Genomic DNA, 144179 nt, shown 5'->3' on the forward strand with positions numbered 1-144179 from the left:
AATCAGCACACCAGAATAATATGAGAAATGTTGCTATACCCCCATTCTAGTCACTCTTAGTCCTTCTGATTTTGTGTTTGTGTTTGACCATATTCTCTCCCCAAGATTTTCTCTTGTTCTAAGGCTTTTGCCAGAATAGACTGCAGATATAGTAAGAGAGCATCTATTCTTTAGCATATAATTTGTATTCTTAACCTTCATTTCATTGATATGGATGACAACAGCTGTGTAGGAGGAGTTCTGTTTCTCAGATGCCCAGCTCAATTATTGTTAGTTCTGCCAAGGAAGCAACCACATATCTAGTTCCTTTTCTCCCAGAACACAAAACCCAAATTCATTCTGACTGGTCCCTTTCACATTTTCATTAGTCAAGGAAGAGACAGGAGTGGTGTATGGCTATTAAGCTTGATTTGGATCAGAATCTTCTCTCCCTTTTGGCTTGTTAGAATTTCATTACATTTTAATAGAATTTCATCACAGCTGCAATATCCCTGTATGTTTTAAAGAGTGGCAGAGCTCTTTTCAAAAGGCAAAATGGATAAAAAAAGCTAGAAAGCAAATGGAAGGGTTTCAAAACTTCTTTAGTCAGGCAGTGACAGTATCTGCCTCATGAAGAGCCCTAGTTGAATTGATAAGAGGACAGATCATTTGTTGGCTTCCTTACTCATTTATTTGTTGAAAATGCTTAGATACTACTGTCCATTACAAAGCAATGAAATGGTCTGATCTCAATAAACTAATAACTCTAGTACAGCAGAAAAGAATTGTAGCAGGAAGAAAATTACTCTAGTACAGCAGAAAAGAATTTAACTATAAATATAAATTTCTAAAACCTTTAAACTTGTTATGGTTTATTGTACTGTATGTTTACTATACATTTTAATTTTTAAAAAATGATTTAAATTTTTTGTAAATTTTAAAACTTCTAAACGTTTTCATGAACATTACATTTTTTGGTTCTTAAAATTTTACATAAATTTCAAATTTTTAAAGTTTTAAAATTTTCATAACATTTTATATATTTTAATTTTGAACAAAAGAGAAAATTATTTTAAAATCTTTCATTACTCTTTGAAAGATCACATCTAAAAATAGTCATGTAAAAAAGCCTAATACTTTTCTGATTTGCAAAAGATGTGCCATGTATGTACTTACACCCAAGGAATACCCAAATTATATATGTACCAAATCAGAGGTGGTATTCAGTAGGTTCTGAGCAGTTCTGGAGAACTGGTAGCAGAAATTTTGAGTAGTTTGGAGAACCAGTAAATATCACCTCTGGCTGGCCCCACCCCCATCTATTCTCTGCCTCCTGAGTCCCAGCTGATTGGGAAGAAATGGGGATTTTGCAGTAACCTTCCACTGGAGTGGGGAGGGAATGGAGATTTTACAGTATCCTTCCCCTGCCACCCCCACCAAGCCACGGCCACAGAACCGGTAGTAAAAAAAATTTGAATCCCACCACTGTACCAAATGTAAATTAATTGAAACACTTGAGGAAAAAATTAAAAGTCTGGAGGAAAAATCAAAGGGTTTAAACAAGGATAGCCTGAAACAGTAAAATCCAAGTTAAAGGAAGAAAACTGTAACCAAACTGAACACAGTAAAGAATTATTAACTAAGACAGAAAGTGAACCTTTAGACTGATGGTATATCATCTATAAAAAAATAAAATAAATCAAACCCAGACTAGTTTGGTCTAGTCATGGTGGCTCATCTGAGAGATTGGCGCTAGCGTATGCTGGCCTACCAATTCCAGGAAGGGTTGACAAGGAACTGTATCACAACTGCCTGCCCCAGGGGTGCCCTGTGACCTTTAAGCATGTTACCAGTTAGCCACAAATGTGGAGAAAGCCCTGATGGAGTACTGGGAGCATGCTGCACATGAGAACCAGTCCTGCTGAATGCTGGTGAGACACACAGTGCCCCATGGGGGAAGAGGGAGTATAGCCCCTGCCACAGGTGAGAATCCTTGCCAGAGCCTGGGAGCATGTTTCTGATGTAGGAAGGAAGGCCAACAAGCAGCCGGTTACTTCATGCCATGGCCAGCATTTGCACTATGGGGCCCGACCCAGCTGAAATTGAGAAAACCACTTGCAAAGCCAAAAAAGAAAACCCGGATAGTTCACTAGGTCATGGAGGTCTTTTCCCAATCCTGATCCACAACAAGCCTGGCTTGATCTTCTACGAAAGCGACAGTGAAGGGAAAGACGACTTGATGGTAAACGGCACCAACATCCCTATGACAACCCAGGTGGAGATTTTGTTACCCTCCTTGGGAGTAAGGGAGGTCCTTACAGCCTTGTTGGACTCAGTGCCTTATTAGCCTTCAGACAGTGGAGAAACTAGGATGGAGGCTGAGGAAGTTAAGGTAGCCCATGGGGTTCTGGGAGTTGAAGTCCACAAGTCATAAAAGGGCCATAGCTCCCACCTCTGATTTAAATGATTTGCTGATCTATTCAGAGAAATCTGCCCTCCATACCAAAAACTTGTAAGCAGCATTTCAATATATTTTTGACTATACCATCTATGTCCGTGATGGCGAACCTATGGCGCACGTGCCAAAGTTGCACGCAGAGCCCTCTCGGTGGGCACGTGCTCTGTCGCCAGCTGCTCTTCTGGTTTCTGATACCCTGATCTTTGGAGGTACCAGAGTGCCGGAAAATGGCCTGAAAATGCCCCCAAAACAGGCAGTTTTCCGGATCTTTTCTGGGTCTTTTTCAGGCCATTTTCCAGCGCTCTGGTTCCTGCGAAGACCAGCCTGCATCAACGAAGACCATTACAAAAACAGCCTGAAAACGGCCCAAAAAAGGGCCCCAAAATACCCCTAAACAGCCCCAGTAACAGCCAAAAAACAGGCATGTGCTTGCCAGCCAGCTGATCTTTCGGTTTCCAGTGCTCCGGCGCACGCACATATACGCACACATGTTCCAGTTTGGGCACTCGGTGCCAAAAGGTTCACCATCACTGATCTATGTTAAGCTGGAGAAATGTGCCTTTTACTTTTATGCATTGCATCATTTGATATGCCATATTTTCTCTGAAGGAATTCAGATGGATCTGACTAAAACATTTTTGGGAGTTTTGCCCATTTTGATGATAATTTTTGTTGTATTGACCACATTATTAGTCTCTTCCTACAAAGGAGATTAGCTTGAAATGAGATTCAGAGCCCACCCCATATCCCATGCCCATCTTTTTGCACTCCAGCAGTGCCAATCAATGAACTGTTCTGCTTCATTCCTGTGGGTTGCCTTCTCATGTGGATTGATGCAACTGGTACTTCAGATAGTTCTCTCCATGAAACCTGCCAGTCCTGCTTCATGGAAATATTAACTGCTCAAAAGCCTGACATTTTTCTGGTTGTAAAATTTATCAGGTGTTTTTTTTTAAATTTAGATGATTTTTTAAATAGATGTTATATAATATAATAGTCAAGAATTCTGATGCAGAAAACATTCTCAGGCAACTCCATTTCCTCAATTATCTTTACTGAGATCCAGATGCCAAGATCACCAAAGAAACGTTGATGATAATTGCATCCCCCAGAGAACTATCTATCAGCCTTCGGTTATTGTCACAGGATATTCTTTGAATTCGACTGTCAAATTGGCCAATTATATCCTGGGCCTTATATAGTATAACTGGCTGAGTTCTAGTGAATTTTCAAAGCCTTTCTGCACTTGCTATACTGGCTATCACATTTATGGTAACCTTGGCTCTTTGCTCCTAATTTCATCTCAGCTTCCTCTTCCACATTCAGCAATAGCTGTCTCTTGCTTGCCCCTACAAGTTACATGTATCAACTCTTGAATTTTTTTTCTTCATATCCTGATTATTGCCCTCAAATGATTTTTGTTTCTACATTTTTTTATTTTTGAACAAACCCCATCATCAATGTTTTCTCTTTTATAACAGTTTTTTTTAGTAGAAATGTATATGCAGAGAATTCTCCTTTCACCAGAAACAACAGCAACAAAACAAGTAGAGGGAAAAGGAAGGATTGTTGTTATTATGATCAATCCATTACATTATTTTATAGATTTCATATGTATGTAAACATTCATGCCACACTTTGCTCTCTACAATATATATCAAGTTGGCTTTGGTGGGTCCCCCATATATATTCCTTCCTGGACCATGGAATGCTAAAGCCAGGAGCTCTTTCTCTCATTATATATCAACTAGATTGTTGTAATTAACCCCACATGGATCTCTCCTTGAAGACAACTCAGAAATTTCTGCCTGTTTCTTGAACAATACAAGACTATTCACAGAGTATCTCTCTTGAAGGAGCTGCATAGGCTGGTGGGAGGCTTCTTGCCCCTATTCAAGGTATTGGTGACTACTTATTGATATAGCTTGGGACTTTGTTTCCTTCAGGACTGCTTTCTCCTGATAGACTCTGTATGATATAGCAGGGAAACTCCATGCTTCATCCACCCTTCCTTCATTTTTTGAGAAATGGATTCTTTGAAATCAGAAACAACCTTCTCAATAGCAGCATTCGCAGTTTAAGAAGCATGCCTCTTAATTCATGTTGACCCCTGCTATTTTATCCTTCAGGAAAGACAGTCCTCTTTCAAGAGGCATTTGGATAGGGTGGATTAATAAAGATTGATCAGGACAAGAAGCAGACACCACAAATATTCCCAGTACTGCTTTATTTTAAGACAATCCATAAGCGAAGCATCTATTCAATCACTTTCTTAATGACCCCTCCCTATATTTGCTTTCCCTGATATAGTTATTTAACAACTGTGAGGGGAATTAAGCAGACCATGAGGTGCCTCAGGTATTGGGAAGTCCTGGGAGATCTAGTGCAGGCCCAAGACTGCCTGCCCCAGGCCTCTCAAACACCTTTACCTTTGCTCTGCTTCCCATTCCTTGGGGTCCATATGGCCTTGAACCTGCTGTCCAGAGTTTTCCAGAGCTCATATTGAGGAAGAGGAGCAGAGCAGAGCAGAGCAGACCACTCTGTCCATCAGTGTTCCTAGGCTGCATCTGCAACTTGAAAGTGGATACCATTTTTGAAACAGCCATAATTCATTGTTAAATTGGTAGTATCTAATAGTTTGAGCCTAATGACAAGAATAAATAACAGGGGAGATAACTCAGGAATCCCTGAGTTATGTCCCTAGTGATGGCAACTTATTCAAGATTCCAAAAAATTAGATGAATTTTGTTGTTGCAAAAGACTTACCATATCCCTCCAAGATTGAGTAGCTGTGGTTTCCATCATCCCGATTTGTACATCTTGTTCCATCTTTGATGATAGGGGGAGAAATTTTAGCCCCCTCAGAGAAGGCTCGCAATCTGGGAGTCCTCCTGGATACACGGCTTAGTTTAGAAGAACACCTGACAGCCGTGACCAGGGGGGCCTTTTACCAGGTTCGCCTGGTACGTCAGTTGCGCCCCTTCCTGGATCGGGATGCTCTGTGCACAGTCACTCATGCCCTTGTCCTTTCTCGCCTGGACTACTGCAACGCTCTCTACATGGGGCTGCCCTTGAAGAGCCCCCGGAGGCTTCAGCTGGTCCAGAATGCGGCCACGCGGGTTGTCATGGGGGTACCTAGGTGCTCCCATGTTACACCCCTTTTAGGCGGCCTGCACTGGTTGCCAGTTGTTTTCCGGGTGTGATTCAAGGTATTTTATTATGACCTTTAAAGCGCTCCGTGGCTTAGGCCCAGGGTACCTGTGAGACCACCTACTGCCACCAGTAGCCTCCCACTGTCCAGTACGATCCCACAGAGTTGGCCTCCTCAGAGTGCCGTCGGCCAGACAGTGTCGGCTGGTGACCCCCAGGGGGAGAGCCTTCTCTGTGGGAGCGCCTTCCTTCTGGAATGAGCTGCCCCCGGAGCTTCGCATAATCCCTGACCTCCGGTCCTTCCGACACGCCCTAAAAAGTTGGCTTTTCCAGCAAGCCGGCCTGGCCTGTTAGTTTTAACTCATTTTTAAATGTATTGTCTTATAAATTCGGCTTGGTTTTTTTTTTTTGGGATATGTATTTAATTTCTTTTTAACTTTTGGGATGTGTGTTTTTTAATGTTGTACGCCGCCCTGAGTCCTTTGGGAGAAGGGCGGCATATAAATCCAATAAAAACAAACAAACAAACAAACAATGTTTGACATGCAATATCCACTATCTATCTTTTATGCTAAATGTAACATGAATATTGTCAAGATGAAGGTCATTTTAAAGATGGATGGATGAATACTTCTAGCTGGATCATAGATGGGAGACAGTGAAATGAATGTACATTTTATTGGCATACTTTTATCTATAGATGCAGATGCTGGTGAGTCATAAAAAATGCATATGTATGGATGTATGTATGTATGTAGGAATTCTGGGAGTTGAAGTCCACAAGTCTTAAAGCTGTCAAGTTTGAACACCCCTGTAGGATTTTTTTTCTAAAGGGTTAGGGGTGCAAGGGTCTTGTAATTTGACAGCTTTAAGACTTGCACACTTCAATGCCAGAGTCCCTGAGCCTACATGACTGGAGGAGGAATTCTGGGAGTTGAAGTCCACAAGTCTTAAAGCTGTCAAGTTTGAACACCCCTGCAGGGTTTTTTTCCTAAAATGTTAGGGGTGCAAGGGTCTTGTAACTTGACAGCTTTAAGACTTGCGTGCTTCAAATGCCAGAGTTTCTGAGCCAACATTTTGGTTGCTAAGCAAGAGCATTGTTAAGTGAGTTTCATTACATTTTGCAAGTTGGCCACTCCCACCCAGTCACATGACTGCCAGGCCACTCCCACCCAGTCACGTGACCACCAAGCCACTCCCACCCAGTCACGTGACCACCAAGCCACTCCCACAAAACAGGCCACATCTACAGAAGAGGTACTAAAAAAATTTGAAACCACCACTGGTCACGACACACATAGAACCCTGTAATTCTGAGGTAGTGATATAGTATATGTATGTAATAGAACCCTGGATTCTCTACAATAATGGCTAATTATTGTCTTTTTTACTCAGTAGACTTCACTAGGATGAGAATCATCCTTCACAAGGAGTTCTCCAGCAAGACATAAGCTATTCAGAATTATACAGCATTGATGCCTTTACCAGCCAAAAAAGCTTGTCTTTCTCTCTCCTGCTGACAAGGCATACCTACATGTCAGCTACCAGATTCTCTTCACTGAACAACTGATTTCAGTTTATATTGGGACTGATGCTATAGTTTTCAGCAGATTAATATAATGGAATAAGGAGGATGGTGATAAAAATGGGTATTGAACTTTATGCCTGTAATTATTGCTATGCTTTCACCTATTATGTACATTTATTGTTGGTATATCATGTTTCTAAACAAATATATGACCAGACAAGATCTTAAGAAATCCCATCAAGTTAAACTCCAGGGAATACTTGCGGAAAACTGGGCATGCAGATTGGGAAGGTTGAAGTTTGTTGGTATTCACCCTTTCTAATCATTCCACATAGAACAGAGAGACTGTGTGGCTTGGGATATGCTAAGCAATAGTCAGTACTAGGCATTGCTTTCTGTTTCAATACAAAAATCAGCCTCTTTCTCCCAATTAAGCATCTTTCATAAGGGAACTTGGAAAGCAATAACAATATTTTTTCTGCTTCCCTATCCAGCACACAACACATGCATAGGATCACAAGTCAAACACAAGCTACCCTTATGATGATTCAAATTGATCAAAGGTATGGCTACCACTAATACCACTATTAGAAATATTTTATCAATGTGCAAAATCCAATAAATTGTGCAAGGGGGGAGGGAAACATTAGAAAAATGTTAGAAATTAAATAGAAAAGAACATAAAAAAGAATGGATGTTAAACACCCCTGATTTGCCCCAAGACCCCTTTAGCAGCCCTCTGAACTACCAGCAAGCCTCAGAATTTATTTATTATTTATTTATTTTATTAGATTTCTAGACCGCCCCCTCTCCCTGAAGGGACTCGGGGTGGTGTACAGGTACAAAATTAAGACCATCCAATCGATAATAAATATAATTAAAATCGGATTAAATAATAATAGTACAATCCTAACACTTAGTCTTACACCTCACTGGTTCCATCAAAAAATAGGAATCCCCACAAGATAAAGGAAGACTCCAGATCCCCTCATTATAATCCACACCCTCAGGGCAAACTTACATCTCTAAACATGCATCTCATGATCAAAGCCCAGAGCAGGAATACCTCAATCTGCATATCTAAACATCAAAACCTACTTGTCATTATATATACCTTTACTGGTAGACCCCTACTTCAACTATTTATGTGGTTAAATGACTAAACTACTTCTAGTTGCTGCCTATTTGTGTTTATTCATGATCCAGATCAAAAAATTGGACTAAGAAAATTCTTCTAACAACAGGAAATGTGAAAACTGTATCACCACTTTTCCCTGAAGGCCTCCCACTCTATCTCCAGTTCTTTTGGATATTGTTTCTCTCCATTATTCTGATTCCATTTTAAGAAAAAGCAGAAAACTTAATTTTTAATCAAGTTTCATGTAGATTGTTAGATCCATACAGTAAACTAAAATAAGAGTAGGAGCGCCAGTCCCCAGGGTCTGCCCAGATTAGAACAAGGTTCTCTGTGCTGATCTGATGCTCAAAGGTCAGAGCTGATAAAGTGAACACAAATCCTTTTGCTTAGCCAACTGTGGCAGGCCAGGAACAGATGAAAAAGGGATGAGACACTTTCTCAAAGGGAAGATTCACAAACAATAAACTAAACTAGACTGTTAACTCTGTTTGATAAGGTGACCAACTGTCCTCCTTTAGGGAGGACAGTCCTTCTTTTGTAAGTTTTGTCCTCCCTCGAAAAGTGTCCTCCTACATGTCCTCCTTTTCGATATTTGAAGACTAATCTGTTGCGCGTTATTTGACGTATTTGTATTTGACATGACAATTCGTCAAGGCTCGGTATAGTGCAGTATAAGATGCGATTATGAGACGCATGCACTCCGTATGGGAGACCTTGAGAGAGAGCGTCGCATGCAAGTGGCTTTGTTTACTTCTTACTGAAACACGACACGGCACATACACACGCAGTAGACTGAGATTGAGATTGAATGTTGATACTGCAGCACTTGCCGTAAAATTCAATATGAAGGATATTTCTTGTTCAGATATTTCCAATATATTGTTAGAAGATGATACATTGACAAAAAATATTAATTCAATGGAAAAGTACTCATTTAAATAATAATTAACAGGCATGTAAGCATAATTACAATAAAATGTTACAAATGTTTTTATTATGCATATATCATATTTTAGTGTATTATTGTTGCAATGAATAAAATATTTCTTTTATTTACGATATTTTTTCCCCAATTTATTTGTCTTCCTTTTCATTGTAAAAATGTTGGTCACCTTATGTTTGATAAATAGCACAAGACAAAAATATATAAGATTTCTCTTTTCCAACCCTTTTCTCCTCCTCTTTTTTTCATTTTTCAGTACTTGCAATTACAGAAAAAGAAGAAAGTGGCCACATTGTGTTGCTTTATGGAAACTCTATCACCTTTACATAACATAAAAGAATACAAATTCACTGGGTAAAGGAAGTAGGCTTGCAGTATCTTTTGGCTGTCTGAATTCCCTCATCTCTCTGAAGCGACTAAAGAGACCCCTATCAGAGGACACCTGCTTGTCAGTGACCCCACTGGCTTAATACATTACAATGGGATTCCTCAGATTTGCTAACATTTTTCAAGGACAGAAGATAATAACCAATTTCATTGTATTTAAGTACAATGACAATAAAGATTGTAGCTGTTTCTGTCAAGGATTAATTCCAGCCAGTCAGACTTTCCTTTATTTACTTTTCATATTCTTTTTTTTTTGTACTTCTGAGAATTTCAGATTTTCTCTGATACATCTTTCTCTGTTTGAATGTCCCCATTCTAACTATGTGAATCCAATCCTTTGCTATAGGAGAAACCAATAAACATATTTGAAGACCAATTGTTAAAGGAAGCTGGTACTGTTATTCTTCCCAAATTCTCATTTAATTAGAAGAATGTCCATACTTAATCTAGTATCAGAATTTCTTTTAAGGCATAAGACAGGATGTATCTGTCTTTGGACAATGAAATGGACTACATGATCAGCAACATTAGCCAGGTTTGGGTGCAGCTGCATATTAATGTGCTCAGTCAACACAATGTCTGTATCTTCATGAAGCTGAAAATCTACAGAACTGTGGTTATCCCTTTCCTTCTGTACCACCAACATATCAAACAACTGGAGAAATTTCATATGTGCACTCCCCACTCCAAACTTGGCAATTATTGATCAAACTGCGTCTCCAACCTGGAAGTCTTGGATCATGCAAAGACTACCAGCACTGATTATCAGGTGGTTATCAGAGTCCAGGTGTAGTGGATTAGACATGTCATTAGAATGGATGACTACTTTATGCCTCACCAGTTTCTCTTTGATGTGCTGAAGACTGAGAAGAGACCTTGAGGTAATTCACTCAAATACTACAAACTTGCTGTGTAGGAAAGCCTATCACATTATGATATCCAGCCAAAGAAACTAGAACCTATGGCTGTGGACAGAACCTGCTGGCTTTGAAGACAGGTGCTGCCAAAAATAGAGAACTATGGCCACCCCTCCTCCCCAAACCACTATATTTATTACAACAATGAATTTTCAGCACCACAATTGTGGAAAATTCAGTACTTTAAGATTGGGATTGCAAAGCCACAGATATACTGCACAACAGCATGTTCTTCAAACCCAGAGGTCTACCTATGTATCAAAACCCACGTAGATTAGAGTTTTGATTCCTCTAACGTATCAGTCCTTTCTATTATGATTGTTGTAAAAGCAACAGCTATGACATACTCATATTTACTGTTTCATTAGGATTATCTTCTAAAAATAATTCTAATTATTAATAAAATAATAAAGTTGGAAGGGACCTTGGAGGTCTTCTAGTCTAGCCTCCAGCCTGTACCATTCCATCCAATCTCTTCTTTAAAATATCTAGTATTGGGGCACCCACAACTTCTGTTCCTCTGATTAAATTGTTCTCATTGTCAGGAAATTTCTCCTTAATTCTAGGTTGGATCCCATTTTGATAAGTTTCCATCCATTACTTTTTTTCTTTTTCTCAGGTGCTTTGGAGAATAAGTTGTCTCCCTCTTCTTTGTGACAGCCTCTCAAATATTGGATGACACTGCCTCTGTTGCAGAAACTGAAGACTGCTTGAGGACAATTATTATAAAAGATGAACAGAATGAAAAGGATAGCCCCCCTCCCCTTGAACATCAAGAAACTGTCATATTCCCTGGAAAACTAGAAGAATTTAAATTAAACAATAAGATCATAGAAGTTGTTGATAGTTAGAAGTTTCTAGTGTCTAAAATGGATAAAGATGATGGATGTACAAAAAAGATTAAACAATAAATAACAATGGGCAAAAAGACACTGAGGAGTCTAGACAAAGATAAAATTTTCCAATCAATACAAAATTTAGAATTTGATTGTATAATATATATAGAGCTCACTATTCCCCCTTTCTGTCCTTCGGCTCATTACAGAAGATCATCCAGGCAGAAAACCATATTTTGTGTTGTATTTGTGCTGATAAATAAATAAAGGGAGACTAGTATAGATCTATTTCAAGCTATTTAGCTCTCATCAGCTAATATGGTTTTCTGCCTGGATGGTCTTCTGTAATGAGCCGAAGGACAGAAAGGGGGAGTAGTGAGCTCCCTCCCATATCTGGGCATACCAGGGATTGTAACACAAATACATATATATGTAAGTATGTATGTATGTATGTATGTATGTATGTATGTATGTATGTATGTATGTATGTGTTTTCGTAGACCTGTATATACATATATATGTATTTGTGTTACAACCCCTGGTATATACTAGTCTCCCTTTATTTATTTATCAGCACAAATATAACACATATACATACATACATACATACATACGTGTGTGTATATAGTATTTACTTACCTTCCCTACCAGTTCGCAAATGTGAGTGCTTTCACATGCACTAATAACATGTTCGTCATTACCACCCATATAGTTTCAAATTCATTTTTCACACAGTTAAACCCATAACGTTTTTTGTCTAATTTAAACCTTTCTTTTAGTTATAAATATGAAAATGAATGACAGACATCTTCCTTGAACTATGTAAAAGTATGTTAAATTGCAAGAAAGGTTTCATAAGCAATTTTGCTGCATTACAGTAAAGAGTTTCTCTTCATGACTTAATTTTCAACAATACTTCAGAGGCAGATAATGAGAATTGATGATCTGGAGTTTACTTTGTGACTACGATATGCATTTTTCTCACACACTGAAAAAAGTAACTATCTCAAGTTAATTCATGAGATAGGCATATCCAACCCAAATATTCATTTAAAAAAAAGATTTGCCACATGTTTATGGAGATTCTCAGTCACCCAGGTCATAGTTGTCTCAAAAGTTTTTTTTTTTTTTTGCAACATGTTCTTAGTAAAATTGATAGGTGAGCTAGGAACTAGACCATGTAACCAAGGGAGTACATACTTTAATTCTAAATATATTACACTGTTTCTAATTTGGGAACAATAGGAAACAGAAGAACTGTAATAGCTATCTTTGCAGCAGAAGTTACGTATCTCCTTTTAATAAATGAGACTTTTCAGATGGTAGAATTTCATTCTATAACAACATTGGAAGCTTTTGTTATTGTTTAAATGAAACATTGGAATGGATTTGAAAAGACCATATATGGCCGTGATGGCAAACCTATAACACACATACCATAGGTGGCAAGCAGAGCCCTCTCTGTGGGCATGCCAGCTGTCACCCCAAACTAGCTCCACTGCACATGTGGGCAGCCCTCCCACCAGCCAGCTGGCGGGAAGAGATAGGCACATGCGGGGATGTACGTGCACACACCCCCGTGCCCCATTTTGGGCCTAGAAAGTCTCCTACACCAACCTGAAAGCAAAAAATGAGTGAGGGTGTTGGGTACAGGATGTACGCACATGTGTGGGGTAGGGTGGCTTGTGCAGGGCCACGGTGCATGCACGGGGGAAGGGCGCATGCACAGAGGCACTCGTAATGAATTTTGGGGTTTTGGGCACATGCGCACACATTCGCATGCGCACTTTGGGCACTCGACACCAAAAAGGTAAACCAGCACTGATATATGGTATCTGCTGTATTTAATTACAATAGCAGAACTGTGTTTTTACTAATCTAAAGGTTTCGTGGGCCTTCATTTTCCAAGACTGAAAAGAAATTAAAGGTTCTTTCAGAAAAAAAAATAGATTCCATCTTTGACTCTCCTTACAGTAGTTTATGGATAGATAATTGTCTCTATTATTGTAAGGCTAGGGTGTCTTTGTCGCACTTCACAACCAGAATAGGTTGTTTAAGGCTACCCACTGAGTTCATAGCATTGGATAAGATTTGAACAGAGAATTTTCCAGATTACAATCTGCATATATTGAATTTCAATATCTTCTAGCAAGCAACACTGTAATTACAGAATACATTTCCAGTGAAATTATCTAATCCCTTGTTCAGCGAAGGAAGCAGTAAAACCATCAACTTTAATGAGAACAGCATGAGATGTACAATTAGAATTGCAGTTGAAAATCCATGTTCAGTTCAATAAGTTACAGAAGGGATAGTGACTCTAATGAAAGAACTGCATGTGAATCTTAACTACCAAAATTTTAGTTAAAAGAATACTCTTTTAAAAACAAGCAATGAATTTTAAACATTACTACAATTACAGGCAAAAGCTTTATTCTTTTGTGATTGATGCTGATGACAAAATACATCAAAATGGGTGTGTGTGTGTATAATTTAACATGTGAAATATAAGGGCATAAGCTTGCAGTTGTGCACTGTGTCTTTTAAAAGATAGCCTCACTTAGTATGAACTTGTTTCAAACAGATATTTTCAGGATTGAATATGCATTTGAATTTCCATTCTGGATGGTGAAGGGTCTTGAACAATATATCTTCCTTCCTTATGTTAATTCAGTTGCCCTCTTCTTCTGATAGAATATAGGTAGTCTTTGATTTATGACCATTAATTTAGCAACCATTTGAATTTAGGACAATGATAGAAAAAGTGAACTTATGACTGGTCCTTGCACTTACAATTCTTGCAGCGTACAGTCATGTGATTGTGATCCAGTGCTTGGCAATCATAGGATTGCTATTTGCGACCTTCCCAGGCAGCTTCTTGAAAGCAAAATCAATGGGGAAGCCATCTGGGCGGTTTGCAAATTGAAATCACAATATCTGCACTGCCAATGACACTGATTAACAACAAATTTTCCAATCCCAATTATGGCCATATGTCAAGGACTATTTGTATTCAGATTTTTTTCAGAAATGGGAGGAAGGATGAATAGAAGTTACTACTCTTTGTCCTTGGTTGGTAACTCACATACTTGATAAGGACAGACAATAAATAGCAGATAAGCAAAAAAAGTGAAAACTGTAGGAGACAGTTAACAGAAAATCCTCTGCTGCCGTGAAGGCTAAGAAAGATGACACTTCAAGAATAGAGCAGGCCTCTTGCCTGTCTGTAACTTTAAATGACATTAGCCCTTAACATGAGCAGCAACCTCTCTGAGAGTTCTGGTGGAATAGACCATGATTTTGGACTTTAATTCCACTGAACTGCTGCAAAGCAAGATGACGACGCTTGTTGCTCTTAATTACAAAGGATGAACTTTAAAAGCAGTTATAAAATATTCATGAGAGGCAGGTATGGTAATAGCCTGGTATTAAATAACCAATCTTAGAGGTAAAACTGCTTCAGAAGCTGATTATAAGATTAATTGCGCAATAATATTGTGCAGTGGTGGGATTCAAATAATTTAATAACAGGTTCTGTGGGCGTGACTAGGTGATCCTGTGACTGGGTGGGTGTGGCTAGGTGATCCCGTGACTGGGTGGGCTTGGCTAGGTGGTCATGTGACTGGGTGGGCATGGCCAACTCGATGTCACTCACATGGAGGGGCACCTCACCTGGCTTCTCCTCACCCTCCCCTCCCAGCCAGTCCTTGCCTCGTCTTGCATGTTATGGTGTGAGAGGAAGCTTTTTCAAAGTCATCCTCCCTTGATACTAGCCAATAAGATGTGATTTTGCTATCAGAAGACCTGATGTCTTCCGGCGGCTGGTCCAAACTCCAGAAGGCAAGGTCTCTTCTTCGGTGCAACTGAGAGAAGCCTCTCAGCTATTGCCTCTTTGCCAGCCACTTCCTAGTAGCGGCGGTTGGCTGGAGGCTGCCGAAAACTACTGGAGGTCTCAAATGCACCGAAAAATCCGCTGCTGTTGCTGCCCTGTTCTTTGTGCTGGCCACACACATGTATCCCATTGTCTGCTGTGCTGGTCCGCTCAAACTTTCCAGTTGCTCGGACTTGCACCAATTGCTTCTTCTCCTGCTGTCAGTTTCTTTGGAGAATAGTGACTATGACAGCCTCCCAAGTACCGGAGTACAGGTATCATGTCACCTGTAAACCTTCTCTTCATTAGGTTAGACATACCTAGGGCTTTAACCAATTTTTCATATGCTTTAGCCTCCTTATCATCTTTTTTTGCTCTTCTCTACACTCTTTCCAGGGTCTCAGGTAAAAAATTCCCCTTGATAATCTAAAAAGTGGTCAGGTAAAGGGATAATAGTGATCTCCTTGTTATCTTTTCTAACAGCTGGAGTAATGAGTTCTGATTACTATTGTCTGTGAAGTAGACACTTTAATAAAAAAATTGATATAGATTCAACTTCTGACTTTGAACATACAAACATATAATTGTCTTATGGGATGCTGAAACATCTTCCAGTTGATGGGTAGGGCATTTATTTGTGCCAGGGGCAGAAACCAACTAAGCAGACCACACATGATTAAAAAAAAACAGCTAGAAAAAGTTCAGTAAAAAGAGCAATTCTAGTGTAATAAAAATGGGAAAATTTGGCCTATTTAATTGAATATCTAAATCCCAAACTCTCAAGCCTGAATTTTATTAAAGTTTGAGGTATAAAGTATATCACAATATTTTAAATCTTGATTTGCCTTGGAGTCAAATCTATTGTTCAGGTTAAAAAGACCCAAATGATTTGCTTTGCCCAAGACTTAAGTAGCATAGCAGAGATCTGCCTGTTTGCCTGCCTGCCTGCCTGCCTGCCTGCCTGCCTGCCTGCCTGCCTGCCTGCCTGCCTGCCTGCCTGCTTGCCTCTGCCTCTGTCTTAGGCAGACAAACTGGATTGAAAAACAGCTGTCTACCAACGCATGATGGACTAACAGTATAGATTATTGTGCATAACATTCAATGAAAATGCCTTCATCATGAAATGCATTATATACACAAGCAGATAGAAATACTTGATAGTATTGCAAATGTATACCGAAAATAAGACCTATCCAAAAAATAAGACCTATCATGCTTTTGAGTGCATGTGCTAAAATAAGACCTTCCCCTCAAATAATACCTAGTGAAGGGTTGGGCATGGCCAGCACAGGAGGCACCATTGAGCTGTGTGGCCGGCGCAAAAAACAGGAGGCGACGGCAGTGACGGGACTTCCGGTGGCAACACAACACAGCTGCTTGTCAGCTGTTCACCCCTGCCGCCATCCACGTACTTGCAGCCATGCTTCTCAAAACTCTGCACCATGCCATCAACATCTTGGAATGTTTTGGCAGGGAGAAGATGCAACTTCTGTTACCCGTGCTGGGGTTTCAACAGTGGCAGTGTGAGACTGCAAGATTCATTTTTATCTCCCTTCCAAAACATGCTCAGAAGGCACTGGCAGCAGACAGAGGCAGAGGGTGTTCCAATCAAACCTCTGTGTGTGTGTTTGTGTAGTGTGTGTGTGTGTACGCATGCGTGCATACGTATGTGCATGAGAAAAAGAGATCCAATCCAACCTCGGGAGAGTTATGTGTAGCGGCAGGGCTAGCGGCAGTGTGCTGTCTCTCTCTCTCACACACACATAAGCACATACAGAAAGATTTAATTGGATCACTGCCTCTGCCTGCTGCTGCTGTCCCGGCATGTTTTGGAATGGAGAAGGCACAGCTGCTATTGCCTGTGCTGGGGTTTGCACGTTGGCAGCGAGAGACTATAGGATTCATTTTTATCTCCCTTCCAAAACATGCTGGGAAGGCACCAACAATCAGAGTCATGGGGCCATCCACTCCATGTCCAGCAGCTGCTGCAAGCACATTTCATGAAAGAGCCGAGTCCAGCTTTTCACTTTTGAAGCATTCACCACTTGCTTGCAGTAACTGTCACAAGCAACTGCCCATGATGCTGCTGGCCTCGTGGGAGCTCTTTGGTCTCTTGATAGAACTGCTCTGGGCTGCTCTGCTAGCCTGCTGGGCTGCTCCTGCCTGGCATGGGGTGAGTCAACTGAGATCTACAATCTTCTGAGCATCCCCCACCACCACCACTGGCCTACCAGGGCCCCTTCATCAGAGGACACTGGTAGAGCCATGCTGCTTCACCTGCATTGCCTTCGGGCTGTTGAGCACTTTCCTGCAGGTCTACTCAGTGCTGCTTATGGTGGGCTACCAGCTGAGCCTGGCATTCTTCGGACCCTGGCCGTGTTAGGTGCTAGCTCTCATGCTCGCTGCGTACTCCAGGGTGCCCTGGAGTTCATGGTAGATCTGGGAAAACTCGCCCCACACCAGGCAAGAGCAGCCCAGTAGCTCGGCTGAAACCTCTGCTGCCAGGAGGGCAAAGAGCCCCCATAAGGCCAGCAGCAGCACAGAGCAGCACAGAGAGCCACTTGGCTGCCAGCGGCCAAAAGTGTCCCAGCAGCGGCAGGGCCAGCAAGCAGGGTAGGCGGAGGCTGTGGTGTGCCAAGAACTTAGGTCACTGCAGCTGATTAAGGTAAGACTGTTCTTGAAGAGGGCACAGGGCACAGAGTGCGTGGGGCCTCCTGATGCTTTTGCAGCCTCAATTGGTGGCAAAAGGATTCTTCTTCATCTTATTTTCAGGAAAACATGGTATATCCTAACAAATGACACTTTTCAGCTGAAAAGGTGCCTTTTTTTCCTGACAGGGAGACAATGATATGTTGTCAGGTTAATAGGCTAATTAATTGCTCTGTATCTTTTTGTTTTTTGTAGGTCTATTCTTCCTGCTGTTACATATATTAATTGAGGATTAATATAACTAAAGGATTTGCATAAGCATGCATTCTCTGATTCATAACAGATTTAACCACTTAATTAACAAGTTAAACAAGACTGTTAGAGAAAAACCCATTTGTCTCCTTCCATTTTAATCATCTTATTGAATTCACTGAATACCTGTTATTAATGGCACTTTCTTTATTCTTAATAATGGCCATCTAGTTAGCTCTTAATAATTGTTCCACCGTTACGTTGTTTAAGGTTTCCTACAATTATATCACATTAATGGAACATCTATTCAAAATAGTAAACTGCTATCTGCAGCTTTATTTAATCTTTTTCTGTAATGGGAGGCAAGCTAAGAGTATGTGCCTGCTCCAGAGATACTTCAACTTTGCAAATAAATGGTTTGTACATAACTCTCATGTGGAAAGTCATCCTCAAGGTTTCTAGGGCTAACCTGAAGACTGATGATTTGCATTGGTAGCAATCACACCTTCCCCTGAAGGTTTCTTAATTAATTATGTGAACAAAATCCTGCTGATACAAGAATGAATGTTTTCCTACAGATTAATGGAATAGATAGCCATCAAAATATATCTGCTGATTTAGGCTTAAAATGGAAATAAAATGAAAAAGTAAAAAAAGCTACCTATCTCTGATTATTTTTCAATAAATTGGAATTTTTCTATCATTTTAAAGCCTTGAGCAATATGCCTTCTATGGGATTCCTGATATGCTGTTTCTGCTACCTTAGCTAGGTCTCTTTTCTTTCTCTATTTCCACCAATTACACGTGGCCTGCAACTTATCCCTCCCCCAAGTTCAGCTGGAATCCATTCAAATGGGTGGATTTCTAGTTTGCAAATCAGAATGAGACATAGACTCATAAATCTTCCCAATTCCATATATTTAGATTATTTGCATTTAGCAAGATAAATACTGCTTTGCCAAACATGCCTTTATATTCTGCATCATTTAGAATAAACAATAACCTCCACTATTAGTGTGCAGATGTTTGGCAAAAGAACCCAAGTGCAACCCCCATTTTGAAAAATAACAGGTTGAATGATTAGGGAAAGACAAGTCATCATTTCCCATATTATGTAATTTTATACTATTAGCAACAAGAAACATTGGCATAAAACATTATTACCTGTGGAGGTGGTCAATAGTATTAAATATCTGGGGGTGCAGATAACTAACAATTTGACTTGGTCTTTTCATGAAGCAGGCAAACCAGTATTAGGATTTCCTTAGTTGGATAAGGAGAGCAGATTCTTCTCCTTCTGTCCTGGCCACTTTTTACAGAGGGACGATTGAGAGCATTTCAACAAACTGTCTCATTGTTTGGTTTGGTAGTAGCAGTGCCTCGGATGGAGGGTCCATACAGAAAGTGGTAAGGACAGCTGTGAAGATTATAGGAAGCTTGCTTCCTGTTATTCAGCATACAGTTTATAAGCTCTATGTGCTTAGAGCTTGAAGTATAGTTAGAAACCACACATGCCCACTTCATGGTCTGTTTTTGTTGCTTCCCTCTGGGGGAAGGTTTCAAAGTATCTATGCGGGATTACAAGATTCTGTAACAGCTTTGTTCCCTTATGCCATCCATCTTGTAAACTCGCAGGATTCTTCCCCCCCCCCCACCATGTATATGTATACATCTGAACTAGACTGTGGTGTTTCTCTGTGCCAAATATGTGTCTGTATGTGGGTATATGCATAATGGTTATCTTTTGAGAATTGAATGCAATGACATTTCATTTTAGTGTCTGCTGATTAGTGTACATAAAGTGACAATAAAGTTTCTACTCTACTCTACTCTACTCTACTCTACTCTACTCTACTCTACTCTACTCTACTCTACTCTACTCTATTCTTAAACTAGGATTCCAAGATCTCTCTTGCAGTTACTGCTACTGAGCCAAATTTCACTTTATCTGTACCTATACATTTGGTTTTTCTTGTCTAAGTGTAAAATCTTAAATTTTCTCAATTAAATTTCATGTTGTTAGATCGTGTCCAGTGTTCAAGTCTGTCAAGATTCTTCTGGCTCTTGAGCCAAATTTCTGAGATGTTGGCTATTCCTGCCAGCTTGGTGTCATCTGCGAATTTGATGAATTTATCTTCTATTCCCTCATCTATATTGTTTATGAAAATATTAAAGATACTGGGCCTAAAATGGAATCTTAGGGTACCCCATTGCTTACTTCCCTCTGTGTAGAAGTAGTTTCATTAAGGATTACATGATGAGTGCAGTTTGTCAGCCATTATAAATCCATCTGGTGGTGATACTACCTCACATGTTTCTAGCATACCAAGATGTGGGTTTAGTGGTGGGTTTGGTTGAACCGGCAGTGGTAGGGCGGCCTGGGTCGCTGGAACCGGCAGTGACCCAGGCCTGCCACACCCTCAAACTGGTTCCCTAGTTGCCGCCATTGCCGTCGTCATCTTGTTTTTTTAGTTCTGCGCATGTGCATGAGCAAAGCGTGCACACAAGCATGCACACAAGCGAACTGGCAGCCATCTAGAACCCACCTCTGAGTGGGTTGTACTCTACCTTGTCAAATGCCTTACTAAAATCCAAATATATTATGTTGACAGCATTTCACTGGTCCACTAATTTATCCACTTTGTCAAAGAAAAAAAAAGATTTGTTTGGCATGATTTGTTTTTGATAAACCAATGTTGGTTTTGGGTTATAACTTTACTTGCTACCAGATGTTCACAGATCTGTTGTTCGATTATCTTTTTCAGGATCTTCCCAGGAATTGATGTCAGGCTAATTAATATCTCTCTCTCTTTCTCTCTCTCTCTCTCTCTCGCATTCTTTTCAATGTGAATGGGAAGGGAATTTTGAAAGACTGGGGTATTTACATTATTTTGCTGCTTTGAATGAACAATGTTCATCCATGTGACCCTTTCAAATGTTTAAATCACTGTTTTCAAAGTCAGCAACTTTAAGATGTGTGGACTTTAAGTCCCAGCTGTTGCCAAGTGTGGAAAAAACACTGGTTTAAACTATCATGTCCTTTACTATAAAGGACAGCTTTTATTTCAGAAAGCTGATCTTTATATTTATTTAATTATTTATTTTCTTGGTTTCAATTTTTTGATAGACTAGAAAATATACATGTAATACTTTCCCCTTAAGAATTAGGTAAAGAACAAAATCTGTGATAATAGAATTTAATGTCAGATGCCCCAACTTAGTCAGTCAGAAAAGAAAGAATTCCAAGCCCATGATTAGCCAAAAGTACATTTTACTAAAGCCAAGTAGTTATAAAAGAAGCAAAGCTGGATCTCAGGTTTTCATGCCCAAAGCATATGGTTAACATTCCTTTGTCCCCCCCCCCCCCTATCAACAAGTGTCTATATAGATCAGGGGTGGGGAACTGTGGCTCTTTTGCGACTTGTGGACTTCAACTCCCAGAATTCCTGAGGCAGCTATGTTGGTTCTGGAATTCTGGGAGTTGAAGTCCACAAGTCGCAAAAGAGCCACAGTTCCCCACCCCTGATATAGATCCTTACAGGTTGTTTGGGCTGGATGATTCTGCATTCCGTTCTGTAACCTTGGAATGGCAGTGGCGCTCACAGGATGTCTGACGCTTAGCTTAGTTTCCTCTCATGCTAACCCCTCCTTATCCCACCCTGCAGTTCTTCCTCTCTATTAAGCATTGCAAACTGACAGCAGGCTATGCATAGCGTAGCAGGATTGCAGTCCTGACATTTATCTGAGTCATTCAGTGGGACCAAAGGTTTATTGTTCCAAGCTTTTGGGCTCATGATGGAGCCCATCCTCAGAAAACTTCTCTCCTTCCAGAATCTGTGTGCTGGGCTGTTGTACATGTTGTATTTATGTGGTGCAACTAGTAGCTTGGAAGAATAAACCTTTGGTCCTAGAGACCAAGTCAAATTGGATCCTGCAACATTATCCTAGGACACATATATTGGCCTTCATTTACATATACTTTTATCTCAGAAAGAATGTTAGCATTATTTATTTTTACTCAGTGGAATAATATTATTAAGTTCATTATTACATTTCAGAATTCAAGGTTACTTTTTAAAGCTTTATTTCAATTAATATTATTAATAAAATTTAATTACGAACAGAAGTGACATGGAAACAACTAAAAATAAAACTGTTGGTGGCCATGCTATATATTTGTGGGGGAAATTCACAAATAGAAACCAATTTCCATACTAAATGTGACCCAGTGGTCTCTTAAAAATCCTTGATTAAACCCATGCCAAATAAATATGGATATCATACATCCGGTGGGAAGATTATAGTCTTATGCTTAGTATTTATTTGGTTGTTAAGCAAGCAATTTCATTTTTCTATTTTGGACTCATCCACAGCTGTTCTTGCTATCTTTAGCAAATTATTAAACAACTACTGAAGATTAGGACATAATCAGTAAAGCCAAGCGAGGAAAAATGACCCCGAGTAATCATCCTTTCAGGAAATCTTAACAGTTTAATGACTTATTTCTTTATATTTTGGTGAAATTGCAAAATATGAATGTAGAAGCAACTAAGAATACATTTTTCTTACAAAATCTGAGACATAAATCTTACATATAGCACTATTGGGATTTTTGAAGAACTGCTGTCATCTACTTCAAAGTAAACAGTTCTTATTATAATACTTGCTGGGAGGACTAGTAAATAATCCTGTCTAAGATGAGATTCATTTTACTTTGTTGGAAAATCAGATGTTGGTAGCTGTGATTCGCAAACCACAAACAACCCAGCATCACTTTTTTTTTCAAAATTAAGAGTGGAATGACAGAAGGAGGCCTCTAGCCAAAAGCTGCCTATAATTGGCCTGATTTTGGCCCAATTGGGAGAATTTCAAGGAAGATTAGTGGTTGAATGTAATATAGTTCAGATTGTCTTTTAATAATCCTAAAACAAAAAACAGGTCTAATGTATGGCCTCCAGCATGTTATTGACTGGTCAGCAATTGGAGATTGGTTCATGCTTGCCATGAATTCTTGAGTAGTCTCAGATTCATGGCTACCCAGAAGTAGGTTAAAGTACCAAAGCATTATCAGCCTCAGGATTTCTGTCCATAGCTCAGCAACAAAACCCAGCATCTCAAACTGGAATATTGTTATGTAACAATGAACTATGTGCTAACTAGAGCCCAATTGTAGCCATAAGATTCACATTCAGTTGTGATTTATTCAGAACTTCTGAATGCTATTGCTACCCATCTTCTCCATTGTGACATCACAACTGCTATAAAACACAAGAATCCAGGTTCGCACATTGTACAAGGCAGATCCATGACTCCTCTATAATCAACCTCTACGATGAGGTTTATTATGTACTGATCTGGTGTTTATTTGCAGTAGCAGGAGAGGTGGGGGGGAAGGATCCAGAAAACTACTGACCAATCAGCTTGACATGAATATTTGGGAAGATCCTGGAAAAGATAATCAATCAACAGATCTGTGAAAACCTAGAAGCAAGCAAACCAGAAGTCAATCTCAGCCAGTCTAGGCTAGACTGGTTTGCAAAAAACAGATCATGCCAAACTATTGCATTCTTTGATAGAGTGACTAAATTAGTGGACCACCAAAATGTTGTGGACACAGTTTACTTAGATTTCAGTAAAATATTGGACAAAGTAGACCTACAGCCTACTTCTTCATAAGAGGAGAATGTAGGTTAACATTTCGTTCTTAATGGAACTCCATCTATATGGAGGGAAGCATACAGTGAAATAGCCCAAAGTTCTTTCTTAGTCCCCTACTTTTTAACATCTTCAAAAATGATTTATATGAGGAGATAAAAGGGGAACTCATCAAATTTGCACATGACACCAAGCTTGGGGTGGGGGAGGGAAGAATGGAATAGCTAACACATTAGAAGAAAGGCTCAAGATTCAAAAGGATATTCACAGACCCTATCTAACAAAATACCATTCAGTGGGGGCGAATAGTAAGTTTTTACACAGGCAAGAAAAACCCAAATGTACAGGTATAGAATAGGTACTGCTCAACAGCAGTAACCCAATGGACAATAATTTAAGTATGAGCCAGCAGTATGCTGCAGCTGTGAGAAAAGCCAATGCAGTCCTACACTGCATCAACAGAAGTTCACAGGAAGTATCAGTACCACTTTATACTGCAGCGATGGCGAACCTTTTTTGGCTCGCATGCCACAAGTGGGGGGAGCACAGGGGGGTCGTGTGTGGGCGTGCTGCACCCATAATGCAACATGCAACCCTCCAGTGCGCATGCGCGCACAACGTGCAAACCCCCCCATTTTTACATGCTTTTTTTGCGAACCTTGGCCCCTGAAGCCTTCGGAACGCTTAAAACCACCCTCCGAGCAACCCGGAAGTCACTTACGGTTTGCTCAGAGGGTCGTTTTAAGCGTTCCGAAGGCTTCAGGGAAGCCTCCGGACGGTCCCTGAAGCCTTCGGAACGCTTAAAACCACCCTCCGAGCAACCTGGAAGTCACTTCTGGTTTGCTCGGAGGGTGGTTTTAAGCGTTCCGAAGGCTTCAGGGCAGCCTCCGGACGGTCCCTGAAGCCTCTGGGGGGGTGGGGGGCTCTTTTCGCCCTCCCCAGGCTCCTATAAAGCCTCTGGAGCCTGGGGAAGGCGAAAAATAGCTTTTAAAAATGTGAACTCAGCTGGCCAGTGCACGCATGTGCACTGGCCAGCTGACAGTGCAGCGCCTCGCGTGCCCTGACAAATGGCTCCACGTGCCACTTGTGGCACGCGTGCCATAGGTTCGCCATCACTGTTATACTGCATTTATAAGACCATACTTGGAATATTGTATACTGTTTTGGTCACCATATTTCAAAAAAGATGAGGCTCCAGAAAGACTATAGAAAAGAGCAACAAAGATGATTTGGGGACTGGAACTAAAACATATAATGAATAACTGTGGTAAAGTGAAGAAAAGGACTGGGGTGACATGACAGTAGTCTTCCAATATTTGAAAGGCTGTCACATAGAAGAGGAGGTGGGACCTATTCTTCAAAGCACCTGAAAGCAGAACAAGAGTAAAATGTGAAAGATTATTAAAGAGAGATCTAATCTAGAATTAAGGAGAAATTTACTGACAGTGAGAATAATTAATCAATGGCCTGACTTGTCTCCTGGAGTTCTGACTGCTTTATCACTGATAAAGAAGAGATTGGATAGCCATGGTAGAGGGCCCCCTGCTTAAGCAGGGTGTTAGACTAGAAGATCTGCAAGGTCTTTTCCAACTTCGTTATTTTAAAATTCTGCTTTGTAAAATGTTAGATTAGAATGTATACCCAATTAAAGTAAATGGTTTAAATTAAAAATAAAATAATACATATTTCATGAAGCACATATTTCATGAAAACTGTATTGTTATCTGATAATTTTTTCAAACTATAATTTTATATTTAATTAAAAATGCTTCAATATTAATGATAGTTACATTCTATTTTGTTTCTGAAAAGATGCTCCTTCTGTTTTTATCAAAATATCACTTGTAACTAACAGAGTTCCAGAGAGAATTATTTTTGCATGGGAGAGAAGATTGTACTGCTTAGAAATTCAGGATAAAACATCTCATACACCAGAGACCAATTATATTTTCTTGGGTTCAGGGTTATTTCTGTTTCATTCATCTCTGTTGTTCTGCTTCAGGAATCACAAAACACCGATAAACAGCATCTGGCAATAAGATTTTTATACTAACTTATGAATACAATAACATAATGTTCTTTCAGTGATTTCCAATAAAAACAAATAAACAAAACAAATACCTATAAAATCTCAAAACAACAAAAGAGCACCAGCAGAGGATACATCCAAGATAGCAAAAAAAAATTACAATAGTATTCCAATTCTCGCAAATCTTTAAATATTGAATATACCATAGAATTGTAAAGGATATTAAAATAAAAAGCTAATGTCTAAGGAAGACAAATGTTTATCACTTGGTTTCCATTATCTTTAAAGTTTTCTCTTATTAACCTCTGTATAAAAAGGGCAGCAAAGATTATCTTAAGCCTGTAAAGTTCCTGAAAGAAAATACTCACATAAACTGCCCTTACTTAGGTTTGAAAAGAGATAGTTATTTAGTACTGCAATGTGTTCATATTTATCTATTCCTGGTTAATATTTGCTGTTCTATTTCCAGAAGCCCTTTGAAGAGCAGCCATTTGTAGACTGCATTACAGTACCACTGGAATGTGAATATTAGCAAGCCTATCTTCCTCTAGTTTAGGAATTCAGCTGATAGAATCATCCAAATGGCAAGTATCTTGTGTGCCTTTTAGATGAAATCTTGTTCAAGCAGAGATCTTACACCATTCCAGATAAACGATTGTCCAATTTCTTCTTGAAAGCCTCCGGTGATGAAGCACATCAACTTGGCAAGGAGGCAAACTGTTCCGTTGGTTAACTGTTCTCACTATCAGGAATTTTTGCCTTGTTTCCAGGTTGAATCTCTCTTTAATGAACTTCCATTCATTGTTTCTTGTCCTACTCTCAGGTCCTTTGTAAAATAGGTTGACCTCTTCTCTGCGACAGTCCTTCAAATATTGGAAGACTGCTATCAAGTCATTCTTAGGTCTTCACTTTGTTAGATGAGACATATCTAGTTTTCTTAACCATTTATCATACAATTTAGCCTCCAGACCCCCTTATCTTCTTTGTTACTCTCCTCTGCACTCTTTCTAGGGTCTTAGCACTTTTATGTATTGTGGTGGCCTGAACTGGATGTGGTATTCATATCAGGCTGATCATATGTTGTCCTAAAATAATAAAAGTCATTTGTAGCCATGAAAGTCACATGCCTGAAAAATCTAGGTCAAATTCCAATAATGTACCACATGCAGCTGCAAGATCATTGCCATCACATTCTGTTTCCTCCTATTCCTTACAAAATTACCAAAATTTAAAAGATTTGGCAATCATGCATAAACACTTGCAAGATTTTGATATTTCTGCATGAAATTCTAGGTTAAAATTGCTAGCATTTCATGAAAAAATTGGGCAATTGATAAAAAGTACTATATTTTTCAGAAGCAGATAGTATCATGATTAACAGAATACAACTCACCCACTTCCATAGTAACACTGCTTGAATTGAATTTTAATTTACTGATCCCCATCCAATCCATCATTTCCAATCTTGGCATTATATTGGTTTCAAGTAGGGGTGGACAGCCACATGCAAATCCCACAAAATATTGTGTAGTCCTCAAGAATCTTCCTCTAAATGCCTTTTCTTTCCTAAATTACTAAGGACTAAGCTCAACATACTTTGTAGAAGAGTATGAGGCTGCCAGCTAAACCGGACAGCAAATAATCTGTGTCACTGAGGCAGAAATGTGAAAGGTAAAAGAAGTCCCCAAAGTTTAAATGCATTTATCTAATTTTAAAAAATGCTGTTTTAACATGTCACATTATCCTAGTGTTTTCAGGATGCTGTTTCTACTACTTTCCACTTTCTTTCAGCTGAAAAGCAAAACCAAGCATCATATTGGGCATTCTGTAATTTCTGAAAAGATGGTCAACTGATGACATACCCAGGGAAGGATCATTCCTTTAGTTTAGGGGTGTCAAACTCACACACAGGCCATGCCCACCCCTGCTCTGCAAGGCAAAAAATGTCACAATACATCATATGCCATGATCAAGTTTGACACATGTGCTTTATGTTACAAGACTCTCCTGGGTTAGGGAAAGTCCTAGAAGCATCCCACAAGATACTCTGATACAGCAACAGGTCAGCAAGTAGCTTCAGGAGCTGTACATCAAAGTAGCATGCCAGCAGCTGGGGGGTGGGGGAGGCAGCCTGCAATCAATTTGTTGTTGAAGAAGCAATCATTTTGTAATTTAGTTTTCAAATGGATAGTAAGTTTTTCCTTTCATTTCTTAATCATTTTTAAGAATTATTAATCTTTATTAAGCTAAAAGAGGTCCTCTTAACCCACAGCCTATTATTCCTTTTTGAAACCAGAATTGTACAAGTCATGGTTGTTCTAGCTGGGAGAACATGGGTGGACAAACGGAGGTGAGCCAGGACTTAACAAATGCTAACAGTTTATTGCTAACAGGTTGCCAAACGCGGCACTTCGCATTTCGCGCATTTCAGCTAACAGGCAACAGCTGAGCCCTGCTTTGACAGCCGTTATATATGCCGGCTGTCAAGCAGTCAACCAATCAGCATCGAGCACAGTGCCCCCTAGTGAAATGGACCAGAGGGAAAACTTATGATACATAACAGCGGTATTTCCCTGGAACATTATATGTAACTGTAAGTTACATATGTAAAGAAGCAAGACAAGATGAGAATTGATGCGAGAGAGCCGGAAGACAGTTAGTAAATCCGTGGGCTCTGAAGAGCTTCATGTAAATCCTGGCTGACAAAATGTTACCGGGGGTCTTCGGGACAGAACTTTCCTGTAGGGAAAGTGAAGAAGGAGCTGCGTCTCAATAGACCAAGAGGAACGTAACTGGTTCCTCGCAGGTCAGAGACTAGCTCTCTGAATTGGTGGCAGGGGAGGCTGTATTGCAAAATGGCCACTACAAAGCTGAGGCATCTGGACTAAGTATTGAGCAGGAGTGGTGTTTGGTAGAAGAATGGAGATATGGTGAGAAGATTTAAATAACCAACCGATACAAATTTGAATTTGGAAATGGGAAAGAACTTTGTGAGTAGAAAACAGTATTAACAGACAGATTGGGAATTTGGCAGAAAGGAAAGAGAGAAAGGAAAACAAATTTGTGGTTTAAACTTTCAAGCCCAAAGGGAACTGTTTGGTTTAAATAACTTGGAGACAGAAATGAGAATTGGCTAACCCATTCAATTTGGATTTGAAAAGACTTGTGTTGTTAAAAAGAGACTAATTGACAATTGAGAACCTCACAGAAAAGAACCAGGGGAAAAAACCGGAGGCTAAAATACCAAGACGAAGGGGATTTGCTTTGCTTCAACCTACACATCTTAAACAACCCTAATTAACTAGAGGTGGAAATTAACAAAAGGAAGAATTAAGAAGAAGCTCTGTCTCTCCCCTGTCTGCAACCTTATCTCTTTTGGATTTAAAATTAGAAAGTTATATCTTTGAAAATGATCAAGTTTAAGGAGCCATTTGTCAGAAGGAAGAAAACATTGTTAAAGAACAAAGAAAGTAAAACTTAAAGATGATGTGAAGTGGGACAGGTGAGAAGTTTAAGGAGGTTTTGTTTTCTCACAGATCGTTTCATTTTGCCCCGGGATAGGGGATAGCTGTGGAAGAAAAGAAGAATGACTTCTTCCTTTTTTTTTTTTAGCTGAACTGAAATATTTGAACTGGATTAGAATCAGAAAATAAGAAGAAACTGTGAAACTTAAATTGTCATTATAGCGAACTGAGATTTATTTTAAAAGGATAAAAAGTGTAAATTTTAAATTGGACACTATGAAAAGTTGGGAATTTGAAGAAATATGTGAGATTATAAAAACTATGCATGATTTATTAAAACTAAACAGATGTGAAGTTAGATATTAAGGAGAAACAAGAAGTGAGGGAAGAAGAAGGAAAAGAAAGTGGAGCAATAAAAAGAAATGAAAATGAAAAAGATTTCACTGGGTTTCCCAACAAAGAAAGGGAAGGGGATTAAAGATGAAAGGAAAGGAAATGGCTAGACAGACATATAGAAGAAAGAAGGGAGTGAGTATACCACAAAGAAAAAGCACAATAATAAAAGAAAAGCGGGAAAGAAGACAAGGAGACAGACAGCTTTGAGAAGGACATGCTGAAGGGCGCAGCAGAGGGTGATAAAAAAAAAGTCATGGAAGGAAGGATATATACCCAGTAGAAAGAAAAAGCAGAAATTTAGAGATTGGGATAAAATGCTCACTAGGAAGAAATGGAAAGTATAAAGGGAAAAAAAGAAGATTGACAGGAGAGAGGAAGAAGGGAAGTACACATATATACATACATGAGTAATATTAAAATGAACGATCAGTTAATTGGATATTTAGAAATTTCTATGCGGAGAATACAAGTGAGAGGTATGGGATATGTCCTTTTAAATTTGTGAAAATATTTGGAATATGGATATTATGCAGATAAACACATATAGATCATTTTAGAAGATGAATATAAGTAAGGTGCATGTTGCCTGCCATGTTATGTAGCAAATTAATGGAATTGTAATAAGCATTGAATAGCAAGTATCTCAAATAAAAGATAATTAAATATAAGCTAAGTAATGATATGGGGGAAAATGGAGGGGGAACTTGAATATATTTTTAATGGAAAAAATAATTGAGATTATAAAGAGAGAACTAAAAACTTGGGGCATATAATGGTGTATAACTATACAATATTATTTTGAGAAAAGCTGGAAACTGTAACTACGCCCACACTAACTAAAAAATAAGCTGGGGGGGGGGGGAAATAAAAATGTAAGTGTTATATATGTATTCTTTTTTTTACTAGGATATATGTTAAAACTATTAATATGAAAGATGTTTATTGAAATGAAACTATTAATACTATCAATGTTAAATGGCGCCTGCTCAGATGCTGAAATACACCATGTAAGAAGATGAAGAGAGTGGAAAAGAGAAGGGAGACAAGAGGAGGAAGAGAGGGTCTAGGAGAGAGGGTAGAGGGGGAAGATGAGGAGAGAAAGAAGGAGTGGAAAGGAAGGGGAAGTAGAGAAAAGAAGGATGATAGAGGGAAGAAAGGAGGTAGGGAGGAGGAGAGAGGAAGAAGAAGCAAGAAAGTGATGGATAAGGCATAAATATGGTGTATGGAAAGCAGAAGAGCAAATTATAGTCTTTGAGGGTTGACGGTAAGAGGAATTGATATAATATTGAATAATACAAAATAGTATTGGTTATGATGTAAAAAAAGATGAGAATTTATGCAATTAAATTTAAATGTTGGAGAAGATTACCAGCGACTTCCAGCAGTCTCATAATATATCGAATGACATGGTAAGACTGCCAGGCTCTTCATGGATCATTGTTGGACCTAGAAGAGAACGGAAGCAGAAGTGGGGATGCAGAGCTCATTTGCTAGTTCGGTTACAAAAGAAGCCTCACAGACCAGCATTACTAAGCATTTTTCTAATCAACTCTAGATCCTTTGTCCACAAAACTGATGAACTAGAGCTATGGATGGCAGCGAATAAGCTAATTTGTGACTGTTGTGTGATGATGATCACAGAGACCTGACTTCATCCACTTGTACCGGATGTGTCAGTGGAGCTAACTAACCGCACCACACACTGCTTTGACAGAAACAGCAACTCCGGTAAAAGCAAAGGTGGAGGACTTTGTATTTACGCACATAATAACTGGTGTACTAACAGTAGAGTTGCTTATACTCACTGTTCTGCAGTTGTGGAGTTCTTAACTGTCATTTGTCGGCCATTTTATTTACCTAGAGAGATTTCGGTTATAGTTATCACTGCTGTCTATATTAGACCTGATGCAAATGTTCGCGCAGCGCTCTCTAAGTTACATGACACCATCGAGAGGCAGCAGCAAACTTACCCTGAGGGTGCTTTTATCGTGGCTGGGGATTTTAATCAAGCCAGTCTAAAGTCTGTTTTCCCTACGTTTGTGCAGTATGTGCAGTGTACCACCAGAGCAGTGGTGGGTTTCAATTTTTTTAGAACCTATTCTGTAGGTGTGGCCTGTTTTGTGGGAGTGGCTCAGCGATCATGTGAACAGCTGGGCGTGGCCAACTTGGAAAATGTGGTGAAACTCACATAACGACGCTCTTGCTTACCAACCAATTTTTTGGGCTCAATTGTGGTCAAAAGTTCTCTTTCTTTCCTTCCTTCCTTCTTTCTTTCTTTCTTTCTTTCTTTCTTTCTTTCTTTCTTTCTTTCTTTCTTTCATCTCTCCCACTTTCTTTTTTCTTTCTTCCTTTCTCTTTCTCTCTCTCTCTCTTTCTGTCTCTCTCTCTCTATGTCTGTCTGTCTCTCTCTCTCTCTCTGTGGCTCTTTGTCTTTCTCTCCCTCCCTCTCTCTGTCATTCTCTGTGTCTGTCTGTCTGTATCACTCTGTCTCTCTCTCCTCCCTCCCCATCTGTCACTCTGTGTGTGTGTGTGTGTGTGTGTTTGTCTCTCACTCTCTCTCTCTCTCTCTGTGTGTCTGTCTGTCTCCCTCTCCTTCTCTCTGTCTCCCCTCCCTTCCTCTCTCGCTGTCACTGTGTGTATATGTGTGTGTGTCTGTCTGTCTCTCACTCACACACACACTTAATCACTCACTCTGTGTGTGTGTGTGTGAGTGTCTTTGTGTCTCTGTCTGTCTGTCTCTCTCATGATGTGTGGAAACAAGCAGACTCATCCCGGGATCTCCTCCTAGGGTGGGGTGGGGGTGTCAGAGAAGTTGCATTCGGGGAAACTTTGTAAAGAGAAGCCAAAAGTCTCAGCTTTTGAGAGAGAGGCACCATTGTGGGTGCTTCCCTTGGGTGAAAGAGCACACCGAGAGCACACCCCATGGAGCGTTTCAGCCCACTTGAAAAGCGCCAGCTTCTGAGACTTTGGAGATCGCTCGGAAGGGGCGAAGCACTTCCCCTTCAGAGCGGAGCCCCTGGAGCTGCCCAGGTGGGCCAGGTGAATCCTCACAGCTGCTTAGTGCTGGCTGGGAGTTCCCTTGGGCAGCCCCGCTGGAGTGTGGGGGATGAGTCAAGGCTAGCCAGCCAGCCATGTCTACAAGGGGTTGGCAGCACTTTTTTCCCGCTTTGCCCAGAAAAGCTGCCCCCCCTTCCCTCCCTCTCCTCTCCCCACCCACAACGCTGCTTGTCTGTCTGTCTGTCTGTCTGTCTCTCTCTCCTTGTGTGCGCGTGAGCGAGCCTACAAAGAGAAATCTGTAGATCTCTTGCCCTGGGCCGTATCCTCTCTGTAACCCTCCGATGCAGAGCTGTGGGCTGTTGACACAGCTTTACCTGCCCTACATCGCTTCCCTATAAAATCCCAGCACTGTAAAACTATCAGTAACTTAATCCTTGCCTCTCTCTCTCTCTCTCCCTCTCTCCCCCACCCCTCCCCGCTTTATGGGGACAGGAGGAAGAGCGGGGATGGAGCTGTCCTGCCAGTCCTGCTCCTCCTTCTCCCCCACAGCCCCCTGCCCCTTCCCCCCTTTCCTCTTACCCCTTTCCCCTGCCCCCTTCCCCTGCGCCCCCCAGCAATAAGGCAGCCAGAATTCCAGTCAGCGAGGAGGATTTAGGCTGCTCCTACTTATCGGATTGTCCAAAGGCTGCACATAATTGACATACTTAAAGTAGAGAGAGGGAGGGAGGGTGATCTTTAACCAGATGATCTTCGGCTGCTGCACAAGCCCACAGGCACGTACTGCCCTTTTCTCTCTGATAGCCACCTGGTTAAAAAGAAGGAGGAGGCTCCGCTGGTCTGGAGCCCATCCGTGGTCCCCTCGCATTCCTCACCTTCCCGGATGGGCTCCGTACCAGTGGAGGAGAAGCAGCGGGGGCTGTCAGTTGGAAACCCAAGCTCCATTAGCCTCAAAAGCCTCTTCTGGAAGTCTATTGCAGTTGCGAGGAGCTGAGGAGAGCACGGAGAAGAGCGAAAAGCACTTCGGGAAGCTGCGAAAGCGGCTGGGAGAACTGCGCAGCTTGGTTTAGCCTCCCTGGACATCGCAGCAGCAGCCTCAAGCACATCGATCTCAGCATTTTTTGCATTGGGGTGTGCTGCAAGAGGGAGTGAGTGAAGACCTTTTCCGGTTGGTGCAAATGACTTCCCCAGATTTGCTTTGCTGAGCATGGGGTGACGGGCCCACACCTCCACCACCAGCAATCTGGAAAAGGTCTTTACTCAGTCCCTCTTGCAGCATACCCCAATGTGAAAAACAGTGAGATCGCTGTGCTTGGGGCTGCTGCTGCGACATTCAGGAAGGCTAAACCAAGCCACGCTCCTCTCCCAGCCGCTTTTGCGGTTTCCCGAAGCGCTGAGAACCTTTGCTCTCTTCTCCGTGCTCTTCTTGGCTCCTCGTAACTGCAATAGACATCCAGAAGCAGTGGAGGCTGTCGGGCTGGAAACCCAAGCCCCATTAGCCCCAAAAGCTGCTGCACCAGCAAAGAGCTTACTTACCCCCTCGGCAGGCAGCATTTTTTAAAAAAGAATTTTATTGGTAAAAGGTAAAGGGGTGCATAGAAAATTTTCGCAGCTCCCACGCTAGTGGTAGAAATCCCTCCAAATCTCACAATTCTTACAATATTAAAAACAACATATAAAAGATAAGCAAAAAACAGAATCTTATTCTACATTGTATCAACCATATGTTCAGTCATTTTTCCTTTGTCACTTTCTAGTTTATCAACAATTACAAATACTTTTATTTTTGTGACCTGAGCCTTTTCGATATTGCTCCTTCCTCCCTGTCCCCAGGTGGAGCCACAGCCCCCCCTCCTTCATATCTTGTACCTTGCTACCCTTTTCATTACCTTCCCTGTGTTCGTCCTCTAGGAGAGAGAAATGTTTTTTAATGAAGGCTTCATCCTCCTGCACTGTATTAATTCTAATCCTATTTCCCCCCCCAAAAGATCAACATTCCCTCTGGCAATAACCATCTAAACCAAACTGCTTTATTGTATAATTTCTTTGATAAGGAGGAATACTTCCTCCTTCTTTCTCTTATCTTTTTGGGAATTTGCTTAAGAATGGTGATTTCTTCTTCTTTATATTTTAATGGTCCCTTCCTTTGGGCCCCAAGCACCTCATCCCTTGTGATCCTCCTGAGAAATTTAACATGTACCTCCCTTGGAACATTATGACTTCTAGCATATGCTGAATTAATCCTGTAAACCAGATCCATATCCGACCACAACTGTTCTTTGTCTCTCTTAATATATTCTGCTAAAATTGTACTCATAATATCCTTAAGATCTTCATTTTCTGTCTCTGGTAGGTTCTGGAATCTGAGAAAAAAGGACATTCTTTCAAATTCTATTTTTGCCTTGAAGTTTTCCAATTCTACACTTCCCTTCTCTCGGCAGGCAGCATTGACAGATGGGCGGGGGGAGCGAGCGGACAAGCAGTGACCAGATGGGTGGGGGCTGGGGCTGAGCGAGTGTGGGCGTGTTCCACTGCTGGAACCGGTTTTAAACGGCACGCTTCATTTGTGGAACCTATTCTAGCGAACCGGTTAGAACCGGCAGGAACCTACCCCTGCAGCAGAGGTAAGAATACTCTCTAGACCATATGTACTCAAACTTAAGACAGGCATATAGAGCAACCCCCCTCTCTCATCTGGGTATGTCTGACCACATCTCTCTGCTATTATGCCCAAACTATATCCCCCTTAGGAAAAGGATACAGCCAGTCTTGAAAACTCTCAAAATCTGGCCTGAGGGAGCACTCTGCCAGTTGCAGAACTTTGAGACTATCGAGTGGAGTCTATTTGAACATTTGGAGCTGCAAGAATTAACTGACGCTGTACTCTCATACATTAAAACATGTACAGACAATGTAACTGTGAATAAGTGCATCAGAGTTTACAGTAATCGTAAACCCTGGATGTCAGCAGAGGTACAATCACTTCTGAGAGCCCAAAACTCCACCTTCAAGGCAGGAAATGAAGACAAATACAATGAAGCCAGGGCAAACTTGAGAAGAGGCATTAAGGTGGCTAAACAGAAATACAAACAAAAGGTAGAGAAGTTCTGGAAGATAATAACTCAAGACAGGTGTGGCAGGGGCTACAACACCTAACAACTATAAGGGCAATACGAAAAAAATAGTCAATGCTAATGCCCTGCTAGTAGAGGAGCTAAATAGCTTCTTCACCCACTTTGAGGTCAAAAGATCAGTCTCTGTAGCTCAAGCCCAAAGGCCTCTAACCTTCAGCCACTTACCCTGGGTGAACATCAAGTGAGAGCTGTGCTGAAGGCTGTAAATCCCAACAAAGCTGCAGGTCCAGACGGGGTGTTGGGGAAAGTGGTAAAAACCTGTGCTGACCAATTAACAGGGGTCCTGACAAGGATTTTTAACATCTCCCTGCAACAGGCTAGAGTCCCATCATGCTTGAAATCAGGCACAATTTCCCCATCCATAAATAGCTTGAATGACTATAGACCCATTGCACTGACACCTATAGTGATGAAGTGCTTTGAGAGACTGGTCCTACAACACCTCAGGTCCTGTCTTCCACCAAATTTTGATCAACACCAGTTTGCTTATAGAAGCAACAGGTCAACAGGGGATGCCATTGCCACTGCTCTACATATTGCATTGAGCCACCTTGAGAAATCTGGGAATTATGTCAGAATGCTTTTTATAGACTATAGCTCAGCCTTTAACACCATCTTACCAGACATTCTCATTGAAAAGTTGACTGACCTGAATTTCCCTCCCCTCACTTGTGAATGGATCAAAGACTTCCTGATGGATCATCCACAAACAGTAAGGGTTGGGTCCTTTACATCTTCCACGCCGAAGCTGAGCACAGGCTCCCCTCAGGGCTGTGTGCTCAGCCCATACATGTACTCGCTGTGTACATATGACTGCATATCCTCTGATCCATCCAACATCATAATAAAGTTTACAGATGACACAACAGTGCTGGGTCTCATAACTGGAGGGGACGAAGCAGCATACAGGGAAGAAGTTCAGAAGGTATCCTCATGGTGCTCAAGAAACAACTTATAACTAAATACTAGTAAGACAAAGGAGATGGTGCTAGATTTCTGGAAGCACAGAGAGGAATCTGCCCCACTGTATATCAAAGGGGGCTGTGTGGAGAGGGTTTCCTCTTTTAAAATCTTGGGAGTGCTTATTAGTCAAGATTTCACCTGGAAAAACAACACGTCTCTGGTGATTGGAAAGGCCCAAAGAGACTTCATTTTCTTAGAGTCCTGTGAAAAAAATCAGGTGGAACAACAGCTGATGACCTCTTTCTATTGGTTCACCATAGAAAGTGTCCTCACATATTGCATTACAGTATGATATGCTGATTTAACAGCTGCGGACAGGAAGGCACTACAGAGAGTGATCAATTCGGCACAATAAACCATTGATTGCCCTCTGACACCACTGGATGACATTGCCAGATCTCGCTGCTTTAGCAGAGTAAGGAAGATAGATGATTCACACCCTGGTCAATGTCTCTTTGCACTTCTACCATCGGGCAGAAGACATCAAAGTATAGCCAGCATACATATAGGTCAGTGATGGCGAACTTTTTTTGGCTCGCATGCCATAAGTGGGGGGAGCGTAGGGGGGTCGTGTGCGGATGTGCCGCACAGATAATGCAATGGGCAACCCCCCCAGTGTGCATGCGCGCACTACAGGCGCGACCCCCATTTTTACATGCTTTTTTCACCCTCCCCAGGCTCCAGAGGCTTTATAGGAGCCTGGGGAGGGTGAAAACAGCTTCCCCCGCCCCCCGGACCCCCTCTGGAGGTGTCAGGGAAGCCTCTGGACGGTCCCTGATGCCTTCGGAGCACTCAAAACGACCCTCCAAGCAAACCGGAAGTCACTTCCAGTTTGCTCGGAGGGTCGTTTTGAGCGCTCAGAAGGCGTCTGGGAAGCTCATGAAGCCTCCGGAGGGCCTCCAGGGGGCTGGGGGCTCTTTTTGCCCTCCCCAGGCTCCTATAAAGCCTCTGGAGCCTGGGGTGGGTGAAAAATGGCTTTAAAAAAGGGTGAACTCAGCTGGCCAGCGCGCACATGCGCTGGCCAGCTGACAAGGCAGCGCCTCACGTGCCCTGACAAATGGCTCTGTGTGCCACCTGTGGCATGCATGCCATAGGTTCGCCATCACTGATATAGGTTTAAAGATAGTTTCTATCCTTGTGCTGTCAGACCTTTAAATACAACCACAATCACTCCATGCACACGCTAGTTTTTTTCTTTTTCTTTCTTTTTTCGTTTCTGCTATAATTTTGCACTAGTGAGGTTAAAACCAATTTTGTTGTATTTAAGTACAATGACAATAAAAATTATACTTAAGATGTCTAGGAATACTGTAGACAGTTAAGAAAATAAACAATTGGATCTCTTTTTTCCTTAGATTTCAAAATGTAATTGAGGCTGATGATGAAGATTTGAGGGATATTATGACTAATTTATTGGCTGAATATACTAAAAATACAGACAACAGTTGGGGTGGGACATTGACCTGGTTTATAGAGTAAACTCAACATATGCCAGAACACATAACGTTCCAAGGGAGGTCCACATTAAATTTCTCAGAAAGACTACAAGAGATGAGATTCTGAGTGAACAAAGGGGGCAAGCATTAAAATACAAGGATAGAGAAATAGCCATTCTGAAACAAATCCCAAAGAAAGTTAGAGATAAAAGAAAAAACTATTCGCTTCTAGCGAAGAAATTATACCAGAAAGGGGTGTGGTTCAGATGGCTTATGCCAGAAGGTATGCTAATATTCTGGGAGGACACAAGAGTTAGAATCAACACAACTATGGAGGCTGAGGCCTTCATGGAAAAAAACAAAGTCCTCCTAGATAGACCTGATGACACTACACAGGACATACAGGACACGGGAGGTGCCGGAGCCCTGCTGGAGTGGGGAGAGGAGGCAACATCAAGAAAACTCAGATCACAGAAATGAACTAGAAAATCTGTTTGATATAGAATGATTGAAATCATTTGAAGATAAAAGGTTAAAATATGCTGACAAAATATTATTAAGTAGCAACAATTTAATGTATTAATAAATGAAAGTTATGAGAATGGGGGGGAGGGCCATTTGCTGCATAATGTAACTGTCAAAATTTGTAACTTTATGCACCATCCCTTTTCCTAATTATTCTTCCTAAAACCAATAAAAATCTTGTTTTAAAAAAAAGAAAATAAACAATTGGATCATTGAACTTTGGATACATTATGCAAAAACCTAGCTCTTGGGAGAAAGCTCTCATGCTGAGAAAGATGGTGGGACAAAAAAAGGATGAGCAGCAGCAAGGTAGAGAGTTACAATAGGGATGGGTATACTGTTGGAAGAGCCAAAAGATCCAGTTAGGGACTGTTAATAATGAAGAAAATCTACTATGAAGTGGGTTAAAATTGGTGACTTGCTGGCATGCATTATCAATAGGAAACACTGTACCATTCTGTACAAAGGGCTGTCTAATCTCTTCTTAAAAACCTCCACTGATGGAGCATCCACAACTTCTGAAGGCAACTCATTCCATCAGTTAACTATTCTCACTGTCAGGCAATTTATCCTTAGTTCTAGCTTCTCTCCTTGATTAATTTTCATCCATAGCTTTTTGACTGTCTTCTGGTGCTTTGGAAAATAGATTGATCCTCTCTTTGTTGATCTTCTCTTCACACTTTCCAGAGTCTCAATATCTTTTTGATATTGGGGCGATGAAAATGGGATGCAATATTCCAAGTGTAGTCTTACCAAGGCCTTAATAAATGGTACTAATACTTAATGTGATCTTGATTCTATCCCTCTGTTGATGCAGCCTAGGATTACATTGGCTTTTGGGGGGGCTATAGCACACTGCTGGATTATATTTAAATGGTTTTTCACTAGATTCCAAGATCCCTCTTGCAGTTACTGCTATTGAGCCAGATTCCACCTGTTCTATACCTTTACATTTATGTTTTCTTGATTAAATGTAAGATATTTCTTTTCTCACAATTGAATTTCATTTTGTTAGATATGGCCCAGTGTTCAAGTCTGTCAAGATCAATCTGTATCTTGAGTCTATGTTCTGAGGTGTTGGATTTTCCTGTCAGCTTGATGTCATCTGAAAATTTGATGCATTCACCTTCTATTTCCTCATCTAAATTATTTATTAAGATATTGAATAATAGTGGACCTAAAACTGAACCTTGGGATACACCACTGTTTATTTCCCTCCATCTAGATGCAGTTCCTTTAAGGACTACATGTTGAGTGCAGTTTGTCATCCAATTATGAATCCATCTGGTGGTGATGCTTTCCATCATACATTTTTTCTAACTTACTAAGAAGTAGGTAATGGTCTACATTGTCAAATGCCTTCCTGAAATCCAAATATACTATCTCCACAGCGTTTCACTGGTCCACTAAAACTATGTCAAAGAATGAAATGTGATTTGTTTGGCATGATCTGTTTTTGACAAACCCATGTTGGCTTTGGTTATAACTTTGCTTGCTTCTGGTTATTCACAGATCTGTTACTTGATTATCTTTTGCAGAATCCTCCCAGGAATTGATGTCAGCTCATTGGTTTGTAGTTTCCTGGATCCACCCCCCCCTTTTTTTTTGAAGATGGGAATCAATTCTCTATGACAACTCATCACAGCCAATTCACCATAGCCTGTTCACCATGGCCAACTCATCACAGCCAACTTGCTGTGGCCAACTCTCCATAGGCCAACTCACCATGGGAGAAAAGTTGCACTAATATCAAAGAAATAGTGAAATAGAATAAAGAAGGTGCCAAAAGAGGAACAAAATGAAATGTGAATGACAAAAATTAAAATATTATTTAAATTATTGTAAATAATTAAATTGAATTATTGAATTGTCCTGCAGTGTGTTGTCCTAAGCAAGTTGGTGAATTGTCGAGTGGATGAGTTGGCTATGGTGAGTTGGCTGCAGTGAATTGATTGTGGAGAGTTGACCATAGTGAATGGGCCGTGGAGAGTTGGCTGCAGTGAGTTGGCTGCAGCAAATTGGTTGTGGTGAGTTGATCATAGTGTTGGAGAGTTGGCTGATTTGAACTCATCTAGGGTAGACAAGTGTTCTCTTGTCATCTTCTTGCCTGTTTTGACTTGCATTTCTAGCCTATATTTTACAGTTATGTTTTTGTTAGGTTGTGCCATTTTTTCTTTTGCATGAAAACAGATGCAAATAATGAATTAAGCAGCTATGCTTTATCCCTGCTGCTTGTCACTTCCTTGCCTTCTTCTCCATTAGTGGATCAATTAGTGAAAGCACATTGCATTGATGAGCCCACATTTGGAATGCTGTATCCAGTTCTTCTCACTTCAATATGTTTGCTAGCCAATTATAGATACATCTGGTTATGATGCTATCTATCCCACATTTATCTAATTTACTAAGAGTTTTCCCTGGTTCATTCTCATGTTTTTTTTAAAATAAGATAATCAATTAGAAATGAGAAATGCCTGGGAATATGGCAATGAATTCCATACCAGAAGAGTCAATCCCATGTTACCTACTATATGATAGGATGTTAAAATAAACACCAATCAACATTTTAAAGTTGTAAAACTTAGCTAGGCTAAGTAATTTTACTTAATACTTCCAAAAATAGATAAAGAATAAGAATTGAGATGCCATTTTTCCTTGAGGTTTTCCAGACAGAGTGGATACCATTAATTTCATCTGAAAATTCGGACTACATTAATGAACTGGCTTTATAAAATATGCAGACCATACAGAGCCAAAACCCATTGAAAGAAATGTTTGTTTAATATTCTTGGGTCCCAATTTTTTTCTGCTGAATTTACAAATGGGACAGATGCAGTCTACTACTTCTGGGCTATCTCAATAATTATTTTTCTTTTAAATTTGTAAGATCTGTAGAGAGATCTATAATAGTTACAATGTTATTTTGCTTCTGCATATATAACTCTCTGGTGTTGGAATGAGCAGGTTCCTTTCTCCAATTTCATGTTAAAAATATTTTAAAATTCACCCATTTCTTCCACTAACTTTGTAGAGTAATTGCTGGTTGATTGATCTTATGGGAGGGAATTTTACTTCTTCTGTTAGTTATCTTACTTTCAGCTAAAATTTTAATATATTTAAACTTATTTTCTTTCTTAGAAATTGATAATTCTTTTATGGTTCATACTATACTGACTATTGCTTGTGATATTGATTTATCATTTTGTTTTTCTTAAAAAGACATAAAACTGTTTTTGTTCTTGAAATAATTTATAGTGGAATTGTTTGGAGGGTATCAGTAGAGAATTTTGCAGAACAAAATAAATGCAAAGAAACATACCATGCTCTATCTAGAAGAAATCTCTAACCACACATCTTTATCAATGTTGTGTACTCAAGTTACCACTGGCCAGTGTCACTCAAGCTGGATGAGGGTTTTCAATGTGGAGGTGTTCCAGCGGGAGAATGGCAGAGTTTTAATTGGTTAATGGTTTGACAGCTACCATATAAATAGCTGTCAAACCAAGGGATTCTGTTCTGTAGTGTTAATGTTCCGAGTTAATAAAGACAGTTGAATGCAGAATCGCCTCAGTCGTTTATCACTACCACAGAGAATCTAATACTGGTGATGAGGAGAAGAGATGAACCCACACTGAGCCACAGTTTTTTTGAAATCTTTCCGATCGCAACAATGTCTACCATTCCGAATTTCGCTCCCTTCAGTGCTGAGAAAGAATCTGGAAGGCGTTCTTAGAATTCTTTGAGGTTTTCTTATTGCCCATGATCTTGCTGAGGTAACTATTGATTGAAAGAAGGGCTTCTTTTTAAGTGCTTGTGGCCCTGAAATGTTTAGTATGGCCTGGGCACTTACTGCCCCTATGCCTATTACTTTGGTACCTTGGGACGTACTGCTAAACAAATTAAAGAATAATTATTCGCCAGCCCCCTCAAAGATAGCACATAGACACGCGTTTAGACAGTGTTTGCAAAAGGACGGGGAATCTGTATGCCAATATGTGGTTTCCCTCCGACGTGAGGCAATCCATTGTGATTTCCATGAATTGGATGAAGGTCTCTTAGAGCAGTTAGTCTGTGGCATTAGGGACATCAGACTGCAGCGCAAGCTTTTAGCCAAACTTGAATTAACACTGCAAGCTGCTGTGGATGAGGCTAGGGCTGCTGAGATGGCCAAAAAATCTACAACGCAAATTCAAAACAGCTTGAATGGTGCTAGCCAACAATTCTCCACTTTAATTTACCAACAAGCTGAATCTGATTACACTTGGTCTGAGGAACTGTGAGGAAATTGCCCACCTAAAGCAACTCCCAGGGCTGCCAAATTCCCTCACGAGGGTTGCCTAGGTTGTGGCGGCAAACATTTACGCTCAAATTGCCGTTTTAAAACTGCAATCTGTCGTCGTCGTGGTTGGAAAGGGCATTTGACGAGTATCTGCCGGGCGATATTTCCTGAACTTGATCGTCAATCTGAGCAATTCTCTACAAAAAGGTCTACCAGATCAATGCCTGCCTCGTGTTCCTAGTACTCATCGCTGGATAGCGACAGCTTCCGAGGCACTTGGGATGTCCAAACTGCAGCCGAGCAAACCACAAAGATTCAAAAATTTTCCTCACCGTTACCATTGAGGGCTCTCCATGCCGAACGGAGATCAACTCAGGGTCTACCAAATCTATCATTTTGTGGCCAGCACTACAGAAGCTCACACCCTCTTTAAAGAAAGCCTCCCTATCTAGATACACATATCGTCTGAGGGACAATCAGGGTAACCTGATTCTAGTCGTCAGAATGGCTTCAGTCCTGGTTGAACACAACAACTTCAAGGGTCATCTTCCTCTAGTCATGGTTACCACCTTGCTGGGCATTGACTGGTTTCAACCCCTAGGGCTCACCATTGATGGCATCCATTCCACTATGACTGATGACTTTGATGATCTCTTTTCTGAGTTCTCCGATGTGTTTTCTAGCTCTTTGGGTAATTATCAGGAAAACCCCATCTCCTTAATTTGGATCCAGGGGTAGCTCCCATTTGACTAAAGGCTAAAGGCCCATTTGCTTTAAAGGCCAAGGTAGAGGCGGAATTAAACAAGTTAATTGCACAAGGGATTTTAGAGCCCATCGACCATGCACAGTGGGAGACTCTGATTATCACCCCTGTGAAGGCTGATGGGTCACTCAGGATTTGCGCGGAGTACTGCTCAACCATTAGTAAGGCATTACAAGCCAACCTGTACCTTGTACCAGTGGTACAACATCTTCCGCATTTGTTGGGACACGGATTTTTTTTTGCCAAGTTGGACATGGCACAGCCATATCAGCAGTTACCTATTGATGACGCCTCTGCCAGTGCTCAAACTATTGTCATGCACAAAGGTGCTTTTCGCTGCAAAAGATTGTAATTTGGGGTTTGTGTTGCCCCTGGTCTATTTCAAAGTCTTATGCAGTGGCTGCTCCATGGACTTGATGGGGTGGTCCCATATTTTGACGACATATTGATTGCTGCTACTTGCAAATCCGATCTTATCGTCAAAATACAGGCCGTCCTCCATTTCAGAAAGGCGGGGCTGAGATTCAAAAGGAGCAAGTGTCAGTTAGGGGTTCCCCCAGGGGAATTCTAGGGTTTCTAATTGATGGACAAGGGATTCACCCCACCCTGGCTAAGGTTGAAGCCATTCACCAGGTGCCCACTCCTACATCTAAAGGTGAGTTACAGGCTTTCCTAGGTCTCCTAAATTTTTATGCAGTTTTCTTACCGCATAAAGCCACTATAGCAAAGCCACTGCACAGACTTCTGGACAGTGAGGCTGTCTGGCAGTGGGGGCCATGGGAAGCACACGCCTTCGCTGCTGTCAAATGTTTATTGACATCCTCAGCAGTTCTTGTTCAATATGACGCCTTTGAGTGTCACTCAAGCTGGATGAGGGTTTTCATTGGCTCAAATGCGGAGGCGCTCCGGCGGGAGAATGGCAGCGTTCTAATTGGTTAATGGTTTGACAGTTTGACCATATAAATAGTTGTCAAACCAAGGGATTCTGTTCGGTAGTGTTAATGTTCCGAGTTAATAAAGACAGTTGATTGCAGAATCACCTCAGTCGTTTATCACTACCACAGAGAATCTAATAATCAACAGCTCAATTCTTATTATTTTTTTAATCCCTCTTGCAGCATTTTCTCTTTTATCTCCTTTTAGTGTGGAATTCTAACATTCTTGTTTTGACATTAGGTAAACCTAATCTACCCTACTTAGCTATTCTTGTTGCCATGTAAATCTGAGCTTCTTACTTATTATTCCTTAATCCTTTGAGTGATCACTCAGTTATTTGAGCTAATTGGCAAGGCTTAAGCTGAGGCACAAACAACAGAATGGATGTGCTGAAGGAAAGCAAAGATTTTATTGTATCTATTTACATTTTATTTATGGAACTAATATGCTTTTACCAATTTTACCAATTACACACTGCTGTTGTTGCAAATATATATTTACAAGAAACCACTAAAGTGGTAAACCGGGTAATTACTGATAGCATAGAAAATTACCAATTTATTCCCGATTTATTCTCAGCGTGCTACCTCCCTAATGGGCATAAACTGCTGACAGTAGCACATGGATTTTCATTAGGAAAACTTCCAACTTTGAGCAAGTATAGATTAAACAACTATAATTAAGTCAGAGAATAGCACATGGAAATGGCACCTGAGCATTCTTGTTGAATTGAAAGAGAAAATTGATCATAATACTCTTTCTTTTTTCTGACCAGTACCACTTTCACAGGATATAGAATACTGTTCTATTCTCATCTCTGAAATTTAAAAAAAAACCTTCAAGGGAAGTGGAGAGATGAAGGGAGAGAGGGAAGTGAAGTAAAGTGGAGCAGGGCAGAGGATAGGAGGAGAGAAAAGTCAAGGGAAGAGGAGAAGGAAGGAGAAGGAGGAAGAGGGAAGTAGAGAGGGGAAAGGAGAGAAGGAAATGGATGAGAGGAGAGGAGTAGGAGAGAGGGAAGGAGAGAGAAGTAGAGAAGAGGAGAGGGGAGAGGAGAGGAGGAAAAGGGAGGAGAAGGAAGCAGAAGAGAGGAGAGAAGGGAAAGGAGATAAATATATAGAATGTTATGATACAATTATGAAAATAATGCCTATAATTATGATGTACAATATAATGTATTTTAAAATGTATGATTAAGAGAATATTGGTTATAATCAGAGTATATAAAGTTATGTATATTCAAAAAGGAGTGGATACAGCTAGTATACTCCAAAAATGGAAAAGTGATGTATTATAAAGAAAAATATACAATAAAAATATTTTTTAAAAACCCTTTAAATTCTTATTCACTATTACTCATCTTTGAAAGTATATTTCAATGTATTTTGTTCAAACTCTTATTTAGTATTGCTCATCTTTTGTTCAAAATTGTATTTATGTATCTTGTCTTCTAATTGTATATAAATACACATGTACAGGCAATGGTTCAAGGAGAGAACACTCTTTGGAAATTAAGGAATGGGATGAAATTTTATCCTAACATTACATGATTACCATGCAACATTCTGCAATACCACTGGATCAATGAGAGAAGTTGAACTCCTACTTGAAATGCACTCAGAGATTTTCTGATGTATTGGAAAGGGATGGAATCTATGTATGACTCAGAGATCCGTCCCTTGCCCCAACATTGAATATTCTGATAATCCTTACATCACAAGCTCTCTATAGGAGCTGTTCTTTCTTTTAAATAACTATCAATTTGGACTATTTGAATTAAAGTCCTCCATGAAAGCCAACATTCTGTGGTACTGTTCTTAAATCTCCCTATTCTTTCTTTCCCCTATCTATTCATCTGGTTCACACAAAATGAAAAAAATAGTACCTGATCGGAACCATTGAACCCCCATCTTTCAAATATCCTGGAGTAACAGAGAACTACCAGATGACTGAAAAAGAGCTGATGTGTTTCCATCTTCAAAAAAGAAAAAAAAAGATCCAGAAGACTACAGACCAATCATCTAAGCATCAGAACCTGTGATGATCCTGGAAAAGATAATCAAGCAACAGACCTGTTGAATACCTAGAAGCATTTAAAGTTATACCTAGCCGTATACCATGGGTTTGTCAAAAACAGATCATGCCAAACAAATCTTATTCTTTTCTTTGACAAATTAACTAAATTAATGGACCAGTGAAATGCTGTGGACATAGTATATTTGGATTTTAGAAAGGCATTTGACAAAGTAAACCACAAACTACTTCTTAGTAAATTACAAAAATGTGCGATAGACAGCATCACCACCAGATGGATTCGTAACTGACTGAAAAATGGCACTCATATCTTACATGTAACTCCCTCAAGATATTGTAGACACTGGAGGCATTTAAATGTTTAAGGAAATAGAATTGAAAATAACTTTTCCTGAGTTGTTAAGGAGTCCTGAAATAAGGAAAATCTTGAAGTACTGAAGCTTATTTACTCAGAATGATTGATACTGATAAGACATTCACACATACAGTATATTGATGAACAGTTAATTTTGAATATTTACAGTACTACAAGGGATATAATTTGAAAGGACAGAGAAACAACAGAAAGAATCATAATGCAGGTAGACTTCACTTACTGACTGTCTCAGACAGCAACCCTTTTATAAGGTGACCAACCGTCCTCCTTTAGGGAGGACAGTCCTTCTTTTGTAAGTTCTGTCCTCCCTCGAAAAGTGTCCTCCTACATGTCCTCCTTTTCGATATTTGAAGACTAATCTGTTGCGCGTTATGTGACGTATTTGTATTTGACCTGACAATTCGTCAAGACTCGGTATAGTGCGGTATAAGACGCGATTATGAGACGCATGCGCTCCACACGGGAGACCTTGAGAGAGAGAGCCGTGTGCAAGTGGCTTTGTTTACTTCTTACCGAAACACAACACGGCACATACGCACGCAGTAGACTCACAGCACGTTGGCAATTGAATGACTCACGGTAATTATTTCTTTCTCAGTGAATATTCAATTATACAGAGGTAAGTACAATTCACGTTTTATTAAACAGTTTTTAATGGTGTTTTTTTTACTTCATCGCAAGTATATTGAACAGATATTGAATCTTGTGTTGAATTTTTATCTAAAGAAATGCTAGACATTAAAATAGACGACAATTGTCTCTTTGAAGAAATTAGAAGACTGAATGTATATTTACATTCTGAAAAATTAATACAATGGGAAAATCAACATGTTGAAATTGATAAAAGATGGGTGGATATTTTCAGCCATTTCAAAAATGAACATATTCCATGTGAACATTTATACTTGTTAAATTTACGATGTGCTGCCCTGGAACTAATGCAGCAGTTGAAAGAGTTTTTTTCAATTGCCAATGATTTTTCGACAAGTGAGAAATCGAGATTGAATGTTGATACTCTAGCTGCAGCACTTGCCATAAAATTCAATATGAAGGATATTTCTTGTTCAGATATTTCCAATATATTGTTAGAAGATGATACATTGACAAAAAATATTAATTCAATGGAAAAGTACTCATTTAAACAATAATTAACAGGCATGTAAGCATAATTACAATATAAAATGTTGCAAATGTTTTTATTATGCATATATCATATTTTAGTGTATTATTGTTGCAATGAATAAAATATTTCTTTTATTTACGATATATTTTTTCCAATTTATTTGTCCTCCTTTTCATTGTAAAAAAGTTGGTCACCTTACCTTTTAAGATACAATGTGGCTGAAAAAATAATTTTATAATCAAGGTTCATAGTTATGATTTTTGTAGCATCTCTCTGTCAGTTACATGTTTGCTATTACAGTCAATTAGTACACATTGTCCTATGCCTGTTTTTCCTCCCCCTTTTCTTATCTACTCACAACATAGAGGGATTGCTTAAACAAACACTTTAGGCAATATATCCTATGCCTGATCCATTTCTTTTCTTTCCACTCACCTTTCTGAGAGAGATATTGGAGAGCAAGGCATTAAAGCAAGTACGTAAGCAAGCAGAAAATGGGACATATGTATCTAGTGTTCTTGATACGTATATCTGATACATATATCTCTAGTGTTTGCCTATTGCTCTTATGGTTGGGAATCAGCAGCACACTAGCCAAAAAACCAGTACTAGCATATCCTTTTCAATGACTATTTTCTATTGTGTGATCACCTACTCCCTAGCAATTCCTTCCTGTCCAATGAATGCAAATATAAACTTTAATTTTCTTTTTGTCATGGAATGTGCACTAATAACACCAGAGGGGGAGGATTTTGCTAACTCAGAACTTTCCCAGAAAGAGACCCTGATTAAGAGACTGGAGGGGTAGGTGGAGAAAAGTTCAGGGTAACAATGCCCTAGAAGATATCAGGATATATTTAGTAGCTTAGAAGTTTATAAGTTTGCCAAATAAGAGATTGGAGTGAATTGGATCACTGTCTCATCCCTGTCCTTGAGTCTGATACTTCTTGCTACTGTAAATATCCCAACCGTAGAACAAGCATTCAAAAATGCAGGGGAAAGGAAAGTTAAACTAAAATTGGAACTACAATCTTAATTATCTGATTTTTGCACTTAGCAATCAAGTTGTTGGTCCCTATTGTGGTTCTTAAACTAAGACTGTGTGCATGAAATTCAGCCAGCTAAAATATGCTGTATCCTTTAATATGTAGCATATCTATGGTATTACAGGACACAATGTCCATAACTGTGTTTATTTCTGGACATAAATATTATGGTGAGAGTGAAGTTTCTGGCCAGAGAATAGTACAATTCCTGGAATAACTAATGAAAACAACTGATTTATTTGCTTTATCAGCAAATGCATACCTCAGTAGAGTTCCTGAGCAATATATTTAAAAAATATGGAAAGAGATTAAGGTTATACAATATTAGGCAAAGTAATATCTTAAAATTTGGGTAGGAATAACCATTCACTTCTATGTAGAAAAATTCCTTGAACAATCACTTCAACTTTTCTAGCAAGAAAGAACCTAAAATGATCTTCATTGACTTAAAAAGCACCACTGATCAGGAATACTGTGTTTCAAGGAAAAGAGTAGATTAAAATTGATGACTATGTAGATAAATAGATAGATATGTAGATAACCAATTTCGTTGTATTTAAGTACAATGACAATAAAGATTATACTTATAAATCTAAAAAGATTTTTTTTAAAATACCAAAAAAGAAGAAAGATTATTGAAAAGAACTATTAAGTAAGTTTGGGCAACACCTAAGATTAGTTTGTAAAGAGACTTTTCAAATCATATAAAACAAAAACATAGCACCTGTCTGCAAATCTTTAAAACAACCTTATGCTTTCCTGGGATTTTCAGAGGCTATGGAAATGAATTCACATATTCACAAATGTTCTCTGGGAGAAAAAAATATGAATCTTACTATTATGATTTGATTGGAGACAACCTCTCCATCTCTATGTAATACAAAAAAATACGAGTAACAGAGAGATATTGAGAATAATATTCTAAACTCGAAAAAATAATAAGGTATCACAAATTAGAATGAACTTCAGATATTAAATACCCAATGACAATAAACACTGAGCAGAACTTAACAACTTTCATGGAGAGCTATATTGCAAAGTTTGTAAATTGGAAGGAAACATCTTCTAATTCTGACAATTAGGCAGTAGATAAGCAGTGGGGATATAAGCTCTGGGCACAAAACAGAATAAATGCCACACACAATAAAGAAATAGCAAAGTGAAATGTGTACTGCTGAATCAAGGGCTGCCAACAACAAAGTACTTTGCATAAGGAATGTTATTAAATATTGTCACCATATTTATGAGGATCTGTCATTAAACTTGGCTTGGTATGAGATAATGCTGTAAGAATGTGTTATAAAGTTCCTTGAAACAGTAGGGAAGAATATTGAAGCTGCACATCCCTATCCAGAAATATTTGTTCTTCTTCCACAGTCCAAGTTAGATTAGAACAAGGGCAAAGAATCTATAAAACGAAAAGTATTTAGCAGTGGAATTGAACTTACTAATGACCATATTGAGCTGAGCTAGTGAACTATTCCAGAACGTTTGCCTTAATCAAAATTTTAGGCACCAGATTCTCAAATAAGCTGCTATAATTCTATTCAAAGAAAATATCTCATGGTAATGCAAGACATTTGTTGGAAAAAAATCTAATGCATTTTGGACAATTATTTCCTGGTGAGATCTATTGGAGGAAGTACAGAACTGAGAACCAAGCTACAGAAGACTTAACACTTTTGTACTGAACAGTATAATAGCAGTAGGAACTGAAATACTCCCACCGCACCTGGCATATCTGATGGCTTAATTGAATGTTTTCTCAGCAGAAACAATAAATTTATGGGTTCAATACATCCAGGAGGTAGAGGGTGGGTAAGTATTTAAATACCTTTATTTGCTCAATTAGGCAGGCATTAATTTCCCACTTAAAATAGTAGTACTGCTTTGTGAATATCAGTGCCTTTTTAAAAAGTAGTTTAGTTTCAGCTCCTCAATGTGGCTAGTGCCTAAAAGATATAACGAAGGGTTATATCACCTTAGGTTAAAGAATAAATGAATATGTTATTAACATAGAGAAGCAAGGAGATTAAACTGTAATTTAAAGAATGAGGGTGAAATTCATGCTTAGATAGAGCTTGCATGATTTGGTTAACATAAAAGCCGATTAGAAGGAGAACAAGAATATTTTTTTGCTTGATAATATTTTGCACAACTCTTTAAGTTTTCTGTTTGGTCAAGATACTATATATAGCTGCTAATGGACTTTGGCTGATGAGAAATATCTAATTTAGGCCATATGTGTTTATTATAGGAATGAAGACCATCAGGATATATCAGATCTGTAAATTAGGCTGGAAAACTCCAGAAAAATCCTGCAAGTCAGAACCGAACCAGTAATCTTATCCTTCTGATTTAGGCTTAATTTTACTCATATGGGGCTACTATCATTCATTCTGTTGAATAAATTTAAATCCAAATAATTTTTTTGGGATGAGCATTACAAGTCCATTGGAATACAAACTGGGTAAGCTAACTTTCTCTATTTTTAGGACTCAAAGGGGTTGTAAAATTAATTAGACAATGGCTACAAAAAATTGAAATGCATAATAATCCAAATCATAATGATCTGTTTCTCATATGATTTAATGCAAATCACAAGATCGTCTCAGCAAACATTTATATTCTTACACCTATCCTAAGAACCAATGAGTTTTTACAGGCTTTTCAATGCTTTCTCAGGAGCAATGGGTTGCTGGCTGATAATCTTTACATTCTTTTAAAATAATATTAAATGTATATAAATAAATATGGGGAATATTTTAAAGTTAAAGACATCCATATCATATTACGTTATATCCTGAAACCAGTGGTGGGTTTCAAAATTTTTTGGAACCTACTCTGTGGGTGTGGCCTCCTTTGTGGGAGTGGCTTGCCAGCCATGTGACCTGGTGGGAGTGGCTTGCCGGCCATGTGACTGGGTGGGAGTGGCTTGTCGGCCATGTGACCGGGTGGGAGTGGCTTGTCGGCCATGTGACCGGGTAGGAGTGGCTTGGCAGTCATGTGACCGGATGGGAGTGGCCAAGACAATGTCACTGAATTTTTTGCCCCAATGAATGATCTACAAAAAGAAAATATAAAAAAGGAAATTTATTATTTTGTGCACTTACTACTTAAATAAGATTAAAATAAGTACACAAAACAATAAAAGAGCTACTTACAGAAGGGAATAAATACATATTTAATTTTACACATGTTAACAGCTGTTGGAATTGTGTTTGCACAACAGTGGAAAAAACAAAGATATGAAAATGAATAAATATTAGAATGTCAAGAATGAATAAATTGACAATTAAAACCAAGAAGGCTTTGAATACTTTTTCACGTGGAATTTGTTTTATCAATTGCTAACTAACAGAAACAGCAATTAGAAATCTAAAAGTATGAAAGAAAACACCAATTATGAAAGGAAAGGTCATTAAAATGTATAAGGAAATATTATTAGTACTTGATCATTATTAATGTGTAGATAACTGCAGGACATTACATACCCACAAACACAAACTATGACAGTGCCAGGAAAACACACACACACACACACACACACACAAAAACAATTCCCCCCCAAAAGATTGCAGATGAAACCAGTTTTTTTCCCTAACCCTAAGAACAGGAAAGACAAAGCCACAGGAATAAAAACCATCAAGGCATTGTGGGAAATTATAAAGGACAGTGCCAGGAAGCTCACAGAACCAGCAACCACCTCACAATTACCTAAACAACCAGGTATCACACAGAAACACACAAAATCTGGCAAAGCTGCCTTGCACCAACCTGGCCTGCCCATAGAAAAGAAGCCACCTTGAGACACATACCATACACCAACCTGTACACTTAAAAGCAACATATTGCATCACAAATAAAACATTTGCAAAAAGGAATAACATTTCTTGTAATAAACATTCTATAAACAATAAATAAATAAAAATTCCCTAAAAATAATTAAAAACCACCAGGTTCAGAGAACACCAAAGGACCCCACAGTCCTCTCCCTCCTTATCTTTTTCCTTTTTGTCCTTCGACTTCTCCTCCTCCTCCTTTCCCCACAACCCCATCTAGCACTGATGATGTTACCTAGTTTGGTAGTGAAATGTCTGTAAAAAAAACCACCAAGCTCAGAAAGCAGCAAGGATCCCACTTTCCCCCACCTCCTCCCTCTTTCTCCTTTTTGTCCCCCCCCCCAAAGACTGCAAATGAAACCAGTGTTTTTTTTCCCCCTAACCCTAAGGACAGGAAAGACAAAGCCACTGGAATAAAAACCATCAAGGCATTGTGGGAAATTATAAAGGACAGTGCCAGGAAGCTCACAGAACCAGCAACCACCTCACAATTACCTAAACAACCAGGTATCACATAGAAACACACAAAATCTGGCAAAGCTGCCTTGCACCAACCTGGCCTGCCCATAGAAAAGCACCCACTTTGAGATATATAAACCTGGTCTGAACACTTTTAAGCAACATATTGCACCACAAAGAAAACATTTGCAAAAAGGAATAATATTTCTTGTAGTAAATATATTTTATAAACAATTAAAACATAAAAATTCCCAAACAATAATTTAAAAAAGATATTCTATAAATAAAAAAAATCCTTAAAAACCATTGTTAAGTATTCCACCAGCAATAATTTATACTATAACTATTTTAAGGTATTGTACCAACTGTAACCATTATTCCACCAGCAATAATTTATACTGTACCATTTCAAACTACTCCACACACAATAATTTAAAATGAAACCATTAAAAACATTCAATACACAATAAATTACAATAAAACAATTTAAAACAATTCTATACACAATACATTTTAAAGTATTGAGTATAGAATATTTTAAAATAGTTTATTTTAATTTATTTTGGATAGAATCTTTTTTAAAATAGTCTGAGACAATTTTAAAAAAGAATCCATACACAATAAATTGAAGTAAACCATTTTAAAATATTCTACACTCAATACTTTTAAGTAAAAATATTTTAAAAAATTCTATGCACAATAAATAAAATATTATTTTAAAATACATTAAAAAAATAAAAGAAAAAAAACCAGGTTACTTACCAGCAGGCAGAATCAGCAGCTCTCCGATGCAACAGGCAGCAGACAGGCAGAGAGGCAGGAGGACAGGTAAGACTGTTTAAGACTCTTAGGGCTTAGCCAGCCAGGCGAGGCTGGAGAGGGGAGGGTGGGGGGCTTTTGGCCTAGCCTCGCAGAGGCTTGCCGCCCACGCCAGCCTGGTGCTTCGCCCCGGAAAGGCCCAGGGGCCTCTCCTGGGCTGAGCTAGCTTCCTGGCGGTCGCGCGTCCCACGCGACGCCGGCGCTTCGTCCCGGAAAGGCCCAGCGGCCTTTCCCGGGCGAAGCTAGCTTCCCGGCGGCCGCGCGTTCCACGCGACCCCGGCGCTTTGTCCCGGAAAGGCCCAGCGGCCTTTCCAGGGCGAAGCTAGCTTCCTGGCGGCCACGCGTTCCACGCGACGCCAGCGCTTCGTCCCGGAAAGGCCCAGCGGCCTTTCCCGGGCGAAGCTAGCTTCCCGGCGGCCGCGTGTTCCACGCGACGCCGGCGCTTCATCCCGGAAAGGCCCAGCGGCCTTTCCCGGGCGAAGCTAGCTTCCCGGCGGCCGCGCGTTCCACGCGACCCCGGCGCTTCGTCCCGGAAAGGCCCAGCGGCCTTTCCCGGGCGAAGCTAGCTTCCCGGCGGCCGCGCGTTCCACGCGACCCCGGCGCTTCGTCCCGGAAAGGCCCAGCGGCCTTTCCCGGGCGAAGCTAGCTGCCCACCGCCCCCACGGCCCACGCCAGCCCGCCGCTTCAGCGAGGGAAGGCCTAGAGGCCTTTCCTCGCCGAAGCTAGCCTCCCGCCCCCCCTCGCGCTTAGTTACTTACCTGAAGGAAGCAGCAAGCTCCCAGCGAAGAGAAGGGAGTTTTGAAATGGAGGACAACCCGCTTCTAAACGGGTCGCCTCCAGCCCGCTCACTGATTGGCTGAACTCCAGCCAATCAATGAGCGGCTAGCTGGGCTAGCTAGCTTAGTGCGGACGGGCGGGGGAGCGAGCGAGCTCCGTTGGGATGGCAAGGGGGATAAAGTGACAGGACCGGTGCCGGTTCCCGGTTACTTCCGGGTCCTGTTACTTCCGGGTTCGATCTTCAACCGGTTCGCGCGATCCGGTGCGAACCGGTAGGAACCCACCACTGCCTGAAACATTGTAATTTGATCATTTTTAAGGAGTTATGATTGAATTTGACTGAAAGAATAATAATATTACAAAAATTAAGGAATGGATTCAAGAGGTGTGATTTATTTTTGAAAATATAATTTTATCTATTAATAAAAAAAGACTCAGTATGCTTTTCTGAGGCATATATATTATATTTTATAATATACAATTAATTATGATTTTTCCAAGGTAGACTTACCAGTCTATTTTACATTTACATTTAATACGCATTTCCTCCTTTCTCTTCTTTGTTTGCTTGCTAGTGCTAATTTATTTCTTTTTGTATTTCTTTCCTGCTTTTTGTGTCAGTTACAAAATCTAAATCTTTGCATTATGCTATTGAAATTTCAGTCTATAGGAAGAAAAAATCTATAGGAAAAAAATAAATCCTCAATTTATTTTTATCCATATGTGCACAAAAAATGTTGAATCACCAATCTAAAATTTGTCAATGGGCTAGTGTAGCTATTGGTACACTACTGATAAAATAACATCAGCATATAAAAATAATTCACAGTCAAAGCCTACCAACATGATACCAGTAATAGCATTATTGCCAAACAGAAATTCCAAAATTAAATTTAAAAGGGATAAAAAGTGCTGCGTATACCACACTATATTTCAATTCTTTTGAAATCAATCAGTTTATTGATCAGTTTATTATAACTTGTGCATAATGTTGTTTCTTATACATTTCCATTAATTTAACAAAACTCCTCATCTGATTAAGAAAATTAACTAGGACCACATCAAAATCTTTTTTATCATCTAACAATAATAGAATAATGGAGTGAATTCTGTCTCAAACTATAATCAGAATATCAATGAATAAATTACCTAATGCTTCTCTGCTTTTAATAAATTCAGACTAAATTTTGTCTGGTAAAAACTACTGCAATTATCTAGCCAATGAAGTGGTTAAAATCTTTGTATCTCGTTACTTACAGAATTACAGAACAGAATAACAGAGTTGGAAGAGACCTTGGAGGTCTCCTAGTTCATGTCCCTGCTCAAGCAGGAGACCTTGTCCAGTCTCTTTTTAAAAACCTCCAGTGGTAGAGCGCCTACAACTTCTGATTAAAGATCCCTCTCACAGTTACTGCTGTTGAGCCAAGTTTTACCTAATTTGGTTTTACTTGCCTAAATGTAAAACTTCATTATTTTCTCCATTGAATTTCATTTAGTTAGATAAGGCCCAATGTTCAAGTCTGTTCAGATCCATCTGGATCTTGAGACACTACGATAACTTGTACAAATTAAAATAGTTTTACCAGTTTATGTGTTATTATGCAAGCCTTATAAAACCATAAGGGCACTATCTGTAAAAAAAATGGTATTAATACTTTGTGATCCTTATTACCACAAGATAGAGTAATTTTCTTGTCTCAGCCATCCCAGGCTGGAGTATGATTGCCATTTAAGTAACGTCTGAGGAGAATAAATTAATAATTCTCCTCCAGCAACCCACATTGGGGGGGGGGGCAGAATTGGCAAAGTATATATAATACATCAGAAAAGCATAGCTGAGGACAGAATGGTCAAAAAACAAGACATGGGTAAAAGTCAACAACAGGAGTACAACCACTTTTATCTAGATGAGATAGCAGGCTTTGTAGGTTTACTATGTCCCTTGGTTTTAACTTTAGGACTTTTATAGCCAGTCTTTGGTTCACTGATTACCTTATTTAGTGCCTATTACAGATACAACAGTAATAAAGGGTTGGAAAGACTAGTAAAAAGTCATTTTCTGACCAATGCATGCACATTTTATCCACATTTCTGCCCCTGATAACAACACATACTGGAATGAGAAACATGCTGGTATTGCTACATGAGAAAACTAAATGAATAAGAAGAACCATCAATCTTCACAGGGCCTTTCTTTTTCTGTCTCTACCAATAATATGAGATGCTTAGTGACCGATTTGCTTAGTGACTAATTTGCAGGGACAAATAGCAATGGTTAAGCAAGACTTCCGGTTCCGGCTGTGGTACGTGACGGGCAAGCTTTGCTCGCCCCACGCACTCCTGGTGGGCTCCCCTTTGATTGGGGGGGGGCAGAGGATGCCCTGGAGGGGCTCCTGCTGAGGGGGCGGCGTAGTGGGGGATCCCCTGTGTCGGCGGCGGCCGGGGGGCTCCCCGCATCGCCCTAGGCACTGGGAGGCAAGAGGGGAGGCGCCACGGCGTCTTCACGTTGAGGCAGCCGGATGAAATTCAAGATTCGAAGGACGCAGTTGCAATGCGGTGAGATGGAGATTCCCCCGTTCCCTTTGATGAGTGAAGGGGAAAAAAAACTGTCAGCCTTTTAGAAAAACTTTCAACTTGTGGCTGGGAAGTGTGATTGGAGGGAGAGGGATTTCCCCCCCCCCTTGGACAAGCGGCTTTAAACTGTTTTGCTCCCTGCCCCCAGAAGAGGAGGAGGGGGGGAGCCCTGGAATGGAATCACCCTCATAGCAAACAGCAGATCTCCTTTACTGCAATTGTGAAAATGAGGTGATGATCTGTTTTTTTAAAAAAACTTTTGCCTTCGGATCCCGGAGCTGGCAGGGCAAGATGGCACACTTCCGTTGCCTTCATGTACTTTGAAATTTGACTCCACCCACAGAAATTGCAGGCATTTTGGCTTTGTCTCCGTGACACTCAGAGAAATCTCGTGTTACACTTTACCCTGGACTTGGAACAAAGGATTTTATTGCTTTATTGCCTAGGTCCCTATCTGCCTGGGCTCCCTGCCTCGCGATCTCTCTCGGCTAACCACCTTCCCAGTTGTTTCTTCTCTGTACTGACATCTTCATCTCTGAGCTTTGATTACCACAATGCCACCTAAAAGACCACCACCGGGGAAGCCGGGATTTGCGGGCTCTGCCCCAACATCTTCAACGTCCAGCCCCAGCGGACAACAGACATTAACTTCTTTGTTCCAGCATAAGCCTTCTGAGGTGGACTTTCAACAGATGTTTGAACAACTCTTAAAGGGGCAGGAGGACTTAAAAAACCAACTGAAAGAAATGAACGAGCAGCTCAGAGAGAATAAAGATCGTGCAATCCAAAACTCAGAGAGATTGGAACTTTTGGAGGAGGGGACAGCTGAGATGAGGAGAGAGGTGAAGGGGGTCCAGAAAGGAAATCAAGAACTTGAGAACCACCAGATAAAAATGGAATTTGAACGGATGTCTTTTTTCCTTAGATTTCAAAATGTAATTGAGGCTGATGATGAAGATTTGAGGGATATTATGACTAATTTATTGGCTGAATATACTAAAAATACAGACAACAGATGGGGTGGGACATGGACCTGGTTTATAGAGTAAACTCAGCATATGCCAGAACACACAACGTTCCAAGGGAGGTACACATTAAATTTCTCAGAAAAACCACAAGAGACGAGATTCTGAGTGCACAAAGGGGACAAGCATTAAAATACAAGGATAGAGAAATAGCCATTCTGAAACAGATCCCAAAGAAAGTTAGAGATAAAAGAAAAAACTATTCGCATTTAGCGAAGAAATTATACCAGAAAGGGGTGTGGTTTAGATGGCTTTTTCCAGAAGGTATGCTAATATTCTGGGAGGACACGAGAGTTAGAATTAATACAACTACTGAGGCTGAGGCCTTCATGGAAAAAAATAAAGTCCTCCTAGATAAACCTGATGACACTACACCGGACATACAGGACACGGGAGGTGCCGGAACTCTGCCGGGGGGAGGAGAAGAGGCAACATTGAGAAAACTCAGATCACAAAAATGAACTTGAAAATCTGTTTGATATAAAATGATTGAAATTATTTTAAGATAAAAGTTTATATGCTGACAAAATACTAATAAGTAACAACAATCTAATGTATTAATAAATGAAAGTTATGAGAATGGGGGGGAGGGCCATCTCCTGCATAATGTAACTGTCAAAATTTGTACTTCATCCACTACCCCTTTCCTTGTATATATATTTTTAAAAACCAATAAAATTTTGTTTATAAAAGCAATGGTTAAGCAAGAAGCACCTATATAGTTTTTTCTGCCTTGGGGTAATTTTGCTCTTGTCTGTAATGGTCACTGAACCTCCTGATTCCCCAGAGTTCTTCCCTGAGGAATACTTTCAGGTGAAACTCAGAGACAAGCTCAAAACAGGTTTCTTACCAAAAGACCTGAGAAAATATTCTGCTTACAATTCTTAAATTTATGTGCACCCTATCTCACCCTAGGGCTACTTTAGGCAGCAAATATATTTCCCTCATCCTTTCTGCATCACTCACTTATAACTACTGTTAATATTGAAAGGAATTGAAACATAGTAATACTTTTTAACATCTGTTACACCCTATAATCATATTAAATCCCAATGGGGTACATAGAGAGACATATTGAGAACTGCTTAAACTATCATCCAGTAGTAATAATTATCATAGAAGAAAGCCTACGTGAACAAATTCTTTAACTGCATTACAAATATTTCTTGAATATCTATACACTACTAAAACTCCATTTATTTATAATCTCCAACTGAGTAAAATTGAAAGCTATAGGGTAACAATTATTGATCCAAAGTAAGAATCCCATTTGATAATGGGCTAAAATCTAAAATGCTGGGACCCATGGTTCCCAAGGGAATAAAATTTGGTAAAGTGTTTGCCTAAGTAGTACCATGCCTTCCAACTACACACAGTATCCCAAAAACCTATAGGCTGCTCATTGAAAGAAAAGATGCAGTGGTATGTTCCCACCCTCTTTCCTGCCCCCCTCCAGCCACCATGCCCAATCAATTGGCAGCAAGGCCCTATGGGTGAGCAGTAATTGGTTGCTTTGGAACTGAGACTGAAATTTAAAATCTCTTAATGGCAGTGGGAATTGAGAGAAGGACAAGGCAGCAATTTGGATGCCTATGACAATAGAGCTGACTGGGGGCATTGGTGATCGATTGGTAGACATTTTTTCCCTGTGAGAAGGGGGTCCTTAGGGGACATACAAGATGGAAAGTGAGGGTGCAGTTTTCTTTGCAGTCTGCAACTTCCTTTATTCTCCAGTCCCCCGACAAAATGGCTCATCCAAGGTGGAGTGATTTCCAATGGCCCCTGAAAGCTTTCTACAAGCAAAGTCAACTGGTCATGGATTGTCTATTGAAAAATTAGAAAGAAGTCGGACATTAGGCTAAAACATTAAGTGTTATAGTATGGAATAATAAATACATTCCCTTCACCATGACTCCCTCCTCATAATTCTATCTGAGTTAAAGTTGGTCAAGAAATAATGTATCATTTAATTTTATTGTGCTTTATCACAGTTTTTCTTAAACTTTATAGTTTCAGTTACAAATTACAACAATAAACACTAATAAAAACTAAAAATGAAATAATACAAATAAAAATGGAAGCTGCAGGGAAATAGAAAAATAACAATATGGCAAAAAGATTAGAATGCTCTGTGAATGGCTTGTGTAGTTACTGAATGTCTAGTTACAAATATTCCTTGGGAATACAAGTATTCTTCTCTTTCCAGAGCAGTAAAAGGTAGAATTTGCAATTTCATAGTATTATTTGTAAGGCAAATGCCAACAGGTAGGAGCTATGCATGCTCAATGATCCCATAGAAGTATAGATCCTTCTCCAAAAGAAACATAGAATATACATTTGGGAAATGACACAAACAATTCACTTTGATTTTTGACTGGTGTCTTGCAACACAGCACTTTTTCTATCTGATTTTGAGATGGAACAATAACCAAACATCAATTATCACTAAGTAGCATTTGTGAATAAGTGAGTAAGAAAGAAAGAACAAGGAAAATTTTATTCTTGCCTTAGAAAATCAGAAATTAATTATCTGAGACTGATGGACTGAAAGAAATGAAAGACCTTCACATACTATGCCTTGATCCATAGCTTTCAGATGGTGTTTAAGGACAGGCTCATGTAGAGCACATTATAACTTGCAAGCTGATCCAAACAGGGTTGACTGTAAGGAGGCTAGCTTTGTCTAGGAACAATAAACCAAAAAATGTCAAAAGCAGCATCAATAAAGATATGATAGGTATGCAAGTCAAAATAGACAAGCAATTAAAAAAAGAACACCTAGGCACCCTAGACGAGTACAAATCACCTGGATCAAAGGGTTCTGAAAGAGCTGGCAGACATGATCTTGGAACCACTGAACCGTATCTTTCATAGATCCTGTAGAACAAGGAACTACAGAACACTGGAAAAGAGCTGATGTGGTTCCAATATACAAAAAGGAGAAAATAGATCTAGGAAACTATATTCAAATCAGCTTGACGACATTGCCCTGGAAAATCCTGGAAATGATAATCAAACACTGGTTTTGTGTGTGCCTAGAAATGAACACAGCAATTAATAGATGCCACCATGAGTTTGTTAAAAACAAATCATGGCAGACAAACCTTATTGTTTTTTTTTTAAAATAAAATGACTACCTTAGTGGATCAGGATAACGCTGTTGACATAGCATACTTCAGTAAGACCACAACCCTACTGTTCAAAAAGACTTTTTAAACTCTATGTGACTTTTAGTCTGGCCATATGTGCACAGTTTGTAAACAATCTGCCCAGAGCCTTGTAAAATATTCATAAAGTTATATAACTTTATGCATTCTCTGTTACAGAATCATTCAAGCCATGTTGTTCCAGAGAATGCATGCAGGTATTCTAGTACAAGGAAGAATGGAACAAAATTCCTTTCCCCAAGCAAATGTCTCCTGGTTTTTCCTTCTGGTGATAATGACTCTGCTGATTTCTAGCTCTCCAACACTTTATCTGATATTACATGGTATTTAGGTATTTGGTACTGTGTTTTTGTTTTGCCTATCTCCTCAATTTAGGAATACTTGCTCAAATTATTTATGTTTCAGCCATCATAAATGTCCAAAACTTGGCTAAGAGCCTGGCCAGTCTTGCCATTTTTCTAACCAGCTAGAAATTTCTCTTTCCAGACTGACAATCGTATCACATGTTTCTAAAGTTACTGAGCATATAACAGTGTTGGCTAACCTTTTCAACCCCTGCCTGCCTATTCTGGCTGGCAGCTCTGCTCCCCTCTGGTTTCCATTGGGGTGGGGAACATCCCCACCAATGATCTGGTTTTGCAGCCTCAGACAGGGAGAGGAATGTCATCTCCCTCCGCTGGAAAGCCGGAGCTCCTTCCTGGCCTTGGAGGTAAGGGGCAGTGGTGTTCCTTGGGCTCGGGTTGGGAGGCCAGCAGGCATGACAGCTTCGCCCCAACTGTGGCCGGGATTGAAGCACCCTCCCCTGCAGCCCACCGCTGAGAACAAGCCAGTGCAGCCTCCCCCCTTCCCAGTTGCTTTCTGGATGGCATGACTTTTACCCCTCAGTGGGGTAATAAAATTTATGAGACAATTTATTTCACCTACAGCATTTCACCTACAAAACTGTTAAAGATGAAGCCATGGAAACAAAGTCTGTGACACACTGTAACCTATTGTCTCATACTTATACTATAGGTTAACAATTAAAAGCAAGATGCGTTGTGTTATATGAGACAGTCCTTCTTTCTAGAATTATTTTGTACAGTGATTAATGACTGTCCCAAACTAGTAAATATTTAGAGGTAAATTTGTTTTTAAAATGTTTTAAGGTCCAACCTAACAGGCATTTGACAAACTCCAAAATGATTTTCTTAGCATTCTCATTGTAAATTCAAACCTTGGGGACCTGAAACAATATTCTGCTTGGAAGACTGATATTTTTTCAAGATAATAACTGTTTTAATATATATTTCTTTCATCTTCTCCCATTTATGTGTTTGGAACATATAGGTACAAGTATCTGCCTCCCCTCCCCCAAAAATCCCAACTGTGATTTTCCAACCTATAAACAAACTAAGCTTGTAAAAACTGGCTGAATACTTTCAGCTACTATGGAAACTAGGTGGATAAAACAGTGCACTGGGTTGCCCAGAAATCTGTCCAAAGGTTATTTTTTAGTTACATAGAAAATGTCACAGTTTCAGGGCTTTTGAGAATAGTGTAGTCTTTATAAGACAGCTGTGTTGCTATTTCCTGTTGGTTTATTCACTAGGGTCTTAACAAAAGCATAAATTATGTACAGTGAAAGGAAAAATTTATCCTAAAATGTTTTATATAGATTGTTCTTGTGAAAGTACATACAGATTTCTCAAGATAATGTTACAGATGCTTTTATTCATTGAACTTTAATTAGCATATTCTGTGCACGCTCTTATTGAACTTGATTTACACTTGAGTTACACATTTACACTTGATTTGAACTTGAGTTACAAATGCCCTTGAGGAAGCAAACTATCTGAATCCTTTTCAACTTGGATTCAGGCATGTCCTTGGGGCTGAAACATTATTGTTTTCTGTGGTGGATACCTTTGTTGGGATCTATTAGACTTTTCATTACCAACAAATATATTATTCTTTTGGAATACCTGTGAAGCTTGGGGATTAGGGACACTGTTCTCCAGTGACTCCATTCTATTCCTCCTTTAATGGCTGATTCTTGTCAGTAGTCATGGGGGAGCAGACATCAGTCTTGTGCTCATTTGTGACCTTCATTATTATTTTATTGCTCTGGTTGTTAATGTTAATAGATTGCTTTATTACATTTGGTATTATGTTGTTATGTTTAGATTTTATTAATTTTTAACTCTTTTCTTTCCTGGCTGCTCTTAATTTAAACAAAACATACAATATAGAATCTGAAAACATACAACAAGCATAAACAATTCAACACCAAAATGGTAGCTGTGAATAAAAAGCGATATATTAACCAACTCAGCTGGGTGGGTTAATGAAAAAATGTATTATTTTCATTTTTTCCCCCAAGTATTATTACTGTGTTGTTAAATGCAGAACTGTGTGCACTCTATTGTAAGGAGTGGAATGGAATAGAATGGAATGGAATAAAAAAGAAGGAATAGGAGTAGGAGTAGGCGTAAGAATAGAATAGAATAGTAATATAGATAAATGGTTATCCAATCTCTTTTTGATGGAGTACCCACAACCTCTTAAGGCAAGCTAAAACCTAAACTAACCATAGTTGATTGGATTTAGAAAAACAAATAATAATTAAATCCCTTTGAAATTAATGAGACAAGCTTGATTGAAGTGAGACTAAAGCATGATTATTGGAAATAGCCCTGCACCTTTTTTTGCTTGTTTGCAATCCAAAAACAAAATTATAGTTGTTATACAGTAAGTTCTCATAATACAGATTGGAGGCAAATTGTCTTTTCAATCTTGAGCTACAAATATTCTCCTTTTTTTGGTATATTGTCTTTCTTTTATCTGTGACTTTCCTTTAATTTCTGCACTTATTTGTCATAAACATATATGTTTAGCATCTTCAAACCATTGCTAATCTTAACAGGTGGCTCTCCCACTGCGGGTGACATTGAAAGGATGTCATCCCTCCTTGCACAGGAAATGAGCCCGCAAAATCTGTGTTGGCTTATTTTTCCAGGGAGGGGAGCCCATATTTCAATACTGGAATAGACACTAATTCTGATTAGCAAACTTTTTAAAAAGCAAAGTATATATTTATAAATCTTTCATGGATTGCAGTCAGGCAATTGGCTCTTGGCTCTATTATTGATTATAACTAAAAATATTTTTTTCAATAGAACAAGAGAAATAAAGTTTATTTTCAAAGAGAAATATTTCCTTCTTTAACATTTTTAAAATGAAAATACTGTTTCTTGGATACTTGACTGATATCCATACCTGGCATGATCTAGCTAAAATCGGCATTATTCTAGAATTAATCAAAATATAGATATATACACACAGACATGTAGGCATGCATGAATAAATAAATATATGCACAGAAAGTGTTAATAGAGATCAATAAATATTATCTATAATTTGGTCTGAATAATTTTAATTTCTAATAATTTCCCATAGAATTAGAACATGTAAATTGAATAGGCATATTAGTCAGGATGAGAAACTAACAGGCATAAATATTTAAAAAGCATTTTTAATTGCGAGCATTTGCCCATGACTTATATTTTTGCAAGATCCAAAAGCTGGCATGGAATACTTGATGAAGAAACTAAATGTCTTTAGAGCTTTAGCAGGCTTCAAAATAAAAAATAAAAACCCTGAAAACAACAATTCTTGTTAACAATATGACCTCTCAAGACTATGAAATATTGACCAAAAAGTTGGGTTTCAAGGTGGAACAAAAGGTGGTATACACTGACAAGTACAAATTCTAAGTTGTTTTAAAACAATTTTGTGCTTCTGTGGAATGATATCAAAAAGATCTATTAAGATGGATGAACTGCAACTATCTTTATTGGATATAATCTCAGTAACTAAGGTGACTGTTTTACCAAAGACGTTATTTTTATTTCGGACTTTACCAATATTTATAACTGACACTCTATTTAAACAATGGAAAATGAATATTTCTAAGTTCTTATGACAAAGCCAAAAAAACCCAAAAAGTTAGACATACATTACTGAAAGAAAGAGGAGGTTTGGGTTTACCAGATTTGAAATTGTACTTTGATGCTTGTTGTTTGAGCTGGCTTAAAGAGTAGGTGACTCTCTACCCAAATCAAGAGGTCATGAATTAATATTTGGATGGCACACCTACTTATTGTATCATAAGGTTAAAATAAATGCTGATTTCAACTGACACTTTTTTAGACTTGCCATCCTGAGGATTTGGAATAATAAAGTAAGGTTCTCTGTGAAGATGCCTCTTTGAATATCACTCCAGGAAGCTTTCGTTAGGGAAAAAATGATGGTGAGGCCAGACTAGTGGACTGATGGTCAGATAATACTTTTTAATCATGGTGAATCTAACCTCAAATCCAAAGAGGAATTGGACATGTCTGTGTCATTGGTCTATATATTTACAATTGGATAAAAGGTTTAAGTTAGAGAAAAAGAATTATGGATCTGACTTTGTAAAAAATGAATTGTGAATGAATTAACACTCTGTTGTGTGTTAATGATTAAGGTCTATAAACTTATTGAAATTGAATTTGGAGATGAGTGTGTGAGATATTGTCTGATTCAATAGGCAAAGAATTTTGGATATAATATAACAACAATGGAAAACAAGTCAATTAAAATTTGCATTGTTATAACTTAAAAGAAAAATTGCAAGATTTTATCAGAGTGCAATGGACTCACATCAATTCCTTTCCGCTCTCCCAGCTCCCCACACATTCCAATCATAGCCATTCTGCCTCCCATAGCTTCTTTGTCAAGTTGCAAGCAGAAAGAAAAGCCTTGCAAGTCAATCTTCACACTCCCATTACTTCTCTGGAATGTTTCCTACATACATTTGTTAATTGATAATCAAAGAGTTCATCTATTTCTTCTACTTGGTTGTGTGGCCTATAGTATATGCCTATAGCAATGCCATTTATCCCTTTTATATTGACCCATATGGATTCTAGGAGGTTTTCATCCTTGGTTTTGTGTATTTATATAGAGATATAGTGATATTTTATATATAACCTCTTCTTTTGTTAGTTTTTTTTTTGAATAGTTTGTATCCTTCCATCAGTTCATTCCAGTCATGAGTTTCATCCCACCCAGTTTCAATAATGGCAACAATATCATATCTGCCTTCATGTACAAGTTCATGTAACTTCAAGTTCACCGTTTGTTCCCTAAACTTTGAGGCTTAATGAATAGGCATTTGAATCCTTTATGGATCTTGGGTATGTTTCTTATACGTCCTACTTTGTAACTGGGATTTCTATTTTTCCATTACTTTCTACTTCATTATGTTTTTCTTTTCTTTCCCCCCTTCTTTCTCCTTATTCCTTACCTCCTTATGTGATTGGTTATCAAGTGGTTTTTGCTTGGAATTAGGTATTAAAGGTCATGATCATTGCCCCCCTCACCCCTCAATTTTAGTTTAAAGCCCTTTTGATGAGCCAGTCATTTTCCAAATATATTCTTTCCAGTTCTTGTGGGGTTATTCCATCCCTTGCCAGGAGCCTTCATGCAGACCGTGGTCTAGGAAGCTGAAGTTGTCATGATAACACCAGAGTTTTAAGCCAGTGGTTCATTATGGATACAAGTTTGGTACATATGGATACAAGTTTGGTACATATGGATACAAGTTTGGTACAAATGGATACAAGTCTGGTTCAGGCTTTAGCATTTGTTATTAATACAATAGGCCAAGAGAACATAACCTTTCAAGGCTTCTTTAGAACTGCCACGTATCGCCTATCCATGTACATATGCTGTCTAGTTTCAATATCTGGTGTGCAACAGAGCTATCTATTAGCCACATTTAGGTTTCGTTTCTCTACTAGTGTTAAGTTTCGTTTCTAGGATAAGTTTCCTTTTCTTGTATTCTAAGTTTTAAGTTTCTGTTACGTATGCAATGAGTCATGCTTTTCTGTGATTTCTATATGTTACTTTCTTATGCGTGTATCTCCCCCCGCCCTTATGAAACTGCTCAATAAAAGAGTCTGCTGCGATCTGTTCGGGGGACACAACATCACCCCGGGCACTTCGTGCTCTCTCACTCCGAGAAACTTCTTGTGTGGTGTCTTTATTGGCTAACTCACCCTTGCGAGGGTCCCTCTAAATTCACTCCTGCGGGAGCTATCAACAAGGAAAGTCCAAAGAACCTCGGACAACGAGTATGTTGCAGGTTCGCTGTGACATCTGGGGGCTCGTCCGGGGTTCGGCTTTCTGCGTTCACAAAGGTACGAATTTGTCTAGAAGTGTACCTCCTTCACGCCTGTTACTTCTCGCCTGGAAGAGGCTACGCGCACAAGTAAGTAATGGGCTCTTCGAGTTCCAAAGTTTCGTCAGGGCATAAGGACGAACTTTTCACTCTAGTGAAGACGGCTAATTGTTTGCAAAAAGTTAATGGCACCACTGTCTATCCCCTTTCTAAAAAATCTATTGCTTCATTTCTGTCTTATGTTCATGAGAAATGTCCTGCTTATCCAGAGGAAGGTACCCTTAGGAAGGCTACCTGGACGCGTTTGGGGAAATTTCTTCACGAAGCTCCCCGAGCGCCATCAGACATTTTAGTGACCTGGAGGGCTATTATGGCAACACTTCAAACTCTCTATCCTAACTCTCCTTCGGAAGATACTTCCGCTTCTTCAACTCCGGATGAACCTCCAAAGACGGTTTCACCTCCTCCCTACCAGGCTCCTGAAGTCTCGGTGGTTTCCTCCGCTCCCCCTGCGGAGGCTACTGCTTCTTTTCCCACTGCTCCCGTCTGCTCCTCCATGGATATGGATGCGGCTGCGGGAACCTTTTCTGCTCTAGTTGCCTCTCCTCTCTCTCTTTAAAAACGGAACCCTCGGCTTCGGCTTATCCTATGACTCTCAACCCAGCCGGGGGACAGCCGATGCATGAAAACATCAACGTGCGTGTGTTAAAGAATTTAAAAGAAGCTGTTACTTCCTATGGCATCCATTCTCCTTACGTGATGGGGTTGCTCGATTCACTTATGGATACTAACATTGTTATGTTGTTTTATGATTGGAAGTCCTTGTTTTCAATGTTGCTAACCCCTGCTCAGTTTGTCATCTGGGTTTCTGAATATAATAAATTGGCGGACGCTGAAATTACGCGAGGCTTGCCTCAAGGTGTTTTGGCTGATCACATTAAGGGCACAGGTCTTTTTACCACTCTGGCTCAACAACAAAATTGCCCGCGCCGAGCCTTCGCGATCATTCGCCTGTGTGCAATGGGTGCCTTGAAACAGGTAGATGACGCGGATGGTCGCGCATTACAAAATTTTTTAAAAGTAATTCAGGAACCTTCTGAGCCTTATGCTACTTTTATAAGTCGACTCCAAACAGCTTTGGAACGACAAATTCAAAATCAGGCTGCTCGTGAAGAACTTTTAATCAAATTGGCTTTTGAAAATGCTAATGAAGATTGTAAAAGGGTAATTCAACCCTTGAGTGGAAAACCAGGTGTCACTCTTGCTGAATTTTTGCAAGCCTGTCGTGTGGTTGGAACAACTTCTCACAAAATGTTGGCTTCAGCTGCTGCAATTACTTCCACTATGTCTCCGCCTGCTCCAACTTCTCAGGTTTTTCCTGTTGCTCGTAATGGCAACTGTTTCAATTGTGGCAAGCCTGGTCATTTTAAAAGTCAGTGTCGCTTGCCAGGCAGGGGTGGGGCGCCTCGTGGAAAATCAAAAGGTTTTCCCCCTAACCCAAATGATAAGCCAAAAACCCCCTGTCCAAAATGTGGAAACGGCTATCATTGGTCGGCGCATTGTCGCAATACACCTACTAACAACAATGGGTCGGGAAACTAGAGGGGGGGCAATCAGCTAGCCCCGCCTCAAAGGCTGACTTGCAAACTTTGGCCACTGACTCCTCCCTTGTTTTCCCTGTTCGCCTTTCTGAAGATTTTGTTTATGATGATCCTGGTTCTGTTTTCACAATGCCATTAAAAGTGTCTTTTTTAGCCCCGCTTCCGCCCGATGTATCTGTTTTGTTGTTTCCTAATTCTTCCCTTATCCTGGAAGGGGTAGTGGCCACTCCTTTTCTATATAATTCGGACTCTCTCAAAAACATTTCTCTGGCCGCGATCGGAGATCGTTGCTTTTCCTTATCCTTAAGCTGAAACTGTTGTTGCCACCCTTATCCTTTTACCTCCGCCTGATCACCCCTCTCTTCTTGCTCTCCAACAGTCTGTGCAAAATGCCAAGCCAATAATTTCCATCCTTCTCAACGGCCGCTCCTTTTCGGGGCTTATTGATACGGGTGCTAACGTTTCAGTCATTTGCACATCTGAATGGCCCTCTTCATGGCCTCTCACTGATGCGTCTACTGTGCAAGGCGTGGGAGGTGCCCAGGCTGCTAAGGTTAGCACCTCTTGGTTGACTGCATCTACTCCTCATTCCTCTGTCACTGCTTATCTCCGTCCCTTTATTTTACCTTTGCATACTAATTTGTGGGGAAGAGATTTGTTATCTCAACTTCATGCTATCCTGACCATTCCTTGAAACTTTTGCAGTATGTCTCTGTCCCCTCTTTCCCTCACTTTGAAATCCTCTATCCCCGTGTGGGTAGATCAGTGGCCTATGTCCCAAGAAAAAGTCACGATTTTGCAAGAACTGGTGGCTCAACAACTGCAGGAGAGACATCTTGAGCATTCTACCAGCCCTTATAACACTCCTGTCTTTGTTATCAAAAAGAAAAGCGGGAAATATCGCCTCCTGCAGGATTTAAGAAAAATTAATTCTATAATTCAGCCTATGGGACCTTTACAATGTGGCCTTCCAAATCCAAATTTAATCCCTCATAATTATGATTTGGTTGTAATAGATTTAAAAGATTGTTTTTTTTCCCATTCCTCTTGCTCCTGCTGATAGAATCCTTTTTGCCTTTACCATTCCTCAATTTAACAATTCAAGGCCAACCACTAGATATCAGTGGAAGGCCCTCCCTCAGGGTATGATCAATTCACCCACAATGTGTCAATATTTTGTTGATAAGGCCTTGCAACCTTATCGAGATGCTAATCCCACATTTTTGATCTACCATTATATGGATGATATTTTAATAGCAGCTGATGGTCCAAAAGGCACTGTTTCTCAAACTCTTTCTTTTCTGTACACTGTTCTCACCCAATCAGGTCTTCATGTTGCCCCTGACAAAGTACAAACCCAGTATCCTATGCAATATTTGGGTCATAAGCTCATGGCATCTGCTGCCATGCCTGTTCTCCCTACATTACATCTCCCAGAAAAAACCACACTTGTTCAACTCCAGCAGTATCTGGGAACCCTTAATTGGGCCAGACCCTATTTATCCCTTTCTACCCATGTTTTATCCCCTCTTTTTTCTGCCTTGGTAGGCCTCAAGCATCCATCAGATACCGTTGTATTAACCCAAGATCAAAAAGTTGCTTTGTCTATGGTTAATATTGCTCCCACCCATAAGTGGGTTGATAGGGCGTTGCCCGATGAGCCTCTTTTATTCGCTATTTTATCTACTCCCTCACTTTTGACTGCTGTTATTTTTCAACTGTCCTGGGAAAAGAAAATGTATATCTTGGAATGGATACACTTGGCACACACTCCTAAGGCTTCAATCACCACCAATGCCCTACAAATGGCTCTCCTCTTAGAAAAAGGGAGAAGACGCACAAAAGCCCTTATTGGTATAGAATTTAGTACTTTGTATGTACCTTTTAAACTTAGTCAATGGGAATCCCTATTTCAAACTTCAGAGGCTTTACAAAATGCCTTAGAGGATTGGAATGGTAATGTTTCTTGTCATTTCCCCCCAGATCCTCGATTACAAATATTAAAGACTGTTCCCATTTTTTTTTCAACTCCTGTGAGTTCTTTTCCTATTAGGGATGCCCTCACTGTGTTCACTGATGGCTCTAAATCTGTGGGTGCCTGTGTATGGCAAGACAATGGACATGAAATGTGGCAGACTCGTACTACGACAGCGCAGCCATCTGCCCAACAAGCAGAATTATCCGCTTTTAATCTTGCTCTTGCATTGTTTCCTAACCAGCCCCTCAACATTATCACAGATAGTTTATATGTTTCACATTTGGTGTCTTGTATTTATGATGCCTACATTTCTCCCTCTACCCCTGCCCCTTTAATAAAGTTATTTTTACAGCTCCAGGAATTGTTACATCTCCGTGCTCATCCATTATTTGTAGCACACATAAGAAGTCATCAACACCTCCCTGGATGCTTATCTGAAGGAAATCACATGGCAGATGAGGCATGTAAAACCACCCCATCTTCCTGCTTGTATGCCTTAACAGCAGGAGAAAGCCATGATTATTTCCATCAAAACAAAAAGGCACTTGTCAAGCAGTTTGGCATTACACATCAAGAAGCTGCTGCTATAATCCAACAATGCCCAACATGTAGTCTACAGGCATCGGCTATCCCACAAGGGGTCAACCCTAGGGGCACTAGTGCCTGTGAGACATGGCAAATGGATGTGACTCAATATCCATCCTTTGCCTCTTGGAAGTATATTCACGTATCCGTGGATACTTATTCTGGTTTTATTATGGCTACCTTGCAAAGGGGGGAAGCCGCAAAGCAAGTTATAAATCATTGTATTCGGACTTTCGTAACGTTGGGATGTCCTATAACTCTAAAAACTGACAATGGTCCAGCATATACGAGCTCTGCCTTTGCACAATTTTGCCATCGCTGGTCAATTGTTCATAAATTTGGCATTCCATTCAATAGCCAGGGACAGGCTATTGTGGAGAGGGCAAATTTGACCCTCAAACAAGCCCTGGACAGACATTTGGGGTCCAAAGGCGTAAGCCCCCCGTCACTCCCGGCGTTACAAAATGTATTAAATGCTTGTTTGTATTCTTTGAATTTTCTTAATTTAACCGGATCCCCAACCTCTACTGCTGCCTCTAGACATTTCTTCACTCCTCCCCTCCCCTCTTCTCGTCCTCTTGTTTATTATAGGCACCTTCCTGATCCAGCTTGGAGAGGTCCTGTTCAATTGATCACTTGGGGAAAAGGCTACGCAGCAGTACAATTACAAGATCGAGTTCTGTGGGTTCCAGCTCGCTGCGTTCGCCCTTGTCATCTCGACCAATTAAAAAAGCAACATGATCCTTTTGTTGATTCTGTTTTTGATCTCTCTTGTCTCTTCCGTCTCTAATTTTTTTCCCTCTGCGTCTCCTATTCTTCCTGATCCACGTATCCCACTCCCTAAATGTACACTTCTTGAACGTTTGAGTGCCTACATCAGAGTTCCACATTGTCGAGTACAAACCCCTTCCGGGGGTCGTGCGGAACTTATTTGTAGACAACGCCATCCCTTGCTGCATCCAGCTCAGTGGACATGGCTAAGGGATGGATATCCGATCCATCCCTCTAACAACACTTATATAATATCCTCTCCTTGTTCCACTTCTTTGTTAATTTTCAATGTTTCCTCTGAGGACTATGGCACTTACGTGTGTTCCCTGTTTTTCCTAAAGCAAAAAAGATCTTTTGTCATGAAAGTTTCCCTTCTCTCTGTTACCTATTTTTCCCCTGGCGTATTTCGCTCCTTGTCCTCTTCCCATGTTTTTGCCCCTGCAGCTCCCCGTTTGCGGCGCTCCTTGTCCGACGCACAACAGAATCAGCATCGTCCCGTAAACTATACCTGGACTATTTTAGACTTTCAAGGAAACATCCTTCATTCCATTTCTAATCGAACTCTGTGGCCTTGGTTTCCTGTGCTTTCCTTTGACTTTGCTGAAATGCTGGTCGGTGCTCATGGATTTAAACATAAGACTAAATGTGACCCTTCCCCTCGAGAGGTCTGGAACACTGGCCCAGGCCTGTATATTTGCCCAGGACATCTTACAGAACTCTCCCACCTGGATAAATGTGCAACCACCCCTGATTGGTATTGCAAGTCCTGGCAATGTGTGTCAACCGGAAAGATTTGGTGGACGGCTCCCTATACCTCGGACTATATCAACGCTGTACTAGGCCCTGATAACAATTTGCCTTGGAATTCCTGCACCAATTGGACCTGCTGCGGTGTTCACCTCAACCCCATGACTGTTACCTTTACATCATATGGCAGGAATCTTGCGATTACTGAATGGTTTGCAGGGAAAAAATGGGGGGGAAGGTCAAATGATAACTCCAAAAACAGTCACCCAGGTAATATCTTCACAATTCGTCTTACCATGTCTTTAGAAACATCTCTACCTGTAGGCCCAAACATGCAACTTAGTTCGCCCTTTTTACAGCCCTTGACTAAAAACAATAATCCATTGGTGACCTTGGTTTCCTCTGCGCGTGATGCCCTCGCGGCAGCCCGTACCTTCCCTCACAATGATACTAGGTGTTGGTTGTGTATGTCTTCCCAACCCCCTTTTTATGAAGCCATAGGTTCTGCCTTACCTTTTGCCAATAGTACCTCAGATACCACTTGCCGGTGGTCTAATTCTTCTATAACAGTGTCCTCAATTGAAGGTCAAGGTTGTTGCCTTGGGTATGTACCCTCTAACTTTTCTCACTTTTGTATTAATGCTTCTTCTGATGCTTATCACCTTTGCCAATTGTGGTTGCCTGGTGCAAGACTAGGGCTTTCCACAGGTGGATGGACTACTATGCACACCCTCCTTCCCACAGCCGATCTCTCCCGACGGTATAAAGGTCAATTTTTTGTCCCCTCCAATGGCTCTATTTGGGCCTGCTCCACTGGCGCTACTCCATGTGTCAGTGGAGACATTTTGTATACACAAAAAGCTTTTTGTATTCAGATTTATCTTCTCCCTAAAATGTCTGTTTTTTCTAATAATGAGTTCCTTTCTCGTATGGAAACACCCCAATACCTTCCACGAACAAAACGTGAAATGGTTACTACTATGACTCTGACCCTTCTCCTGGGCCTAGGAGCCACTGGTGCGGCAACAGGTATCGCAGGAATGGTTGTGGCTGACCAAAACATCCGCAGGCTCAGTGTTGAAATTGATGCCGATCTCGAACGTATCGAACAATCTATGGTTGCTCTCCAGAATTCTCTCACTTCACTATCTGAAGTTGTTTTACAGAATAGAAGGGGTTTGGATTTGTTACTCTTAAAACAGGGCGGTCTGTGTGTAGCTTTGAAAGAGGAATGTTGTTTTTATACCGACAGTTCGGGCATCGTGCTTGACTCTATGGCAGAATTAAATACCCGATTGAAAGACAGAGAGAGAGAATGCTCCCAATCCCACACATGGTATCAGGGAATGTTTAATCTCTCCCCCTGGTTGACTACTCTCCTCTCGGCCCTAGCCGGTCCTTTGATTTTGTTGCTCCTTGCATGTATAATTGGCCCATGCGTCATGGGGAGACTTTTGGCATTCTTGAAACAGCGACTGAACAGTATTGGAGATGATGTCCTCTTGCTGAAGCACACTGTTGAAAACGAATGTAAAAAACCTCTTTTAGAATTTGCCTCTGAGGCTGATGAGGACTCCGAATCAGAAAGCATTCCTTTGGAAAGGTGTACTGGCTCCCTACGGGCTCTCCCGGAGGGGGGATCCACTGGGGATGTCATAGCTTTAGAGGAATTTTGACCATCTTAAAAAATAATAAAAACAGAGGACATATGGATACAAGTTTGGTACATATGGATACAAGTTTGGTACAAATGGATACAAGTCTGGTTCAGGCTTTAGCATTTGTTATTAATACAATAGGCCAAGAGAACATAACCTTTCAAGGCTTCTTTAGAACTGCCACGTATCGCCTATCCATGTACATATGCTGTCTAGTTTCAATATCTGGTGTGCAACAGAGCTATCTATTAGCCACATTTAGGTTTCGTTTCTCTACTAGTGTTAAGTTTCGTTTCTAGGATAAGTTTCCTTTTCTTGTATTCTAAGTTTTAAGTTTCTGTTACGTATGCAATGAGTCATGCTTTTCTGTGATTTCTATATGTTACTTTCTTATGCGTGTATCTCCCCCCGCCCTTATGAAACTGCTCAATAAAAGAGTCTGCTGCGATCTGTTCGGGGGACACAACATCACCCCGGGCACTTCGTGCTCTCTCACTCTGAGAAACTTCTTGTGTGGTGTCTTTATTGGCTAACTCACCCTTGCGAGGGTCCCTCTAAATTCACTCCTGCGGGAGCTATCAACAAGGAAAGTCCGAAGAACCTCGGACAACGAGTGTGTTGCAGGTTCGCTGCGACAGTTCATTTCTAAAATCCTCTGCTCTCTCATTGGATGTTGCTATTTGGTTGGAAGTATAGATGAAAACATCACTTGTGCTCCTAATTCTTTAACTTTCTTCTCTAGCTGTTCATAATCTCTTGTTATTGTTTTCAGATTCATTGTTGTGTCATTGGCTCCTATGTGTAGGAGAAGAATCCACGGGATTGATTATTTTAGTAAGGTACTCAATTGCGTCTTTGATTGTTGCTCCTGGGAGACAATATATTTCCCTATACTCTGCAGATTATAGTTTCTATTACCCTAAGAATTGAATCTCCTACCACCGATATTCACCTTTTTTTCCTTAGGGAAGTCTAGGATACTATTCTTTCTCTCACAGGAATGCTGGGTTTAAAATGATCACTCAGTTTCCTCAGGATCATTTATATATACATATATATGATTATTTATTTAGTAAAGTTGGAGTCCTTTAAATCCTTATAAATATGCAGAGAGAAAAAGAAAAGAAACACCCTTGCAAACAGATCAGAACTTAATTCATTAGAGAGAGGGGGAGAAATAACATGCAAACAGATCTATATCTAATTCATTTTGAAACTATTGTAAGGTTTGAGAATACGTTCAGACCCATAGAAGTTTGAGAACACTTCCAAGTCACAATGAGCCAAACATGAGACTTAAACAGAGGCTTGAATAACAATCAGCATTTGATCTTTGATCAAAGTTTAAAGACATGATGGTCAGTTGTTCCCAACATACCTCAAGGATATGCAGGGAAGAACTACCCTTCAGAGAAAGTGTAGAGCCTTTTTATACAGTTAGAGACATAGAATAACATCCTGGCTTTACAATACTCCTCACTAGCCTTACCAGCATTATCTCTTTCCTCTGTTCCCACGATTGGTCATTTGGCCCCCTGTTGTGAAGGGCACAGATCAAAGGTGAGATACGTTCTCAGGCAGAAGGGGGACATATCAAAAGTGTCAGTTTTACAGCTCTTTACAGCTCCATTCCGAGATAAGTTCTATGCCCATAGATTGCAGATTGATAAGAGTTCAAATGGCAAGGATCACAAGTTTTGACATTTGCCAGATATTCTACAGACCCTAATAACAGTGCCACCGGAAGTCAGTTGCAGGGAACAAAAGGCACTTACAGCATGAAAGCTTATATGTTACAAATACAAGGCATAATATATGTGTGTTACAGAAAGCAAATATTTCTACTAAAACCAACAAGTTTGTATCCTTATTACTATTCCCCTTCACTATGTTTGTGTAAATATGCTCTCTGTCAATGGTAAAAAGAACTATGCAGTCAATATTGCAGAAAAACAGTTCAGTCCATATAAAGAAAATTTTCTCAATATTGGAAAACTTTCTTAATACTGATATTTTCTCAATGTCATTAGGAGAACAAAGGAATGATTTGATTTCAAAGATTTCTCTTCTCTCTAAGTTGTCTTTTCCTCCTTTCACTCCCCCCCACCCCCATGGTTGCAATTCTTTGCATATTTGGGGGGAGGTTGTTTTGGCTTTGAATTAGATTATTCAGACCCACTTCTGCATGTCTGCTCTTTATGCTCTCATAAACATGTTTATAGATAAATAGGTACTACCTCAGTAGAAAAGTAAGAGTGCTCTGTAGCTCATACTTGCCAGATGAATGGAAATGTCTTGGAAAGCTCTAGCCCACTGGCCTTGAAATGGTGATGAGTACCCCATCCACCCCTATAGTTGGCAACAACTAGAGAAGTAAAATCTGCAGTAAAATCTCATTGACAGACGTGCCATTGCCCTTCAGCCAAATTATGTAAAACATGGCCAGCTGGGAAAGTACAATAATACAGTAGCCAGAAAGGAATAATTGTTGCTTTTTGGAGATAGACTGGATGGCATATAGAGGCTGCCTTCGCCAATTTAGTTTATTATGATTTGGCAGTTAACATATGTTTGTACTTGTTCCTCATTACTGTTTTCTAGAGCACCATTTTAATTACATTTCCTCCATGATGTAATTGGTTGTATGTATTAGAATCTTTTAGTCAATTTTGAATGTCAATAACACAATTAGCACTACATGTGCTTTGTGCACATCTCCTCCTGATCAAACTGATTAAATTCTCTCTTCCATTTATGGCCTATAATATCTTGTACCATTCTATAACAGCATATTACTTTTCTTGAAATCATAGACACATTTGTGTCAGATACAAGTTGCACTAGTTCAGTAACACAATTTTAAAGGCTATGTTGTTTGGGTACGAAAACATACAGCAGCTGTATTCTGAAGTTTTTATGCTGTTCTAGATGCTCAGTTATTTTTTGTTTCAATTCTTTTACTTTTTTTATTTGGACTGCTTTGTTCTTCCTGAGGCAGGGGAGAGGGTGCCTGGTTTTCAAATGAAAAAAATTGTATGTCTCTGTTGGATTACTCTGTTGGATTCTACCAACTCCCCCTGGTTTGCATTCTACATTCTGAATTGCTTCTGGCAAGGCTTTGATTTCTTTGCCCTGGGTAAACTTTCGTAGTTCTTCCAATTCTGTTTCTTTGAATACTTTATTTCATATTATAAATTGGCATTGATCTGCTAGCCTCTGTTCTATTATTTCTAATTCTGGATGTTGTTCTTTCCAGAACTGGTGCATTTGTTTCAAATATCCTCTTCTTATTGGACTTGATCTATAATCCAGATAATTATCCCCCCCCCCCCCCCAATCACTGTACATTTGTGATGATAAACACTTTTTCTTCCAGTAGTTCTGCAGCTTCTGGCCCTGGTTGTTCAACCAACAGTCCTGAGTCCTATAGTCCATTTTTTGCCAGATATCTGGGATCTCCAACATCTAGGGTGTTAACCCAGGTGACATCTGAGCTAGCATGGCTTTCTGAAATTTACATCTCACCATATTTTTTATGGGAGAGATACTCTTTGTTTGACTCCTCTGATGAGTCCTATTCAGTATGGTTGAACCTCTGGCATAGCTCTCATCTTCCTCAGAGCACACAAGCTCCACAACTACATCAAATATAGTGTCAGGGGTGGGTTCCTACCAGTTCAAACCAGTTTAGGCAAACCTGTAGTGGTTTGGCAGCCTGGAACTGCCTTGTTCTCCGGGCAGTGCCATAGGCACCACCATCTTGTTTTTTGTTTCTGTGCATGTGCCAAGCAATTTTTATTGCATTGTGCACGCACACACAATGTGCTCCTGAGCGAACTGGTAGTAGTGCCTGCTGGAACCCATCCCTGTCTAGTGCCTCACTGAAATATTATTATTATTGTTACTGTTATTAATATTGTTGTTATTGCCGTTGTTTCTGTTGTAGATTTAATTTTCAATTCACAGTCTGGGATAGATAAAAACTTAACAGTTCAAATCACCACAAACCTAAGAGCTGTTAAATTAACATCTGAGTATGTAGGAAGTTTTAAGTAAGATGGCTTTTTGCAAAATCAGAATATTCAGTCTCAGACATTTTAAGGGCCAGATGTCCGTTTTTTAGATTTGAAAGTCCCACAAGATCTTAACCTGTTCATTTTCAAGAATTTTGTCAATTTGGTGTTCTCAGTAATTTTTGCTGAATTTGAACCCAAACTTCTGGCAAAGTTTCCAATGTATGACTTTGGCAACTTGATCATGATATTGTAGACCATCAATTTGTGAGATTTTCCTGCAGCCAGTGATAAGGCGATCCACAGTTTCATCTTTCTTGTTGCATAAGTGACTTATTATTGTTACTGACATTAAATTTTTGTTTTCATGGAATTAGTCTGCGGGCCTTGTTCTTGGGCAGCCAAAATGAAGTCTTCAGTTTCTTCTTGATCTCAACCATGTCCATGTTAGCTTTTTAAGCTACCTTTCCTTCAATGTGCTTCAGGCATTAATTGTACATAGGCTTCTTTTTTCCAGTTAAAAACTCCATGTTCAGTTGTTTCTTTTTGATATTCTGCTTTCAGTCTAGTTTTCAAGAGGTTTCCCTTGTTCCCCTTCTTCAGCAGAGGCTCTTTTGTCTTTTTTATGTTTAAGTCATTTTCTTCTTCTACAGTTTGTTTCAATTGTAAGATACCTCTGCCACCCTAAGAGCTAGCCAAGTACAATCAATCAATATCACTTTTTTGGTGCAGAGCATGGTGCATTGCCATGTTTTCTTGTCTTTCAATCCAAGTTATCAAGTTCTAACTGAGTCCAATCAATTGTTCCATTTGAGTGTCGTATTATAGGTGTTAATTGCCTTTATATTTCCTCCACTTAGCTTTAAACGTAACATTTTCCAGATTCGCTTTATGTATTTCCTTGAAGTAGCTTCCTTGACTTGGTTGTGCAACAGGTCAGAGGTTTCCAAAACTTCTAAGTACTTGTACCCTTCTGGTGTTACTACTTTTATCAATTCTTCATTATCAATTTTGAATCCATCATCTTCAACAATTTTTGTTGTCTTATCAGGAATTGTTGTACATTGGTCAATGCCAAATTGCATGTCAATGTCTCTTCTAAACTCCTCAGTGCTTTTCAGCAGTGAGCTTGTTTTTCCAGTTTTAAATCATTCATGTAGAGCAAATGGGAAATTTTCAATTCTTTTAAAGCCAATTCATAGGCACAGTTTGCCTTGTTCAAAATGCTTGTTAGTGGCACCATCGAAAGTACAAATAATAGAGGGGATAGTGAGTCACCTTGGAAGATTCCTCATTTGATATCAATTTCACCAAGTTCTTCTCTGCAGGTCATCAATTTAATCTGCCATAGCTTAATGGAAGTCTTCAATAATTTCTGAATGTTGCTGCTAATTCCAAAAATGTCTATGCATTTCTCAATCCAGCTGAGGAACTATCACATACTTTCTTATAATCAATCCAGGTCATGAACACATTTGTTCATGTTTTCTTTGAATTCTTCAAAATCAATTTATCAATCATCCATTTGTCTTTGGTTTCTCTTGAATTTTTGCAGCACCCTTTCTGTTCTACAGGCGGCAAATCCTTATTTTCTAGATATCCATAAATTTGATTTGCAATAATGTCTGTAAATAATTTATATGTTGTTGTCAGGCAAGTTATTAGTCTGTAATTTTCAGGTTTATTTCCCTTTTCTGCATTCTTCTGAATCAAAAAAGTTCCGGTTGTTAACCATTTTTCACTTTTTGGTGTTTCCAGAACTTAGTTCATCTTTTTTCCTAACCTTGCATGCAAACATGCTAGTGATTCTAACCAGAATCCATGCAAATCTTCTAAACAAGAGGCACTCCAGTTCTTAACTTTCGTCGCTTGTTTTTGCTCCATTTCTTTTGTTATGTGAACATCTTTATTCTAATCCCTTTTATTGTATTTTCAATCTGCTTGATGCACTTTGTGTTCCCATTGTGTTTCTTGTTTTCCCACAAGTTCTTCCAATATTTCAGGAATTTTTTTGTTAGGTTTTTTATTTGTGGTAGCACCATGTCCACTTTCAAGGTCTTATAGAAATGATGCTTGTTTGTTCAAAATTGTAAATGTTGTTGAAATTGCATTATTCAATTATCATATCACTTTATTTTCTCTGCAATAACTACAACTTTTTGTTTCAGCTCTTCAACCGTAATTGCAATGTCCTTGTTATGCAGATAATATCTTGTTGTCAGACTAATTTTGATTTTTTTAAAAAAAAAATCTTCATGTTTCCTTGCCTCTAAATTACTTTAAACCAATCAAAATTTCTTTATTTTTAACTCCAGGCAGATTTTCCATTTTGGTTTTCCCTTAATTGCTTTATTCTTTCCAATTTTCAAGCCCAATTCTTCAGTAGTGACATAAGTTGTTGCATACATTAGCTGGTTTGTTTGAGCTAACGTTTCTGTTGGAATAGTCTGGACATTCACATTCTAATAATTTAGCCTAACTTCTCTTACTAACAATTCAGTTTTGGCAATCAAATTCTTTCCATATTTCCCATCTGAATTTCCTCAGCTATTTTGGCTCTAGCTGTTGCTGTTCAAGATGTTCCGAATAAATAATAAATAATAACAATAACAATAATAAATACCTAGGTGGGTCCCGACTAGTAATCAATGCCAAATCCGGCAAAACAACTGGCCGCTGTGATACAATCATATAATAACAACAACAACAACAACAACAACAACAACAACAACAACTCCATTGCCGGTCCCAAGCCTGGATGAGAAAGGAGGAGGGCTGGGGTCAGGTTGGCAACCTGGCCCCATAGAAACACGCCAACCCATACAATATGGTGAAAGAAACGACTCAAAATTATATACTGCATCGGTCATCGCGTGGGTTAACAAGGGCTGCGGCGGATGTTGAGGTCCCTGGGCATCCGTCGACAAGTGGGCTACAAGTGGACCAGCCAACAAAATGACAAAAATATAGTGCAGATGAAAATTGTGCCATAATGGCCTGTTATTACAACTCAGAGCCAAAAAAAGAGGCTACTTAAAGCGAATGTATGATTTATGGAAACAACAATATCCAGATTTAAATGTTAGTGAACAACGACTAGCAGATCAAAGGCGATTTATTATTTGGAATAAAGTGTGTAGCGAAGTTGAACTTGAGGAAATTCAGGCAACTTGCAAAACAAAAAAACATCACAAGAGGAATTAACTGATACTCAAGACACAACTAAAGAAATTGTAGTAGAACTCCCAGAGGAAGTTGTCGGAGAGGAAATAAAAACACTACCACCAGAACTAGTTACCATTGAATCAACTGATGAACCAACTCAAAAACAAAAAGAACTGAAGGACAAGATCATGGAGCATTTTCTGGCTAGTGAGGAAAGGCAATGTTTACCATCATTAAAAACTGTCCCTAAGAAAATTTTGGGTCCTATCATGAAAATGGTTAATGCAGTACTTTCAACAATTGAATCGGGATCCATCTTGGAAACAAATCAGTTAATGTACAGTGCAGCTGTAATAGTCACTAATGAACTAGGCATTAAAATCAAAGCACCTAATGGAAAAAGCATCAAAGCCAAAGTGGAAAATCCGATTAGATAAAAAAGTCAAAAAATTAAGGGCAGATGCTAGCAACTTAAAGAACATGCATGAGCAACGGCTTAAAAACAGCAAAATCATAGATCAGCTGATCAGAAGATATAGATTGGATACAAGAAACATCAATGAAGCTGTAGAGATTGTAAAACAGCAGATAACAGCAACAGCTAGAAAAATTGAGAGATATGAGGCACGAATCATCCAATACAAACAAAATCAACAATTTCGATCAGACCAACAGCATTTTTATCAAAGTCTTAATGTGAATGGTGACACCAAAAGTGAAAAACCAGTAAAGCAGGCCACAGCTGAATTCTGGAAAGGTTTGTGGGAGAATGCAAAGGACTACAATAAGGGAGCAAAGTGGATACATGACTTTGAGAAAAGCACTGGTAACAAACAAATGCAAGTATTAGAAGTAACAATTGAGGTGGTCAAAAATCAAGAAAAAAAAGTAAAGAATTGGACATCACCTGGAAATGACCAATTACATGGTTTCTGGCTCAAATATCTGACCAGTTTACATGCAATATTGGCCAGGCAACTGAATGAAATTTTACAAAATTGTCAAATTGATGAATGGTTGACAACTGGAAAAACATACTTGATTCAGAAAGATGCAACTAAAGGAACAATACCTGAAAACTACAGACCAATGACATGCTTGCCAACAACCTTCAAATTACTCACAGGCATTATTGCAGATAATATTATGGATTATTTGGAAGCAAACAACATCTTGCCAGGAGAGCAAAAAGGCAATAAAAGAAGGAGCAGGGGTACAAAAGATCAGTTCCTGATTGATAAAATGATATTAGAAAATTGTAAGAAAAGAAAAACAAACTTGAATATGGTCTGGATTGATTATAAAAAGGAATTCGACTCATTGCCACATAGTTGGATCATAAAATGCTTAGAAACAACTGGCATTAGCAAAAATATTACATCCTTCACTGAAAAGGCGATGAAACAATGGAGAATTGAGTTGGCAGTAGGAAATGAGAACTACGGAATGGTGAATATCAAGCGAGGAATTTTCCAGGGTGATTCACTTTCATCTCTTCTCTTCATCATCACGATGATCCCGCTATCAGTAATCTTTAAAAAAATGAAATTAGGCTACCAAACAGCCAAAGAAGCTGAAAAATTTCACATTTATTATATATGGATGATTTGAAACTCTATGGTAAGTCAGAAATAGAAATCCAATCACTGACAAACACAGTCCGAGTATTCAGCACCGATATTTCAATACAGTTTGGCATGGAAAAATGCACCACTGTATCCATAAAAAGGGGCAAAATCACTGCGTGTGAGGGAATTGAAATGCCCAATGGCCAACTAATTAAATGCAATGAAAATGAAGCCTACAAATACTTAGGCATTCTGCAGTTGGATAACGTCAAACATGGAGAAGTAAAAACTATTGTCAGGAGAGAGTACACCAACAGAGTTAGGAAAATTTTGAAATCTAAATTAGATGGTGGAAATACAATCAAGGCCATAAATACTTGGGCAATACCAGTTATAAGATACACAGCTGGTATAGTTAACTGGACACAAGCTGATTTGGACATTTTGGACCGAAAAACCAGGAAACTAATGACAATGCACTACAGTTTACATCCACGCAGTGACACTGATAGATTATACCTGCCCCGAAAATCAGGTGGCAGAGGATTATTACAAGTGAAGCAAATAGTTGAAGAAGAAAAACATGCACTGGCTGATTATTAAGAACATCTATTAATCGAAGTAAAGAACAAAAATCTACTGAAAGCCCAACAGACGAAACAAGAATACAGAAAAGATGTGATAAAATCAAGAATGGAGAGTTGGCAGAACAAAGCATTGCATGGTCAATTTCTGGAAAAAATAAAAGATAAAGTGGGCAGTGAAAAAACTTGGTTATGGTTAACAACAGGTACATTAAATAAATAAACAGAGTCACTAATCCTGGCTGCGCAAGAACAAGCTATCCGAACAAATGCCATTAAGGCCAAAATCGAAAAATCCTTTGATGATGCCAAATGCAGACTCTGCAAAGAAGTTGATGAAACTGTTGACCACATACTCAGCTGCTGTAAAAAAAATCGTGCAGACTGATTATAAATTGCAGCCCAATTCAGTTGCACAAATGATCCACTGGAATTTGTGCAAAAATTATAATATTAAAATAACAACAAATTGATGGGAACATAAGCCTGAAAATGTCACCGAAAATCAGATGGTCAAGATCCTATGGGATTTTCGTATACAAACGGACAAAATGCTGGTGCATAACACACCAGACATCACACTGGTTGAGAAAAATAAGGTTGCAATCATAGACATCACAATTCCAGATAATAGCAGGGTCGACGAGAAGGAACATGAAAAAATCGCGAAATACCAGGACCGACCTAAAAATTGAAATTCAACGATTATGGCACAAACCAGCAGTGGTAATTCCAGTGGTAATCGGCACACTGGGAGCTATTCCAAAAGCACTGGAATTACATTTAAAACAGTTAAAACTTGACAAAATTACCATCAGTCAAATGCAAAAAGCTGCACTGCTTGGATCTGCACGTATATTACGAAAATACGTTATGACGTCCTAGGCCCCTTGGTGGGGCCCGACTAGTAATCAATGCCAAATCCAGCGAAACAACTGGCCGCTGTGATACAATCGTATAATAATAATAATAATAATAATAATAATAATAATAATAATAATAATAATAATAATAATAATAATAATAATAATAATAATAATAATAATAATAATAATAAATTATTCAACACAGTTCAGTTGTTCAACAGTGACATCAAAATTAACTTTGGACTTGAAAAATGTGCTACAGTATATTATCAGCAGCGAGGAAAAATGAAAAAAAAGAAGAAGGAATAGAACTGGGAAATGGAAGCATAGTGAAAGCATTAGCAAAGGATGATGGTTACAAATACCTAGGCATATTGGAAGCAGGTAACATCTTGAATGGAAAAGTCAAAGAATCAACGCAAAAGGAATACATCAGGAGGGTCCGCAAAATTTTAAAATCAAAGCTGAATGCCATTAATTAAAGCCATTAATATATGGGCAGTTCCAGTGATACCTTACTCAGCTGGAATTATCAACTGGACTTTGGCTGAACTGGAAAATGTGGACCGGAAAATGCTCAAACTTTTGAATATGTACCATGCTTTGCATTCACGAAGTGACATCGACAGGTTGTGCCTGCCAAAAAAAAATAGGGGGCTATTGCAAACTGTAGAACAGAAAAAATAAAGTTTGAATGATTATGTGAACCAAAGGACAGAAAAATTGCTACAGGCTGTGAGAACAGAGAACAGTATAAAAACAACAAAAACAAAGGCAGAATATAAGGAAAAACAACTGGATGACAGATTAAATAGATGGAAAACTAAAGCTTTTCATGGACAACACTTGAAAAACATTGAAGGAAAATGTGATGACAACTTAATATGGACATGGCTTAAGATGGGAACCATCAAGAAAGAAACGGAATGTTTAATACTCACTGCTCAAGAACAAGCTCTATAAACTAATGCCATGAAACAGAAGATACAAAATTCCACTGACAATCCAAACTGCCGACTTTGCAACAACAAAGTTGAACTTGTTTCACATTTAATATGTGAATGCAGCAAAATTGCATAGTACAAAGTTAGACACTACCGAGTTGCTAAATTAATCCTCTGGTCATTATGTAAAAAAAATGACTTACCTGTATCCAAAAAGACATGGGAGCACAAAGTTGAAAAAGTTACTGACTATGCCAAAGTGTAAAAAAATCCCACATCGGAAAGGGAAAAAAACATGGGTAGCTGTAGTTTGAAGGTCCTGTCTGAATGGACCCCCCCCCCCCGGGAGAGTTAGGTAATGGGCTTTGCTGAGGCATGACACAGGAAAACTAATTTGGCTAAATAAAGGTACTTTAAAAGGGGGGGGGGAAATGGTGGTTTTTTTTTCTTACCTGTCTCTTTTACTATCTTCTATGAAACCAGGTGGTTTGTTAAGATTTGTGCCTTTCCCAATTTAACTGAGATTCATGGTGGGAATGATTTTGTTTGTGAAACTCATGGGTTTTGTTATCCCCTCTTTGTCTGTGTGTGTGTGTATGTCTAGGTTTTTGTGTGCCCTCGGGGTAATTGTAACTGTAAAATGTCTCCCATCCTCCACCCCACCCTGCAAAAAGAACCTTTGGTCTGTCTGTTTGGCCAACACACAGAGTACATATATATATATATATATATATATATATATATATATATATATATATATATATATATATATATATATATATATATATACATATACATACATACATACATACATACATACATACACACACACACACACACACACACACACACACATATATATATATATATATCTGTACTCTGTGTTTATATATATATAAACACAGAGTACAGATATATATATATATATATAAACTCTGCCTGCAAGATATCTACTCCCCTCACCCCCCCCCTTGCCTCCAATCCTCCAAGGATGCCTTTTTGGTGGGGGAGGAGATCTTGTTCCCATGTCTTTCAGTACAGAGGAGCAGAGCACATGGATCCAGATGCCTCCATAGGAGACCCTCCATCCATTTGAGCCAGGAAGTGGTTTTGGATCCAGTCCTCCACTGAATGTCCAGCAACTAGAGTGAAGCCTAATTCACTAGCCTTATCACCAAACTAAGCATGCCACCCTAGCAGACATGAAATGATGCTGAAATGAAAAAGTAAAGACCAAAAGACTTTTCAATTCCCAGAAGACAGCTGAAAAGACTATGGGGAAGGTGGAATTTGATAATAAGGTTTTCTTTCTCTGTTTCATTCACAGAAATTGATTGTAAAGTTTTCTTCCTTGTCTCATTTATATTGTAATCAGTTTAATGTACTCATGTAAGAATTGTATTTGAGAGTGGCTGGCACAGCAAGATCTGAACACCTTAAATTTCTGTCTGGTGGGAGGGAAATTTGTCCAAAATATCTGTATTTTATGTATTATAGAAGTAGCTACACACACACACACACACACACACACACACACACACACACACCCAAACACACACAGAGAGAAACCCCATTCAGAATTAGATTGAAAATATCTCCTCCACTTTACCTCAGCAGAAAGCTTCTCCTAGGTTGATCTTTGCCCTTGTTAATCCCATGGGGGAAGGGAAGTTCCCCTCAGGCAATCCCCCCACTTGAAGAGCTAGCAGAGAGGATCTCCAAAAACCCCAAGCCCTCACTGTGACAAAAAAACCCCACACTGCCCAGTAAAGCAGGATATGTTGCACTGGTGGTCCCAGGGCTCATTGTGTGTAATTTTAAAAATACTAAATAGTCTGGATTCCACACTAGCTAATCTCAATTTGGCCTCACTAAAATAAGAGCTAGGGCTGGTTTCAAGAACCATCCATTGGAAATGGGCAGCCTGTAGTTCTTTAAAAGGCAGAACCATGGCTGTGAAGGATTTTTGGGACTTGTAGTTGCTTGTAACCTGTTTGGAAGCTCACAGAAAGTGATATCAAACATCTGAAAATAATTGGCATAGAAAATTTGAGACTGCAAATTTATTTCCAAATCTTTTACCCTGGCAGCAAGACCTTCATGGTTGAAAACTCTCTGGGAGCCACTGAAGGGATCCTTCTGTTTCCCAATGCCTTTCCATCAGGAAAAAAAAAGTCTTCCTGATCCGACCATTTTGTCAAGAACATGTGGGTTCCATTCCATGTTTTGAAATAAAAAAAGGAGGGATTGTACCTTTTCCCCGAGGATTGCACCTTTCCCCAGGATTGTACCTTTTTCCCAAGGACCTCCAGCCATGTGGTCCTGTCCTCCATTAAAACATTAAACCATCTTTCTAAGCAGCCTCCATGCCTCCAGTGTCTTTTTCCCCACTTGGGGGCGAACCCAGAAGGAAATTTCTTCCAACAGTATCTTGTTATCCTAATAATTCTGATTTGTTTATTTTTCTGTTTTCCTTGCCTCAAATCCATCAAATTACTTTAATCCAATTGAATTCTCTATTTTTAACTCGGGGTGGATTTTCCACTTTGGTTTTCTCTTCTTAATTGCTTTATTCTTTCCAATTTTGAAGCCTAATTTTTCATAAACTGTTGCATGCATTAGCTGGTTTGTTTGCGCTAATGTTTCTGTTGGAAATAATAAAATACGCTATCACCACATTCAGCAGCAGGCAATTCAAAATAATTTCAATATTCTCTCAAAGGCCCATTGGAAGACCCAGATTTATGGCCTTGTAACACATTTAGGGTTGGGCCAATTTTAATCTAAGGTATGGTGCTTGAGAGGTGAACTGAAGACCATCTCTATTGTTCTTGATGTGGTAACAACTTAGAGGAATCAGGACTTAATTCCTGGTTCTTTTGTAACTCATGGATGAACGGAGAAGTGTTATTAATATTCCTAGATCTTGAGAAGACTTTACAATAGCAACAAGCAGCTTGAATTGCACTTGGAAGCTAATTGGCAACTGATAACCAGTGCAGCAGTCAAACTACAGATGTTCTGTGAATGACTAGACACATCCATTTACTATGTGAACTATAGAATTCAGGATTAGTCTGTACTCATAAAGACCATTCCCTGAATAGATACTGAAATAGTCCAGGTCAGAGGTGTACAAAGAATGAGTGATAAGCAGAACCTTCTGGTCAGAAAGGACTGTAAGCAGCACACCAAATGGCCTTCCTGGTCATAGCTTCCCCTATGTCAGGTTCCAAAAACTAAGAAAGACATGCTGAATTTCTTCTAAGCAGTTTCCTTTATTGATCCTCACCTAGAGACCAAAATTTTGCTAAAGTGGAGAAAATTACAAAATCATATGGTGAGCCACCCAGAGACTTCATAGTGAGATGGGTGGTACATAAATTTAATAGATAGATATAGATAGATAAATGATGTAGATGATAGATGATAGATCATGGATGGATGGATGGATAATAGATAGATATAGATAGATATCTATATCTATCTATATTACTTGCATCATTAAAGACATCCTCTGAAAACTCCTAGGAAGGAGTTGCCTTAACGCTCTTCCTCCCATCTAAATTATCTAAATGTTGCTATTTCTTGCTCCTCTGGAATGCCAGACTACATTCTACCATACCCTGCTACTTAAAAATAGAGTTGGAATGCCAATTCTGATGAAAACATACCCACAAGAACTAAAGATGGAAATTTATAAAAGTTACTTCATTTTAATGTATACATTCAGAGTTCTAACAGAGTATCGAGACATCATTTAAAAACCTTGGCCTCATCTCTTGTTTGGGCACAGTTTGAAGTTCATAGTTGGATGCCATTACAGTAGTCAGGATACCATGCTGATAGATGATCTCACCCAATGTACACTCTTTAGATGTTAAATAAAAGTGGTGAAAAGGAGGTTGGTGGAATCCCACCAACAAAGAACTTTAGGGATGAACCTCTTCCTCACACTGATTAGGCCATCTGTGTAGGAAGTATTGGTGGGCATCTAAAACTGCTTAATCAAATTATGATTTCCTGGAACTGCTTTTCTCAGGGCATAAGATTCAATTCCTTTTGATAACTTAACTGCTACTCTGACCCAGCCTTCTGTTACTCCTATACATGCTTTCACTAGAGAGGAGAAATAAAGGCCAAGGATGACAGTTGATAATATTAAATCAGGACATATCTCCTTCCATAAAATTAACAAGAATCAAAAAAATTCCTCAAGCCTGTCTGTCTGTCTGTCTGTCTGTATTTACCTACTTATTTAATATCCTGTTTTCTTATTTTTATAAATAACAAGGTGGCAAACATATATGACACACCTTCCTTCTCCTATTTTTCCCATAATAACAAAACTGTGTAGTGGTTTGGGCAGGGAGAAAATGACTGGCCCAAGATCACTCAGCTGGGTTTCATGGTTAAGGAAAGACTTGAACTCAGTCTTCTGCTAGGCTGGTGTCTTAACTACTAGACCAAACCGTTATATCCTTAACCATCTCAATAACACGTGTCCAGGTGGCTTGCAGTTTTGAACATATAGGAGCAACTATCTTCCAGATAGCTAACAAATTCTTCACTATATCCAATTAAATGATTTTCCAGATTGATTTTTCTTAAAAGGCTTATGTTATCCCATAAAGGACTTGTGGATGGCAAATAATGCAGTTTGAAGAAAATTTTCCAGTTTTGCTTGGGAATAGCAAGAATAGAAGCTACCAAAAATCTACAGGCACGGCATGCCTTCTTTTAGCAATTCCAGGTGTCACTAGCAATAGTGCAGTTTATTATGGTTTATAGCAGATTGAATGAAATAGCTTTCTGATAGTATTCCTCTTTTTAAGGATGATGATTCATCAGCTCCCCAAGCATCTGGAACTCTGGATGATTCTTTGAAGTATCATTCTATTGCATTTCCTCTAAAAGTGAAACTGACAGCACTTAGTTGTATTCTGGAGAAATGTGGACTTTTTTTTATCTTAGCAGGTAAAGTACTTAAGACACTTCAGTGGCAATGAAAGAAGATATATCAATATATCCAATTACTAATGCTTTAAAAGCCAATATCTTATAAATACTTGAAGAGCAAAAAGAAAAAGACACAGAATAATAAACTTTAAAATATTTCTCCCTAATGTTATCTCAAAACAAAACACATTTAATGGTTATCATATTTTCATGGAGAGATGATGATGATGATGATGATGATGATGATGATGATGATGATGATGATGATGATATTCAGTTGAATCTGACTCTTGATTCTTTGGGCCAGATCTCTCCACATCTTCCAATTTTGCATGATTTCTTTGAGTTTTTCTATGCTCTGGCTGGTGTCAGCTTTTATAGTAGTCAACTTCTCAAACATTTTAGAAGCACTAAAAGACCCAGGGAAATTATATCTAAGCAATTCATTAGAATTCTGTGGAGACGTCTGTCCTGTAAAACAGATGAAATGAATCACATTAAGACGCTTGGTACAGATTAGACCTTCATCACTATTTGCCATAGTTCTTCAAAACTTTTCTAAATTTACAGTTTCAGAGATTGGTATTTTCTGAAGACAAACATGCAATGATTAATTTTCATAGCCATCCCTGCAGTCTTTGCATATTTTTGTCCTACACTTTTATCTATAGACAACTAAAACTCTCCTGTTTGTCATCTTCAAATAACCCAACATAGTAAAAAAGTTTAGAATCAAGGTACCTCAGATCTGCTAACTTAAAGAATGTGTAAAACATCCAGGACCCATTTCTCCAATATAATTTAAATTTCAAGGATCTTTACACTAGTTGTCTTCACAATGTTCTGTGGCTATTGCAGTGTCATTGCAGTTAGACATGGTCACAGGTTGTCCTTCACTTCTTTTTTTTAAGTTTTATTGGTTTTTACAAATATTTTGGGGAAAAGGCTACATAAGTATGGAGAAAAATTTTGACAGCTACATCATACGGAAGGTGGTCCTTCCCCGGGATCTTACATCTCTCTCTTATTTTATATATATCAAAATATCATTATTACATACATATTAGCAGTTTAGGTTTGCCTCAGATTCTTTAACATCTTCAATCATAATTTATGTCACTTTTAACCATTTCATTGTATTAACAATTGCAATGTACTTTTAATTCATTTCTGTGACCTGAGTCTCATTGCTGCCTCCTCTCCCCTGTCTGTTGGCTGAGCCATGGACCCTCCCCCTTTCATATCTTGTGCACTGTCTCTTGTTCCGTCTAGAAGAGTCTTGTGTTTTTCCATGAAGGCTTCTGCCTCCACCACTGTATTAATTCTCAATCTACCACCCTCCCAGAAAATCAACAAGCCTTCTGGAATTAGCCATCTAAACTAGATATTTTTTTCATACAGTTTTTTAGTTAAAAAGAATAATTTCTTCCTCTTATCTCTTATTCTTTTTGGTATCTGTTTTAAAATGGTTATTTCTTTATCCTTATATTTTAAAGGTTCCCCCCTTTGAACCCCTAGAATCTCATCTCTTGTAGTCTTTCTAAAAAAATTACCATGAACTTCCCTTGGAACATTGTGTGTTCTAGCATATGCTGAATTAATTCTATATATCAAATCAATATCCCACCCTAGCTGTTGTTTATCTCTTTTAATGTAGTCTGCTAACATTGTTATCATAGTCTCCCTTAAATCTTCACCCTCCATTTCAGGTATATTTTGAAATCTAAGAAAGAAAGACATCCTTTCAAATTCCATTTTTTCCATGTAGTTTTCAATTCCAGCATTTTTTTTTGTAGTGCCTTAACCTCTTCTCCCATCCCCACAGCACCCTCCTCCAGAGCGTCTATTTCTATTTTGTGAAGTCTGTTGTTGATTCTCTCTGAGTTGTTCCTTTAAGTCCGCCAACTGCTTTTTAATTTCGTCTTGTCCCTTTATAAGCGTCTGGAACATTTGATGGAACATTTCTTGAGACTGCTGTTCCCCCTCAGAAGCTTTAGGTTGTAAAAAAGAAGATAATTGTGTTTGTTGGGGGACAGGACTTGAGACAGAGGATGTTGGAGCCAACGCTGGTTTAGGGGGGGGGGCTTCTTCGCAGGCATTGCGAAACTCAGAGAAAGTTATAAGTCTAGACAAGAAAAATGGCATCTGTAGAAGTGCACCATCAGGCAAGATCCACAGACAGGCAAAGTCCAATGTGGGATATTAGTCTTTCAATACAGCTCCCCGCCAGTTGAAGTCAATTTTTCCCAGACCAAGGAACGTTATACGAAGAGATGCCTCTAGAGTTCACTGGGGTATAGTAATTCCAACCCAGAAGATTTTTCAAAAGCGACAGTTCATTTGTAACAGCAGTAGAAAAGGGGGAAGAAACGCCATTTTGGTTCAGCCCTCCCAGGGGATCAGAGAACAACCATTCAAAAAGTTTCCATTCATAGTTTATAAGATCAGCTCACATTCTTTCTTTCGCAATTGTTCTAAAGAGTCATTGTCCCATTGCTTGAAAGAAGTGAATATCAAAAGAGTTTTTTTCCAATTCTCTTTCTCTCCTCCGAGAGTGAGATCGTGTAAAGCCGCTTTTCCGAGAGGGGGGGAGAAAACCCCCCTCTCCAATTTTAACACTTTACCAAGATTGAAGTGTGTTAGGAAAGCTGCTAATCCTTATTTACTTATTTGTTCAGAAAAGCAAGAAAAAGACCCCGGGGGAACTCCCCCCTCACCGCATTTCAGAAGTTGCCTTCACGTAGAATGTTTCTTCCGATCTCCTCAGGACGAAGGCGCGCATGGCATTGAGCACCCCCTATGCCTCCTGGCACCTAGGGCAATACTGGCAGCCCCCCTGTGGCCACTGCCGCTCCAGGGGCTCCAGCATGCCGCCCCTTTGGCGGGACGCCCCTACAAGGCACCCTGTGCTCCCCCCCCCCGAGTCAGGGGGAGCCCACCGGGATGGCAAACGGCGGACAGCATGTCCGTCGTCCTCAGAAACCAGAAGTAGAATCCAGGTTGTCCTTCACTTCTTGAGAGAGGGAAGGAGTCTGCTAATCTTCTAGAATGTTTTTCAATTAATTTACCTATGTCAACAGATGTTGCAGAATTGAGGAAGAAGGATTCCTTTGAAATGGCTTACAACTCATTCCATCTTTATTGTAAGAAAGATGATAAAATTCCATGGAAGAAGGAGAGTGAGTGTTTTGAGGAGTGGGGGTGATGTTGGAGAGAAATTTGCAAAGCCAAGGAAAGGACTCAAGTGGGGACTCTAAAGTCCTTGGCAGCGACAAGAGGCTGTAGTCTGATTCTTCCCCCTTCCCCAAATGCTGTTGAGCCTTATCTAGTTTCACCCAGATGCAAACTATTAGTTTGAGAAGATTCATGTGTATATGCATAATGTATACACAAATCAGCTAATTAAATTTTTCACATGTGGACCTGATTGTTCATACCTGACATCGCATGATTGAGATTTCTGACCTTCCCTGCCAGTTTTCCACAAGGACATTCAATGGGGAAGCCAGTAGGATGTCAGAAAATGCTCCCACTCCCTTGCTTTTTTGTACAACCATAGTTATTATATTTCCCTATTTAGGTAAGGAAACATCTCTGAAATATTTTCTGTAAAATTAATTGAATTAGTTGAATTTAACTTAATTAAACAAGAAAGTATTGCCCCAGTGTTTCTTGTTTGATCTCTAGTTTCGTGTGTTATCTCAAGCATTCAACCAGTGCTCAATCAGACAGAGACAATAGAGCCCTACTTTGGGGATGCTGATATTCTCATTCACATTAAGCTGCCTGTCCCTTATGATATATATTGCATGCTAGATTTTATCTCCCTTTGAAGTTATAATTAATTTTTGCTTTCATATCCATCTCAGCCAGACAGATTTTGTTCACCTTTGTCCTAGTGGACAACCATTTAAATATGAGCCAGCAGTGTGCAGCAGCTGCCAAAAAAGCCAACACAGTCCTAGGCTGCATCAACAGAGGGATAGAATCAAGATCACGTGAAGTGTTAATACCACTTTATAATGCCTTGGTAAGGCCACACTTGGAATACTGCATTCAGTTCTGGTCGCCACGATGTAAAAAAGATGTGGAGACTCTAGAAAGAGTGCAGAGAAGAGCAACAAAGATGATTAGGGGACTGGAGACTAAAACATATGAAGAACGGTTGCAGGAACTGGGTATGTTTAGCTTAAGAGAAAGAAGGACTAGGGGAGACATGATAGCATTATTCCAATATCTCAGAGGTTGCCACAAAGAAGAGGGAGTCAAACTATTCTCCAAAGCACCTGAGGGTAGAACAAGAAGCAATGGGTGGAAACTAATCAAGGAGAGAAGCAACTTAGAACTGAGGAGAAATTTCCTGACAGTGAGAACAATTAATCAGTGGAACAGCTTGCCTCCAGAAGTTGTGAATGCCCCAACACTGGAAGTCTTTAAGAAGATGTTGGATAGCTATTTGTCTGAAACGGTATAGGGTTTCCTGCCTAGGCAGGGGGTTGGACTAGAAGACCTCCAAGGTCCCTTCCAACTCTACTATTGTATTGTATTGTATTATTGTATTGAGGTAGCACATGAGCTTTGAATGGTGTGTCAGAGACTACACTTCAGCAAGTGAATGTGTTCAAGGTAAAAACATTTGGTTTAATGGAAAAAATAAATTTAATTAATTCAATTAAATATAAGTTATAGATAATTCCCAGGTTACAAATAAGATCCTTTCCTACATCTGTCTTTAAGTTCAATTTAGAGGTAAATCAGAACAGGTATATATAATTTGCAACTTAGGCCGTGGCAATTGTATGGTAAACTTTGGTGAAGTGCCTAAGTTGCTATGAAGTCATTTATGACAAGAAACAGAAAAGCTGCCTTGATACCTACTTGTGAAAATATCGGGGAAGGAAGGAGGACATTGTCTACCATTTTAAGTTAGATCACATTTTTTCATAAATTATTTAAAATAGACAATTATATCCAATTTTAACATGACCATTTATTTAAGCATCTTTAAAAGTGCATAAAACTGGGGAAATAATTTTGGAGAATAACAGTTTAAAGGACTTTTAAAAATTAATTCCAGAAAAAAAATGAACTAATCTTGGATTTGACTGCAAGTAGTTAATAAATGAAATAGTTCTAAAACAAACCTATGATAGTATCACACCTTTCAAATTATTTGCAATATAGCTCAGATTATAAATAGATATTCAAGTTTTCATCAGGGTTATTCCTCATTTTTGAAATAGCTATTGTTTTTTATTAAATATTTTATTATGGTTTTTATCTTAATATGCTCCCAGAATAGCTTTCAAAATATTTTTCAGCCTTCAACCTTCCAAAGATTTTGCCTTTAATTATTTAAGATATGGCACATAAAATTTTGAATTTTACATATAATATTGAGAAAGAGTTATGACAATTAATTTGCTATGCACAGTATAAAAAATAGTTAAATTTAATTTCCCCCCCTTGCTTTCCCTCTATTTCTGAAGAAAAACATTGAACAATGGTAAAGAAAGCCACTTCAATGATTGACACTCCAATGATTGGCAAAACACTCCAAAAATGTCTTTATTTTATTTCCTTTCATATTACAAGTCTGTTTAACTGAACATTGAATTCTCTCTCTCTCTAAAGTACAATCTTTATCTGTCATGATTCTATAGGTATTATCCATCATCATTTGTGTAAATGTTGTTAATTGATATACCCATCCATCTGTTTTCAAGTTATTTCTGTACTGTTCCATTTTTTTGTAATAATTATTATTTATGCTGGTGTTTTGCACAAAGAATACTTAGCTTATTATTAAGATTATGGGTCCTGTTACAGGCAGTTCCTGATAGGACCACAATTGGGACTAGAAATTCCATTGCTAAGCAAGGCAGTTATTGAATTGTGGCAATTTTACAATATTTTGCTGCAGTTGTTAAGTGAATCATTTAATGGATCACTCAATTGTTGAGTCTGGCTTTCTTCATTGACTTTGAATCTGGCTTTCTCCATTGACTTTGCTTGGATTTGGAGTTTTGGACCAGATTGCCACACAAAAATCTCAGAAACACCGAGAGATTTTAACTTAGCTGGATCTATCAGAAATAAACCACAATTTGGTTTTTTTTGTTCATAAACTGCATCCTTCATTTGGGCTAAAACCAGAATACATGAACTTCCACCAGCATATTTACTGCAGGAGAAAGGGTATTGTAGCCTTAGGAGGTTGCTTTGTGAGTTTTGGTTGTGAATTAAATCTCTATTTGTGTTTATTTACTGAGAACTATTGGGTTATCCAGACATTCAATATTCCAAGACAGTTTTCTAGCCACAACTGATTGTAAGAAAAAGAACTCTCAAACAGATCATGGGATGTTCCTGGATGAATAGTTGTTTTAAGTTATGGAACATATTGTGGGCATAGCTAGAGGACTATAGCACATGCTGCTCAAAATTAACATTATGTTATGACAGGCTAATCCCAGTATAAAATTGGAGTACTAATACATACCTCAACATTTGTGAATCGTGAATTGTGAATGCAACTTCAATATATAACAACTTCACCATTTAAATAGTTGAAGTTCCCCCACAAGTGACCAAAAATAGAGAAATAGAAATCACCCAGAGAGAGAGCAGGAAGAGGAGGCACTATTTGCTAAATCTCTCTTTCATTTTACTCTTGATAAAGGGCATGAAGTTCAAAACATAACATAACCAAGTGTTGAAGCTAACTTTGAGTGTATGATATCTGGAATTCCAGCAAAACAAAGTAGAAGACAGAGAATTTCTATCTTTTTCCTGACAAATGGCATAAGTTGCCTCAGATCCAAGGACATAATTAAAATGGATATTGAAAGGCACCCAAGCAAAAATCTCATTATGTCTCATTTTAGTTTATTCCTAGCTTTCCCTGCCTTTTTGCTATCCTTCAAAACAAGTGCTGGTTTTATTAGTGATCACCTTTGGGAAAAGAAAAGAACACAAAAGCAATAAGCTGCACTTGGAGATTAACTACAAAAACATCAGATATTCTCTGGAAAATGCTATAGAACCCTTGAAGATTAGTTAAAGCTATAGCAACACAAGAAGATTGCATAGGTGGGATTGACATGTAAAGAGAAACCAGGAACAATGAGTATTTCCTTTGGATTAGAAGAGAAGGAAAGAACAAAGAATTCTGTTTTTGTTTTCTGTTTTAAAATGATTATGATTCAAAATAATGAATCTGCCACACATGACATAAGAGTTCAGAGGGTTTTTTGAAATGAAGTTTGGCATTTCTCAAAATTCTTGGTCACTGTCTCTCAATTACACAAATAATTTTGCCCTTTCTCGAAATTCTTCAAACATGCCACCTGAGAAAAAAAATCCGCAACTTAACATTTGCTTTATTCATTTATATGTTATTAGGGAGAAATATAAGGACAACTCTGTATTATTTTAAAAAACAATGTCAAAATTGTTGATTTTTTAACTCTTAAGAATTCAGCTGAGCTATTTCTAGAACATGTGAAATATTAATACCACTTTATAAGCTCTTAGTGACATCATACTTAGAGTATTCCATGTATTTTTGGTCACCCTATTATAAAAAAGATGTTGAGTGCAGAAAAGAACAACAAAAATAATTAGGGGCTGGAGGCTAAAACATATAAGAAATGGTTGCAGGAATTGGGTTTATCTAGTTTAGTGAAAAGAAGGATTAGGAGTGACATGGTAGCAGTGTTCCAATATTTAAGGGGCTGCCATAAAGAAGAGGGAGTCAACCTATTTTTCAAAGAATCAGAAGACAAGAAACAATGAATGGAAACTAATCAAAGAGAGAAGTGATCTAGAACTAAGGAGAAATTTCCTAAATTCCAATTAAATGGTGGAATGGCTTGCCTTTCAGACGTTTTCGGTGCTCCATCATGCTTTTAAGAAATTGGACAGACACTTGTCAAGAATGGTATAAACACTCTGTATATAGAACAGGACTAAGGATGTTGGGGATAATAATTCCATCCACATTTCAAGTCCATTCTTTTGTTAAATTGCCTAAAATGAGCCAGCATAAAAAATGAGATAATTAAATGAATCATTATTATAATGTGAGCATTTCAGTGATATGCAGAAACATCCATGGCAAAGTCTGTGAAAACACTGCCAAAAAAAAGCTAATACAATCCTTGGCTGTATAAACAGAGGCATGGAATCAAAATCATATGAAGTATTAGTACCACTTTATAAATCCTTAGTAAGATCACACTGGGAATACTGCATCCAGTTTTGGTCATCACAATATAAAAAAGATGTTGAGGCTTTGGAAAACTTTTAAAGAAGGGCAACTAAGAATATTATGGGCCTGGAGACAAAAACGTATGAAGAACAGATACAGGAATTGGGTACGGTCAGTCTAGAGAAAAGTAGGGGTGGCATGATAGCAGTATTCTAATATTTGAGCTTGCCTTCAGAAGTTGTAGGTGCTCCAGCACCTATCTGAAATTGTATAGGATCTCCTGCTTGAGCAATGGGTTGGACTAAAAAGCATCTTTTTTCTAGATTAGACATAACCAGTTCCTGCAACCATTTTTGTATGTTTTAGCCTCCAGCCCCCCCCCCCCCCCAATCATTCTTGTTGCCCTTTTCTGTAACAAGAATTTTCTGAATGAGGAGTCCCCACATCAAAAGTAACAATCAAGCCCAAATGTGTGCCACTTCTTTGGGTCTGATATGAAATGTCAAGTTTTGACATATGATGAGAAATATGGAAAGGGCCATGAGGAGAAAGAATGTTTACTTTGGTCTTTCACATATTGATGTCGGCAGTAAAAAAGTGAGGATGTTTGACAAATACATGGAAAGAAAACAAAGGAATAGAAGTGGTTGGAAAAAGCTCTGGTTTCTCAGAGACAGAATGTATTTCTGTTCTATTCTCCAAAATCATATGGTAACTCTGGCAAAGTTGCGGAACAACGAAGGGTATCTTCTCAATATTTCTATTTCTATTTCCTCATTTGGGTTTAATTTGGAAAATAGGTTGACCCTTCTTCTTAATGATACGAGGAGTAGCAAAACAGTAATCCAAGTAAAGAAGATAAACTGAAATGGGATGGAAGGCAGATCAACCCAAAAACTCAATCCCTCCCCCTGCAATACAGGAAGTGAGTAAACAACCAAAAGCCAGGTCACATTAAAAAAGACAATTCAACCCTGAACATGCCTCAATGGTCTTCAATGAACATTGTCACCTGTAAAGTGCAGTGGCCTTTGCATAGATACAGCAATAATATTTTTCAGATTATTTTTCAATTATGAAGTCATTTAATGGTTCCCTTAAAGTTGGAGAAAAAAGCTGCAGGATAGGCAATTATATAAAACCCGGCCTGAATAATTTGAGCATCTCAATCAAGACTAATGCTCATATTCCTACAGAGGGAATTGAGAAAGTTTTCCCTGTAGGCTATTGCAACAGTGATCTGAGGTTGTTTTGCCCTTGAACTCTCATGCAACATTATGAAGGGTTGTGTTGAACAGGTGAGGGAATAAGAACAAATAAGAAAGTAAATAGTTTTTTGTATTTTACTTTAATTGCCCGATGTAAACATATACGTATATGGGTCTGTATCCAAAGAAAGATTATTCTCCATAAACCAACACTAGAAAAGGCCATATCTTTGGAGTTACAGTCTGGTTTGCAACATCTTGACACACATTGTGTATCATTCTTCAACAGCATAATATTTATCAATCAATAAGAGTTAAGGCAGGAAAGGTTCAAGTGCAGATAGGGGAAGGCACATCTTATATATTCTCAGGATGCTTCAACTGGAAGATTTTTGCACCAGCTTCTGTTATACTGCAGCTAAATTAGAAATAAATTTACTCAGCTGTGGAAGAACAATCTCATGAAATCAAGTCAATTATTTGCAAGAATGCAAATAATGCAGTAATGCAAATAATTCTGTCTATTTCTGTGTATGGTTTATTTTTTAAAGTATACTTTTCTGGTCTAGTTGGTTTTGCCATAATTATTTTCTATCTGGAAGCATAGAGTGATTTATGCAAACTATTGGAAAAGAGATTATAATTAAATTTTATGTAACTAATTGTCAAGTCTAATACTGCACAAGGAAATCCAGCTGCTGGAGCAGAATCATTTTTGCTACATACTGTACTGTTAATTGTAAATAGCCATCTAATCTGAGTAAGCCCAATAATCTATTTTGCCTCTTTTTTCTGATCTTGGTATAAAATAATGCATAAATATTGCTAGATGCTATATGAGAATCCTGTTGCTCATATATCTTTTTTATACTTTATTTATGTATGTAAGATGCAATTATGATGAGCAATTACAGTAATTTTATAGCACAATTCTTAAAAGAACTGAACAGTTTGCTAATGGTGTTTCAACTCTGCTAGTCTATCTATCTTTCCAATTTCTAAAATGTGTTACTAAAGGAACAATTCAATAAACCCCAGTTATTGATTACATCTATAGGCATGGCCAGATGATAAGCTTGGATATGTTCGCTAAAAAGCTTCTAACTATGTGGTAAACTATCTTTTGATCTATTTAAAATATTCCCTTAGTGTGTCTATCAATCTAGTGTAATAAGTATTTTACATGATTTAACATTTAATGTAATATATCCCAGTAAAACCTTTGAAAAGTTATAAATCTACAGAGTATTTATTAGAACTAATTATGCACATAAAATTAGTGTGCATTGCAGTGGCTGCAATGTGGCACCCACAGTCAAGGGTTGTTTGACCACCATGGGAAATTGGCACAACTCTAATTCAGAAATATATTGCAATGAAGGCTGCCCTACTATGTTTGTGGGCAACACTACAGAAGCAAAACCTTCATAATGCAAAACCTTCTATTTGTAGGTTATCATGAAGGACATTTCCATTTTTCTTTTCCATTTGGGCATAAATCTCACAAATTCATCATGATTGCACTTTTTGGCATCAGCTGGTTGAATAAGATAATAATTCTTGCAGAAAGATGAAATTATATGGGAGATAATATTTTGATATTTTATAATCAAATAAATGCAATTTTTTTAGTTTCATTCTGCCAGAAGACTCTTGATGAAGAATGGCTTTTTATAGTGTCCTGCCTTATCAAGTGGCTTTGATATTATGGAGATCTGACAGAAGCCTCGTTTCCCATGGATGCAAACTTTAGGATGTGCAACCTAGTCTGTCCATCCCTCTCCCCAATTTTCCTGAAACTCATTAGTTCTGGCTCACCAAAAAACTATTATTATGCAACTCTTTAAAAAGTAACATCCAAATGCACAACATGAAATAAGATGGGGGAGAGACAGAATATTGATTTTATGTACATTTTTGCACTGATGGGTTGTAATATAAGGCAAGATGATATGGATAACATTAAACCACTTTTAAGAATTTGGGAAGGAAAACTGGTGATGTGGAAATGTATCTATTTGATAGCTATTTGAAGAGAGAAATGGGTAATATTTAAAGTTTACATTTGCTCACATCCATAAGCTCTCTTCCCACAAGCCTCTAGCACCTGCAAGAATCTTCTTGGTTTCCAAATGTGTCCCACAAGCTTTTTTAGAGAATAAAAGATAGCTTTGTCTTGTGGCTGAACTGTACTTTTAATTAGGGCCCAGAGACTTTCTTTAGCAAGCTACTCTTTCCCTATTTGTTTCCCATGCTCACATGCTGCTAAACTCCTTTGTGCAAGTTTTGAAGTAACAGATTATCTACTCTGGCTCCAATTAGATAATTGTTTCCTACTTTTGTTTTAACCTGGCACCCAGCATGTTATACATTACTGATATATGGTAGCTAATCTTTGCTAATCCTTGCTAATCCTTGCTAATTCCTGTTTACACAGGTACAAGTGAGCAAAGTCAAATTGAGTCTAAGACAATTAACTGCGGGCCCATGACTGGGCCTACTTCACAAGGGGCCCCTGCCACAACTGACCCATCTGAAAGCCAAATCTGGCTCTAGGTTTTGCCTCAGTTTACCTTCCCAATAAGCAAGTGAGTCGAAAGATCATTTAAAAACAGTTTATTAGGGTACCCTGATAAATTGGGTCTCTCTATGAAAAAAGGAAGAGAGAACAATAGGGATGTTCAGAGTATACTTATTTGATTTATTTTATAGTTAACAATATATAATCAGACTCATTTTTCTCTGTTGTCCCTGATTGCAATAGTTGCCTTTTATTCAATATTTTATGCTGGTGGTCATAGATTGAATAAATAAATAATTAAACATTTAAATATAATCAGCTTAACTAGGCAAAATAAATTTTCATAATAAAGGTGGGCAAGATCCATAGAATGTGAAATGCATTTAAAAAAGCAGGAAAATTCTCAATGTGCATCTTATTAAATATTTTGTACTGCTAATTTTCCAACTGAATGATACAGTATATAGCACTGTCGGCGAACCTTCTCAGCACTGAGTGCCAAAACGGGAGCACATGCACATGCATGTGCGCATGTAGAAAACTAGAAAAGTAGCTGATCGTGTCTTCCGGTTTCTGGTGTGCATGTGTGTGCCAAAATCAGCTGGCCACTGGTGCACATGTGCATGCTGGGAAGATGATTTTCCAATTTCTGGCACGTGCATGCACACCAGCCAGCTGGTCTTCACACGTACATGCATCTTCCTGGCGCACGCATACGCACCGGGCTTTTCCGGCACTCCTTCCTGAGTAAAGGCTAGTTGGCTGGCGTGCCGGAACCCGGAAGAGCAACAGGCAATAGCTCGTGTGCCCAGAGAGATGGCCCTGCATGCCACTTCTGGCACACTTGCCATAGGTTCGCCATCATGCATATATAGCAAATGAGCTGCCATTTTTGGTAGTCAATTGTGTTAGATAATAGTTATAATATCATAATTATGTACTATTGTACATATTCTGTATCTGAACTATGGTGGTTCTCTAATGCTTGAGGCAATAATTAATTGAGGCTTAAGTCATTGGGAACTCATAAAATTTGCAGATGACACTAAGCTGGCAGGAATAGCCAACATCCTAGAAGATAGGCTCTGGAAGGATCTGGACAGACTTGGCAGACTCTATCCAACAAAATGAAATTCAATGGTGAGAAAAAGTATTACACTTAGGGAAAGAAAAAATAGCAGTAATTTTGAGTGGGATCTTGGAGTTTTAATGGATAATCAGTTAAAAATGAGTCAGTAATATGCAGCGGCAGCATCCAAAAAAAACTAATACAGCAGAGGATAGAATGAAAATCACATGAAGTATTAGTACCACTGTTATAAAGATTTATTAAGGCCACACTTGGAATACTGCATCCGATTTTGATTATCACATTACAAAAAAGATGTTGAGGCTTTGGAAAAAAATTGCAAAGAAGAGCGACTAAGATGATTAAGGGCCCCGGGGACAAAAACATATGAACAGTTGCAGGAATTGGGGATAACCAGTCTAGAGAAAAGAAGAACTAGGGATTACATGTATTCCAGTATTTTAGAGACTGCCACAAAGAGGAGTGGATGAACTTATTTTCCAAAGCACCAGAGGACAGGTCAAGAAACAATGGATGGAAACTAATCAAGAGAGGAGCAAGCTGGAATTAACGAGAAACAGTGAGACCAATTAACCAAAGGAACAGCTTGCCATCAGAAGTTGTGGATGCTTCGGGTTTCCGAAGGTGACGGATGCTGGGCGTCCGCTGTTCGCCTCTCCGGTGGGCTCCTTTTAGGAGCACAGGCAGTCTCGGAAGGACCACCTGCTATAAGGCGGCTTGCTGGAACCCCCGGAATCAGCGGCAGCTGTGTGTATGTGGGTGTTTACAGCCTCACCTCAGGAGCCGGGGAGTGAGGGGGTGCATAGTGCAGCAGTCGGCTGCCTGCACCTTTGCTGAATGGATTCCGGAAGGAAGTAATTAATTAGAAGTTGCGGCTGAAGTGCTGGAGGTGAGAAGTTCGCTCCAATCTCCCTAATCCTCATTAACTGATGAGCAGCAGCCTTTTGTAAGTTTGTGGATTCAATCTATTTGAAGTTGGAAGATTGGAGGGGGGTTCTTTCACCCCCCTCGGGTAAAGCAGCACTTGGACTATCTCTCAATCTTGGAATGGAGAGAGAGAGTAAAAGTTGAATTAGTCACTTGTACTAACTATGTGAGAAAGATTTATATCACAACTGCAAGAGGTGATTGCTGAGCTGTTTTAAAACTTTATGGAAACTTTTGATGTTCTGCTCCCTAGTCCCCTGTGAAAGGGGGAGCCAATATGGCCTGCTTCCGTCTTCTTCTTCGCACTTATAAATGAAATTTGCCTTTTGAAACTACCTTTGAAGAAATTCCTGGCTTTATATTACTACTCCCCCCTGAAGGACACCTGGAGCTCCTCCTGTTAAGTGGTCTTTCTGGATTTAGATTATTTGATTCTCTTTTTTGTGACTTTTTGGCTTGGAACTGTGATTAAGGATTAACTTTCACTTTTGGACTTCCTTTCTTCTCAGACTCACCCAGCTGCACGCTCCACAGACGCCATTTCTTTTGCAAAAGATCTATAGTCATCTCTGAACTCAGACAAATGGGGCCCAGAAAACCACCTTCAGGCAAGGCAGCGTTGGCATCCACTTCCTCTACATCCAGCCCAACGACTCAACAGATAAAAATTCAATCATTTTTACAACAAAAAGGGACTGGAGAGAGTTCAAAAGATTTATCTGTTACCCAAATGTTCCAGGCTCTTACGAAGGGACAAAATGAGTTGAAAAAAGAGGTGGCAGATTTTAAAGGACAGCTCAGAGTTGTACAACAGCAAACAACAGAAAATGAACAAAGGATTGATGTGCTGGAGGAGGATGCGGTTGGGCTGGTGGAGGAGGTTAAAGCAGTCCAGAAGGGGAATAGAGAATTGGAAAATTTCATGGTAAAGATAGAACTTGAAAGAATGTCCTTTTTTCTCAGATTCCAGAACCTACAGGAGACAGAAGATGAAGATCTTAAGGATATTGGTCCAGAATGCGGCCGCGCGGGTGATTATGGGGAGTACTAGGTACTCCCATGTAACACCTCTCCTGCGCAAGCTGCACTGGCTTCCTGTGGTCTATCAGGTGCGTTTCAAGGTTTTGATTACGATCTTCAAAGCGCTCCATGGCACAGGACCTAGTTATCTGCGGGATCGCATCCTGCCCCATACATCCCTACGACCAATCCGCTCACACAGAGAGGGACTTCTTCGGGTGCCGTCCGCTAAACAGTGTCGGGGGGCGACACCCAGGAGCAGGGCCTTCTCTGTGATGGGCCCAGCCCTGTGGAATGACCTCCCCCTTGACATCAGGATTACTTCCGATCTCCGCTCCTTCCGTGTAAAGCTCAAGACCCACCTATTTCAATTATCTGGCCTGGCTCAACCGTAGCTTCATCCTATGCCTCCTGACAGTCCTTTTTTAAATTTGTAATTTTTAATATGGGGTATTTTAGCTAATTTTATTATTATTATTGTGATGTATTTAATGATTGTCACCTCCTCCGTGTATGTGTATGTATGTGTATGTGTGTAGTTTATGTATATCTGTATGTGCTTTTATTTTACTGTACGCCGCCCCGAGTCCCCTGTGGAGAGGGAGCGGCTAACAAATTAAATTTATTCTATTCTATTCTATATATTATGAGTACAATCTTAGCAGAATATATTAAGAGAGATAAAGAACAGTTGTGGTGGGATATGGATCTGGTTTACAGGATTAACTCAGCATATGCCAGAACACATAATGTTCCAAGGGAAGTACATGTTAAATTTCTTAGGAAGACCACGAGGAATGAGGTGTTAGGGGCCCAAAGGGGGGACCACTAAAATATAAAGACAAAAAAATACCATTCTTAAGCAAATTCCAAAAAAAAAAAGAGATAAGAGGAGGAAGTATTCCTCCTTATCAAAGAAATTATATAAAGGAATTTGGTTTAGATGGTTATTGCCAGAAGGAATGTTGATCTTCTGGGAGGGAAATAGAATTAGAATCAATTCAGTTGTGGAGGTAGAGGCCTTCATTAAAAAACATAGTGCCCTCCTAGAGCACGAAAATATAAGAGGTAGTGAAAAAGGTGACAATACACAAGATATGAAGGAGGGAGGGGCAGTGGCTCCGCCCAAAGACAGGGGGGAGGGAGCAATATTGAAAAGACTCAGTCACAAAAATAAATGTATTTGAAATATCATTGTAATTGTTGATATATTAGAAAAAGAAATTATTGAACACATGGTTGATACAATGTATAACAACGCTGTTTCTGCTTATCTTTTATCTTTTGTTTTTTCTTTTCTGTAAAAGTTGTGAGATTTGGAGAGATTTCTACCTCTAGCACGATGGAGCTGCCAAAATTTTTGTATATCCACCTACCCTTTCCTATAAATGTTTAAAAATCAATAAAATTCTTTTTAAAAAAAGAAGTTGTGGATGCTTTTTCACTAAAGGTTCTATCTAAGAGAATGGATAGTCAATTGTCTGAGAATTGTATAGGGTCTCTTGCTTGACCAGAGAGTTTCACTAGAAGACCTCCAAGGTCCCTTCCAGCTCTATGATTTATTGAGGCACCATGTGAAAACTACAGCTCTCACTAATGTTTATAATTTTTCAAATGGTGACCTATAACTATCAGCTCTGGGCTACAAAAATTGAGCTGACAGCTGGATGACAGCAAAGGATAAAAGAAATCCAGATTTTCATATCCTAGATCTGGTAGCCTGGAGAAGTACTATTTTAGGAATGTTACTTTATTTGATTCTGACATACTTTATTTAACATTTTGAATCAAACATACATTTTTATGTCAAATTTGTTAGCCCCAGATAACTCTTCAGCCACTCTTTGTAAGGCAAAATGATAATATCATCAAAAGAAATTACATTTTTTTACAAATATTATAAATATTAGTGATAAATAATTAAATTCTGATGATTTAATCGCAAACTATTCCATAGCATAATCTAAAAAAAAAAGAAATTGAGAATTTCTTTTACAATTGCAGTTACTTCTGTCATTTTCTGAGAATGATAAACAGAATATTAATTCTTATTAAATAATACACTGAGGATATTAGATAATGTAGCTTCTATCAAAGCCTATGGAATTGGAAGATCAATATTCAATTCATACATCATCAAAACGTAACTAATATGATGGCTTGAAGATGAAAATCATGTATCAAAGATATTTTTGTCATCACTCTTAAGCACTATCTGTTTTCAAGGAATCATTTCGTATATTTAAACATAGATTATTAAGTATTACAACATTAATTAAGAAAGTTCCAAGGGATCCTAAGTTATATATAAAGAAAACCAGATTTTGATCTATTGTTTAATTTCATTGATGATTGACTTCCAACCTGCTGAAAAAAGACAAATAGGTCTTTGGGCTCCATGGGCTACAAAGGGACCTTTGCTCATTTGTCTTTTGATAAACTAATTTCTGTCTGATATGCAAAAAGAAAACTTATTCAAGTTACCAAAAACAGAACTATAAATGACAGGTTGGTTGCACATCTAGTTCTTCCAGATCTTCTTGAGTGTGGGATGTAATGTGTAGTTGGTCCCTCTGTCATCCTTCTCTTCTCTGCTTCCCCTTCCTCTCTCCTTCTCCTCTCTCCTCTTTCCACTCCTTCTTTCTCTCCTCCTCTTCCCACCCTGTCCTTTCTCCTATCCCTCTCTTCTTCCCTTACATCTCTCCTCAACTTCACACTCTTCATCTCATTTACTTGGTGTATTTCAGCCTCTAAGTGAGCTCCATTTTATGTTGATGGTATTTATAATTCATTTTCAATATACATATTTAATTTTAACATATATCTTCCTCTGTCTTTTTTAAAAGGGAAAAAATTATACATATATAGTAATTGTATTTTTAACCTCATCCCCTCCACCCCCAACCTATTTTTGGTGAGATGTAGACCTACAATTCCCAACTACTCATCATTATATTATGCATCTTTACACGCCCCAAATTTGTAGTTCTGTCTTTATAATCTCAATAATTTCCCATTGTAAGTATATTTCATGTTCCCTCTCCATTTTTCCATATCTTGGCTTAGGTTACCCTTAATTGTCTTTAAATAACAATCTTTACTGTTCAATATTCATTACAATTCCTCTAATCTACTATATAGAATAACAAGCAGTACACATCTCTCTTCGTTCATCATCTTAGGAGTTCTATATGTGTCCATGTTTCATATATTTTAACCCATACTTAATTGTCCTTCCATTGTCATATTCAATCAATTAGCAACTCAGTTTAATTATCATGTATAAAAGTGAATCACAAACCTCTGCTTTACAATCTCCCCATATCAGTTTCATATTTGTCCATATTCCACATATTTTAACTTTTATTAAATTATTTTTTTCATTATCATATTCAATCAATTAGCAACTCAATTTTATTATCAGGTATAGGAGTAAACCACACATCTCAGCTTTATATTTCCCCATTTAACATTTAAATTGTCTGATTTTTTTCCTAGTAAGTCTTTTGTCCCACTTCTCTATTCCTGTCTTCTCCCTTTTCTTTGTTTTTATATGTTTACCCTCTTCAATTTTCCCCAAGCCACTGTCAAACCCAGTGAAACCTTTTGTATTTCCCTTTGTTGGGGCGTAGCCCCCCTCTTCGGTTTTCCCTATGCCGCTGTCATCCTCAGTAATATCTTTTGTCTGCTTTTTATTTTCTTTTGTTGTGATACATCCCCCTTTTCAATTTTCCCTATATCACTGTCGAACCCAATGAAGTTTTTTGTCTGCTTTTTATTTCCCACCATTTCCCACCATTTCTTCATAAAGCAACATTTATGCTGATTTATTCCTCTCCAAGCTCAAGGCTGGACAGCACTTTAACTCAGAGGAAATTCTTGGGACAGAATTTGAATTGAAAAACTCCAGGATATTGCTCGATGGGAGCACAGTTTTCTTTGCCCCTTTACTGTTAATATAATAGTAGTCCAGAATTTGCAATCCAAATAATTATTTAATCTACTTTCCATCATTAGCCTTTCTAAAAAAAGTCCCTCTATTTTTTTGCCTAAGATTCAGAAAATGGGTGTTAGCTAGGCTCTTTCACACTAACCCTAAGCAATAACCTCAGAACAGACTTAAGCTGAAATATTGCATGTCCATGTCAATCATTTAAATGTTGGTGGTTTGTCTGTTTTTTTAGGACATCAAAAGTGAATAAAAGAGATAATTTGCTATTAAAGGCATAAACTAGGAGCAAAGAAACAACCTGAATTCTAGTTTTCCTTGTGCATGAACCGAAGATGGTAAGTTTGCTGTCTGTCTGTCTGTCTGTCTGTCTGTCTGTCTGTCTGTCTGTCTGTCTGTCTATCTATCTATCTATCTATCTATCTATCTATCTATCTATCTATCTATCACCTCTTCTCTCTCTTCAAATATTGGGGCCAAGAAAACTTAATGAATATGTCTAGCAGAGTCAAGATTGACTCAAAGTGCGATCACAGCAAGAGTTGAATGACCCCTGCTCACCCTAAGTATAATCCTTTTTCATACTGTCAACTTCCCAAAACTCTCAAGACATATGGAGAGAAACAAAGATTTTGAAGAAGATTGTTCCATCAATCACAAGGCCATATCTTGATATAAATCTCCAGAGACAGACTCTATGTCAGTATTAAAGAGGATTAGGATGTAATATATCTCCTTTATTTATTCTTTATTGAGCCTTTCGACAGCTTCTTTACTGAGTGAAAGTGAAACGAGCTATCTCAGTTTGGGCTGCTGCTCTATTTCTATTGAGATTTAGAATTTAATAGACAACTGGGTAAGAGAAGAAGTAAGCCTTGCTGCAGGGAAGCTGTTTTCATATATTTGCCACTATTGCAAAGCTGTTTTCGGTCGCAAAGTAAAAGTCTCTCAAGTACTCCTATATTGCTTTTGGAAACTGTCGGTTTATTTATCAAATCTGCCATCCTACTGTAACATGAAGAGGGGAGGGCAAATGAATGTAAAGCTGGAGATGGGAATGTGAAGACAAATGGTGGAAGGGTGAGCTAGCCCAGTCTCAAAATGATGCCAGACATGGCTGAAGGAGATTCTTCCCAACCAAAAAGAGAGAAACCCCAAAGCAAGAAGGATGTGAGCAAAGCCCATACTGCCACTCCACTGGGTGCTTTAAATGTGACACTGAGCCCCCAACTGCTGGAAAAGCCAACCCCGAGAACCAGGGAGGCAGACCTAAAGGGAGTGGAGGTCATTAAGTTCACTCCATCATCCAAAAATGGTGAAAGGATTCTGACCACACTGATCAGAAGCTAGGCAGAGACTGACACTGATATGGACGATGACCACTTGGTAAGTTACCCTGTGATACTTGTGACTATCCCTATAGAACTGGTAGTGCCTTACTCAGGATGTAAATGAAACCTGGTTGCTTTCTAGGACTTGGGCTGCACCAGATGTCTGGCCAGCCCTGGCTTAATTGAGAAATTGAGTCTGCAACTTAGGGAGCTTAAGGTGCCTGTGGCTTTTGCTCAATTAGATGGGTCAATAGTGTGTGGGGCGGGTAACGTATGTCACTGAACCAATAGGCATGGTGAGACTTCTCATACATGGCTCCTGAAATGGAACCCTCATGTAAATTGGAGGAAGTGATTATTAAAGATTCCGTGAAAGGCGCCCAGAGGAGTACCCCAAAAGGCACCATTGTGCCTAGCCACTAGCCAGTGGGTGGAAAGGCAAAGAGGGAGATTGGGGCCACAATATGGGAGATTCCAAGGCAGACCCCAGAATATCCAAGGAGTATTGGGACCTGCGGGAAGATTTCAGTAATTTAAATTCTGAACAGCTGATTGGTTCTCTTGTTGATTCCAGACCATTCAAATGGTCTGGTTTCTTACATGTTCATATGCTGCATTTAGATCAATATGCTTGTTAATTTCTCCTTTTGTAGAATATCAGGCTTCAATAAATTCACATGTGGGGGGGGGGGTTGTTGGCATTTGCAATTTGATTGGGAAGGAACAAAAACAATTGGCCATGCTAACACACAACACATGCTTGAATTTATTGAAGCCTATTATTCTACCAAAGGAGCATTTAAGAAGCATATTGATCTAGATCGAGCATATTAATACATAAGAAACCAGATTATTCAAATGTGCAATTATCAAGAGAACCAATCAGCTGCTCAGAATTTAAATATAGCTCCAAATGAACAACCAATCAAATGACCAACTGACTGCACTGGTACACAAGACATTTGTAAGAGAGGAATAGGACAAGAAAATCCTGCTGATAGTGGAGGAAGTTATTCGAAAAACAATGGAATGTGCTGAAATGAGTCAATTGACTTTTGAAATCAGAGAACAAGAGGATAAACATTTTTTAAAGATTTGGGACTTGTTTTATCAATGGATACAATTACCATAATCTTAAATTGTAATAATAGAATGTGATAGGAGATATTATAAAGACATATTACTTTTATATAGATTTTATAGATTTATAAAAATGTAATATAATATTGGTATATATATGAACTGAATATACAGATTCTATAGATTTATAACAAAGTTATGGAATATTGGTATATATATGAATTGAATATTTAGAATATCTTGTTTAAAATGAAGAAATAATAATTATAGTTGATTATATGAGATACAATGATAAAGACGTATTTATATATATTTGATAGATATTTCATGATTTTATAATATAATTGAAAGAAATGATATACAAATAATTGTTTTTATATATATACTGCAAGAAATATTAAAATAAGATAGCTAATATCATAAAGATATATTACTTAATAGATTTACAATGATGTAACAGATAGTTAGCATATATATGAATTTAATCTTTAGAAAACATGTTTAAAGGGAAGAAATAAAAAGAGTAAATTGAATATATGATTTACAATGATAATCAATGTATTAATGTATAGTGGGTTGATAACTACTGATTTTATATGCTTTTGAAAGTGGTGATACACACAAATGTTTGTGACCAAGCGACATGCTAAATAGACATGTAACTGATGATATATTTTTTAACGTATGTTTTTGTTTGTTTTAAAATAAAAAAAATATTTTAAAAAAAGACAATCCTGCTGATGGTGTTATCTAGTCTGATAATGAAACGCTCAGAAACTAAATTGAAACATGCTTGGAGAGAAAACCACTGCCAAAATCAATTTTACACCTCTTTTCAGAATTTGTGGTGCTTTGGTTTCTGCTTCACAAACATACTTTGTCCCAGTACACCTTCCCTACTTAGTTTCAGTACAGAGAAAATTAGGATTAGCTGGTGCTTGCTGTTCCCATTTGTTTTAACAGCGCATCACTTTTGGGTGTGATTATTCTCTTCCTCCCATAAGACAGAAACTTGCTGCATAATTTGTTCATGAATCTACATTCAGGTTGACTTATGGGTTGCTTGGGACTACATTTTCCAGTACTAGTAGAGGGGGCAGATGCAAAGACAGCAGGCAGCCAGATTGTGGAATCTTGGCAGTAGGGAAATCTATCTATTGCAGAGACAGAGATAGGAGTAGGCAGATGGTGGAACTTGGCCTGAGGCAGATCCTGGACAACGTAAACAAAAAAAGGGAGAAGGAGAAGGAAAAAGAGAAGCCAAGGGAAAGCAGGAATGGGAAGGCCAAAGTGGTATTAGCAATGCCATAGGAGTGTCTGCTGACAAGTGCTGATTATGAGAAGTAGATAAATAACTAAACAAATAATGGTGAAGGGAGATGGGTAGTTAAGAAGTATGAAATATAAAGACTTGACAATTAAAAGGCTAATAATGCCTTCTTTATGGCAGTGGGAAGAGACTTTGACAAGTTCTTGGAACAAGATAGTTGCCTCCTCCCAATCACATTTTGGAGAAATTTAATGGTATGTCCTTTGAAATAGTAGCCAGACCCTTTGGTATGTACTCAATATGTGCCAGTAATTCCTCTATGTCAGCTCAAGAGCTGGTAAGCAGTGGTCAAGTCTTTTGCAAGCTCTCAGTGGCATGATACTTTGTCAATGACTATATGACTATGTGCTGCTGCCATTTCCAGAGAATACTTAAGAAAATGTTAGCTATCCAGAGCGTTGGTGATTTCTGGTGACTAGTTAGTCTTTGATTTATGACCACAATTAAGCGAAAATTTTTTGTTGCTAAGCAAAACAATTGTTAAATGAATTTTGCCCCATCTTAGGCCCTTTCTTGCCACAATTGTTGACTGAATCACTGCAGTTGTTAAGTTAGTAACACATTTGATAAGTAACTCTGGCTTCTCCATTGACTTTTGCTTGTCAGAAGTGTACAAAAGGTGATCACATAACCCTGAGACACTGCAACTGTCATAAATATGCATCAAGTGTCCAAAAATTGGTCACTTAGGGATGCAGCAACAGCCGTGTGAAAAATGGTCATAACTCACTTTTTTCAGTGCTATTGTGACTTTGAACAGTCAAACAGTCACTAAACAAAAGGTTGTAAGTGGACAACTACCTGCAATTTTAGGCCATTTCATCTAAGAGAAATACACAATCATCAATAACTTCTCTTATGATGAATGCACTTGGCAGGATAATTATGCTTGGAGAAGGGAGTCCTCAGATGATCCTGAATTTATGTGGCACCTATTTTAAGGTAAGAGGTTTTTTTTTGTTGTTGTTGCCCTTGTTCTCTTGTTTGTACTTCTGTCAACTGTTTTTATTCTTTTGCAAAAGTAAAAGTATTATATTTATATACTAAGTAACTTGTAAAATCTTTTGTTCTGTTTGGCTCTTGTTTTATCACCAAAGGTCTTATTATGGCCTGAGATGGGTAGGGATAGGATGTCAGAATAAATTAAAATGAAGAATTACTTTTTGTATTTCATTTGTACTATCAAACACATGAGGAACCAAGTCTATGCAAAATATTGCCTTGTTTCCTTGTGTGTTCTTTCAGCCAGATCTCTTAAGTGCCTCTGCAATGCTGTGCATCAACTAGAAATAATCTTGAATAAATCTCATCAAGAAATCATCTGTCTATGATGGTGGAATCACAGGACTACCGATCTGTCTCACAGAGTCAGAACATTTTCAGTAATACTTGTTCTTACTCAGTGGCAAAAAAGTAAAATAATCATTGTCCATTAAACTGATATTTTACTAATGATTTAAAGTATTTAGTTATATTTTAAATCATGTATTTTTTTGTTGTTTCTATTTTTATTTTTTGCATGTATCTGCATGTTGATTTATTTACTGTGAATCTCCTTATGCTGTGCATTTCTAAAGATAGCATATAAATCTATTATATTAGTTTACTTTATTGATTAGCCCTTGGGCTATATCAAAGTGCAGAGTTCCATCACAAATTATTACTAAAATCTGATAAAAACAATTTTAAATGGAATTGAATAACATACAGTTTAAATTAAATTGGAATAAAATACAATAATTTAATATATAGATTAATAAAATATGATAAAGTTATATTTCAGTATCACCCCTACACTCTACCTCAATCAGTCCCACATATGCTGATCTCAACCGAACCATCTTGCTCATGTACCGTACTGTGTTAAATGTTATTTTCAGATTCTAACTGCGCATAAGGTAAGTTGTTTTAATATGGGGATCCTAATGGGTCATTCGTTTAGTCTATAGAGACCAAGGTACTTGTCTCTCACCCTCTTATACAGGCAACAATCAAATTGGCTGTGAGCCAGTCTTCTACCTCTGCTGCTCCGCAAATTCAGAGACATCCATTATAGAGTACAAAATGGAATCTCCCATATCTGACCATTGTGTCAAGCTGTTCAAATCTCGCTCATGTAAATATCTCCCTAAGATGTTTTGGCAGTTGTAACTTTAAATAGGTATGTTTGTATTTGCTCAGCCATTTCAAGTTAATCTAATCTATTAATAAATCTAATAGCCATCTCTGTGGAAATAAAATGCCTGTCTATATGATGATAGATAGTCACAGTGATGGCTGGATGATGCTATAAATAGTGTGGAAATTCTCAATGTATTCAATATTATTAAAAAATACTCTGTACAATAGAACTGTATTTTGTCCTAGGATTGCAAACACTCCACCAAAACTCTTCCAAATTATCTTTTCCATTTGGCAAAGCATACATACAGAATTAATGTAAGCCAGTAGTATCCATCCTTGGCAACTTTAAGACCTGTGGACTACTACTCCCAGAATTCTCCAGCCAATAGTCAATACTCCATACTTGTGCTAATTCAGTACACAAATCTTTGAAAATGGACTCTAAATGAAGAAGGATACTAAGAGATTAAGAAATGTAATGATTTATTTAACTTTATCATAGTCTTCAACCATCATCCCAACTTTTGGGTTAGAATCTTTTTCCAAAATTCATTTTATTATCCTACTGAGGCCACCAAGCTAAATTTCCTCTTGCTATTAGCAGGACTGACTAAGAGCAAAATACCTGTGTTGTGATTTGAGGCATTTGGACTCAGCAGATATTGGGGTAAAGTGGTTCACTATTGGCAGGGAATCTAATTATTCTCTCCTCATAACTTTTGCTTCTCAACAAAATCTACAAAACCACTCTATATTTTTATGGGCATATCCCTTTTCCTTTCTTGTTTTTGTGCTGCAAAAGCAAATGCAATGAGTCAAGGATGAAGGTAGGTGTCATGCATGCCTCCATCAATAGCTAAGAAAGAAAACTCCCAACTCCATTGTTGGTGGAATTAAAGATACTTTTACTGGCTATGAAAAGATAGCAGTGAAAGAAAAGCAAGATCTGAGCCAAAAAGGCACCAACAAGTACATATCAAATGATTACCCAGCCCCCTCTCTCCAATTATCCCAGCCCAGTGTCCAATCTGCAACTCCCTAAGGTGTCATGTGGGGTGCATCTTCAAAAGGCCTCATCAGGTTGGTATGCGAGATGGTTAGCCTTGACCAAGACCATCAGCATGTGCAGAAGTGGTGAGAACAAAACTCCCTTCTACATACTCCTCCAGTACCATATAATTCCCTTCCTAAATACCATGCCCTCACCCTCCCCATTTCTATGGCAGCCGATAGCAAGCAAGCAAAGCAGAGGCTGACAGGCAGCCTCTGGTCACTGACATTGGCGAAGGCTGGTGAGCTTTGACAGGTTTTCTCCTTCAACATGCAACCACAAAACCAGTGAAGAAAGCACTGGTAAGTGCTCATGTTGTGAAAAAAACAGTAAGAAAGAAGGGTGAATTTCTCTTTTACAAGACAGGGAGATATTATCTTTAAATGCTTGTTGGCCTTTGGTCTAAGATCAAGCTTTTATGAGTCTATAGTAAGGCTTTTGATTTCATTAGACCACATCAGATTGATAGTCCTTAAAAACCTAGAAGAATTGGATGACTTTATGTATATTGAAGGATTGTATGCTGACCAAGAAGTAAGAGTATAGAATATACTCTGATTCATATAAAGCTGATTCAAAATTGGAAAAGAACAAAACATAGAATATGCAGCAGTGCAAGCAGAGGTCCCTAGAGTAGCCCATATTATACTACTGTTGCATGAACTGCTCCATTTGCCAGTTTCTTCCAGTCCAATTCAAGGTGTTGGTTATCACCTTTAAAGTTTTATGGCATGGGTCCAGATTACCCAAGGAACCATCCACTCAAATGAAGGGGCGTGCTTCAGATACTATCTGGTGAGCCCAAGAGAAGAGCCTTTTATGCTGTGGTTCCCATCCCAGAACAGACTAATAGAGTTGGAAGGGACATTGGAAGTCTTCTAATGCAATCCACTGCTCAAGCAGGAAATCCTATGCCATTTCAGACAAGTCCAGTCCATTTCTCTGGAATGGTATAGGATCTCCTGTTTGGGCAGGGGGTTGGACTAGAAGTCTTCCAAAGTCCCTTCCAACTCTATTATTATTTTGTTATACTGGCCTTGGCTCTGATTTATTCTGCAGCCAAATATTGTGTTGACATGTGACTTTATAGCATCCACAACCAAATAGTCGACATCCAATTTTTTCCCCTTTTATCATTTGATTTTAATTCTTTTACACCTTTTTAAAATCTTTTTCTTTCTTAAAATTGCTTATTCTAAATAAGTACAACATGCTATGATTGTATGTAAGTACTGTAAAAGCAATAATAAAATGAAAATAAAGCTTAAATTATTAGAAAAGCTGGTGGTCATATTTTTAAAATCTATTTTTACGAAAAAGTAAAATTATTGGGGGGAAAGTCATCCTGTCTCATCATTAAATGAAAAGCTACTTTCAAGTATGAAGCCATTTTTAGCTAAAAAGGAGAGGGCCTAACTGTCATTCAATTCTATATTGATAGTTTTCCAGGGTCAACCATGCCACTATAATAAAGTGTACCATTTTCTTGTAATTTTCTTAGAAAAAAATATATTTTGAAGGATGTGAAAAGATTTCTATGTGACATTTTCACTTTCAATCACTGGGTTTTTTTCTTAGCATTATTGTGACAAAGCCCAATGATCTGCAAGGACACAATAATAAAGTTTATAGTGATGTGTACAAAAACTTCAGAAAGTAATGGATTATCCTGAGATGACTGTATAGTCATAAATGCACTTTGATCCCAAATAAGTTAACTCAGAAGTATAGTAAGATCAACAGAGAATAGATTTCCATTTTCCCCACTGGAAATTAGAGGTAATTGTTTACTGAAAAAGTAAATTATAGGTACACAATATCTACAGAGCTATCTATATTGAGAAAACATAATTAGAATGCATTAGACAATAATTATGGATATTGAAGATTTTAAAAATGCTTTTCTGAAATAATTGATGGAAAGATTAGATATGTATGAATATTGCACTAATAAGGAGTTGATCCAGACATTCGTAGTTGAATTGCTCCCATTGTCTTGTTTTTTTTCTTGGAATTAATTAGTTCTATGGGTTATTTTCATAATTTATCTAAGAATCACAATTTATTTTGAAGCTTGCAGAACTGCATCTCTAATCAGCAAAGCAATTCATCATGGCATTTTTCTTCATAATCAGCTTTCACCTTTGAAACCCAATTGAAGATCATATAATGTCAAAATATAAAATGTTAGAGTTCTGGAATGCAAATATAATAAAACTACAAATCATAAAACTACACTGCATTCAACATGTTTCTGATACTAAAACAAAAGACAAATTAAATAAAACCCATGCTAAATGTTATATCTTTCAATATGCTTTAATGGATAATGAATTATTGCTTGTTTTAAAATGTTGCTAATCTGTGAGTCATATATGTTATTAAAAATAATCAAAAGCATGCTAGATAGTTAATCAACTGACCCAATATAAGAGACTAGGAACAGCTTCATGTATTCCAATCATTCAAGACTAGAGTATCGGTTAGTCAAAATCAAGGATTTAAGATCAGAATTTACTGTAAAAACAAAAAGTAACCAGAACTCTGATTTCCTGGAACCAGTCTTGTTCTTGCTCTGCTTCACACAATAATACTTTTTTTAAAAAGTGTGGTAGGGCAACAGGGGGACAGATAGACAAAAATTGGGGGGCCAGTGGAAATAAATTGAATTCAGGAAACATATATTGAATATTTGTTACTTTCCCATAAAAATATTTTGATTATCAACTTCTAATTAACTGCCTGAGAAAATTAATAGAATTATTACTAGGAGAGTTGCCTATTTTTTAACTGTCACTGTCAGACTATTGGTTGCAATCTTGAACTGATATTTAGGTGTCTATTTGGGTATAGTTAGTTCAACTAACATCAACTAACTTAGTTGATGACGAAAATTAACTATAAGGCAGGTGATTAAAAACAAAATCCCTCCCGCATTCTTTCTTTTTTCCAATAGTATAGGAGAAATCAGGATAACAGAGTTGGAAAGGGCCTTGGAGAATTTATAGTCCCACCCCTATTCAAGCAGGAGACCATGGTCCAGGAATCCAATTCTCTTGGCGACCTTTAGCCAGTGGTTCACTTCTAGAATCCTTTCTTTTCATATTGGATGTTGTCAAGCAGGATCCCTATATCATTTCAGACAAATTGATGTCCAATCTCTTCTTAAAACTTCCAGTAATGGAGCATCCACAACTTCTGAAGGAAAAACATTCCACTGGTTAATTGTTCTCACTATCAGGAAATTTCTGCTTAGTCCTAGGTTGTTTCTGTCCTTGATTAGTTACCATTCATTGTTTCTTGTCTTGCGTTCTGGTGCTTTGGAAAATAAGCTGAACCCTTCTTTGTAGCAGCCCCTCAAATATTGGAACACTGCTATCATATCACCCTAATCCTTCTTTTCACCAGACTAGACAAATCCAATTCCTGCAACTGCTCTTCGTATGCTTTAGTCTCCAGCTCCCTAATCATCTTTGATGTTCTTCTGTGCACTCTTTCCAGAATCTCTAAATCTTTTTTATTTTGTGGTAATCAAAACTGAGTGCAGTATTCCAAGTTCTGTCTTACCAAGGCCTTTTGAAGCTGTATTAAGACTTGACTTGATTTTGATTACATATATCCTTCTATTAATTGGTTTTTTTTAGCAGCTGCAGCATACTGCTGGTCAGTGACGTGCGGTGAGGGTTATGGCTGGGGAGGCTGGTGACGTCATCAGGAAGGCGGGGAATGGGACCACGTGTGCAGACCACGTGTGCAGACCACGTGGTCTCGTTCTCCGCCTTCCTGAGTGAACATTAAGGGGACCGCGGCGTAGCATTACTTCCTCCACCGGCACCAGTCCCTTTCACCCCGCTCAAGCCTTGCCGCCTGCAGCCACCGCCCGCCCTCGCTGCTCCTTTCGTTGCTTGCCCGCCCGCCTCTAAGGCACGCCAAAGCCTCCTTCGTCCCCCCCCCAGCGCGCGCCCTTTTTATTTCCCGCGACACCCCCCCCCATTTCGGGAAAGCTTTCCCCATTGCCTGGGGGGTGAGGGGGGCGGCTCCTCTCCCCCCACTCCCTCCGTCCCTGCCTCTCTCCTCAGCCCCAAAGCTCCGTCCGCGCGACTCACTTCCAAGGCGGTGGCTGCTCCATCCCGCTCCGGCTCTGGAAGCGACCGAAGATCAGGCTGTGTCGCTCGCTCGCTCGCCAGACTGCTTCGGCGCCATTCTGGCTACCTTCGTCCATCCGCGCCCGGGAGATGCGGAAGCAGTCCGGTGGACGAGTGACCGAAGATCTCGCTGCCTCGCTCGCTCGCCGGACTGCTTCGGCGCCATTCTGGCTACCTTCGTCCATCCGCGCCCGGGAGACGCGGAGGCAGAAATGTTGTCGGCCTCCCGATGACAAAAGCAAGCGACTGGTTCGTCATCCGGAGGCGCCGACAACATTTCTCCCTCCGCGTCTCCCGGGCGCGGCCGGACGGATGTATATAATATTATATATATAGTATATAATATTATATACTATTATTCCATGAAGAGAGGTGAGGCCCTGCCTCCCTTGCCTCTACTGACCGCACGTCACTGCTGCTGGTTCATATTTAAGTGGTTGCTTACTAAGACTACAAGATCCTTCTTGAGGTTACAGCTATTGAGCTATTGAGCTATTGAGCTATTTTACTTAACCTGTACCTTACATTTTGTTTTTTTTTTGCCTAAGTGTAAAACCTTAATTTTCTCTACATTGAATCCCGTTTTGTTTGATAGGGTCCAGTGTTCAAGTCTGTCGAGATCCATTTGGATCTTGAGCCTATCTTCTGGGGTGTTGGCTATTCCTGTCAGTTTAGTGTTTGCAAATTTAAAGAGTTCTCCATATTTCTGTCTACCACGCATTTTTAGCATACCAAGACGTAGGTTGTGGTCTACTTTGCCAAATGCCTTACTCAAATACTATGTCCACTGTATTTTGCTGGTTCACTAATTTAGTCGAAGAATGAAAAGAATATTTAGCATGATCTGTTTTTAAGAAACCCCATGTTGGCTTTGGGGTATAACTGTTTGCTTTTGGGTGTTTGCATATCTGTTGCTTGATTATATTTTCCAGGATCTTCCTGGGTATTGATATCAGGCTTATGGATCTGCAGTTTCCTAGATCATGCCCCCCCCACCTTTTTTTTAAAGATGGGAACCACATCAGCTCTTTTCCAGTCCTCTGGTAGTTTCCTGGTGCTCCAGGATCTTTGAAAGAGATGGTTCAATGATTCCAAAATCATGTCTGCTAACTCCTTCAGAATGCTGGGATGTAATCCATGAGGTCCAGGTGATTTCAAGAGTGGACAGGTGTTCTTTTACCAATTTCTTGCTTATTTTAATTTTAATTTCTAGTTTTTATGGTTCTGTTTTGGCAGGTTAAACTATTTTTTTCCTTTTGGTTTAAAAAAAAAGAATTAAGTTCCTGACACCCATCACCTCCTTGCCATCTTCTCCCATTAGAGACCAATTGTTTCTTTGATTTTATTTTTATATGTTGAAAGAAACTTTTTTATTGTTAATCAAATGTGATGTGTTGCCAGTTCTCCAAGTTTCACTGTGTTTTTTCTATTTTGCTTTTATACTTGAATTGTAATAACATCTAAGATGAGGGAAATTTCATTGTGATTATGCTTCAGTAGATGTTTTATTTTTCTGAAGTTACCACAGCAATATATATCTCTCTCTCAAATGCAGTGATCGAGTTATATTCATTTTCATGCTGCACATGGGCAGCAGAAGACAATTTGTTCTTTCCTTGTGTTCCTCAATTTTTCAGGTGTATTACAAAAAAGCTTTCAAAGTCCAGTTTTGTAAGGTAGGGCAAGAGATCAAAAAGTGGTTCAGTTTATGTGGTGTTCAGCTAGAGAGGAAATCAGAAAAAGGCAGAAATAAATTTGATGTAGGTGGGTGCCTCAGAATTATTCCTGATTGTTCCAGATTTGTTTATTAGCAAAGAAATACCTAGATATGATTAGAGTGCTAATCATATGTAGTGTGATTATTATTAGGGGGTTTATTAGGGGACTGGAGGCTAAAACATATGAAAAAACAGTTGCAGTAATTGGGTATATCTAGTTTAGTGATAAGAAGGACAAAGGGTGATATGATAGCAGTGTTTCAATGTTTGAAGAGCTGCCATAGAGAAGTGTGTGTGGGGGGTGTCAACCTATTTTCCAAAGCAGCAAAAATTAAGACAAGAAACAATGGATGTAAACTCATTAAGGAGAGAAACAAGATAGAACTAAGGACAAATTTCCTGAAATGACAACAATTAAACAGTGGAACAGCTTGCCTTCAAAAGTTGTGGATGCTTCATCACTAGAGACTTTCAAGAAGAGACTGGACAGTCATTTATCTGAAATGACATGGGGTCTTCTGCTTGAGCAAAGGCTGGACTAGAAGACCTCCAACTCTATTATTCTGTTATCAAAATACATTGAAGACAACAAAATGCCACAGTAGACTCTGCGGACTCTTATAATATGCCATGCACTCTGTCAGTTTTGTGAGGTTGATCAGACAGGAAAGACAAACAAATCAGATAATTCCATTTTATTGCAAAGTCACATTAACAAAGTTTTGCAAAAATATCTGAAAATATCTCATACGCTAGTGTCAAGATGTTGATGAGTACCTTGAAGTATGATGACTATGGCTGGGAGGTCATTGGAGACTTCAAAATAGTGCCATTTCTGGTGGGCCTCCAAGATGGTTTCAGAAAGTTCCCTTGTTTTCTTTTCGTCTGGGACAACTGGGACACTAAGATGCACTATCCCAGAAGGGCCTGGCCTCAGCGGACCAAGTTTACCATAAGGAAGAACAACAATAAACAATAAAGTGGAAACCACTGGCAGACCGTCAAAAGGTGCTGATGCCACCACTGCACATCAAGTTAGACCTCATCAAACAATTTGACACGGCTCTAAATAAAGAGTTGGCAGTTTTCAAGTACCTCCAAGATCTCTTTCCATAGTTGCTGGAGGCAAAGGTTAAAGTTGGTATCTTTATCAGATCACAGATAAAAAAGATAATAGAATGTGGAATAGATGGAAAAAGTGGCTTGGAACAGTTTTGTTGCAGTGGTTCATGGCTTTCTGGGCAATCACAAGGTTTAAAACTATGAACAGCTAAGTACATAAAGACTTAATGCTGAGTTTTAATGAAATTGTGATCCTAGTTAACAAGTACCTTGCCTCTTTATTCTAAAAGTTAGCACAACTTCTATAGCATCTCTGCCACAATGCTCTTTAGCTGGGTTCAAGTTAGGAAGAAAATATTCATGTATTGTGAAATTAGGTTAGATAGTCCTCAGCTTACAACAGTTCATTTAGTGACAGGCACTGAAAGAAGTGGCTTATGGCTTTTTTTCACGCATAACTATTGTAGATACCGATAGTTGCATGATTGAAATTGAGAAGCTTGACAACTGACTCATATTTATGATGGTTGCAGTGTCCGGGGGTCCTGTGATCACTTTTTGTGACTTGAAGAACAGGAAAAGTCAATGGGGAAGCAAGATTCACTTAACAAGCATGTTACTAACTTAACAATTGTAATGATTCACTTAACAACTTTGGGAAGAAAGGTTGTAAAATGGGGCAAAACTCACTTAACAAATGTCTTACTTAACAACAATTTTTGGGGCACAAAATGGGTGAGTCCGCATTGATATAGATCAGTGGCTCTCAATTTTCCCAATGCCGCGACTCTTTAATACAGTTCCTCATGTTGTGGTGACCCCCAACCATAAAATTATTCTTGTTGTTACTTCATAATCGTAATTTTGCTACTGTTATGAATTGTAATGTAAATATCTGATATGCGGGATGTATTTTCATTATTACAAATTGAGCATAATTAAAGCATAGTGATTAATCTGCCAATCTTGGTTTGGGAGAAGATCAGCCAGGCTGGGATTTTCCAGGATAAAACAAGCTCCCTGCTTGCCTCCAGCAGCAGTTCATGGTTTACATGAGTTTCACTTTATTAATTTTACATTTTTTACATTCCATTCCCTCCACCCACCGACCTGGGTTTTTTTCCTTCCTTCTTTCTTTCTTTCTTTCCATTCCTCCCTCCTTCCATTTTCTTTCTTTCTTTCTTTCTTTCCATTCCTCCCTCCCTTTTCTTATCTTTCTTTCTTTCTTTCTTTCCATTCCTCCCTCTCTTTTTTTCCTTCTTTCTTCCCATTTCTTCGTTCTTTCCCATTTCTTCTTTCTTTCTTTCTTTCTTTCCATTCTTCCCTCCTTTTTCTTTTCTTTCTTTCTACAATACAATAGCAGAGTTGGAAGGGACCTTGGATGTCTTCTAGTCCAACCCCCTGCCTAGACAGGAAACCCTATACTGTTTCAGACAAATGGCTATCCAACATCTTCTTAAAGACTTCCAGGGTTGGGTCATTCACAACTTTGGGAGGCAAGCTGTTCCACTGATTAATTATTCTGTCAGGAAATTTCTCCTCAGTTCTAAGTTGCTTCTCTCCTTGATTAGTTTCCACCCATTGCTTCTTGTTCTCCAAGACTCCAAGGTGCCTTGGAGAATAGTTTGACTCCCTCTTCTTTGTGGCAACACCTGAGATATTGGAACACTGCTATCATATCTCCCCTAGACCTACTTTTCATTAAACTAGACATACCCAGTTCCTGCAACAGTTCTTCATATGTTTTAGTCTCCAGTCCCCTAATCATCTTTGTTGCTCTTCTCTGCACTCTTTCTAGAGTCTCCACATCTTTTCTACATCGTGGCAACCAAAACTGAATGCAGTATTCCAAGTGTGGCCTTACCAAGGCATTATAAAGTGTTATTAACATTCACGTGATCTTGATTCTATCCTTCTGTTTATGTAGCCTACAACTGGGTTGGCTTTTTTGGCAGCTGCAGCACACTGCTGGCTCATATTTAAATGGTTGTCCATTAGGACTCCAAGATCCCTCTCACAGTTACTACTATTGAGCAAGGTACCACTTATACTGTACCCGTGCATTTCGTTTTTCTTGCCTAAATGTAGAACCTCACGTTGAGAGCAGTTGGTCAGCCAGTTATGAATCCATGTGGGGTGATGCTGTCCAACCCAGATTCTTCTACTTTATCTAGTAGTAGGTTTATGGTCTACCTTATCAAATGCCTTACTGAAGTCCAAGTAAACTATATCGCCAGCATTCCTCTGGTCCACTAATTTTGTCATTTTGTCAAAGAATGCAATAAGATTAGTCTGGCATGAACTGTTTTTGACAAACCCATATTGGCTTTTGGCTATTACTTTGTTTACTTCTTTCTTTCTTTCCATTTCCCCCCTCCCTTTTCTTCTTTCTTTCTTTCCATTCCTTCCTCCCTTTTCTTTTCTTTTCTTTCCTTTCTTTCTTTCTTTCTTTCTTTCCATACCCACCTCTCTTTTCTTCTTTCTTTCTTTCCATTCCTCCCTCCCTTTTCTTCTTTCTTTCTTTCCTTCTTTTCATTCCTCTTTCCCCTTTCTTTCTTTCTTTCTTTCTTTCTTTCTTTCTTTCTTTCTTTCTTTCTTAAACACAGATTAAGAAGTTGCCCTTTAAATGGGATTTTAAATGGAGGCTTAAACTACATCGAACTGTGCTTTCATCCTGGAAGGAATTGGTGGGCGGGGCCTGTCCTCCCCTCTGGCCTCTCCTGCCATCCCCTCCTGGGGCCCCAAAAGCCTCTGAGCTCAGTTTAGCCTGCAGGACAGGACCGGTGGCAGGGGCAGTAAAGGCAGCGTCCAGGCCCAAGGCGGCTTGAATCCTGGCATGCACCTGCCTGGGTGAGAGCCCGTCCCTCTGGCTGAAGTGGGTGGCCCTACTGCCCCTCTGGTCTCCTGCTCTCTGGGCACCTTCGGGCCCCTGTACAGGCAGCTGGGCTGAAGCAGCACCATCGACTGCATTCGCTTCAGATGTCCGTTGGAGCCGAGGCTAATCCGCCACCCAGAAGAACCAGTCTCTCTCCCCCTTCAGTGCCTGGGCCTTTCCCTGTTGTGGAGACTGGGCGGGGCAGCGTCTAGGTTGCGCCCGGAGCTGGGAAGAGGCTGCTTTGCCACCCGGCGTTCTTCATGCATCTGCCGCTTTAGGACGTGCTCCTGAGCATGAGCAATGCCAGTCAGTGGCGTAGCGTGGGGGGTGCAGGGGGGGCCAGCCGCACTGGGCGCAACATCTGGGGGGGGCGCTCGCACTCGCAGCTCTCTGCTGTTGACTTGCATGTATTTCAAGGCTGAATTTGAATTGAATGAAGCCGAGGAACGCTTCCCACGTTTAATACAAAAGAGACGCAAGCAGGTCTTCCCCGGGGTCGAGAGCACGAAAGAGGGCCAAAGTTTTCTTCTGCAGATCTGGGTCTCTTGAAGACTGCTGGGCAGGGCGAGGGACGTTAATAATGCGATACATTTAAATTAGAGCAAGTGAAGACCTTGGGCGGCTTTCCTTTTCCTATTTTCCCAGAACCGAGGGAAGAAAATGATTCTGCTTCGGGCCTATAGAGGGCGCTGCGAGCTTTGCTAAGGAGGACGGTTGCTTCAGAGCTCCCTTCATGTCCCGAGTCCAGTGGCATAGCGTGGGTTGCCACGGGTTAGGGGGCGCAAATTACTTGCCTTGCCCCGGGTGCTGACAACCCACGCTACGCCATTGATGCCAGTGAAGGTGGATGGTCTTAGGCGACCCCTGTGAAAGGGTCATTCAACCCTGAAAGGGGTCACAACCCACAGGTTGAGAACCACTGATATAGATAGTCCTCAGTTGTGAACTGAGGACTTACATCAATGTGGACTCACCCATTTTTTCTATGCATAGAACTGTGTTTCTGAATATCTTCAAATGAGTTCTATTTTCCATTCTGCTTGCAAGTAAATTAATCCAACAAAAAAGGAGAAAAAAAATCCTCATTTCTTTGTTAGCCCAGCTGCAATGCAGTAAACGACCGATTTCTGAATGGCAAGAAATTTTTCCTGCTGTGAACCTGAAAACGCAAACAACAGGTGGCAACAATGGAAACAGAAAAACAAAAAAAGAGCAAATTTTGGTCCTAAAACTCTAATTAGAAAGTAAACATCTGTTGTAATCATGAATACTATAGGGAATTCTATTCTAGTCTAAATGGAGTTTTCAAATAATGAACACATTGAGCTGTTCGTAAATAATCACCTGAGCTAAGTAGAAAGAGACAGATACTACAAAATGTGTATTTTACATTATTCCTTTTCTTAAGAAACACAGTATCCTTCTTATGAAAACCAGTTCCAGGGTTCCTCCTGCTGTTTTATTAGAGCAGAAATAAAAATCAAGATCAGATTATAGGAAGGGCTAAGTTTATATAGATAGAAGTCAGAATCACTCAAATGAGAGTAATGGATGCTTGTTCAAAGAAACAGGCTAGCAGATGCAGCAAAAGATGTTAAACCTGAATCCATCTTGGTGGGTTTTTTTTTAAATTTTGTGTATATTTTCCTTCACTAAAGAGTAATTATATGAAAGAAATGAAATGGAAGCAAAAATTTCCCTGTCTGTAAAATAAGCCTGAGGAAGTTTTTATATTTTTTTAATATGAAAGGAAAATTAAAAGGCAATATGTTTTTTTCCCCATTTTTTCCCTATAGCTTTTAAAAATCATTCTTATGAATTTTAATTAGAAATCAACAAGAATCAAAGGCACATTTTTTCGGCACAGATTGGGATGGGGCTGAAATAGAAATCCCAGCCACATCCCAGTCTGTGATGGTATGCTCCTCCCCCTTCAGCCACACCAATCAGAAAAAAAGGTTAAATGACCACCCTGCATTTGAAAGTTGTAATTAGTGCAGAAATGAAGATTTCCCATTCTCTGCGAAAAGCCCACTCCCTCATTCATACTTCATAAGAACCTGTAACTGTGTGACAATTGTTTGAAAGAGGAAAGATGCATTCACTATAGAAGGAGGTGAAAAAATACCTGTTTCCAAGGAAATTGGGCCATTGTGCAAATACGGTTATCATGGCAACAGAGGGATTTGCTATTCTACCATGTCACTCAAAATGAAGAGAAAGCACTGTCTATGTTCTTCTTGGTGATATTATTGTGATCAGATCTATTGATATGGTACAGGATCTTTCTTGACTGAAATTATTTTAGAAAATATATCCTGCTCAAACCTGATTGCAGCAATAACCAAGGGATTTAGAAGGGGGGGAAATACAAAGATCCCTGAAAATTACTAGAGTGATTTATCAAATCCCATGTCATCACAAAATCCTCTTTTGTCTCCAAAATATTTAAGACTCAAAGGTCATGGCTCCTCTTGTAAGGGCTGCTGTACACTTCATCCAGGATTATTGTCACCACTATTAATAGATTTGTTTTCATTAGTAAAATGTCCTGTTGCTGTTTTTTATTGTTTTGATACTATATTTTCACATTCTTATTATTGCATTGCCACATACATTTCAAGAATGTTATGACTTTCTGTTCCAAGTATAGTATCCATCTGGATTTATCTTCTTCTTATGCTTCTTCTGTAATCTGAAGCAACATGTCCTGGGAATAGCTAGCATTCTGGGAAGTACTGTATTCAAGGCCAGCTTGTGGCCTTAGCACTACTAGCGTTAGAACTTCTCATTCATAACCCTAACACAATGGTTCTCAACTTTCCCAATGCCACAACTCTTTAATACAGTTCCACATGTTGTGGTGACCCCCAACCATTTCGTTGCTACTTCAAAACTGCAATTTTGCTACTGTTATGAATCGTAATATAAATATCTGATATGCAGGATGTATTTTCATTATTACAAATTGAACATAATTAAAGCATAGTGATTAATCACAAAAACATTACGTAATTATATATTGTGAAATGGTTTGCTAATGAAAATAATATATATAATATAATATAACCTCTAACCTTGTTACAAAAAATCCATGAAACATTTCAGTTGGTAACAAAATAAAAATAAAACGGAGAAGAAAGACAGTAAAAAAATGGGTCAAAGAGAAATACAGTTCTAGGTTGGAAATCCCCTCCTATTTTTCATCTTGTCCTACTGGTTCTTTATGATTTATCAATTGTTATTTGTAACTAATGATTGTAACTATTATTATTATGACCTATGACCGATTACTTGCTGTTTATATGTACACTGTGATTTGGTGCACTGGAGACAAATTCCTTGTGTGTCTTATCACACTTCAACCAATAAACATTTCTATTTCATTCTATTCCTATTTCATTCTATTCTATTCTATTCTATTCTATTCTATTCTGTGCTGTGCTGTGTTGTGCTGTCCTGTCCTGTCCTATCCTATCCTATCCTATCCTATCCTATCCTATCCTATCCTATCCTATCCTATCCTATCCTATTTCATTCCTATTTCCATTCCCATTCCATTTTTCTATTCCCATTCCCATTCCATTCCATTTTCCTATTCCACGCCATTCTATTCTAAGCATGGAAGCTTAAAACTTAAAACTAAAAAGATGTAGTGCTTTATTTTTTTTTCAAAGCGGCTGCTGAAGATGTTTTGTGATGGCTACCTTTTTTCCCCTCCGCCCCTAAACTCCTGGAATCCCCTCGCTCCCAAGTTTTCCAACCACTCATTCATTCATAGATATCACAGGAAGGAAACGAAGGTGGGTCTCCTTGTGAATGGAGAGAAGTTTTTACAGAAAAGGGAAAACCTGAACATTTGGAGCCAGCTGCTGCAGAGTGCTCGGGTGAACTTCCGAGTCTCCAAGGAGACGGAAGGGACATCGTTGCCATCCTTCTAACTTCGGTTCTTGGCTCCTTCTTCCCAGCATCCCCTCCCCTCCCCTCCCCTTGCTGCTGGGAGACCAAACTTGCCCAGCCACCTCTCAGGGCACTCCATTCTCCCTCCTCCCCTCATCAAGCGCAGCCATCTGATCCACTCACCGGTGCCTATCGTGTAGCAATTGGCTGGGTGCCAGTTGTCCTCGTGCTGCCGCTCCTATCAGGTAGCCCCACCCTTTCACAAGGCAGCGCCCCCCTCTGCCGCTCCCCTGGCTCCAAACACTGGCACGCAGGTGTCTTGGTTCCTAAGACCATCGAAAATATGTGTTTTAGTCTCCAGTCCCCTAATCAACCCACAGGTTGAAAACCACTGCCCTAACATATCAAGAGCAAGGGATCTCCAGCATTTCCAATCTTGGGTAAGTACTTCAGAATCCCCCCATGTTATGTTTAAAGTTTTTAAGTATTCCATGAACATTCTTTGCCATGTATTTTGAGAGTGTCCTCTTGGTCATTTGGCAATGGAAATGTCCATCTCATTGCCGTATTGGGTATTCATTTGGTCCCCATTAGCGGATATGATTTGCAAGTTGGAGTCTTCTGCATGCAACAATGTTACATAGTTTGCAGGAGAAACTTTTTTGGAACACTTCAAAATAGCTAATTTTTAGGTATTGACAAATTGTTGGAATATGTGAAAACTCTTGATACTACTTGCTTGTTAATGTCTTGCTGATGTAAATGGCTGTTGGTATCCTATAGACATGAGCAAGATGTTATTCATATTCTGGAAAATAGCTGCTGCTTTTTTTCTTTTTTTAATAAGTAATTTTTATTAAACTTTTTACAAAACAAAACATAAAAAACCAAATTCAACATCAATTCTTCCCATTCTTAAGACATCAGTATAATCCCATTTTATCATCTTGCATACTTTCCATTCATTTTACGTTTACAATTTCCTCTTTACATTTATAATTCCTATAACCTAATATTTATATATAAATATTCTACTTTCATTCGTTATTCCTATTCTCTAACCACTGATGCCATTTATCCCATACTATATAATATTCTTTATCTTCTTTATTTAAAACTTTAAAAGTTAATTTGTTCATTTCCATGCAGTCCATTATTTTTTTAATTAACATGTTTTCGGAGAGTATGCTGTCTAATTTCCAATTTTGGGCATATGTTATTCTTGCTGCTGTCAGTATATGAATTATGATATAATTTATTTCTTTTGCAAACCTTCCTCTATTTATTCCTAGCAAAAACATATCTGGTTTAAATTTGATTTGAATGCCTGTTATTTCTTGCAACCAAATTCTTATTTTACTCCAATATTTCCTTGCTTCTGGACAAGTCCACCACATGTGGAAGTATGAACCATGTTCATGTTTACATTTCCAGCATCTGGGACTTAAATTTGAGTAAATTTTCCTCAGTCTTGTCGGTGCTAAAATGCCAAGGATAAAACATTTTATATAAATTTTCTTTGTATGTAGTCGATATTGTTAATTTATTATTTTTCATCCACACCTGTTCCCAATCCCCTAATTGCATGCTGTAGCCAAAGTTTTTTGCCAAAGGTATCATATTTCCTTTGACTATTTCCTCTTCCTTTTTGAATTTTAATAAATAGACATACATTTTGGTTATAAAATTCTCCTCCATTCCTAATAATATTTTGTCTATTGGTAATTGTTCTGTTTCAATGCCATATTCCTCTATATCTTTTTTACATCTTGTCTGCAATTGTAAGTATGGCCCGCAGTCAATGAATATTCCCTGTTCTTTCAATTCTTGATTCGTTTTCAGATTACCTTGATTGTCTAGCAATTGGTTGTAACTTCTCAACTTGGTTATGTCTAATGTATTTGGGTATATCATTGCCTCCATAGTCAATAGCCATCCCTGTATTTTAATATAGTGCTTTAACCTGATTTTCCTCCAGACTAGTAATAATGCTCCTCTAATTGTATGACTTTGGAAATGCAAATATTTTGTATTTTTTTTCTCCCATAAATGTGCGTGCCACCTGCATAAAAGTCATGTCCTTCTAGGATAAGTATCCTTTTATTGGTAAGGAGTACCCACTCTTTGATCCATAGCAAGGCGGCTGCATGATAATATAACTCCCAATCAGGGAGTCCAAAGCCACCTCTAATTCAGCTCTCCTGTAGTGATTTAAGACTTATTCTGAGTTTTTTTCTCTTCCCATACAAACTTAATTATTATTTTATTTAATTCATTAAAAAACTTTTGATTTAATTTTATGTGAATCGTTTGAAATATCTATAGCCATTTGGGATAATATTTTAATTGCAGCAATTTTCCCCACCAAAGTTAGTTTAAGTTTCCTCAAATGTTCCAAATCTTATTTTGTTTTTTCCATTAATTTTTTAGTTATCCTCCTTTATTGTTCAACATCTTGCTGTCAACCAGATCCCTAAGTATTTAATTGTTTTTACAATTTGCAGTCCAGTTTCCTCCTCCAATTCATTTTTCTAACTTGCCGTAAGATTTTTAACTAATATTTTTGTCTTATCCTTGTTACTTTTGAGCTACGGTACCTTACCAAATTCTTCTATTTCTTCCAAAACTACTTTTCCTGAATCAATTGGAATTTCTACAAAAAATACCAAATCATCTGTGAACTCCTGAGCCTCCTCATTCTTTATTTTATTTTAATTCCCTTTATTTCTTTTTTTTTTTTGTCTTATTCGCTCTAGCACTTCTTGAGAGGCTAGAAGATTTTATTCATGCTCTGGAAAATAGCTGATGCTTTTATAATGCAGCACTTGATTCCATCTCTCCATCTCCATTTCCGGTGATTGCATTATCCAAACAGGTAAACTTTCTTTCTTCCTAAAATCTCTGTGATCTGAGCGTGTTTCCCTGTAACTATGCAGTAGTGTTCCATATAATTAGACTTTTCTTACATACACATTTTAAAGCAGTAATTTATCTAGTTGCATTTGCATCCTTTTGAACTGCTAGATTAGCAGGAGCTGGGGTGAGGATGGGAGCTCATCCTGTAAGGTGTGCTTGGGTCTCAAACTTGGGCTATTTTAACACTGAGCCCTCCCTCTCTGTGTCTCTGTCTCTCTGTGTGTGTCTCTGCCTCTCTCTCTGTTTCTATCTGTCTGTCTGTCTGTCTGTCTGTCTGTATATGTAAACAGTACATCTATATACTATAAAACATATCTGTACTGTACACGTATGTGTGTATATATATGCACACACACATACACACACACACACACACACACACACACATGAATGAGAGGGGAGGGAGAAAGGCTGGCTTAGTATTAAAACTGCTCAAGTTTGAGACCTGAGCAAACCTGACAGGATGAGCTCCTGCTCTCGCCCCAGCTCCTGCCAATCTAGAAGTTCAAAAGCATGTAAATGCAAGTAGACAAATAGGTACCACTTCTGTGGTAACAATGAAGTGCCAGCTACCAGGTTGCCAGGTTGGAAAAAAAAACTGTTTTAAAATATGCATGCAAGAAAAGTCAATTTAAATGAATGAACCATTAATTGCCAGTATCTCCTGATTCCCTGGTCTCTGAATAAATGCACCTGTCAGATTACGAAGGGTTACTGAAAACAGCCAAACACAGATACGGTTTGTAAATGCAGCTTGTATTTTTCCTCCAGCACAAACTGACCAACAAAGCACTAAAGCAATGAATAAATTGTCAGAGCTGCCACCCAGTGCTCTCCACCACTTTTTATAGTTACTTGGTAATTAGAATAAACTGCACCCCACACGTGCACATACCCATCCCCTCATGACCCAGAACGAAAACCACTTGGTAATTAATCATGGATTGTTTTCAGTCAGTTATCAATAGCTTTGTAGATTACTCAGATGGACTGCTTGTGGAGGAGGGAAACCTGGTGAGTCTTGGCAGCTAGCCCAGTTTTATCCCCTGAATGGTAGCTCCAGGCCTCTGAGCTGGCCAGAGCTGACAGCATAATCAACAACTGATCCAGCCTGCCCTCTTGCTGGTTCCAACAGAATATCAGCTTAGTGAGTGAAAAGAAAAAGAGAGTATTGCAAATTGGCAAGTCATGGGAAGAAGAAGGTAGTTGATCTATGAATTTTTCTCTACCTTGTACCAAAATATGTATTTAAGATTAGAACTACATTGTCCCTGATACCCATATTTTAAAACCAAAAATTTTACTCTTCATGGGGGGGGGGAGAGCCACAGGAAAATGACCTTGCACACAAATTATATCACCACACAAATTATGCAAATGATAAACTATATGTTGCAATAGAAGTGATACCAGTTACATACAGCAGGTTGATCTTTTGAATGATCATATCATGTGATACCCTTATGGCTTTGAGGAAATAAGTGTGAATACAGCAACAGGCATCATTTTTCTCCTATTTGTCTCCTAGGAAGAAAAAAAATGCGAACTACGTGAAAGAGCACACACAGACACATGCACACAGACACACAGACAGAAACACAGATACATGGACACTGAACACGGAATATATGAGATTTAGTCTTTTTTAAATTCCCAACAAGATGAAACATTTCCAGAACTGTTAGACTAATTGTATCAAATTACAAGAAACAAAATTCTGGATGAGAATTTGAAAGATTTCTTCATATCATTATATTTATTCTATTGGGGAATTGTAAAGGTTGACAATTTCTTCTATTCCCTGCCAGGGTTCTAAAATATTTTTCTTGCAGTCTTTTAAATAAAACCCTTGAGTAAATTCTGTTCTCCTTCTGGAAGTAATGCCTTTCAATTGTGTTCAGTTGCTAAAGATTGCTAATTGTGAACTTATTCAGAAATTTTGCATACACAAATATTATCAGACAACATATATTCTGATGTGCAAGTGCATTTCAACATTTCCCCCCCTCTGCTGGTCCCATATTTAGAAATGAAATTTCTCCATACTATACCAGTAAATCTTTTATGCAAGTTTCTTTTTAAAAACTCTTATGGAACCCATGTAATTTTCCAGAAGAAATAATAAGCATATTTTTAAAAAAATCTAATGATTTCTTGTCACATTCACCACACTAGTTTTGCTTCAGCAAAATTACAGCATATTGAGCTTTCTTCATAATCTTATTTTTTCTGCAACTGTTAATATTATTTCTTTACTGTTTCTTTACATTCAGTGGCATTTCTTTATTCAGTGCATACAGCATGCCATACTTGATCATTAAGGGCAAAAGAGAGCCACTTTAAAAGCCTTTACACAACACACTCATCCCTGTTGTGATTCTAGTGATGTGAAGATGCTTGTGATATAGAGTTTGTAGCACTGGGCAAAGAAGATATGAGTGATAGTATGCCGGTGGTGATGGTAGTGGAATGTAAATATTGGACCCTGCTCCCCTATTTTCTTACTTCAGTTTTGAAACTAAGACCTCTCTGCTAAACATTCCGTGCAGTCTTTCATTTTCATAACAAATAACCACATGTATATTATTACATAACCAACATCATATTATATTTTTAAATGTTTACATCAATTTGTCTTACCATCAACTCCCAAAAATGATTATTGGCTCTTCTGCTCTCCATACACCGTATTTGTATCCTATGCATCACTTTCTTCTCCCTCCCTCCTCTCCTCCCTAGCTCCTTTCTTCCCTCTGTCATCCTTCTCTTCTCTACTTCTCCTTCCTCTCTCCTTCCCCTCTCTCCCCTTTCCACTCCTTCTTTCTCTCCTCCTCTTCCTCCTCTGCCCTCCTTCCTATCCCTCTTTTCTTCCCTTACCTCTCTCCTCTACTTCACACTCTTCATCTCATTTACTTGGTATATGAGTAAGCTCCACTTTATGTTAATGGTATTTATAATTCCATTTCATTATACATATTTAATTTTAACATATACTGTATCTTCATCCTTCTTTTTTAAAAGAAAAAAAGTATACATATATAGTAATTGCATTAAAAAAAACCAGCCTATTTTTTGTCTGAGATGTAGAACTGGTTACGATTTCCAGCTATTCTCATCATTGTATTTATATAGTTATGCATCCTTACACGCCCCAAATTTGTAGTTCTATCTTTATAATCTCAATAATTTCACATTGTAAGTATATTTCATGTTCCCTCTACATTTTTCCAGCTTAGGTTACCCTTAATTGTCTTTAAATAACAATCCTTATTGTTCAATGTTTATTATAATTACATTAATCTACTATATAGAATAACAAGCAGTACACATCTCACTTTGTTCATCATCTTAGGAGTTCTATATGTGTCCATATTTCATATATTTTAACCCATGCTTAATTGTCCTTCCATTGTCATATTCTATCAATTAGCAACTCAGTTTAATTATCATGTATAAAAGTGAATCACATACCTCTACTTTACATTCTCCACATAACCATTTCATATTTGTCCATATTCCATATATTTTAACCTTTATTTAATTATCTTTCCATTATCATATTCAATCAGTTAGCAACTCAGTTTTATTATCCTATATAGGAGTAAACCACATATCTCAGCTTTATGTTTCCCATATAACAATTTCTAATTGTCTGATTTTTTCCTAATAAGTCTTTTGTCCCACTTCTCTATTTCTGTCTTTTCCCTTTTCTTTGTTTTGACATATCTCCCTTCTTCAATTTTCCCCAAGCCACTGTCAAACACAGTGAAATCTTTTGTATTCCCTTTGTTGTGGCGTAACCCTCTTCTCAGTTTTCCCTATGCCATTGTCAAACTCAGTGAGAACTTTTGTCTGCTTTTTATTTCCTTTTGTTGGGACACATCCCCCCTTTTTAATTTTCCCTATACCACTGTCAAACCCAATGAAGATTTTGTCTGCTTTTTATTTTCCACCATTTCTACCCCTTCATTATCCCCCCTCTTCTTTCTTCACTTCTTCCTTCTCTTCCTGCTTCTCCTCAATATCTAATTTCAAAATTCTATTTAGACTTGATTTTAATTATTTATGCATATTTTTATAATTTCATAAAGTTCTTCAAATTCCCACCTTTCCATAATGTCCAGTTCCAAAATTACAGTTAGTTATGCAGTTCTCATTTCAGAGTTCTGGTCCACCTTAAATTTAGCTAATTCAGCAGATGTGGAGAGGAAGGGAGGTAGAAGCCATCTTGATTCTTTGTTCTCCCTTCAGCAAAAAAAGGAAAGAAAACCTTTGTATTTTCCCAGCTCTTGATTCCCCCCGCCTTGTTATCTTAATGTCCCATTCCAAAATTATAATTAGTTATACAGTTCTCATTTCAAAGTTCTGGTCCACCTTAAATTTAGCTAATTCAGCTAATGTGAAGAGGAAGAGAAGTGGAAGCCATCTTGCACCTTTGTTCTCCCTTCAGCAAAAAAACCTTCGTATTTTCCCAGTTCTTGATTTTATTATTTTTCTCACCTTGTTACCTTCCACCTCTCGTTGGTTATAGCTACTTAAAATATATTAATTGGAATGAACTCGAACACAGAAAGTCTCAGTATGTTTCTCTTCACCTCCTGCTTTTTCCAAATTCTGCTTTATGACACTTGGTTAATTAAAACTTCCTGCTCAGAGTTTCACATTCCATTTGCTGCACAGGCAAGATTAGGTTATCAGTGAGAAAATAGTGCTTTTTTCTTGATTTTTCCACCATGTTACATTCCACCTCTCATTAATTGGAGTTGCTTAAGATATGTTAGTTAGAAGAAACTCTAACGAAGCAAATCTCCTTGGTATATTTTGGTTTCACCCTCCTAATCTCTTTCAAAGACACAATCTTTTCAAATGCAAATGCAAATTTAAAGTTTCTGTTTGAATGAGTTTGTCACTTCTCTGCTTTCTCCTTTTTATCTCCAAATTGTTTAAAGCAAATGGCTGTTTTTGGGTTAGTGATTTAAGCCTTCATTTTGCCCTTTCTTTCTTTCTTTCTTTCTTTCTTTCTTTCTTTCTTTCTTTCTTTCTGCCAAAATCCCAATCTGTCCATCAATATTATTTATACTCTCAAGATTCTTTGCTTTTTCCAAATTCTGATTTATGACTGTGGGTTAATTAGATCTTTCTACCAGGCTTTTCATCCTGTCTCCTGCACACTACTGCTCAGTTGCTTTGGCCTGAAGTCAGCTTCTTGTGCAGCCATGCTGCCATGCTGCCTCCCCGATGCCAATTCAGAGAGCAAATCTCCGACCTATGAGGGACCTGTTGCACTCCCTCTGTGTTTGATGAGACACTGCCCCTTCTTCACCCCAACCCCCACAGGGAGGTCTGATCCAAAAAGGATCTCGGCATTGATTTGTCAGACATAGTTCATGTGAGGCTCTTCAGAGCTCACACCTCCCTTGTCTGTCCAGCTGAAGAACTTCCAGTCGAATCCCCCTTTTGTAACCTTCTGACAAGCCAAGTCAATGGGGAAACCAGATTCATTTAACAACAGTATTGCTAATTTAACAATGGCAGTGATTCACTTAATAAATGTGGCAAGAAAAGTCATAAAATGGGACAAACTCACTTAACAAATGTTTCACTTAGCAACATAAATTTTGGGCTCAAATGTGGTCATAACTCAAGAACTACCTGTAGTAACAGCATATTGACAACAGAATAAGGGAATGGAATCTCTTTTACTGTGAGTTTTAGATTTGAATGTTTCTTTGGAGATAGAGATGATCTCAGAGGGTTTTGGTTTCTTCTAATTCTATACTTCTCTGGGTCATTAAATAAAAGTATAACAACAGTAGCAAGAGCCACAGACCAGGAAAAGAGGCTGGGGTAAGGAAGCATTCCTCTTTTTTTCTTTTTCTGGAATAAGAAAATAAATCTGACTGGTGTTACTGTAAAATGTTGCTTTTGCAAGGTTTAGAACTAAGTAACCAGTCTATAAAACAGTTGTAACAAAGAAATAATCTTTACCTTTAAAATCTTTCCTGAAATCACAAATAGATTTGCTCGTGTTCCTTGCTGAATGAACATATAGGAAAAGTCTCATTATCATATCATGATTGATCTTAGAGATTTTTGAAGTACATGAGCATCTGTTTGACAGGAATAAAAATGAGACAGGGGAAAAATCAATGCAGGCACTACAAGCTGTGGCTCATCTCTCTAAAGCAAAAAGAATTATTGTTTCTCTTCACCATATGCAATTGTTCTATTGTACTACACCTAAGAATGGGATGCCTGAGTACATGCCTGTTGAGAAAAGTTGTATTAATTAATCTTAGCACAGAAGGAAAATATGTACCTTTGGGTGATGGGGACCTCTCTAATAAAAAAATAGATGCAATTCAAGCATATATAAATCTTTGGAGAAGTCCCAGAAGAAATATCTGCCTTGGTGCTTTGAAAATTTTCTTAAACATTAATGCACACTGAAGATTATTGTGTTCTAATACAACTTTGTATTATTTTGAGCATTTGTCCCTTCATTTTGTTTAGCATTTTGAAAATGAGGTCATTTTTTTTCTGTTTTAGAGAACACAATGTCCTCATATATTTTTTCCTGCTGCACCCCTTTACATTTTACATGTTTCATAGTCTAAAAACCTCAGCAGGTAATAAACTCCAGAATTCTACTGAGTTTATTGGAGTGTAAAAAAGGGGACCCAAGATGATTGCCATTCTAAAATAGGTCAAGGAATAAATGAATAATGCATCACATGATATTAGACTTATTTTTCTCCTTCAACCTGCAGTCCAGATTTTATAGTTGTAAGCTAAACTCCTAAAAAAAATCTCTTCTTGCGGTAAGTTTTTTGTGTGATTTTGCTTCAGAATCAGAAGTGATATTCAGCAGGTTCTGACCAGTTCTGGAGAACCAGTAGTGGAAATGTTGAGTAGTTTGGAGAACCACTGACTGGCCCTGCCCCCATCTATTCTCTGCCTCCGGAGTCCCAGCTGATCAGGAGGAAATGGGGGATTTTACAGTATCCTTCCCCTGCTACTACCACCAAGCCAAGCCACGTCCACCAAGCCATGCCCACAGAACCGATAGTAAAAAAATGTTGAATCCCACCACTGTTCAGAATGTACATTTCTCCTTCTCCCCTGTCCAGCATCAATATCCTGAAAAAAGCAAGCAAAATTAAAGATTTTTTTCATGCTTTAAGTTTAAGAATTCAGCAGAAATTGTGATTAAATTTCAGTATTAGGAAGTCAGTTGGCTAATGTTGCCCAGATATGTGTTGACAATGATGATACTGAACATTTTAGAGCAGGTTTAGGGCTAAAGGAAGCCATAAAAGTATGTGTATATCCGATTTGCTTCTGCAGTTCCTAGTTCCATGTTGCTGTGTGGTTTTAAAGTCCATGTAGAAATAAAACTTTTCTATACAGGCTCCTTTACATGAATTGGTACAAAAATAGCTGTAGTTATGGCATATCCAGAAGAGAATGAAAAACAAATGAAAAAAAGAATTTGATGAGTTTTGCTTCTATTCCCTCATCTAGGTCATTTATAAAGATATTAAAGTGTACTGGGCCTAAGACAGAGCTTTGTGGTACTCCAATGCTTATTTCTGTTAATGGTACTACATCTAGGGAAGTAAGGAGTGGAGTACTACAAGGTTCCATCTTACACAGTACTCTTCAATATCTTCATAAATCATTTAGATGAGGGAATAGAAGGGGAACTCATCAAACTTGCAGATAACACTAAGCTGGCAAGAATAACTAACACCCCAGAAGTTAAACTCAAGATCCCAAAAATCATGACAGACTGCAGCAATGGGCCCTGTCCAACAACATGAAATTTAATGTGGAGAAAAACAAGGTTTTACACTAGGCAGGAAAAACCAAAGATATAAGTACAGATTAGGCAAAACCTGACTCAAAAACAGTAACTTCAGAGGGATATTGGAGTACTAGTGGACAATCACTTAAACATGAGCCAACAGTGTGCAGCAGCAGCCAGAAAAGTTAATGCAATTCTTGGTTGTATAAACAAGGCATAGAATCAAAATCACATGAAGTATTAGTACCACTTTAAAATCGTTACGAAAACTATACCTGGAATACTGCATCCAGTTTTCATCACCACACCACATTGGAAAAAGTGCAAATAAGAGCAACTAAGATGATTAAGAGCCTGGAGATAAAATATATATGAATAACAGTTGCGGGAGTTGGGTATGGCCAGTCTAGAGAAAAGGAGCACTAGGGGTGACATGATAGCCATATTCCAGTACTGCCACAAAGAGAGGGGGGACACTCATTTTCCATAGCACCAGAAGGCAAGACAAGAAACAATGGATGAAAACTAATCAAGCAAAGAAGCAATCTGGAATTAAGGAGAAACTTCCTAAACCAACTTGTCTTCAGAAGTTGTAGGTGCTTCATTGCTTCATCACTGGAGGTTTTTAAGAAAGGACTGGACAGCCACCTGTTTGAAATCTATAGGGTCTCCTGCTTGAACAGGGAGTTGGACTAGAAGACCTCCAAGGTTCCTTCCAGCTAACAGCATTATTCTTTACAAGGTGTTTTGTGTTCCTGTTTTCTTCTTTTTGAAAACTATTCTTAGTAACTTAAGTTGATTGATTCCCTTTATCTGTTCCAGTATCTTTTCAAAATGTGACTAGAGGTTATGTAATACAAGTAGTTATCAACTTATGAATACAACTGAGCCCAAAATTTCTGTTGCTAACTGAGAAAGTTGTTAGGTGAAGTTTGCCTCGTTTTATTACCTTTCTTGCCATAATTCTTAAATGAATCTGGCTTCCCCATTCATTTTGTTTCTCAAAAGGTTGCAAAAAGTTGATTGCATGATCTTAAGGCACTGCAATCATCATAAATATGAATCAGTTGCCAAGCATCTGAATTTAGATCATGTGACCATAGGGATGCTGCAATAGTCATGAGTGGGGAAAATGGTCATAAGTTACTTTTCATTGCCATTGTGAGGCAGGAGGGAAAGAGAGTATAAAAGAAAGGGATACAATACTTTAAGAATCATATAAAACAGAGATCAAGTGGCTGAGTAGATGGAAATTTACTTCTTATTCATAAAAGAAGAACTTGCTTAAATTCTGCCTACAGAAAGAAGAACTTGTTTAATATAACCTATAGTTGAATAACCTATGTACTAAAATAATTCCTGTAACTGACCATAAGACTTATGCAAAGGATGTGGACCAAAAGTAACAGATGGTGTAAGATAAGACCCACCCATGTAACCCACCCACATATAGAAGTATAGCAAATTCATCATTTATTGAATTTCCTTTTTTTAGTTACACTTCTCCTTTTTTGTGTTTTGTACTGATAAAGAAGGTGTCATAGCCTAATGTCCGGGCAGTGCCGGGTTTGCAAAATATATAAAAGTAACACCCTGGGCATAACCCGGGGTTCAGAATTTGTCATGTTAATGCTCTGAACCATTGCGCAAATAAACCTGAGTTCTCCAACCCTTCATGGTCTTGTGTCCTGGATTGGTAACAAGATTAGCTGCAACATTTCTGGTGATCGCGGCAGAACAGAAGTAGCCTTGGGGTTCTCTGGAGGGCCACCCCAGTGTCGGGGCCCTGTCGAGTTAGGGGAAACCTCCCAGGCGCCATTGGACCTTTCATTCCGAGGGACTTCCCAGTGATGCAGGACCCCGGCGGCGGTGGTCAACACCTCCAAGAACTACCTGTGAAGGGAAAGGAGACCAGGCAAATTCTCCAGCTGGCTGGAGGACATAGGACTCGCCAAGAGGCAAGTATTGGGGTAGGAGTAATCCCTCCCTGTAACCAGAGATGGAGGAGAGGACTGACCACCCTCTCTTTAAGGAAAGGTGGGAAGATTGTGCAGAGTGTGTATGATGTGAAAGACTACTGCAGTTCCCAAAGGTGACTGTGGGCATCCAGTGCCCTGGGCCAATAGAGAGTGAGTGGCGTTCGCAGTTCCCATCAGAGACCCTGCTGATCCGGCTCCCTGGGTCAGACGTGGAAGCATGAAGTACAATTCCTAGTGTTATCTCGAGAGGAAGGACCCCTCTCAAAACCCTTTTCCCTGCTTGTCTTGTCTGGTGCCCTGGGAGGATCATGGGAGGGGGTGGCAGTGTGCCTGTTACTTTGTTGGATTGTATGTTAAAGAATTTTAAGA

This window comes from Natrix helvetica (assembly GCF_964273705.1).
Source record: "Natrix helvetica genome assembly, chromosome: Z".
Lineage (NCBI taxonomy): Eukaryota > Metazoa > Chordata > Lepidosauria > Squamata > Natricidae > Natrix > Natrix helvetica.